The following is a 143,319-nucleotide window of genomic DNA, read 5'->3' on the forward strand; positions in this document are numbered from 1 at the left end:
TAGATGAGTGGGACCTGGATCAGAGCTAGCTAGATGAGTGGGACCTGGATCAGAGCTGAGCAAGCTAGATGAGTGGGAACTGGATCACAGCTAACTTAGCTAGTTGAGTGGGACTTGGATCAGAGCTGAGCTAGCTAGATGAGTGGGACCTGGATCAGAGCTAGCTAGATGATTGGGACCTGGATCAGAGCTAGCTAGATGAGTGGGACCTGGATCTGAGCTAGCTAGATGAGTGGGACCTGGATAAGAGCTGAGCTAGCTAGATGAGTGGGACCTGGATCAGAGCTGAGCTAGCTAGATGAGTGGGACGTGGATTAGAGCTGAGCTAGTTAGATGAGTGGGACCTGGATCAGAGCTACCTAGATGATTGGGACCTGGATCAGAGCTAGCTAGATGAGTGGGACCTGGATCAGAGCTGAGCTAGCTAGATGAGTGGGACCTAGATCAGAGCTGAGCTAGCTAGTTGAGTGGGACCTGGATCAGAGGTAGGTGGATGAGTGGGACCTGGATCAGAGCTAGCTTGATGAGTGGGACCTGGATCAGAGCTAGCTAGATGAGTGGGACCTGGATCAGAGCTGAGCTAGCTAGATGAGTGGGACCTGGATCAGAGCTAGCTAGATGAGTGGGACCTGGATCAAAGCTATCTAGATGAGTGGGACCTGGATCAGAGCTGAACTAGCTAGATGAGTGGGACCTGGATCAGAGCTGAGCTAGCTAGATGAGTGGGACCTGGATCAGAGCTAGCTAGATGAGTGGGACCTGGATCAGAGCTGAACTAGCTAGATGAGTGGGACCTGGATCAGAGCTGAGCTAGCTAGATGAGTGGAACCTGGATCAGAGCTGAGCTAGCTAGATGAGTGGGACCTGGATTAGAGCTGAGCTAGCTAGATGATTGGGACCTGGATCAGAGCTAGCTAGATGAGTGGGACCTGGATCAGAGCTGAACTAGCTAGATGAGTGTGACCTGGATCAGAGCTGAGCTAGCTAGATGAGTGGGACCTGGATTAGAGCTAACTTAGCTAGTTGAGTGGGACCTGGATCAGAGCTGAGCTAGCTAGATGAGTGGGACCTGGATCAGAGCTGAGCTAGCCAGATGAGTGGGACCTGGATTAGAGCTAACTTAGATAGTTGAGTGGGACCTGGATCAGAGCTGAGCTAGCTAGATGAGTGGGACCTGGATCAGAGCTGAGCTAGCTAGATGAGTGGGACCTGGATTAGAGCTAACTTAGCTAGTTGAGTGGGACCTGGATCAGAGCTAGCTAGATGAGTGGGACCTGGATCTGAGCTAGCTAGATGAGTGGGAACTGGATAAGAGCTGAGCTAGCTAGATGAGTGGGACCTGGATCAGAGCTGAGCTAGCTAGATGAGTGGGACGTGGATTAGAGCTGAGCTAGTTAGATGAGTGGGACCTGGATCAGAGCTAGCTAGATGAGTGGGACCTGGATCAGAGCTGAGCTAGCTAGATGAGTGGGACCTGGATCAGAGCTGAGCTAGCTAGATGAGTGGGACCTGGATTAGAGCTGAGCTAGCTAGATGATTGGGACCTGGATCAGAGCTAGCTAGATGAGTGGGACCTGGATCAGAGCTGAGCTAGCTAGATGAGTGTGACCTGGATCAGAGCTGAGCTAGCTAGATGAGTGGGACCTGGATTAGAGCTAACTTAGCTAGTTGAGTGGGACCTGGATCAGAGCTGAGCTAGCTAGATGAGTGGGACCTGGATCAGAGCTGAGCTAGCCAGATGAGTGGGACCTGGATTAGAGCTAACTAAGCTAGTTGAGTGGGACATGGATCAGAGCTGAGCTAGCTAGATGAGTGGGACCTGGATCAGAGCTGAGCTAGCTAGATGAGTGGGACCTGGATTAGAGCTAACTTAGCTAGTTGAGTGGGACCTGGATCAGAGCTGAGCTAGCTAGATGAGTGGGACCTGGATCAGAGCTGAGCTAGCCAGATGAGTGGGACCTCGATCAGAGCTAGCTAGATGAGTGGGACCTGGATTAGAGCTGAACTAGCTAGATGAGTGGGACCTGGATCAGAGCTGAGCTAGCTAGATGAGTGAGACCTCGATCAGAGCTAGCTAGATGAGTGGGACCTGGATCAGAGCTAGCTAGATGAGTGGGACCTGGATTAGAGCTGAACTAGCTAGATGAGTGGGATCTGGATCAGAGCTAGCTAGATGAGTGGGACCTGGATGAGAGCTGAGCTAGCTAGATGAGTGGGACCTTGTCAGAGCTGAGCTAGCTAGTTGAGTGGGACCTGGATCAGAGCTAGGTGGATGAGTGGGACCTGGATCAGAGCTAGCTTGATGAGTGGGACCTGGATCAGAGCTAGCTAGATGAGTGGGACCTGGATCAGAACTGAGCTAGCTAGATGAGTGGGACCTGGATCAGAGCTAGCTAGATGAGTGGGACCTGGATCAGAGCTATCTAGATGAGTGGGACCTGGATCAGAGCTGAGCTAGCTAGATGAGTGGGACCTGGATCAGAGCTAGCTAGATGAGTGGGACCTGGATCAGAGCTAGCTAGATGAGTGGGACCTGGATCAGAGCTGAGCTAGCTAGATGAGTGGGACCTGGATCAGAGCTAGCTAGATGAGTGGGACCTGGATCAGAGCTAGCTAGATGAGTGGGACCTGGATCAGAGCTGAGCTAGCTAGATGAGTGGGACCTGGATCAGAGCTAGCTAGATGAGTGGGACCTGGATCAGAGCTGAACTAGCTAGATGAGTGGGACCTGGATCAGAGCTGAGCTAGCTAGATGAGTGGGACCTGGATCAGAGCTAGCTAGATGAGTGGGACCTGGATCAGAGCTGAACTAGCTAGATGAGTGGGACCTGGATCAGAGCTGAGCTAGCTAGATGAGTGAGACCTGGATCAGAGCTAGCTAGATGAGTGGGACCTGGATCAGAGCTGAGCTAGCTAGATGACTGGGACCTGGATCAGAGCTAGCTAGATGAGTGGGACCTGGATCAGAGCTAGCTAGATGAGTGGGACCTGGATCAGAGCTGAGCTAGCTAGATGAGTGGGAACTGGATCAGAGCTAACTTAGCTAGTTGAGTGGGACTTGGATCAGAGCTGAGCTGGCTAGATGAGTGGGACCTGGATCAGAGCTAGCTAGATGATTGGGACCTGGATCAGAGCTAGCTAGATGAGTGGGACCTGGATTAGAGCTGAACTAGCTAGATGAGTGGGATCTGGATCAGAGCTAGCTAGATGAGTGGGACCTGGATGAGAGCTGAGCTAGCTAGATGAGTGGGACCTAGATCAGAGCTGAGCTAGCTAGTTGAGTGGGACCTGGATCAGAGCTAGGTGGATGAGTGGGACCTGGATCAGAGCTAGCTTGATGAGTGGGACCTGGATCAGAGCTAGCTAGATGAGTGGGACCTGGATCAGAACTGAGCTAGCTAGATGAGTGGGACCTGGATCAGAGCTGAGCTAGATGAGTGGGACCTGGATCAGAGCTGAGCTAGCTAGATGACTGGGACCAGGATCAGAGCTAACTAGATGAGTGGGACCTGGATCAGAGCTAGCTAGATGAGTGGGACCTGGATCAGAGCTGAGCAAGCTAGATGAGTGGGAACTGGATCAGAGCTAACTTAGCTAGTTGAGTGGGACTTGGATCAGAGCTGAGCTAGCTAGATGAGTGGGACCTGGATCAGAGCTAGCTAGATGATTGGGACCTGGATCAGAGCTAGCTAGATGAGTGGGACCTGGATCTGAGCTAGCTAGATGAGTGGGACCTGGATAAGAGCTGAGCTAGCTAGATGAGTGGGACCTGGATCAGAGCTGAGCTAGCTAGATGAGTGGGACGTGGATTAGAGCTGAGCTAGTTAGATGAGTGGGACCTGGATCAGAGCTACCTAGATGATTGGGACCTGGATCAGAGCTAGCTAGATGAGTGGGACCTGGATCAGAGCTGAGCTAGCTAGATGAGTGGGACCTAGATCAGAGCTGAGCTAGCTAGTTGAGTGGGACCTGGATCAGAGCTACGTGGATGAGTGGGACCTGGATCAGAGCTAGCTTGATGAGTGGGACCTGGATCAGAGCTAGCTAGATGAGTGGGACCTGGATCAGAGCTGAGCTAGCTAGATGAGTGGGACCTGGATCAGAGCTAGCTAGATGAGTGGGACCTGGATCAGAGCTATCTAGATGAGTGGGACCTGGATCAGAGCTGAGCTAGCTAGATGAGTGGGACCTGGATCAGAGCTAGCTAGATGAGTGGGACCTGGATCAGAGCTAGCTAGATGAGTGGGACCTGGATCAGAGCTAGCTAGATGAGTGGGACCTGGATCAGAGCTAGCTAGATGAGTGGGACCTGGATCAGAGCTGAGCTAGCTAGATGAGTGGGACCTGGATCAGAGCTAGCTAGATGAGTGGGATCTGGATCAGAGCTGAACTAGCTAGATGAGTGGGACCTGGATCAGAGCTGAGCTAGCTAGATGAGTGAGACCTGGATCAGAGCTAGCTAGATGAGTGGGACCTGGATCAGAGCTGAGCTAGCTAGATGACTGGGACCTGGATCAGAGCTAGCTAGATGAGTGGGACCTGGATCAGAGCTAGCTAGATGAGTGGGACCTGGATCAGAGCTGAGCTAGCTAGATGAGTGGGAACTGGATCAGAGCTAACTTAGCTAGTTGAGTGGGACTTGGATCAGAGCTGAGCTAGCTAGATGAGTGGGACCTGGATCAGAGCTAGCTAGATGAGTGGGACCTGGATCAGAGCTAGCTAGATGAGTGGGACCTGGATCTGAGCTATCTAGATGAGTGGGACCTGGATAAGAGCTGAGCTAGCTAGATGAGTGGGACCTGGATCAGAGCTAGCTAGATGAGTGGGACCTGGATCAGAGCTATCTAGATGAGTGGGACCTGGATTAGAGCTGAACTAGCTAGATGAGTGGGATCTGGATCAGAGCTAGCTAGATGAGTGGGACCTGGATCAGAGCTGAGCTAGCTAGATGAGTGGGAACTGGATCAGAGCTAACTTAGCTAGTTGAGTGGGACTTGGATCAGAGCTGAGCTGGCTAGATGAGTGGGACCTGGATCAGAGCTAACTTAGCTAGTTGAGTGGGACTTGGATCAGAGCTGAGCTGGCTAGATGAGTGGGACCTGGATCAGAGCTAGCTAGATGATTGGGACCTGGATCAGAGCTAGCTAGATGAGTGGGACCTGGATTAGAGCTGAACTAGCTAGATGAGTGGGATCTGGATCAGAGCTAGCTAGATGAGTGGGACCTGGATGAGAGCTGAGCTAGCTAGATGAGTGGGACCTAGATCAGAGCTGAGCTAGCTAGTTGAGTGGGACCTGGATCAGAGCTAGGTGGATGAGTGGGACCTGGATCAGAGCTAGCTTGATGAGTGGGACCTGGATCAGAGCTAGCTAGATGAGTGGGACCTGGATCAGAACTGAGCTAGCTAGATGGGTGGGACCTGGATCAGAGCTAGCTAGATGAGTGGGACCTGGATCAGAGCTGAGCTAGCTAGATGACTGGGACCTGGATCAGAGCTAGCTAGATGAGTGGGACCTGGATCAGAGCTGAACTAGCTAGATGAGTGGGACCTGGATCAGAGCTGAGCTAGCTAGATGACTGGGACCTGGATCAGAGCAAACTAGATGAGTGGGACCTGGATCAGAGCTAGCTAGATGAGTGGGACCTGGATCAGAGCTGAGCAAGCTAGATGAGTGGGAACTGGATCACAGCTAACTTAGCTAGTTGAGTGGGACTTGGATCAGAGCTGAGCTAGCTAGATGAGTGGGACCTGGATTAGAGCTAGCTAGATGATTGGGACCTGGATCAGAGCTAGCTAGATGAGTGGGACCTGGATCTGAGCTAGCTAGATGAGTGGGACCTGGATAAGAGCTGAGATAGCTAGATGAGTGGGACCTGGATCAGAGCTGAGCTAGCTAGATGAGTGGGACGTGGATTAGAGCTGAGCTAGTTAGATGAGTGGGACCTGGATCAGAGCTACCTAGATGATTGGGACCTGGATCAGAGCTAGCTAGATGAGTGGGACCTGGATCAGAGCTGAGCTAGCTAGATGAGTGGGACCTAGATCAGAGCTGAGCTAGCTAGTTGAGTGGGACCTGGATCAGAGGTAGGTGGATGAGTGGGACCTGGATCAGAGCTAGCTTGATGAGTGGGACCTGGATCAGAGCTAGCTAGATGAGTGGGACCTGGATCAGAGCTGAGCTAGCTAGATGAGTGGGACCTGGATCAGAGCTAGCTAGATGAGTGGGACCTGGATCAAAGCTATCTAGATGAGTGGGACCTGGATCAGAGCTGAGCTAGCTAGATGAGTGGGACCTGGATCAGAGCTAGCTAGATGAGTGGGACCTGGATCAGAGCTAGCTAGATGAGTGGGACCTGGATCAGAGCTGAGCTAGCTAGATGAGTGGGACCTGGATCAGAGCTAGCTAGATGAGTGGGACCTGGATCAGAGCTAGCTAGATGAGTGGGACCTGGATCAGAGCTGAGCTAGCTAGATGAGTGGGACCTGGATCAGAGCTAGCTAGATGAGTGGGATCTGGATCAGAGCTGAACTAGCTAGATGAGTGGGACCTGGATCAGAGCTGAGCTAGCTAGATGAGTGAGACCTGGATCAGAGCTAGCTAGATGAGTGGGACCTGGATCAGAGCTGAGCTAGCTAGATGACTGGGACCTGGATCAGAGCTAGCTAGATGAGTGGGACCTGGATCAGAGCTAGCTAGATGAGTGGGACCTGGATCAGAGCTGAGCTAGCTAGATGAGTGGGAACTGGATCAGAGCTAACTTAGCTAGTTGAGTGGGACTTGGATCAGAGCTGAGCTAGCTAGATGAGTGGGACCTGGATCAGAGCTAGCTAGATGCGTGGGACCTGGATCAGAGCTAGCTAGATGAGTGGGACCTGGATCTGAGCTATCTAGATGAGTGGGACCTGGATAAGAGCTGAGCTAGCTAGATGAGTGGGACCTGGATCAGAGCTGAGCTAGCTAGATGAGTGGGAACTGGATCAGACCTAACTTAGCTAGTTGAGTGGGACTTGGATCAGAGCTGAGCTGGCTAGATGAGTGGGACCTGGATCAGAGCTAGCTAGATGATTGGGACCTGGATCAGAGCTAGCTAGATGAGTGGGACCTGGATTAGAGCTGAACTAGCTAGATGAGTGGGATCTGGATCAGAGCTAGCTAGATGAGTGGGACCTGGATGAGAGCTGAGCTAGCTAGATGAGTGGGACCTAGATCAGAGTTGAGCTAGCTAGTTGAGTGGGACCTGGATCAGAGCTAGGTGGATGAGTGGGACCTGGATCTGAGCTAGCTTGATGAGTGGGACCTGGATCAGAGCTAGCTAGATGAGTGGGACCTGGATCAGAACTGAGCTAGCTAGATGAGTGGGACCTGGATCAGAGCTGAACTAGCTAGATGAGTGGGACCTGGATCAGAGCTGAGCTAGCTAGATGAGTGAGACCTGGATCAGAGCTAGCTAGATGAGTGGGACCTGGATCAGAGCTGAGCTAGCTAGATGAGTGGGACCTGGATCAGAGCTGAGCTAGCTAGATGAGTGAGACCTGGATCAGAGCTAGCTAGATGAGTGGGACCTGGATCAGAGCTGAGCTAGCTAGATGACTGGGACCTGGATCAGAGCAAACTAGATGAGTGGGACCTGGATCAGAGCTAGCTAGATGAGTGGGACCTGGATCAGAGCTGAGCAAGCTAGATGAGTGGGAACTGGATCAGAGCTAACTTAGCTAGTTGAGTGGGACTTGGATCAGAGCTGAGCTAGCTAGATGAGTGGGACCTGGATCAGAGCTAGCTAGATGATTGGGACCTGGATCAGAGCTAGCTAGATGAGTGGGACCTGGATCTGAGCTAGCTAGATGAGTGGGACCTGGATAAGAGCTGAGCTAGCTAGATGAGTGGGACCTGGATCAGAGCTACCTAGATGATTGGGACCTGGATCAGAGCTAGCTAGATGAGTGGGACCTGGATCAGAGCTGAGCTAGCTAGATGAGTGGGACCTAGATCAGAGCTGAGCTAGCTAGTTGAGTGGGACCTGGATCAGAGCTAGGTGGATGAGTGGGACCTGGATCAGAGCTAGCTTGATGAGTGGGACCTGGATCAGAGCTGAGCTAGCTAGATGAGTGGGACCTGGATCAGAGCTAGCTAGATGAGTGGGACCTGGATCAGAGCTAGCTAGATGAGTGGGACCTGGATCAGAGCTGAGCTAGCTAGATGAGTGGGACCTGGATCAGAGCTAGCTAGATGAGTGGGACCTGGATCAGAGCTATCTAGATGAGTGGGACCTGGATCAGAGCTGAGCTAGCTAGATGAGTGGGACCTGGATCAGAGCTAGCTAGATGAGTGGGACCTGGATCAGAGCTAGCTAGATGAGTGGGACCTGGATCAGAGCTGAGCTAGCTAGATGAGTGGGACCTGGATCAGAGCTAGCTAGATGAGTGGGACCTGGATCAGAGCTAGCTAGATGAGTGGGACCTGGATCAGAGCTGAGCTAGCTAGATGAGTGGGACCTGGATCAGAGCTAGCTAGATGAGTGGGATCTGGATCAGAGCTGAACTAGCTAGATGAGTGGGACCTGGATCAGAGCTGAGCTAGCTAGATGAGTGAGACCTGGATCAGAGCTAGCTAGATGAGTGGGACCTGGATCAGAGCTGAGCTAGCTAGATGACTGGGACCTGGATCAGAGCTAGCTAGATGAGTGGGACCTGGATCAGAGCTAGCTAGATGAGTGGGACCTGGATCAGAGCTGAGCTAGCTAGATGAGTGGGAACTGGATCAGAGCTAACTTAGCTAGTTGAGTGGGACTTGGATCAGAGCTGAGCTAGCTAGATGAGTGGGACCTGGATCAGAGCTAGCTAGATGAGTGGGACCTGGATCAGAGCTAGCTAGATGAGTGGGACCTGGATCTGAGCTATCTAGATGAGTGGGACCTGGATAAGAGCTGAGCTAGCTAGATGAGTGGGACCTGGATCAGAGCTGAGCTAGCTAGATGAGTGGGACGTGGATTAGAGCTGAGCTAGTTAGATGAGTGGGACCTGGATCAGAGCTACCTAGATGATTGGGACCTGGATCAGAGCTAGCTAGATGAGTGGGACCTGGATCAGAGCTGAGCTAGCTAGATGAGTGGAACCTGGATCAGAGCTGAGCTAGCTAGATGAGTGGGACCTGGATTAGAGCTGAGCTAGCTAGATGATTGGGACCTGGATCAGAGCTAGCTAGATGAGTGGGACCTGGATCAGAGCTGAGCTAGCTAGATGAGTGTGACCTGGATCAGAGCTGAGCTAGCTAGATGAGTGGGACCTGGATTAGAGCTAACTTAGCTAGTTGAGTGGGACCTGGATCAGAGCTGAGCTAGCTAGATGAGTGGGACCTGGATCAGAGCTGAGCTAGCCAGATGAGTGGGACCTGGATTAGAGCTAACTTAGCTAGTTGAGTGGGACCTGGATCAGAGCTGAGCTAGCTAGATGAGTGGGACCTGGATCAGAGCTGAGCTAGCTAGATTAGTGGGACCTGGATTAGAGCTAACTTAGCTAGTTGAGTGGGACCTGGATCAGAGCTAGCTAGATGAGTGGGACCTGGATCTGAGCTAGCTAGATGAGTGGGAACTGGATAAGAGCTGAGGTAGCTAGATGAGTGGGACCTGGATCAGAGCTGAGCTAGCTAGATGAGTGGGACGTGGATTAGAGCTGAGCTAGTTAGATGAGTGGGACCTGGATCAGAGCTAGCTAGATGAGTGGGACCTGGATCAGAGCTGAGCTAGCTAGATGAGTGGGACCTGGATCAGAGCTGAGCTAGCTAGATGAGTGGGACCTGGATTAGAGCTGAGCTAGCTAGATGATTGGGACCTGGATCAGAGCTAGCTAGATGAGTGGGACCTGGATCAGAGCTGAGCTAGCTAGATGAGTGTGACCTGGATCAGAGCTGAGCTAGCTAGATGAGTGGGACCTGGATTAGAGCTAACTTAGCTAGTTGAGTGGGACCTGGATCAGAGCTGAGCTAGCTAGATGAGTGGGACCTGGATCAGAGCTGAGCTAGCCAGATGAGTGGGACCTGGATTATAGCTAACTTAGCTAGTTGAGTGGGACATGGATCAGAGCTGAGCTAGCTAGATGAGTGGGACCTGGATCAGAGCTGAGCTAGCTAGATGAGTGGGACCTGGATTAGAGCTAACTTAGCTAGTTGAGTGGGACCTGGATCAGAGCTGAGCTAGCTAGATGAGTGGGACCTGGATCAGAGCTGAGCTAGCCAGATGAGTGGGACCTCGATCAGAGCTAGCTAGATGAGTGGGACCTGGATTAGAGCTGAACTAGCTAGATGAGTGGGACCTGGATCAGAGCTGAGCTAGCTAGATGAGTGAGACCTCGATCAGAGCTAGCTAGATGAGTGGGACCTGGATCAGAGCTAGCTAGATGAGTGGGACCTGGATTAGAGCTGAACTAGCTAGATGAGTGGGATCTGGATCAGAGCTAGCTAGATGAGTGGGACCTGGATGAGAGCTGAGCTAGCTAGATGAGTGGGACCTAGATCAGAGCTGAGCTAGCTAGTTGAGTGGGACCTGGATCAGAGCTAGGTGGATGAGTGGGACCTGGATCAGAGCTAGCTTGATGAGTGGGACCTGGATCAGAGCTAGCTAGATGAGTGGGACCTGGATCAGAACTGAGCTAGCTAGATGAGTGGGACCTGGATCAGAGCTAGCTAGATGAGTGTGACCTGGATCAGAGCTGAGCTAGCTAGATGAGTGGGACCTGGATTAGAGCTAACTTAGCTAGTTGAGTGGGACCTGGATCAGAGCTGAACTAGCTAGATGAGTGGGATCTGGATCAGAGCTAGCTAGATGAGTGGGACCTGGATGAGAGCTGAGCTAGCTAGATGAGTGGGACCTAGATAGGAGCTGAGCTAGCTAGTTGAGTGGGACCTGGATCAGAGCTAGGTGGATGAGTGGGACCTGGATCAGAGCTAGCTAGATGAGTGGGATCTGGATCAGAGCTAGCTAGATGAGTGGGACCTGGATGAGAGCTGAGCTAGCTAGATGAGTGGGACCTAGATAGGAGCTGAGCTAGCTAGTTGAGTGGGACCTGGATCAGAGCTAGGTGGATGAGTGGGACCTGGATCAGAGCTAGCTTGATGAGTGGGACCTGGATCAGAGCTAGCTAGATGAGTGGGACCTGGATCAGAACTGAGCTAGCTAGATGAGTGGGACCTGGATCAGAGCTAGCTAGATGAGTGGGACCTGGATCAGAGCTATCTAGATGAGTGGGACCTGGATCAGAGCTGAGCTAGCTAGATGAGTGGGACCTGGATCAGAGCTAGCTAGATGAGTGGGACCTGGATCAGAGCTAGCTAGATGAGTGGGACCTAGATCAGAGCTGAGCTAGCTAGATGAGTGGGACCTGGATCAGAGCTAGCTAGATGAGTGGGACCTGGATCAGAGCTGAGCTAGCTAGATGAGTGGGACCTGGATCAGAGCTAGCTAGATGAGTGGGACCTGGATCAGAGCTGAACTAGCTAGATGAGTGGGTCCTGGATCAGAGCTGAGCTAGGTAGATGAGTGGGACCTGGATCAGAGCTAGCTAGATGAGTGGGACCTGGATCAGAGCTGAACTAGCTAGATGAGTGGGACCTGGATCAGAGCTGAGCTAGCTAGATGAGTGGGACCTGGATCAGAGCTGAGCTAGCTAGATGAGTGGGACCTGGATCAGAGCTAGCTAGTTGAGTGGGACCTGGATCAGAGCTAGGTGGATGAGTGGGACCTGGATCAGAGCTAGCTTGATGAGTGGGACCTGGATCAGAGCTAGCTAGATGAGTGGGACCTGGATCAGAGCTGAACTAGCTAGATGAGTGGGACCTGGATCAGAGCTGAGCTAGCTAGATGAGTGGGACCTGGATCAGAGCTAGCTAGATGAGTGGGACCTGGATCAGAGCTGAGCTAGGTAGATGAGTGGGAACTGGATCAGAGCTAACTTAGCTAGTTGAGTGGGACTTGGATCAGAGCTGAGCTGGCTAGATGAGTGGGACCTGGATCAGAGCTAGCTAGATGATTGGGACCTGGATCAGAGCTAGCTAGATGAGTGGGACCTGGATTAGAGCTGAACTAGCTAGATGAGTGGGATCTGGATCAGAGCTAGCTAGATGAGTGGGACCTGGATGAGAGCTGAGCTAGCTAGATGAGTGGGACCTAGATCAGAGCTGAGCTAGCTAGTTGAGTGGGACCTGGATCAGAGCTAGGTGGATGAGTGGGACCTGGATCAGAGCTAGCTTGATGAGTGGGACCTGGATCAGAGCTAGCTAGATGAGTGGGACCTGGATCAGAACTGAGCTAGCTAGATGAGTGGGACCTGGATCAGAGCTAGCTAGATGAGTGGGACCTGGATTAGAGCTGAACTAGCTAGATGAGTGGGACCTGGATCAGAGCTGAGCTAGCTAGATGAGTGAGACCTCGATCAGAGCTAGCTAGATGAGTGGGACCTGGATCAGAGCTAGCTAGATGAGTGGGACCTGGATTAGATCTGAACTAGCTAGATGAGTGGGATCTGGATCAGAGCTAGCTAGATGAGTGGGACCTGGATGAGAGCTGAGCTAGCTAGATGAGTGGGACCTAGATCAGAGCTGAGCTAGCTAGTTGAGTGGGACCTGGATCAGAGCTAGGTGGATGAGTGGGACCTGGATCAGAGCTAGCTAGATGAGTGGGACCTGGATCAGAGCTGAGCTAGCTAGATGAGTGGGACCTGGATCAGAGCTAGCTAGATGAGTGGGACCTGGATCAGAGCTGAACTAGCTAGATGAGTGGGACCTGGATCAGAGCTGAGCTAGCTAGATGAGTGGGACCTGGATCAGAGCTGAACTAGCTAGATGAGTGGGACCTGGATCAGAGCTGAGCTAGCTAGATGAGTGGGACCTGGATCAGAGCTAGCTAGATGAGTGGGACCTGGATCAGAGCTGAACTAGCTAGATGAGTGGGACCTGGATCAGAGCTGAGCTAGCTAGATGAGTGAGACCTGGATCAGAGCTAGCTAGATGAGTGGGACCTGGATCAGAGCTGAGCTAGCTAGATGACTGGGACCTGGATCAGAGCTAGCTAGATGAGTGGGACCTGGATCAGAGCTAGCTAGATGAGTGGGACCTGGATCAGAGCTGAGCTAGCTAGATGAGTGGGAACTGGATCAGAGCTAACTTAGCTAGTTGAGTGGGACTTGGATCAGAGCTGAGCTGGCTAGATGAGTGGGACCTGGATCAGAGCTAGCTAGATGATTGGGACCTGGATCAGAGCTAGCTAGATGAGTGGGACCTGGATTAGAGCTGAACTAGCTAGATGAGTGGGATCTGGATCAGAGCTAGCTAGATGAGTGGGACCTGGATGAGAGCTGAGCTAGCTAGATGAGTGGGACCTAGATCAGAGCTGAGCTAGCTAGTTGAGTGGGACCTGGATCAGAGCTAGGTGGATGAGTGGGACCTGGATCAGAGCTAGCTTGATGAGTGGGACCTGGATCAGAGCTAGCTAGATGAGTGGGACCTGGATCAGAACTGAGCTAGCTAGATGAGTGGGACCTGGATCAGAGCTAGCTAGATGAGTGGGACCTGGATCAGAGCTGAGCTAGCTAGATGACTGGGACCTGGATCAGAGCTAGCTAGATGAGTGGGACCTGGATCAGAGCTGAATTAGCTAGATGAGTGGGACCTGGATCAGAGCTGAGCTAGCTAGATGAGTGAGACCTGGATCAGAGCTAGCTAGATGAGTGGGACCTGGATCAGAGCTGAGCTAGCTAGATGACTGGGACCTGGATCAGAGCTAGCTAGATGAGTGGGACCTGGATCAGAGCTAGCTAGATGAGTGGGACGTGGATCAGAGCTGAGCAAGCTAGATGAGTGGGAACTGGATCAGAGCTAACTTAGCTAGTTGAGTGGGACTTGGATCAGAGCTGAGCTAGCTAGATGAGTGGGACCTGGATCAGAGCTAGCTAGATGATTGGGACCTGGATCAGAGCTAGCTAGATGAGTGGGACCTGGATCTGAGCTAGCTAGATGAGTGGGACCTGGATAAGAGCTGAGCTAGCTAGATGAGTGGGACCTGGATCAGAGCTGAGCTAGCTAGATGAGTGGGACGTGGATTAGAGCTGAGCTAGTTAGATGAGTGGGACCTGGATCAGAGCTACCTAGATGATTGGGACCTGGATCAGAGCTAGCTAGATGAGTGGGACCTGGATCAGAGCTGAGCTAGCTAGATGAGTGGGACCTAGATCAGAGCTGAGCTAGCTAGTTGAGTGGGACCTGGATCAGAGCTAGGTGGATGAGTGGGACCTGGATCAGAGCTAGCTTGATGAGTGGGACCTGGATCAGAGCTAGCTAGATGAGTGGGACCTGGATCAGAGCTGAGCTAGCTAGATGAGTGGGACCTGGATCAGAGCTAGCTAGATGAGTGGGACCTGGATCAGAGCTATCTAGATGAGTGGGACCTGGATCAGAGCTGAGCTAGCTAGATGAGTGGGACCTGGATCAGAGCTAGCTAGATGAGTGGGACCTGGATCAGAGCTAGCTAGATGAGTGGGACCTGAATCAGAGCTGAGCTAGCTAGATGAGTGGGACCTGGATCAGAGCTAGCTAGATGAGTGGGACCTGGATCAGAGCTAGCTAGATGAGTGGGACCTGGATCAGAGCTGAGCTAGCTAGATGAGTGGGACCTGGATCAGAGCTAGCTAGATGAGTGGGATCTGGATCAGAGCTGAACTAGCTAGATGAGTGGGACCTGGATCAGAGCTGAACTAGCTAGATGAGTGGGACCTGGATCAGAGCTGAGCTAGCTAGATGAGTGGGACCTGGATCAGAGCTAGCTAGATGAGTGGGACCTGGATCAGAGCTGAACTAGCTAGATGAGTGGGACCTGGATCAGAGCTGAGCTAGCTAGATGAGTGAGACCTGGATCAGAGCTAGCTAGATGAGTGGGACCTGGATCAGAGCTGAGCTAGCTAGATGACTGGGACCTGGATCAGAGCTAGCTAGATGAGTGGGACCTGGATCAGAGCTAGCTAGATGAGTGGGACCTGGATCAGAGCTGAGCTAGCTAGATGAGTGGGAACTGGATCAGAGCTAACTTAGCTAGTTGAGTGGGACTTGGATCAGAGCTGAGCTGGCTAGATGAGTGGGACCTGGATCAGAGCTAGCTAGATGATTGGGACCTGGATCAGAGCTAGCTAGATGAGTGGGACCTGGATTAGAGCTGAACTAGCTAGATGAGTGGGATCTGGATCAGAGCTAGCTAGATGAGTGGGACCTGGATGAGAGCTGAGCTAGCTAGATGAGTGGGACCTAGATCAGAGCTGAGCTAGCTAGTTGAGTGGGACCTGGATCAGAGCTAGGTGGATGAGTGGGACCTGGATCAGAGCTAGCTTGATGAGTGGGACCTGGATCAGAGCTAGCTAGATGAGTGGGACCTGGATCAGAACTGAGCTAGCTAGATGAGTGGGACCTGGATCAGAGCTAGCTAGATGAGTGGGACCTGGATCAGAGCTGAGCTAGCTAGATGACTGGGACCTGGATCAGAGCTAGCTAGATGAGTGGGACCTGGATCAGAGCTGAACTAGCTAGATGAGTGGGACCTGGATCAGAGCTGAGCTAGCTAGATGAGTGAGACCTGGATCAGAGCTAGCTAGATGAGTGGGACCTGGATCAGAGCTGAACTAGCTAGATGAGTGGGACCTGGATCAGAGCTGAGCTAGCTAGATGAGTGAGACCTGGATCAGAGCTAGCTAGATGAGTGGGACCTGGATCAGAGCTGAGCTAGCTAGATGACTGGGACCTGGATCAGAGCTAGCTAGATGAGTGGGACCTGGATCAGAGCTAGCTAGATGAGTGGGACCTGGATCAGAGCTGAGCTAGCTAGATGAGTGGGAACTGGATCAGAGCTAACTTAGCTAGTTGAGTGGGACTTGGATCAGAGCTGAGCTGGCTAGATGAGTGGGACCTGGATCAGAGCTAGCTAGATGATTGGGACCTGGATCAGAGCTAGCTAGATGAGTGGGACCTGGATTAGAGCTGAACTAGCTAGATGAGTGGGATCTGGATCAGAGCTAGCTAGATGAGTGGGACCTGGATGAGAGCTGAGCTAGCTAGATGAGTGGGACCTAGATCAGAGCTGAGCTAGCTAGTTGAGTGGGACCTGGATCAGAGCTAGGTGGATGAGTGGGACCTGGATCAGAGCTAGCTTGATGAGTGGGACCTGGATCAGAGCTAGCTAGATGAGTGGGACCTGGATCAGAGCTGAGCTAGCTAGATGACTGGGACCTGGATCAGAGCTAGCTAGATGAGTGGGACCTGGATCAGAGCTGAACTAGCTAGATGAGTGGGACCTGGATCAGAGCTGAGCTAGCTAGATGAGTGAGACCTGGATCAGAGCTAGCTAGATGAGTGGGACCTGGATCAGAGCTGAGCTAGCTAGATGACTGGGACCTGGATCAGAGCTAGCTAGATGAGTGGGACCTGGATCAGAGCTAGCTAGATGAGTGGGACCTGGATCAGAGCTGAGCAAGCTAGATGAGTGGGAACTGGATCAGAGCTAACTTAGCTAGTTGAGTGGGACTTGGATCAGAGCTGAGCTAGCTAGATGAGTGGGACCTGGATCAGAGCTAGCTAGATGATTGGGACCTGGATCAGAGCTAGCTAGATGAGTGGGACCTGGATCTGAGCTAGCTAGATGAGTGGGACCTGGATAAGAGCTGAGCTAGCTAGATGAGTGGGACCTGGATCAGAGCTGAGCTAGCTAGATGAGTGGGACGTGGATTAGAGCTGAGCTAGTTAGATGAGTGGGACCTGGATCAGAGCTACCTAGATGATTGGGACCTGGATCAGAGCTAGCTAGATGAGTGGGACCTGGATCAGAGCTGAGCTAGCTAGATGAGTGGGACCTAGATCAGAGCTGAGCTAGCTAGTTGAGTGGGACCTGGATCAGAGCTAGGTGGATGAGTGGGACCTGGATCAGAGCTAGCTTGATGAGTGGGACCTGGATCAGAGCTAGCTAGATGAGTGGGACCTGGATCAGAGCTGAGCTAGCTAGATGAGTGGGACCTGGATAAGAGCTAGCTAGATGAGTGGGACCTGGATCAGAGCTATCTAGATGAGTGGGACCTGGATCAGAGCTGAGCTAGCTAGATGAGTGGGACCTGGATCAGAGCTAGCTAGATGAGTGGGACCTGGATCAGAGCTAGCTAGATGAGTGGGACCTGGATCAGAGCTGAGCTAGCTAGATGAGTGGGACCTGGATCAGAGCTAGCTAGATGAGTGGGACCTGGATCAGAGCTAGCTAGATGAGTGGGACCTGGATCAGAGCTGAGCTAGCTAGATGAGTGGGACCTGGATCAGAGCTAGCTAGATGAGTGGGATCTGGATCAGAGCTGAACTAGCTAGATGAGTGGGACCTGGATCAGAGCTGAACTAGCTAGATGAGTGGGACCTGGATCAGAGCTGAGCTAGCTAGATGAGTGGGACCTGGATCAGAGCTAGCTAGATGAGTGGGACCTGGATCAGAGCTGAACTAGCTAGATGAGTGGGACCTGGATCAGAGCTGAGCTAGCTAGATGAGTGAGACCTGGATCAGAGCTAGCTAGATGAGTGGGACCTGGATCAGAGCTGAGCTGGCTAGATGACTGGGACCTGGATCAGAGCTAGCTAGATGAGTGGGACCTGGATCAGAGCTAGCTAGATGAGTGGGACCTGGATCAGAGCTGAGCTAGCTAGATGAGTGGGAACTGGATCAGAGCTAACTTAGCTAGTTGAGTGGGAACTGGATCAGAGCTAACTTAGCTAGTTGAGTGGGACTTGGATCAGAGCTGAGCTAGCTAGATGAGTGGGACCTGGATCAGAGCTAGCTAGATGAGTGGGACCTGGATCAGAGCTAGCTAGATGAGTGGGACCTGGATCTGAGCTATCTAGATGAGTGGGACCTGGATAAGAGCTGAGCTAGCTAGATGAGTGGGACCTGGATCAGAGCTGAGCTAGCTAGATGAGTGGGACGTGGATTAGAGCTGAGCTAGTTAGATGAGTGGGACCTGGATCAGAGCTACCTAGATGATTGGGACCTGGATCAGAGCTAGCTAGATGAGTGGGACCTGGATCAGAGCTGAGCTAGCTAGATGAGTGGAACCTGGATCAGAGCTGAGCTAGCTAGATGAGTGGGACGTGGATTAGAGCTGAGCTAGTTAGATGAGTGGGACCTGGATCAGAGCTAGCTAGATGAGTGGGACCTGGATCAGAGCTGAGCTAGCTAGATGAGTGGGACCTGGATCAGAGCTGAGCTAGCTAGATGAGTGGGACCTGGATTAGAGCTGAGCTAGCTAGATGATTGGGACCTGGATCAGAGCTAGCTAGATGAGTGGGACCTGGATCAGAGCTGAGCTAGCTAGATGAGTGTGACCTGGATCAGAGCTAGCTAGATGAGTGGGACCTGGATTAGAGCTGAACTAGCTAGATGAGTGGGACCTGGATCAGAGCTGAGCTAGCTAGATGAGTGAGACCTGGATCAGAGCTAGCTAGATGAGTGGGACCTGGATCAGAGCTAGCTAGATGAGTGGGACCTGGATCAGAGCTGAACTAGCTAGATGAGTGGGACCTGGATCAGAGCTGAGCTAGCTAGATGAGTGAGACCTGGATCAGAGCTAGCTAGATGAGTGGGACCTGGATCAGAGCTGAGCTAGCTAGATGACTGGGACCTGGATCAGAGCTAGCTAGATGAGTGGGACCTGGATCAGAGCTAGCTAGATGAGTGGGACCTGGATCAGAGCTGAGCTAGCTAGATGAGTGGGAACTGGATCAGAGCTAACTTAGCTAGTTGAGTGGGACTTGGATCAGAGCTGAGCTAGCTAGATGAGTGGGACCTGGATCAGAGCTAGCTAGATGATTGGGACCTGGATCAGAGCTAGCTAGATGAGTGGGACCTGGATTAGAGCTGAACTAGCTAGATGAGTGGGATCTGGATCAGAGCTGAGCTAGCTAGATGAGTGAGACCTGGATCAGAGCTAGCTAGATGAGTGGGACCTGGATCAGAGCTGAGCTAGCTAGATGACTGGGACCTGGATCAGAGCTAGCTAGATGAGTGGGACCTGGATCAGAGCTAGCTAGATGAGTGGGACCTGGATCAGAGCTGAGCTAGCTAGATGAGTGGGAACTGGATCAGAGCTAACTTAGCTAGTTGAGTGGGACTTGGATCAGAGCTGAGCTGGCTAGATGAGTGGGACCTGGATCAGAGCTAGCTAGATGATTGGGACCTGGATCAGAGCTAGCTAGATGAGTGGGACCTGGATTAGAGCTGAACTAGCTAGATGAGTGGGATCTGGATCAGAGCTAGCTAGATGAGTGGGACCTGGATGAGAGCTGAGCTAGCTAGATGAGTGGGACCTAGATCAGAGCTGAGCTAGCTAGTTGAGTGGGACCTGGATCAGAGCTAGGTGGATGAGTGGGACCTGGATCAGAGCTAGCTTGATGAGTGGGACCTGGATCAGAGCTAGCTAGATGAGTGGGACCTGGATCAGAACTGAGCTAGCTAGATGAGTGGGACCTGGATCAGAGCTAGCTAGATGAGTGGGACCTGGATCAGAGCTGAGCTAGCTAGATGACTGGGACCTGGATCAGAGCTAGCTAGATGAGTGGGACCTGGATCAGAGCTGAACTAGCTAGATGAGTGGGACCTGGATCAGAGCTGAGCTAGCTAGATGAGTGAGACCTGGATCAGAGCTAGCTAGATGAGTGGGACCTGGATCAGAGCTGAGCTAGCTAGATGACTGGGACCTGGATCAGAGCTAGCTAGATGAGTGGGACCTGGATCAGAGCTAGCTAGATGAGTGGGACCTGGATCAGAGCTGAGCAAGCTAGATGAGTGGGAACTGGATCAGAGCTAACTTAGCTAGTTGAGTGGGACTTGGATCAGAGCTGAGCTAGCTAGATGAGTGGGACCTGGATCAGAGCTAGCTAGATGATTGGGACCTGGATCAGAGCTAGCTAGATGAGTGGGACCTGGATCTGAGCTAGCTAGATGAGTGGGACCTGGATAAGAGCAGAGCTAGCTAGATGAGTGGGACCTGGATCAGAGCTGAGCTAGCTAGATGACTGGGACCTGGATCAGAGCTAGCTAGATGAGTGGGACCTGGATCAGAGCTAGCTAGATGAGTGGGACCTGGATCAGAGCTGAGCAAGCTAGATGAGTGGGAACTGGATCAGAGCTAACTTAGCTAGTTGAGTGGGACTTGGATCAGAGCTGAGCTAGCTAGATGAGTGGGACCTGGATCAGAGCTAGCTAGATGATTGGGACCTGGATCAGAGCTAGCTAGATGAGTGGGACCTGGATCTGAGCTAGCTAGATGAGTGGGACCTGGATAAGAGCTGAGCTAGCTAGATGAGTGGGACCTGGATCAGAGCTGAGCTAGCTAGATGAGTGGGACGTGGATTAGAGCTGAGCTAGTTAGATGAGTGGGACCTGGATCAGAGCTACCTAGATGATTGGGACCTGGATCAGAGCTAGCTAGATGAGTGGGACCTGGATCAGAGCTGAGCTAGCTAGATGAGTGGGAACTAGATCAGAGCTGAGCTAGCTAGTTGAGTGGGATCTGGATCAGAGCTAGGTGGATGAGTGGGACCTGGATCAGAGCTAGCTAGATGAGTGGGACCTGGATCAGAGCTGAGCTAGCTAGATGAGTGGGACCTGGATCAGAGCTAGCTAGATGAGTGGGACCTGGATCAGAGCTATCTAGATGAGTGGGACCTGGATCAGAGCTGAGCTAGCTAGATGAGTGGGACCTGGATCAGAGCTAGCTAGATGAGTGGGACCTGGATCAGAGCTGAGCTAGCTAGATGAGTGGGACCTGGATCAGAGCTAGCTAGATGAGTGGGACCTGGATCAGAGCTAGCTAGATGAGTGGGATCTGGATCAGAGCTGAACTAGCTAGATGAGTGGGACCTGGATCAGAGCTGAGCTACCTAGATGAGTGGGACCTGGATCAGAGCTAGCTAGATGAGTGGGACCTGGATCAGAGCTGAGTTAGCTAGATGACTGGGACCTGGATCAGAGCTAGCTAGATGAGTGGGACCTGGATCAGAGCTAGCTAGATGAGTGGGACCTGGATCAGAGCTGAGCTAGCTAGATGAGTGGGAACTGGATCAGAGCTAACTTAGCTAGTTGAGTGGGACTTGGATCAGAGCTGAGCTAGCTAGATGAGTGGGACCTGGATCAGAGCTAGCTAGATGAGTGGGACCTGGATCAGAGCTAGCTAGATGAGTGGGACCTGGATCTGAGCTATCTAGATGAGTGGGACCTGGATAAGAGCTGAGCTAGCTAGATGAGTGGGACCTGGATCAGAGCTGAGCTAGCTAGATGAGTGGGACGTGGATTAGAGCTGAGCTAGTTAGATGAGTGGGACCTGGATCAGAGCTACCTAGATGATTGGGACCTGGATCAGAGCTAGCTAGATGAGTTGGACCTGGATCAGAGCTGAGCTAGCTAGATGAGTGGAACCTGGATCAGAGCTGAGCTAGCTAGATGAGTGGGACGTGGATTAGAGCTGAGCTAGTTAGATGAGTGGGACCTGGATCAGAGCTAGCTAGATGAGTGGGACCTGGATCAGAGCTGAGCTAGCTAGATGAGTGGGACCTGGATCAGAGCTGAGCTAGCTAGATGAGTGGGACCTGGATTAGAGCTGAGCTAGCTAGATGATTGGGACCTGGATCAGAGCTAGCTAGATGAGTGGGACCTGGATCAGAGCTGAGCTAGCTAGATGAGTGTGACCTGGATCAGAGCTAGCTAGATGAGTGGGACCTGGATTAGAGCTGAACTAGCTAGATGAGTGGGACCTGGATCAGAGCTGAGCTAGCTAGATGAGTGAGACCTGGATCAGAGCTAGCTAGATGAGTGGGACCTGGATCAGAGCTAGCTAGATGAGTGGGACCTGGATCAGAGCTGAACTAGCTAGATGAGTGGGACCTGGATCAGAGCTGAGCTAGCTAGATGAGTGAGACCTGGATCAGAGCTAGCTAGATGAGTGGGACCTGGATCAGAGCTGAGCTAGCTAGATGACTGGGACCTGGATCAGAGCTAGCTAGATGAGTGGGACCTGGATCAGAGCTAGCTAGATGAGTGGGACCTGGATCAGAGCTGAGCTAGCTAGATGAGTGGGAACTGGATCAGAGCTAACTTAGCTAGTTGAGTGGGACTTGGATCAGAGCTGAGCTGGCTAGATGAGTGGGACCTGGATCAGAGCTAGCTAGATGATTGGGACCTGGATCAGAGCTAGCTAGATGAGTGGGACCTGGATTAGAGCTGAACTACCTAGATGAGTGGGATCTGGATCAGAGCTAGCTAGATGAGTGGGACCTGGATGAGAGCTGAGCTAGCTAGATGAGTGGGACCTAGATCAGAGCTGAGCTAGCTAGTTGAGTGGGACCTGGATCAGAGCTAGGTGGATGAGTGGGACCTGGATCAGAGCTAGCTTGATGAGTGGGACCTGGATCAGAGCTAGCTAGATGAGTGGGACCTGGATCAGAACTGAGCTAGCTAGATGAGTGGGACCTGGATCAGAGCTAGCTAGATGAGTGGGACCTGGATCAGAGCTGAGCTAGCTAGATGACTGGGACCTGGATCAGAGCTAGCTAGATGAGTGGGACCTGGATCAGAGCTGAACTAGCTAGATGAGTGGGACCTGGATCAGAGCTGAGCTAGCTAGATGAGTGAGACCTGGATCAGAGCTAGCTAGATGAGTGGGACCTGGATCAGAACTGAGCTAGCTAGATGAGTGGGACCTGGATCAGAGCTAGCTAGATGAGTGGGACCTGGATCAGAGCTGAGCTAGCTAGATGACTGGGACCTGGATCAGAGCTAGCTAGATGAGTGGGACCTGGATCAGAGCTGAACTAGCTAGATGAGTGGGACCTGGATCAGAGCTGAGCTAGCTAGATGAGTGAGACCTGGATCAGAGCTAGCTAGATGAGTGGGACCTGGATCAGAGCTGAGCTAGCTAGATGACTGGGACCTGGATCAGAGCTAGCTAGATGAGTGGGACCTGGATCAGAGCTAGCTAGATGAGTGGGACCTGGATCAGAGCTGAGCAAGCTAGATGAGTGGGAACTGGATCAGAGCTAACTTAGCTAGTTGAGTGGGACCTGGATCAGAGCTGAGCTAGCTAGATGACTGGGACCTGGATCAGAGCTAGCTAGATGAGTGGGACCTGGATCAGAGCTAGCTAGATGAGTGGGACCTGGATCAGAGCTGAGCAAGCTAGATGAGTGGGAACTGGATCAGAGCTAACTTAGCTAGTTGAGTGGGACTTGGATCAGAGCTGAGCTAGCTAGATGAGTGGGACCTGGATCAGAGCTAGCTAGATGATTGGGACCTGGATCAGAGCTAGCTAGATGAGTGGGACCTGGATCTGAGCTAGCTAGATGAGTGGAACCTGGATAAGAGCTGAGCTAGCTAGATGAGTGGGACCTGGATCAGAGCTGAGCTAGCTAGATGAGTGGGACGTGGATTAGAGCTGAGCTAGTTAGATGAGTGGGACCTGGATCAGAGCTACCTAGATGATTGGGACCTGGATCAGAGCTAGCTAGATGAGTGGGACCTGGATCAGAGCTGAGCTAGCTAGATGAGTGGGAACTAGATCAGAGCTGAGCTAGCTAGTTGAGTGGGATCTGGATCAGAGCTAGGTGGATGAGTGGGACCTGGATCAGAGCTAGCTTGATGAGTGGGACCTGGATCAGAGCTAGCTAGATGAGTGGGACCTGGATCAGAGCTGAGCTAGCTAGATGAGTGGGACCTGGATCAGAGCTAGCTAGATGAGTGGGACCTGGATCAGAGCTATCTAGATGAGTGGGACCTGGATCAGAGCTGAGCTAGCTAGATGAGTGGGACCTGGATCAGAGCTAGCTAGATGAGTGGGACCTGGATCAGAGCTGAGCTAGCTAGATGAGTGGGACCTGGATCAGAGCTAGCTAGATGAGTGGGACCTGGATCAGAGCTAGCTAGATGAGTGGGACCTGGATCTGAGCTATCTAGATGAGTGGGACCTGGATAAGAGCTGAGCTAGCTAGATGAGTGGGACCTGGATCAGAGCTGAGCTAGCTAGATGAGTGGGACGTGGATTAGAGCTGAGCTAGTTAGATGAGTGGGACCTGGATCAGAGCTACCTAGATGATTGGGACCTGGATCAGAGCTAGCTAGATGAGTGGGACCTGGATCAGAGCTGAGCTAGCTAGATGAGTGGAACCTGGATCAGAGCTGAGCTAGCTAGATGAGTGGGACGTGGATTAGAGCTGAGCTAGTTAGATGAGTGGGACCTGGATCAGAGCTAGCTAGATGAGTGGGACCTGGATCAGAGCTGAGCTAGCTAGATGAGTGGGACCTGGATCAGAGCTGAGCTAGCTAGATGAGTGGGACCTGGATTAGAGCTGAGCTAGCTAGATGATTGGGACCTGGATCAGAGCTAGCTAGATGAGTGGGACCTGGATCAGAGCTGAGCTAGCTAGATGAGTGTGACCTGGATCAGAGCTGAGCTAGCTACATGAGTGGGACCTGGATTAGAGCTAACTTAGCTAGTTGAGTGGGACCTGGATCAGAGCTGAGCTAGCTAGATGAGTGGGACCTGGATCAGAGCTGAGCTAGCCAGATGAGTGGGACCTGGATTATAGCTAACTTAGCTAGTTGAGTGGGACATGGATCAGAGCTGAGCTAGCTAGATGAGTGGGACCTGGATCAGAGCTGAGCTAGCTAGATGAATGGGACCTGGATTAGAGCTAACTTAGCTAGTTGAGTGGGACCTGGATCAGAGCTGAGCTAGCTAGATGAGTGGGACCTGGATCATAGCTGAGCTAGCCAGATGAGTGGGACCTCGATCAGAGCTAGCTAGATGAGTGGGACCTGGATTAGAGCTGAACTAGCTAGATGAGTGGGACCTGGATCAGAGCTGAGCTAGCTAGATGAGTGAGACCTCGATCAGAGCTAGCTAGATGAGTGGGACCTGGATCAGAGCTAGCTAGATGAGTGGGACCTGGATTAGAGCTGAACTAGCTAGATGAGTGGGATCTGGATCAGAGCTAGCTAGATGAGTGGGACCTGGATGAGAGCTGAGCTAGCTAGATGAGTGGGACCTAGATCAGAGCTGAGCTAGCTAGTTGAGTGGGACCTGGATCAGAGCTAGGTGGATGAGTGGGACCTGGATCAGAGCTAGCTTGATGAGTGGGACCTGGATCAGAGCTAGCTAGATGAGTGGGACCTGGATCAGAACTGAGCTAGCTAGATGAGTGGGACCTGGATCAGAGCTAGCTAGATGAGTGGGACCTGGATCAGAGCTGAGCTAGCTAGATGAGTGTGACCTGGATCAGAGCTGAGCTAGCTAGATGAGTGGGACCTGGATTAGAGCTAACTTAGCTAGTTGAGTGGGACCTGGATCAGAGCTGAGCTAGCTAGATGAGTGGGACCTGGATCAGAGCTGAGCTAGCCAGATGAGTGGGACCTGGATTAGAGCTAACTTAGCTAGATGAGTGGGACCTGGATCAGAGCTGAGCTAGCTAGATGAGTGAGACCTGGATCAGAGCTAGTTAGATGAGTGGGACCTGGATCAGAGCTAGCTAGATGAGTGGGACCTGGATTAGAGCTGAACTAGCTAGATAAGTGGGATCTGGATCAGAGCTAGCTAGATGAGTGGGACTTGGATGAGAGCTGAGCTAGCTAGATGAGTGGGACCTAGATCAGAGCTGAGCTAGCTAGTTGAGTGGGACCTGGATCAGAGCTAGGTGGATGAGTGGGACCTGGATCAGAGCTAGCTTGATGAGTGGGACCTGGATCAGAGCTAGCTAGATGAGTGGGACCTGGATCAGAAATGAGCTAGCTAGATGAGTGGGACCTGGATCAGAGCTAGCTAGATGAGTGGGACCTGGATCAGAGCTATCTAGATGAGTGGGACCTGGATCAGAGCTGAGCTAGCTAGATGAGTGGGACCTGGATCAGAGCTAGCTAGATGAGTGGGACCTGGATCAGAGCTAGCTAGATGAGTGGGACCTGGATCAGAGCTGAGCTAGCTAGATGAGTGGGACCTGGATCAGAGCTAGCTAGATGAGTGGGACCTGGATCAGAGCTAGCTAGATGAGTGGGACCTGGATCAGAGCTGAGCTAGCTAGATGAGTGGGACCTGGATCAGAGCTAGCTAGATGAGTGGGACCTGGATCAGAGCTGAACTAGCTAGATGAGTGGGACCTGGATCAGAGCTGAACTAGCTAGATGAGTGGGACCTGGATCAGAGCTGAGCTAGCTAGATGAGTGGGACCTGGATCAGAGCTAGCTAGATGAGTGGGACCTGGATCAGAGCTGAACTAGCTAGATGAGTGGGACCTGGATCAGAGCTGAGCTAGCTAGATGAGTGAGACCTGGATCAGAGCTAGCTAGATGAGTGGGACCTGGATCAGAGCTGAGCTAGCTAGATGACTGGGACCTGGATCAGAGCTAGCTAGATGAGTGGGACCTGGATCAGAGCTAGCTAGATGAGTGGGACCTGGATCAGAGCTGAGCTAGGTAGATGAGTGGGAACTGGATCAGAGCTAACTTAGCTAGTTGAGTGGGACTTGGATCAGAGCTGAGCTGGCTAGATGAGTGGGACCTGGATCAGAGCTAGCTAGATGATTGGGACCTGGATCAGAGCTAGCTAGATGAGTGGGACCTGGATTAGAGCTGAACTAGCTAGATGAGTGGGATCTGGATCAGAGCTAGCTAGATGAGTGGGACCTGGATGAGAGCTGAGCTAGCTAGATGAGTGGGACCTAGATCAGAGCTGAGCTAGCTAGTTGAGTGGGACCTGGATCAGAGCTAGGTGGATGAGTGGGACCTGGATCAGAGCTAGCTTGATGAGTGGGACCTGGATCAGAGCTAGCTAGATGAGTGGGACCTGGATCAGAACTGAGCTAGCTAGATGAGTGGGACCTGGATCAGAGCTAGCTAGATGAGTGGGACCTGGATTAGAGCTGAACTAGCTAGATGAGTGGGACCTGGATCAGAGCTGAGCTAGCTAGATGAGTGAGACCTCGATCTGAGCTAGCTAGATGAGTGGGACCTGGATCAGAGCTAGCTAGATGAGTGGGACCTGGATTAGATCTGAACTAGCTAGATGAGTGGGATCTGGATCAGAGCTAGCTAGATGAGTGGGACCTGGATGAGAGCTGAGCTAGCTAGATGAGTGGGACCTAGATCAGAGCTGAGCTAGCTAGTTGAGTGGGACCTGGATCAGAGCTAGGTGGATGAGTGGGACCTGGATCAGAGCTAGCTAGATGAGTGGGACCTGGATCAGAGCTGAGCTAGCTAGATGAGTGGGACCTGGATCAGAGCTAGCTAGATGAGTGGGACCTGGATCAGAGCTGAACTAGCTAGATGAGTGGGACCTGGATCAGAGCTGAGCTAGCTAGATGAGTGGGACCTGGATCAGAGCTAGCTAGATGAGTGGGACCTGGATCAGAGCTGAACTAGCTAGATGAGTGGGACCTGGATCAGAGCTGAGCTAGCTAGATGAGTGAGACCTGGATCAGAGCTAGCTAGATGAGTGGGACCTGGATCAGAGCTGAGCTAGCTAGATGACTGGGACCTGGATCAGAGCTAGCTAGATGAGTGGGACCTGGATCAGAGCTAGCTAGATGAGTGGGACCTGGATCAGAGCTGAGCTAGCTAGATGAGTGGGAACTGGATCAGAGCTAACTTAGCTAGTTGAGTGGGACTTGGATCAGAGCTGAGCTGGCTAGATGAGTGGGACCTGGATCAGAGCTAGCTAGATGATTGGGACCTGGATCAGAGCTAGCTAGATGAGTGGGACCTGGATTAGAGCTGAACTAGCTAGATGAGTGGGATCTGGATCAGAGCTAGCTAGATGAGTGGGACCTGGATGAGAGCTGAGCTAGCTAGATGAGTGGGACCTAGATCAGAGCTGAGCTAGCTAGTTGAGTGGGACCTGGATCAGAGCTAGGTGGATGAGTGGGACCTGGATCAGAGCTAGCTTGATGAGTGGGACCTGGATCAGAGCTAGCTAGATGAGTGGGACCTGGATCAGAACTGAGCTAGCTAGATGAGTGGGACCTGGATCAGAGCTAGCTAGATGAGTGGGACCTGGATCAGAGCTGAGCAAGCTAGATGAGTGGGAACTGGATCAGAGCTAACTTAGCTAGTTGAGTGGGACTTGGATCAGAGCTGAGCTAGCTAGTTGAGTGGGACTTGGATCAGAGCTGAGCTAGCTAGATGAGTGGGACCTGGATCTGAGCTAGCTAGATGATTGGGACCTGGATCAGAGCTAGCTAGATGAGTGGGACCTGGATCTGAGCTAGCTAGATGAGTGGGACCTGGATAAGAGCTGAGCTAGCTAGATGAGTGGGACCTGGATCAGAGCTGAGCTAGCTAGATGAGTGGGACGTGGATTAGAGCTGAGCTAGTTAGATGAGTGGGACCTGGATCAGAGCTACCTAGATGATTGGGACCTGGATCAGAGCTAGCTAGATGAGTGGGACCTGGATCAGAGCTGAGCTAGCTAGATGAGTGGGACCTAGATCAGAGCTGAGCTAGCTAGTTGAGTGGGATCTGGATCAGAGCTAGGTGGATGAGTGGGACCTGGATCAGAGCTAGCTTGATGAGTGGGACCTGGATCAGAGCTAGCTAGATGAGTGGGACCTGGATCAGAGCTGAGCTAGCTAGATGAGTGGGACCTGGATCAGAGCTAGCTAGATGAGTGGGACCTGGATCAGAGCTATCTAGATGAGTGGGACCTGGATCAGAGCTGAGCTAGCTAGATGAGTGGGACCTGGATCAGAGCTAGCTAGATGAGTGGGACCTGGATCAGAGCTGAGCTAGCTAGATGAGTGGGACCTGGATCAGAGCTAGCTAGATGAGTGGGACCTGGATCAGAGCTAGCTAGATGAGTGGGACCTGGATCAGAGCTGAGCTAGCTAGATGAGTGGGACCTGGATCAGAGCTAGCTAGATGAGTGGGATCTGGATCAGAGCTGAACTAGCTAGATGAGTGGGACCTGGATCAGAGCTGAGCTAGCTAGATGAGTGGGACCTGGATCAGAGCTAGCTAGATGAGTGGGATCTGGATCAGAGCTGAACTAGCTAGATGAGTGGGACCTGGATCAGAGCTAGCTAGATGAGTGGGACCTGGATCAGAGCTAGCTAGATGAGTGGGACCTGGATCAGAGCTGAGCTAGCTAGATGAGTGGGACCTGGATCAGAGCTAGCTACATGAGTGGGATCTGGATCAGAGCTGAACTAGCTAGATGAGTGGGACCTGGATCAGAGCTGAGCTAGCTAGATGAGTGGGACCTGGATCAGAGCTAGCTAGATGAGTGGGACCTGGATCAGAGCTGAGCTAGCTAGATGAGTGGGACCTGGATCAGAGCTGAGCTAGCTAGATGAGTGGGACCTGGATCAGAGCTAGCTAGATGAGTGGGACCTGGATCAGAGCTGAGCTAGCTAGATGAGTGGGACCTGGATCAGAGCTAGCTAGATGAGTGGGACCTGGATCAGAGCTAGCTAGATGAGTGGGACCTGGATCAGAGCTGAGCTAGCTAGATGAGTGGGACCTGGATCAGAGCTGAGCTAGCTAGATGAGTGGGACCTGGATCAGAGCTAGCTAGATGAGTGGGACCTGGATCAGAGCTGAGCTAGCTAGATGAGTGGGACCTGGATCAGAGCTAGCTAGATGAGTGGGACCTGGATCAGAGCTAGCTAGATGAGTGGGACCTGGATCAGAGCTGAGCTAGCTAGATGAGTGGGACCTGGATCAGAGCTAGCTAGATGAGTGGGATCTGGATCAGAGCTGAACTAGCTAGATGAGTGGGACCTGGATCAGAGCTGAGCTAGCTAGATGAGTGGGACCTGGATCAGAGCTAGCTAGATGAGTGGGACCTGGATCAGAGCTGAGCTAGCTAGATGACTGGGACCTGGATCAGAGCTAGCTTGATGAGTGGGACCTGGATCAGAGCTAGCTAGATGAGTGGGACCTGGATCAGAACTGAGCTAGCTAGATGAGTGGGACCTGGATCAGAGCTAGCTAGATGAGTGGGACCTGGATTAGAGCTAACTTAGCTAGTTGAGTTGGACCTGGATCAGAGCTGAGCTAGCTAGATGAGTGGGACCTGGATCAGAGCTGAGCTAGCCAGATGAGTGGGACCTGGATTAGAGCTAACTTAGCTAGTTGAGTGAGACATGGATCAGAGCTGAGCTAGCTAGATGAGTGGGACCTGGATCAGAGCTGAGCTAGCTAGATGAGTGGGACCTGGATTAGAGCTAACTTAGCTAGTTGAGTGGGACCTGGATCAGAGCTGAGCTAGCTAGATGAGTGGGACCTGGATCAGAGCTGAGCTAGCCAGATGAGTGGGACCTCGATCAGATCTAGCTAGATGAGTGGGACCTGGATTAGAGCTGAACTAGCTAGATGAGTGGGACCTGGATCAGAGCTGAGCTAGCTAGATGAGTGAGACCTGGATCAGAGCTAGCTAGATGAGTGGGACCTGGATCAGAGCTAGCTAGATGAGTGGGACCTGGATTAGAGCTGAACTAGCTAGATGAGTGGGATCTGGATCAGAGCTAGCTAGATGAGTGGGACCTGGATGAGAGCTGAGCTAGCTAGATGAGTGGGACCTAGATCAGAGCTAGCTAGATGAGTGGGACCTGGATCAGAACTGAGCTAGCTAGATGAGTGGGACCTGGATCAGAGCTAGCTAGATGAGTGGGACCTGGATCAGAGCTATCTAGATGAGTGGGACCTGGATCAGAGCTGAGCTAGCTAGATGAGTGGGACCTGGATCAGAGCTAGCTAGATGAGTGGGACCTGGATCAGAGCTAGCTAGATGAGTGGGACCTGGATCAGAGCTGAGCTAGCTAGATGAGTGGGACCTGGATCAGAGCTAGCTAGATGAGTGGGACCTGGATCAGAGCTAGCTAGATGAGTGGGACCTGGATCAGAGCTGAGCTAGCTAGATGAGTGGGACCTGGATCAGAGCTAGCTAGATGAGTGGGACCTGGATCAGAGCTGAACTAGCTAGATGAGTGGGACCTGGATCAGAGCTGAGCTAGCTAGATGAGTGGGACCTGGATCAGAGCTAGCTAGATGAGTGGGACCTGGATCAGAGCTGAACTAGCTAGATGAGTGGGACCTGGATCAGAGCTGAGCTAGCTAGATGAGTGAGACCTGGATCAGAGCTAGCTAGATGAGTGGGACCTGGATCAGAGCTAGCTAGATGAGTGGGACCTGGATCAGAGCTGAGCTAGCTAGATGACTGGGACCTGGATCAGAGCTAGCTAGATGAGTGGGACCTGGATCAGAGCTAGCTAGATGAGTGGGACCTGGATCAGAGCTGAGCTAGGTAGATGAGTGGGAACTGGATCAGAGCTAACTTAGCTAGTTGAGTGGGACTTGGATAAGAGCTGAGCTGGCTAGATGAGTGGGACCTGGATCAGAGCTAGCTAGATGATTGGGACCTGGATCAGAGCTAGCTAGATGAGTGGGACCTAGATCAGAGCTGAGCTAGCTAGTTGAGTGGGACCTGGATCAGAGCTAGGTGGATGAGTGGGACCTGGATCAGAGCTAGTTTGATGAGTGGGACCTGGATCAGAGCTAGCTAGATGAGTGGGACCTGGATCAGAACTGAGCTAGCTAGATGAGTGGGACCTGGATCAGAGCTAGCTAGATGAGTGGGACCTGGATCAGAGCTATCTAGATGAGTGGGACCTGGATCAGAGCTGAGCTAGCTAGATGAGTGGGACCTGGATCAGAGCTAGCTAGATGAGTGGGACCTGGATCAGAGCTAGCTAGATGAGTGGGACCTGGATCAGAGCTGAGCTAGCTAGATGAGTGGGACCTGGATCAGAGCTAGCTAGATGAGTGGGACCTGGATCAGAGCTAGCTAGATGAGTGGGACCTGGATCAGAGCTGAGCTAGCTAGATGAGTGGGACCTGGATCAGAGCTAGCTAGATGAGTGGGACCTGGATCAGAGCTAGCTAGATGAGTGGGACCTGGATCTGAGCTATCTAGATGAGTGGGACCTGGATAAGAGCTGAGCTAGCTAGATGAGTGGGACCTGGATCAGAGCTGAGCTAGCTAGATGAGTGGGACGTGGATTAGAGCTGAGCTAGTTAGATGAGTGGGACCTGGATCAGAGCTACCTAGATGATTGGGACCTGGATCAGAGCTAGCTAGATGAGTGGGACCTGGATCAGAGCTGAGCTAGCTAGATGAGTGGAACCTGGATCAGAGCTGAGCTAGCTAGATGAGTGGGACCTGGATTAGAGCTGAGCTAGCTAGATGATTGGGACCTGGATCAGAGCTAGCTAGATGAGTGGGACCTGGATAAGAGCTGAGCTAGCTAGATGAGTGTGACCTGGATCAGAGCTGAGCTAGCTAGATGAGTGGGACCTGGATTAGAGCTAACTTAGCTAGTTGAGTGGGACCTGGATCAGAGCTGAGCTAGCTAGATGAGTGGGACCTGGATCAGAGCTGAGCTAGCCAGATGAGTGGGACCTGGATTAGAGCTAACTTAGCTAGTTGAGTGGGACCTGGATCAGAGCTGAGCTAGCTAGATGAGTGGGACCTGGATCAGAGCTGAGCTAGCTAGATTAGTGGGACCTGGATTAGAGCTAACTTAGCTAGTTGAGTGGGACATGGATCAGAGCTAGCTAGATGAGTGGGACCTGGATCTGAGCTAGCTAGATGAGTGGGAACTGGATAAGAGCTGAGCTAGCTAGATGAGTGGGACCTGGATCAGAGCTGAGCTAGCTAGATGAGTTGGACGTGGATTAGAGCTGAGCTAGTTAGATGAGTGGGACCTGGATCAGAGCTAGCTAGATGAGTGGGACCTGGATCAGAGCTGAGCTAGCTAGATGAGTGGGACCTGGATCAGAGCTGAGCTAGCTAGATGAGTGGGACCTGGATTAGAGCTGAGCTAGCTAGATGATTGGGACCTGGATCAGAGCTAGCTAGATGAGTGGGACCTGGATCAGAGCTGAGCTAGCTAGATGAGTGTGACCTGGATCAGAGCTGAGCTAGCTAGATGAGTGGGACCTGGATTAGAGCTAATTTAGCTAGTTGAGTGGGACCTGGATCAGAGCTGAGCTAGCTAGATGAGTGGGACCTGGATCAGAGCTGAGCTAGCCAGATGAGTGGGACCTGGATTATAGCTAACTTAGCTAGTTGAGTGGGACATGGATCAGAGCTGAGCTAGCTAGATGAGTGGGACCTGGATCAGAGCTGAGCTAGCTAGATGAGTGGGACCTGGATTAGAGCTAACTTAGCTAGTTGAGTGGGACCTGGATCAGAGCTGAGCTAGCTAGATGAGTGGGACCTGGATCAGAGCTGAGCTAGCCAGATGAGTTGGACCTCGATCAGAGCTAGCTAGATGAGTGGGACCTGGATTAGAGCTGAACTAGCTAGATGAGTGGGACCTGGATCAGAGCTGAGCTAGCTAGATGAGTGAGACCTCCATCAGAGCTAGCTAGATGAGTGGGACCTGGATCAGAGCTAGCTAGATGAGTGGGACCTGGATTAGAGCTGAACTAGCTAGATGAGTGGGATCTGGATCAGAGCTAGCTAGATGAGTGGGACCTGGATGAGAGCTGAGCTAGCTAGATGAGTGGGACCTAGATCAGAGCTGAGCTAGCTAGTTGAGTGGGACCTGGATCAGAGCTAGGTGGATGAGTGGGACCTGGATCAGAGCTAGCTTGATGAGTGGGACCTGGATCAGAGCTAGCTAGATGAGTGGGACCTGGATCAGAACTGAGCTAGCTAGATGAGTGGGACCTGGATCAGAGCTAGCTAGATGAGTGGGACCTGGATCAGAGCTATCTAGATGAGTGGGACCTGGATCAGAGCTGAGCTAGCTAGATGAGTGGGACCTGGATCAGAGCTAGCTAGATGAGTGGGACCTGGATCAGAGCTGAGCTAGCTAGATGAGTGGGACCTGGATCAGAGCTGAGCTAGCTAGATGAGTGGGACCTGGATTAGAGCTGAGCTAGCTAGATGATTGGGACCTGGATCAGAGCTGAGCTAGCCAGATGAGTGGGACCTGGATTATAGCTAACTTAGCTAGTTGAGTGGGACATGGATCAGAGCTGAGCTAGCTAGATGAGTGGGACCTGGATCAGAGCTGAGCTAGCTAGATGAGTGGGACCTGGATTAGAGCTAACTTAGCTAGTTGAGTGGGACCTGGATCAGAGCTGAGCTAGCTAGATGAGTGGGACCTGGATCAGAGCTGAGCTAGCCAGATGAGTTGGACCTCGATCAGAGCTAGCTAGATGAGTGGGACCTGGATTAGAGCTGAACTAGCTAGATGAGTGGGACCTGGATCAGAGCTGAGCTAGCTAGATGAGTGAGACCTCCATCAGAGCTAGCTAGATGAGTGGGACCTGGATCAGAGCTAGCTAGATGAGTGGGACCTGGATTAGAGCTGAACTAGCTAGATGAGTGGGATCTGGATCAGAGCTAGCTAGATGAGTGGGACCTGGATGAGAGCTGAGCTAGCTAGATGAGTGGGACCTAGATCAGAGCTGAGCTAGCTAGTTGAGTGGGACCTGGATCAGAGCTAGGTGGATGAGTGGGACCTGGATCAGAGCTAGCTTGATGAGTGGGACCTGGATCAGAGCTAGCTAGATGAGTGGGACCTGGATCAGAACTGAGCTAGCTAGATGAGTGGGACCTGGATCAGAGCTAGCTAGATGAGTGGGACCTGGATCAGAGCTATCTAGATGAGTGGGACCTGGATCAGAGCTGAGCTAGCTAGATGAGTGGGACCTGGATCAGAGCTAGCTAGATGAGTGGGACCTGGATCAGAGCTGAGCTAGCTAGATGAGTGGGACCTGGATCAGAGCTGAGCTAGCTAGATGAGTGGGACCTGGATTAGAGCTGAGCTAGCTAGATGATTGGGACCTGGATCAGAGCTAGCTAGATGAGTGGGACCTGGATCAGAGCTGAGCTAGCTAGATGAGTGTGACCTGGATCAGAGCTGAGCTAGCTAGATGAGTGGGACCTGGATTAGAGCTAACTTAGCTAGTTGAGTGGGACCTGGATCAGAGCTGAGCTAGCTAGATGAGTGGGACCTGGATCAGAGCTGAGCTAGCCAGATGAGTGGGACCTGGATTATAGCTAACTTAGCTAGTTGAGTGGGACATGGATCAGAGCTGAGCTAGCTAGATGAGTGGGACCTGGATCAGAGCTGAGCTAGCTAGATGAGTGGGACCTGGATTAGAGCTAACTTAGCTAGTTGAGTGGGACCTGGATCAGAGCTGAGCTAGCTAGATGAGTGGGACCTGGATCAGAGCTGAGCTAGCCAGATGAGTGGGACCTCGATCAGAGCTAGCTAGATGAGTGGGACCTGGATTAGAGATGAGCTAGCTAGATGAGTGGGACCTGGATCAGAGCTAGCTAGATGAGTGGGACCTGGATCAGAGCTAGCTAGATGAGTGGGACCTGGATCAGAGCTGAGCTAGCTAGATGAGTGGGACCTGGATCAGAGCTAGCTAGATGAGTGGGATCTGGATCAGAGCTGAACTAGCTAGATGAGTGGGACCTGGATCAGAGCTGAGCTAGCTAGATGAGTGAGACCTGGATCAGAGCTAGCTAGATGAGTGGGACCTGGATCAGAGCTGAGCTAGCTAGATGACTGGGACCTGGATCAGAGCTAGCTAGATGAGTGGGACCTGGATCAGAGCTAGCTAGATGAGTGGGACCTGGATCAGAGCTGAGCTAGCTAGATGAGTGGGAACTGGATCAGAGCTAACTTAGCTAGTTGAGTGGGACTTGGATCAGAGCTGAGCTAGCTAGATGAGTGGGACCTGGATCAGAGCTAGCTAGATGAGTGGGACCTGGATCAGAGCTAGCTAGATGAGTGGGACCTGGATCTGAGCTATCTAGATGAGTGGGACCTGGATAAGAGCTGAGCTAGCTAGATGAGTGGGACCTGGATCAGAGCTGAGCTAGCTAGATGAGTGGGACGTGGATTAGAGCTGAGCTAGTTAGATGAGTGGGACCTGGATCAGAGCTACCTAGATGATTGGGACCTGGATCAGAGCTAGCTAGATGAGTGGGACCTGGATCAGAGCTGAGCTAGCTAGATGAGTGGAACCTGGATCAGAGCTGAGCTAGCTAGATGAGTGGGACCTGGATTAGAGCTGAGCTAGCTAGATGATTGGGACCTGGATCAGAGCTAGCTAGATGAGTGGGACCTGGATCAGAGCTGAGCTAGCTAGATGAGTGTGACCTGGATCAGAGCTGAGCTAGCTAGATGAGTGGGACCTGGATTAGAGCTAACTTAGCTAGTTGAGTGGGACCTGGATCAGAGCTGAGCTAGCTAGATGAGTGGGACCTGGATCAGAGCTGAGCTAGCCAGATGAGTGGGACCTGGATTAGAGCTAACTTAGCTAGTTGAGTGGGACCTGGATCAGAGCTGAGCTAGCTAGATGAGTGGGACCTGGATCAGAGCTGAGCTAGCTAGATTAGTGGGACCTGGATTAGAGCTAACTTAGCTAGTTGAGTGGGACATGGATCAGAGCTAGCTAGATGAGTGGGACCTGGATCTGAGCTAGCTAGATGAGTGGGAACTGGATAAGAGCTGAGCTAGCTAGATGAGTGGGACCTGGATCAGAGCTGAGCTAGCTAGATGAGTTGGACGTGGATTAGAGCTGAGCTAGTTAGATGAGTGGGACCTGGATCAGAGCTAGCTAGATGAGTGGGACCTGGATCAGAGCTGAGCTAGCTAGATGAGTGGGACCTGGATCAGAGCTGAGCTAGCTAGATGAGTGGGACCTGGATTAGAGCTGAGCTAGCTAGATGATTGGGACCTGGATCAGAGCTAGCTAGATGAGTGGGACCTGGATCAGAGCTGAGCTAGCTAGATGAGTGTGACCTGGATCAGAGCTGAGCTAGCTAGATGAGTGGGACCTGGATTAGAGCTAACTTAGCTAGTTGAGTGGGACCTGGATCAGAGCTGAGCTAGCTAGATGAGTGGGACCTGGATCAGAGCTGAGCTAGCCAGATGAGTGGGACCTGGATTATAGCTAACTTAGCTAGTTGAGTGGGACATGGATCAGAGCTGAGCTAGCTAGATGAGTGGGACCTGGATCAGAGCTGAGCTAGCTAGATGAGTGGGACCTGGATTAGAGCTAACTTAGCTAGTTGAGTGGGACCTGGATCAGAGCTGAGCTAGCTAGATGAGTGGGACCTGGATCAGAGCTGAGCTAGCTAGATGAGTGAGACCTCCATCAGAGCTAGCTAGATGAGTGGGACCTGGATCAGAGCTAGCTAGATGAGTGGGACCTGGATTAGAGCTGAACTAGCTAGATGAGTGGGATCTGGATCAGAGCTAGCTAGATGAGTGGGACCTGGATGAGAGCTGAGCTAGCTAGATGAGTGGGACCTAGATCAGAGCTGAGCTAGCTAGTTGAGTGGGACCTGGATCAGAGCTAGGTGGATGAGTGGGACCTGGATCAGAGCTAGCTTGATGAGTGGGACCTGGATCAGAGCTAGCTAGATGAGTGGGACCTGGATCAGAACTGAGCTAGCTAGATGAGTGGGACCTGGATCAGAGCTAGCTAGATGAGTGGGACCTGGATCAGAGCTATCTAGATGAGTGGGACCTGGATCAGAGCTGAGCTAGCTAGATGAGTGGGACCTGGATCAGAGCTAGCTAGATGAGTGGGACCTGGATCAGAGCTGAGCTAGCTAGATGAGTGGGACCTGGATCAGAGCTGAGCTAGCTAGATGAGTGGGACCTGGATTAGAGCTGAGCTAGCTAGATGATTGGGACCTGGATCAGAGCTGAGCTAGCCAGATGAGTGGGACCTGGATTATAGCTAACTTAGCTAGTTGAGTGGGACATGGATCAGAGCTGAGCTAGCTAGATGAGTGGGACCTGGATCAGAGCTGAGCTAGCTAGATGAGTGGGACCTGGATTAGAGCTAACTTAGCTAGTTGAGTGGGACCTGGATCAGAGCTGAGCTAGCTAGATGAGTGGGACCTGGATCAGAGCTGAGCTAGCCAGATGAGTTGGACCTCGATCAGAGCTAGCTAGATGAGTGGGACCTGGATTAGAGCTGAACTAGCTAGATGAGTGGGACCTGGATCAGAGCTGAGCTAGCTAGATGAGTGAGACCTCCATCAGAGCTAGCTAGATGAGTGGGACCTGGATCAGAGCTAGCTAGATGAGTGGGACCTGGATTAGAGCTGAACTAGCTAGATGAGTGGGATCTGGATCAGAGCTAGCTAGATGAGTGGGACCTGGATGAGAGCTGAGCTAGCTAGATGAGTGGGACCTAGATCAGAGCTGAGCTAGCTAGTTGAGTGGGACCTGGATCAGAGCTAGGTGGATGAGTGGGACCTGGATCAGAGCTAGCTTGATGAGTGGGACCTGGATCAGAGCTAGCTAGATGAGTGGGACCTGGATCAGAACTGAGCTAGCTAGATGAGTGGGACCTGGATCAGAGCTAGCTAGATGAGTGGGACCTGGATCAAAGCTATCTAGATGAGTGGGACCTGGATCAGAGCTGAGCTAGCTAGATGAGTGGGACCTGGATCAGAGCTAGCTAGATGAGTGGGACCTGGATCAGAGCTGAGCTAGCTAGATGAGTGGGACCTGGATCAGAGCTGAGCTAGCTAGATGAGTGGGACCTGGATTAGAGCTGAGCTAGCTAGATGATTGGGACCTGGATCAGAGCTAGCTAGATGAGTGGGACCTGGATCAGAGCTGAGCTAGCTAGATGAGTGTGACCTGGATCAGAGCTGAGCTAGCTAGATGAGTGGGACCTGGATTAGAGCTAACTTAGCTAGTTGAGTGGGACCTGGATCAGAGCTGAGCTAGCTAGATGAGTGGGACCTGGATCAGAGCTGAGCTAGCCAGATGAGTGGGACCTGGATTATAGCTAACTTAGCTAGTTGAGTGGGACATGGATCAGAGCTGAGCTAGCTAGATGAGTGGGACCTGGATCAGAGCTGAGCTAGCTAGATGAGTGGGACCTGGATTAGAGCTAACTTAGCTAGTTGAGTGGGACCTGGATCAGAGCTGAGCTAGCTAGATGAGTGGGACCTGGATCAGAGCTGAGCTAGCTAGATGAGTGGGACCTAGATCAGAGCTGAGCTAGCTAGTTGAGTGGGACCTGGATCAGAGCTAGGTGGATGAGTGGGACCTGGATCAGAGCTAGCTAGATGAGTGGGACCTGGATCAGAACTGAGCTAGCTAGATGAGTGGGACCTAGATCAGAGCTGAGCTAGCTAGTTGAGTGGGACCTGGATCAGAGCTAGGTGGATGAGTGGGACCTGGATCAGAGCTAGCTAGATGAGTGGGACCTGGATCAGAACTGAGCTAGCTAGATGAGTGGGACCTGGATCAGAGCTAGCTAGATGAGTGGGACCTGGATCAGAGCTATCTAGATGAGTGGGACCTGGATCAGAGCTGAGCTAGCTAGATGAGTGGGACCTGGATCAGAGCTAGCTAGATGAGTGGGACCTGGATCAGAGCTAGCTAGATGAGTGGGACCTGGATCAGAGCTGAGCTAGCTAGATGAGTGGGACCTGGATCAGAGCTAGCTAGATGAGTGGGACCTGGATCAGAGCTAGCTAGATGAGTGGGACCTGGATCAGAGCTGAGCTAGCTAGATGAGTGGGACCTGGATCAGAGCTAGCTAGATGAGTGGGACCTGGATCAGAGCTGAACTAGCTAGATGAGTGGGACCTGGATCAGAGCTGAGCTAGCTAGATGAGTGGGACCTGGATCAGAGCTAGCTAGATGAGTGGGACCTGGATCAGAGCTGAACTAGCTAGATGAGTGGGACCTGGATCAGAGCTGAGCTAGCTAGATGAGTGAGACCTGGATCAGAGCTAGCTAGATGAGTGGGACCTGGATCAGAGCTGAGCTAGCTAGATGACTGGGACCTGGATCAGAGCTAGCTAGATGAGTGGGACCTGGATCAGAGCTAGCTAGATGAGTGGGACCTGGATCAGAGCTGAGCTAGCTAGATGAGTGGGAACTGGATCAGAGCTAACTTAGCTAGTTGAGTGGGACTTGGATCAGAGCTGAGCTGGCTAGATGAGTGGGACCTGGATCAGAGCTAGCTAGATGATTGGGACCTGGATCAGAGCTAGCTAGATGAGTGGGACCTGGATCTGAGCTAGCTAGATGAGTGGGACCTGGATAAGAGCTGAGCTAGCTAGATGAGTGGGACCTGGATCAGAGCTGAGCTAGCTAGATGAGTGGGACGTGGATTAGAGCTGAGCTAGTTAGATGAGTGGGACCTGGATCAGAGCTACCTAGATGATTGGGACCTGGATCAGAGCTAGCTAGATGAGTGGGACCTGGATCAGAGCTGAGCTAGCTAGATGAGTGGGACCTGGATCAGAGCTGAGCTAGCTAGATGAGTGGGACCTTGATTAGAGCTGAGCTAGCTAGATGATTGGGACCTGGATCAGAGCTAGCTAGATGAGTGCGACCTGGATCAGAGCTGAGCTAGCTAGATGAGTGGGACCTGGATCAGAGCTAACTTAGCTAGTTGAGTGGGACCTGGATCAGAGCTGAGCTAGCTAGATGAGTGTGACCTGGATCAGAGCTGAGCTAGCTAGATGAGTGGGACCTGGATTAGAGCTAACTTAGCTAGTTGAGTGGGACCTGGATCAGAGCTGAGCTAGCTAGATGAGTGGGACCTGGATCAGAGCTGAGCTAGCCAGATGAGTGGGACCTGGATAAGAGCTAGGTGGATGAGTGGGACCTGGATCAGAGCTAGCTTGATGAGTGGGACCTGGATCAGAGCTAGCTAGATGAGTGGGACCTGGATCAGAGCTATCTAGATGAGTGGGACCTGGATCAGAGCTGAGCTAGCTAGATGAGTGGGACCTGGATCAGAGCTAGCTAGATGAGTGGGACCTGGATCAGAGCTAGCTAGATGAGTGGGACCTGGATCAGAGCTGAGCTAGCTAGATGAGTGGGACCTGGATCAGAGCTAGCTAGATGAGTGGGACCTGGATCAGAGCTAGCTAGATGAGTGGGACCTGGATCAGAGCTGAGCTAGCTAGATGAGTGGGACCTGGATCAGAGCTAGCTAGATGAGTGGGACCTGGATCAGAGCTGAACTAGCTAGATGAGTGGGACCTGGATCAGAGCTGAGCTAGCTAGATGAGTGGGACCTGGATCAGAGCTAGCTAGATGAGTGGGACCTGGATCAGAGCTGAACTAGCTAGATGAGTGGGACCTGGATCAGAGCTGAGCTAGCTAGATGAGTGAGACCTGGATCAGAGCTAGCTAGATGAGTGGGACCTGGATCAGAGCTGAGCTAGCTAGATGACTGGGACCTGGATCAGAGCTAGCTAGATGAGTGGGACCTGGATCAGAGCTAGCTAGATGAGTGGGACCTGGATCAGAGCTGAGCTAGCTAGATGAGTGGGAACTGGATCAGAGCTAACTTAGCTAGTTGAGTGGGACTTGGATCAGAGCTGAGCTGGCTAGATGAGTGGGACCTGGATCAGAGCTAGCTAGATGATTGGGACCTGGATCAGAGCTAGCTAGATGAGTGGGACCTGGATCTGAGCTAGCTAGATGAGTGGGACCTGGATAAGAGCTGAGCTAGCTAGATGAGTGGGACCTGGATCAGAGCTGAGCTAGCTAGATGAGTGGGACGTGGATTAGAGCTGAGCTAGTTAGATGAGTGGGACCTGGATCAGAGCTACCTAGATGATTGGGACCTGGATCAGAGCTAGCTAGATGAGTGGGACCTGGATCAGAGCTGAGCTAGCTAGATGAGTGGGACCTGGATCAGAGCTGAGCTAGCTAGATGAGTGGGACCTGGATTAGAGCTGAGCTAGCTAGATGATTGGGACCTGGATCAGAGCTAGCTAGATGAGTGGGACCTGGATCAGAGCTGAGCTAGCTAGATGAGTGGGACCTGGATCAGAGCTAACTTAGCTAGTTGAGTGGGACCTGGATCAGAGCTGAGCTAGCTAGATGAGTGTGACCTGGATCAGAGCTGAGCTAGCTAGATGAGTGGGACCTGGATTAGAGCTAACTTAGCTAGTTGAGTGGGACCTGGATCAGAGCTGAGCTAGCTAGATGAGTGGGACCTGGATCAGAGCTGAGCTAGCCAGATGAGTGGGACCTGGATAAGAGCTAGGTGGATGAGTGGGACCTGGATCAGAGCTAGCTTGATGAGTGGGACCTGGATCAGAGCTAGCTAGATGAGTGGGACCTGGATCAGAACTGAGCTAGCTAGATGAGTGGGACCTGGATCAGAGCTAGCTAGATGAGTGGGACCTGGATCAGAGCTATCTAGATGAGTGGGACCTGGATCAGAGCTGAGCTAGCTAGATGAGTGGGACCTGGATCAGAGCTAGCTAGATGAGTGGGACCTGGATCAGAGCTAGCTAGATGAGTGGGACCTGGATCAGAGCTGAGCTAGCTAGATGAGTGGGACCTGGATCAGAGCTAGCTAGATGAGTGGGACCTGGATCAGAGCTAGCTAGATGAGTGGGACCTGGATCAGAGCTGAGCTAGCTAGATGAGTGGGACCTGGATCAGAGCTAGCTAGATGAGTGGGACCTGGATCAGAGCTGAACTAGCTAGATGAGTGGGACCTGGATCAGAGCTGAGCTAGCTAGATGAGTGAGACCTGGATCAGAGCTAGCTAGATGAGTGGGACCTGGATCAGAGCTAGCTAGATGAGTGGGACCTGGATCAGAGCTAGCTAGATGAGTGGGACCTGGATCAGAGCTGAGCTAGCTAGATGAGTGGGAACTGGATCAGAGCTAACTTAGCTAGTTGAGTGGGACTTGGATCAGAGCTGAGCTAGCTAGATGAGTGGGACCTGGATCAGAGCTAGCTAGATGATTGGGAACTGGATCAGAGCTAGCTAGATGAGTGGGACCTGGATCAGAGCTGTGCTAGCTAGATGAGTGGGACCTGGATAAGAGCTGAGCTAGCTAGATGAGTGGGACCTGGATCAGAGCTGAGCTAGCTAGATGAGTGGGACGTGGATTAGAGCTGAGCTAGTTAGATGAGTGGGACCTGGATCAGAGCTAGCTAGATGAGTGGGACCTGGATCAGAGCTAGCTAGATGAGTGGGACCTGGATCAGAGCTGAGCTAGCTAGATGAGTGGGACCTGGATCAGAGCTGAGCTAGCTAGATGAGTGGGACCTGGATAAGAGCTGAGCTAGCTAGATGAGTGGGACCTGGATCAGAGCTGAGCTAGCTAGATGAGTGGGACCTGGATTAGAGCTGAGCTAGTTAGATGAGTGGGACCTGGATCAGAGCTACCTAGATGATTGGGACCTGGATCAGAGCTAGCTAGATGAGTGGGACCTGGATCAGAGCTGAGCTAGCTAGATGAGTGGGACCTGGATAAGAGCTGAGCTAGCTAGATGAGTGGGACCTGGATCAGAGCTGAGCTAGCTAGATGAGTGGGACGTGGATTAGAGCTGAGCTAGTTAGATGAGTGGGACCTGGATCAGAGCTACCTAGATGATTGGGACCTGGATCAGAGCTAGCTAGATGAGTGGGACCTGGATCAAAGCTGAGCTAGCTAGATGAGTGGGACCTGGATCAGAGCTGAGCTAGCTAGATGAGTGGGACCTGGATTAGAGCTGAGCTAGCTAGATGATTGGGACCTGGATCAGAGCTAGCTAGATGAGTGGGACCTGGATCAGAGCTGAGCTAGCTAGATGAGTGTGACCTGGATCAGAGCTGAGCTAGCTAGATGAGTGGGACCTGGATTAGAGCTGAACTAGCTAGATGAGTGGGATCTGGATCAGAGCTAGCTAGATGAGTGGGACCTGGATGAGAGCTGAGCTAGCTAGATGAGTGGGACCTAGATCAGAGCTGAGCTAGCTAGTTGAGTGGGACCTGGATCAGAGCTAGGTGGATGAGTGGGACCTGGATCAGAGCTAGATTGATGAGTGGGACCTGGATCAGAGCTAGCTAGATGAGTGGGACCTGGATGAGAGCTGAGCTAGCTAGATGAGTGAGACCTGGATCAGAGCTAGCTAGATGAGTGGGACCTGGATCAGAGCTGAGCTAGATGAGTGGGACCTGGATCAGAGCTGAGCTAGATGAGTGGGACCTGGATCAGAGCTGAGCTAGCTAGATGAGTTGGACCTGGATCAGAGCTAGCTAGATGAGTGGGACCTGGATCAGAGCTAGCTAGATGAGTGGGACCTGGATCAGAGCTGAGCTAGCTAGATGAGTGGGACCTGGATCAGAGCTAACTTAGCTAGTTGAGTGGGACCTGGATCAGAGCTGAGCTAGCTAGATGAGTGGGACCTCGATCAGAGCTGAGCTAGCCAGATGAGTGGGACCTCGATCAGAGCTAGCTAGATGAGTGGGACCTGGATTAGAGCTGAACTAGCTAGATGAGTGGGACCTGGATCAGAGCTAGCTAGATGAGTGGGACCTGGATCAGAGCTGAGCTAGCTAGATGAGTGTGACCTGGATCAGAGCTGAGCTAGCTAGATGAGTGGGACCTGGATTAGAGCTGAACTAGCTAGATGAGTGGGATTTGGATCAGAGCTAGCTAGATGAGTGGGACCTGGATGAGAGCTGAGCTAGCTAGATGAGTGGGACCTAGATCAGAGCTGAGCTAGCTAGATGAGTGGGAACTGGATTAGAGCTGAGCTAGCTAGATGAGTGGGACCTGGATCAGAGCTAGCTAGATGATTGGGACCTGGATCAGAGCTAGCTAGATGAGTGGGACCTGGATCAGAGCTGAGCTAGCTAGATGAGTGGGACCTGGATCAGAGCTGAGCTAGCTAGATGTGTGGGACCTGGATTAGAGCTGAGCTAGCTAGATGATTGGGACCTGGATCAGAGCTAGCTAGATGAGTGTGACCTGGATCAGAGCTGAGCTAGCTTGATGAGTGGGGCCTGGATTAGAGCTGAACTAGCTAGATGAGTGGGATCTGGATCAGAGCTAGCTAGATGAGTGGGACCTGGATGAGAGCTGAGCTAGCTAGATGAGTGAGACCTGGATCAGAGCTAGCTAGATGAGTGGGACCTGGATCAGAGCTGAGCTAGATGAGTGGGACCTGGATCAGAGCTGAGCTAGCTAGATGAGTGGGACCTGGATCAGAGCTAGCTAGATGAGTGGGACCTGGATCAGAGCTAGCTAGATGAGTGGGACCTGGATCAGAGCTGAGCTAGCTTGATGAGTGGGACCTGGATCGGAGCTAACTTAGCTAGTTGAGTGGGACCTGGATCAAAGCTGAGCTAGCTAGATGAGTGGGACCTGGATCAGAGCTGAGCTAGCAAGATGAGTGGGACCTGGATCAGAGTTGAGCTAGCTAGATGAGTGAGACCTCGATCAGAGCTAGCTAGATGAGTGGGACCTGGATCAGAGCTAGCTAGATGAGTGGGACCTGGATTAGAGCCTAACTAGCTAGATGAGTGGGATCTGGATCAGAGCTAGCTAGATGAGAGGGACCTGGATGAGAGCTGAGCTAGCTAGATGAGTGGGACCTAGATCAGAGCTGAGCTAGCTAGTTGAGTGGGACCTGGATCAGAGCTAGGTGGATGAGTGGGACCTGGATCAGAGCTAGCTTGATGAGTGGGACCTGGATCAGAGCTAGCTAGATGAGTGGGACCTGGATCAGAGCTGAGCTAGCTAGATGAGTGGGACCTTGATCAGAGCTAGCTAGATGAGTGGGACCTGGATCAGAGCTATCTAGATGAGTGGGACCTGGATCAGAGCTAGCTAGATGAGTGGGACCTGGATCAGAGCTAGCTAGATGAGTGGGACCTGGATCAGAGCTGAGCTAGCTAGATGAGTGGGACCTGGATCAGAGCTAGCTAGATGAGTGGGACCTGGATCAGAGCTAGCTAGATGAGTGGGACCTGGATCAGAGCTGAGCTAGCTAGATGAGTGGGACCTGGATCAGAGCTAGCTAGATGAGTGGGACCTGGATCAGAGCTGAACTAGCTAGATGAGTGGGACCTGGATCAGAGCTGAGCTAGCTAGATGAGTGAGACCTGGATCAGAGCTAGCTAGATGAGTGGGACCTGGATGAGAGCTGAGCTAGCTAGATGAGTGGGACCTAGATCAGAGCTGAGCTAGCTAGATGAGTGGGAACTGGATTAGAGCTGAGCTAGCTAGATGAGTGGGACCTGGATCAGAGCTAGCTAGATGATTGGGACCTGGATCAGAGCTAGCTAGATGAGTGGGACCTGGATCAGAGCTGAGCTAGCTAGATGAGTGGGACCTGGATCAGAGCTGAGCTAGCTAGATGAGTGGGACCTGGATTAGAGCTGAGCTAGCTAGATGATTGGGACCTGGATCAGAGCTAGCTAGATGAGTGTGACCTGGATCAGAGCTGAGCTAGCTTGATGAGTGGGGCCTGGATTAGAGCTGAACTAGCTAGATGAGTGGGATCTGGATCAGAGCTAGCTAGATGAGTGGGACCTGGATCAGAGCTAGCTAGATGAGTGGGACCTGGATCAGAGCTGAGCTAGATGAGTGGGACCTGGATCAGAGCTGAGCTAGCTAGATGAGTGAGACCTGGATCAGAGCTAGCTAGATGAGTGGGACTTGGATCAGAGCTGAGCTAGATGAGTGGGACCTGGATCAGAGCTGAGCTAGCTAGATGAGTGGGACCTGGATCAGAGCTAGCTAGATGAGTGGGACCTGGCTCAGAGCTAGCTAGATGAGTGGGACCTGGATCAGAGCTGAGCTAGCTTGATGAGTGGGACCTGGATCGGAGCTAACTTAGCTAGTTGAGTGGGACCTGGATCAAAGCTGAGCTAGCTAGATGAGTGGGACCTGGATCAGAGCTGAGCTAGCTAGATGAGTGGGACCTGGATCAGAGTTGAGCTAGCTAGATGAGTGAGACCTCGATCAGAGCTAGCTAGATGAGTGGGACCTGGATCAGAGCTAGCTAGATGAGTGGGACCTGGATTAGAGCCTAACTAGCTAGATGAGTGGGATCTGGATCAGAGCTAGCTAGATGAGAGGGACCTGGATGAGAGCTGAGCTAGCTAGATGAGTGGGACCTAGATCAGAGCTGAGCTAGCTAGTTGAGTGGGACCTGGATCAGAGCTAGGTGGATGAGTGGGACCTGGATCAGAGCTAGCTTGATGAGTGGGACCTGGATCAGAGCTAGCTAGATGAGTGGGACCTGGATCAGAGCTGAGCTAGCTAGATGAGTGGGACCTTGATCAGAGCTAGCTAGATGAGTGGGACCTGGATCAGAGCTATCTAGATGAGTGGGACCTGGATCAGAGCTAGCTAGATGAGTGGGACCTGGATCAGAGCATGCTAGATGAGTGGGACCTGGATCAGAGCTGAGCTAGCTAGATGAGTGGGACCTGGATCAGAGCTAGCTAGATGAGTGGGACCTGGATCAGAGCTAGCTAGATGAGTGGGACCTGGATCAGAGCTGAGCTAGCTAGATGAGTGGGACCTGGATCAGAGCTAGCTAGATGAGTGGGACCTGGATCAGAGCTGAACTAGCTAGATGAGTGGGACCTGGATCAGAGCTGAGCTAGCTAGATGAGTGAGACCTGGATCAGAGCTAGCTAGATGAGTGGGACCTGGATCAGAGCTGAGCTAGCAAGATGACTGGGACCTGGATCAGAGCTAGCTAGATGAGTGGGACCTGGATAAGAGCTGAGCTAGCTAGATGAGTGGGAACTGGATCAGAGCTAACTTAGCTAGTTGAGTGGGACTTGGATCAGAGCTGAGCTAGCAAGATGACTGGGACCTGGATCAGAGCTAGCTAGATGAGTGGGACCTGGATAAGAGCTGAGCTAGCTAGATGAGTGGGAACTGGATCAGAGCTAACTTAGCTAGTTGAGTGGGACTTGGATCAGAGCTGAGGTAGCTAGATGAGTGGGACCTGGATCAGAGCTAGCTAGATGATTGGGACCTGGATCAGAGCTAGCTAGATGAGTGGGACCTGGATCTGAGCTAGCTAGATGAGTGGGACCTGGATAAGAGCTGAGCTAGCTAGATGAGTGAGACCTGGATCAGAGCTAGCTAGATGAGTGGGACCTGGATCAGAGCTGAGCTAGCAAGATGACTGGGACCTGGATCAGAGCTAGCTAGATGAGTGGGACCTGGATAAGAGCTGAGCTAGCTAGATGAGTGGGAACTGGATCAGAGCTAACTTAGCTAGTTGAGTGGGACTTGGATCAGAGCTGAGCTAGCAAGATGACTGGGACCTGGATCAGAGCTAGCTAGATGAGTGGGACCTGGATAAGAGCTGAGCTAGCTAGATGAGTGGGAACTGGATCAGAGCTAACTTAGCTAGTTGAGTGGGACTTGGATCAGAGCTGAGGTAGCTAGATGAGTGGGACCTGGATCAGAGCTAGCTAGATGATTGGGACCTGGATCAGAGCTAGCTAGATGAGTGGGACCTGGATCTGAGCTAGCTAGATGAGTGGGACCTGGATAAGAGCTGAGCTAGCTAGATGAGTGGGACCTGGATCAGAGCTGAGCTAGCTAGATGAGTGGGACCTGGATCAGAGCTAGGTGGATGAGTGGGACCTGGATCAGAGCTAGCTTGATGAGTGGGACCTGGATCAGAGCTGAGCTAGCTAGATGAGTGGGACCTGGATCAGAGTTGAGCTAGCTAGATGAGTGAGACCTCGATCAGAGCTAGCTAGATGAGTGGGACCTGGATCAGAGCTAGCTAGATGAGTGGGACCTGGATTAGAGCCTAACTAGCTAGATGAGTGGGATCTGGATCAGAGCTAGCTAGATGAGAGGGACCTGGATGAGAGCTGAGCTAGCTAGATGAGTGGGACCTAGATCAGAGCTGAGCTAGCTAGTTGAGTGGGACCTGGATCAGAGCTAGGTGGATGAGTGGGACCTGGATCAGAGCTAGCTTGATGAGTGGGACCTGGATCAGAGCTAGCTAGATGAGTGGGACCTGGATCAGAGCTGAGCTAGCTAGATGAGTGGGACCTTGATCAGAGCTAGCTAGATGAGTGGGACCTGGATCAGAGCTATCTAGATGAGTGGGACCTGGATCAGAGCTAGCTAGATGAGTGGGACCTGGATCAGAGCTAGCTAGATGAGTGGGACCTGGATCAGAGCTGAGCTAGCTAGATGAGTGGGACCTGGATCAGAGCTAGCTAGATGAGTGGGACCTGGATCAGAGCTAGCTAGATGAGTGGGACCTGGATCAGAGCTGAGCTAGCTAGATGAGTGGGACCTGGATCAGAGCTAGCTAGATGAGTGGGACCTGGATCAGAGCTGAACTAGCTAGATGAGTGGGACCTGGATCAGAGCTGAGCTAGCTAGATGAGTGAGACCTGGATCAGAGCTAGCTAGATGAGTGGGACCTGGATCAGAGCTGAGCTAGCAAGATGACTGGGACCTGGATCAGAGCTAGCTAGATGAGTGGAACCTGGATAAGAGCTGAGCTAGCTAGATGAGTGGGAACTGGATCAGAGCTAACTTAGCTAGTTGAGTGGGACTTGGATCAGAGCTGAGGTAGCTAGATGAGTGGGACCTGGATCAGAGCTAGCTAGATGATTGGGACCTGGATCAGAGCTAGCTAGATGAGTGGGACCTGGATCTGAGCTAGCTAGATGAGTGGGACCTGGATAAGAGCTGAGCTAGCTAGATGAGTGGGACCTGGATCAGAGCTGAGCTAGCTAGATGAGTGGGACGTGGATTAGAGCTGAGCTAGTTAGATGAGTGGGACCTGGATCAGAGCTACCTAGATGATTGGGACTTGGATCAGAGCTAGCTAGATGAGTGGGACCTGGATCAGAGCTGAGCTAGCTAGATGAGTGGGACCTGGATCAGAGCTGAGCTAGCTAGATGAGTGGGACCTAGATCAGAGCTGAGCTAGCTAGTTGAGTGGGACCTGGATCAGAGCTAGGTGGATGAGTGGGACCTGGATCAGAGCTAGCTTGATGAGTGGGACCTGGATCAGAGCTAGCTAGATGAGTGGGACCTGGATCAGAGCTGAGCTAGCTAGATGAGTGGGACCTGGATCAGAGCTAGCTAGATGAGTGGGACCTGGATCAGAGCTATCTAGATGAGTGGGACCTGGATCAGAGCTGAGCTAGCTAGATGAGTGGGACCTGGATCAGAGCTAGCTAGATGAGTGGGACCTGGATCAGAGCTAGCTAGATGAGTGGGACCTGGATCAGAGCTGAGCTAGCTAGATGAGTGGGACCTGGATCAGAGCTGAGCTAGCTAGATGAGTGGGACCTTGATCAGAGCTAGCTAGATGAGTGGGACCTGGATCAGAGCTGAGCTAGCTAGATGAGTGGGACCTGGATCAGAGCTAGCTAGATGAGTGGGACCTGGATCAGAGCTGAACTAGCTAGATGAGTGGGACCTGGATCAGAGCTGAGCTAGCTAGATGAGTGAGACCTGGATCAGAGCTAGCTAGATGAGTGGGACCTGGATCAGAGCTGAGCTAGCTAGATGACTGGGACCTGGATCAGAGCTAGCTAGATGAGTGGGACCTGGATCAGAGCTAGCTAGATGAGTGGGACCTGGATCAGAGCTGAGCTAGCTAGATGAGTGGGAACTGGATCAGAGCTAACTTAGCTAGTTGAGTGGGACTTGGATAGGAGCTGAGCTAGCTAGATGAGTGGGACCTGGATCAGAGCTAGCTAGATGATTGGGACCTGGATCAGAGCTAGCTAGATGAGTGGGACCTGGATCTGAGCTAGCTAGATGAGTGGGACCTGGATAAGAGCTGAGCTAGCTAGATGAGTGGGACCTGGATCAGAGCTGAGCTAGCTAGATGAGTGGGACGTGGATTAGAGCTGAGCTAGTTAGATGAGTGGGACCTGGATCAGAGCTACCTAGATGATTTGGACCTGGATCAGAGCTAGCTAGATGACTGGGACCTGGATCAGAGCTGAGCTAGCTAGATGAGTGGGACCTGGATCAGAGCTGAGCTAGCTAGATGAGTGGGACCTGGATTAGAGCTGAGCTAGCTAGATGATTGGGACCTGGATCAGAGCTAGCTAGATGAGTGGGACCTGGATCAGAGCTGAGCTAGCTAGATGAGTGTGACCTGGATCAGAGCTGAGCTAGCTAGATGAGTGGGACCTGGATTAGAGCTAACTTAGCTAGTTGAGTGGGACCTGGATCAGAGCTGAGCTAGCTAGATGAGTGGGACCTGGATCAGAGCTGAGCTAGCCAGATGAGTGGGACCTGGATTAGAGCTAACTTAGCTAGTTGAGTGGGACCTGGATCAGAGCTGAGCTAGCTAGATGAGTGGGACCTGGATCAGAGCTGAGCTAGCTAGATGAGTGGGACCTGGATTATAGCTAACTTAGCTAGTTGAGTGGGACCTGGATCAGAGCTGAGCTAGCTAGATGAGTGGGACCTGGATCAGAGCTGAGCTAGCCAGATGAGTGGGACCTCGATCAGAGCTAGCTAGATGAGTGGGACCTGGATTAGAGCTGAACTAGCTAGATGAGTGGGACCTGGATCAGAGCTGAGCTAGCTAGATGAGTGAGACCTCGATCAGAGCTAGCTAGATGAGTGGGACCTGGATCAGAGCTAGCTAGATGAGTGGGATCTGGATTAGAGCTGAACTAGCTAGATGAGTGGGATCTGGATCAGAGCTAGCTAGATGAGTGGGACCTGGATGAGAGCTGAGCTAGCTAGATGAGTGGGACCTAGATCAGAGCTGAGCTAGCTAGTTGAGTGGAACCTGGATCAGAGCTAGGTGGATGAGTGGGACCTGGATCAGAGCTAGCTTGATGAGTGGGACCTGGATCAGAGCTAGCTAGATGTGTGGGACCTGGATCAGAACAGAGCTAGCTAGATGAGTGGGACCTGGATCAGAGCTAGCTAGATGAGTGGGACCTGGATCAGAGCTGAGCTAGCTAGATGAGTGGGACCTCGATCAGAGCTAGCTAGATGAGTGGGACCTGGATCAGAGCTAGCTAGATGAGTGGGACCTGGATCAGAGCTGAGCTAGCTAGATGAGTGGGACCTGGATCAGAGCTAACTTAGCTAGTTGAGTGGGACCTGGATCAGAGCTGAGCTAGCTAGATGAGTGGGACCTCGATCAGAGCTGAGCTAGCCAGATGAGTGGGACCTGGATCAGAGCTAGCTAGATGAGTGGGACCTGGATCAGAGCTGAGCTAGCTAGATGAGTGGGACCTGGATCAGAGCTGAGCTAGCTAGATGAGTGGGACCTGGATTAGAGCTGAGCTAGCTAGATGATTGGGACCTGGATCAGAGCTAGCTAGATGAGTGTGACCTGGATCAGAGCTGAGCTAGCTTGATGAGTGGGGCCTGGATTAGAGCTGAACTAGCTAGATGAGTGGGATCTGGATCAGAGCTAGCTAGATGAGTGGGACCTGGATGAGAGCTGAGCTAGCTAGATGAGTGAGACCTGGATCAGAGCTAGCTAGATGAGTGGGACCTGGATCAGAGCTGAGCTAGATGAGTGGGACCTGGATCAGAGCTGAGCTAGCTAGATGAGTGGGACCTGGATCAGAGCTAGCTAGATGGGTGGGACCTGGATCAGAGCTAGCTAGATGAGTGGGACCTGGATCAGAGCTGAGCTAGCTAGATGAGTGGGACCTGGATCAGAGCTAACTTAGCTAGTTGAGTGGGACCTGGATCAGAGCTGAGCTAGCTAGATGAGTGGGACCTGGATCAGAGCTGAGCTAGCCAGATGAGTGGGACCTCGATCAGAGCTAGCTAGATGAGTGGGACCTGGATTAGAGCTGAACTAGCTAGATGAGTGGGACCTGGATCAGAGCTGAGCTAGCTAGATGAGTGAGACCTCGATCAGAGCTAGCTAGATGAGTGGGACCTGGATCAGAGCTAGCTAGATGAGTGGGACCTGGATTAGAGCTGAACTAGCTAGATGAGTGGGACCTGGATCAGAGCTAGCTAGATGAGTGGGACCTGGATGAGAGCTGAGCTAGCTAGATGAGTGGGACCTAGATCAGAGCTGAGCTAGCTAGTTGAGTGGGACCTGGATCAGAGCTAGGTGGATGAGTGGGACCTGGATCAGAGCTAGCTTGATGAGTGGGACCTGGATCAGAGCTGAGCTAGCTAGATGAGTGGGACCTGGATCAGAGCTAGCTAGATGAGTGGGACCTGGATCAGAGCTAGCTAGATGAGTGGGACCTGGATCAGAGCTATCTAGATGAGTGGGACCTGGATCAGAGCTGAGCTAGCTAGATGAGTGGGACCTGGATCAGAGCTAGCTAGATGAGTGGGACCTGGATCAGAGCTAGCTAGATGAGTGGGACCTGGATCAGAGCTGAGCTAGCTAGATGAGTGGGACCTGGATCAGAGCTAGCTAGATGAGTGGGACCTGGATCAGAGCTAGCTAGATGAGTGGGACCTGGATCAGAGCTGAGCTAGCTAGATGAGTGGGACCTGGATCAGAGCTAGCTAGATGAGTGGGACCTGGATCAGAGCTGAACTAGCAAGAAGAGTGGGACCTGGATCAGAGCTGAGCTAGCTAGATGAGTGAGACCTGGATCAGAGCTAGCTAGATGAGTGGGACCTGGATCAGAGCTGAGCTAGCTAGATGACTGGGACCTGGATCAGAGCTAGCTAGATGAGTGGGACCTGGATCAGAGCTAGCTAGATGAGTGGGACCTGGATCAGACCTGAGCTAGCTAGATGAGTGGGAACTGGATCAGAGCTAACTTAGCTAGTTGAGTGGGACTTGGATCAGAGCTGAGCTAGCTAGATGAGTGGGACCTGGATCAGAGCTAGCTAGATGATTGGGACCTGGATCAGAGCTAGCTAGATGAGTGGGACCTGGATCAGAGCTGAGCTAGCTAGATGAGTGGGACCTGGATAAGAGCTGAGCTAGCTAGATGAGTTGGACCTGGATCAGAGCTGAGCTAGCTAGATGAGTGGGACGTGGATTAGAGCTGAGCTAGTTAGATGAGTGGGACCTGGATCAGAGCTACCTAGATGATTGGGACCTGGATCAGAGCTAGCTAGATGAGTGGGACCTGGATCAGAGCTGAGCTAGCTAGATGAGTGGGACCTGGATCAGAGCTGAGCTAGCTAGATGAGTGGGACCTGGATTAGAGCTGAGCTAGCTAGATGATTGGGAACTGGATCAGAGCTAGCTAGATGAGTGGGACCTGGATCAGAGCTGAGCTAGCTAGATGAGTGAGACCTGGATCAGAGCTAGCTAGATGAGTGGGACCTGGATCAGAGCTGAGCTAGCTAGATGACTGGGACCTGGATCAGAGCTAGCTAGATGACTGGGACCTGGATCAGAGCTAGCTAGATGAGTGGGACCTGGATCAGAGCTAGCTAGATGAGTGGGACCTGGATCAGAGCTGAGCTAGCTAGATGAGTGGGAACTGGATCAGAGCTAACTTAGCTAGTTGAGTGGGACTTGGATCAGAGCTGAGCTAGCTAGATGAGTGGGACCTGGATCAGAGCTAGCTAGATGATTGGGACCTGGATCAGAGCTAGCTAGATGAGTGGGACCTGGATCAGAGCTGAGCTAGCTAGATGAGTGGGACCTGGATAAGAGCTGAGCTAGCTAGATGAGTGGGACCTGGATCAGAGCTGAGCTAGCTAGATGAGTGGGACGTGGATTAGAGCTGAGCTAGTTAGATGAGTGGGACCTGGATCAGAGCTACCTAGATGATTGGGACCTGGATCAGAGCTAGCTAGATGAGTGGGACCTGGATCAGAGCTGAGCTAGCTAGATGAGTGGGACCTGGATCAGAGCTGAGCTAGCTAGATGAGTGGGACCTGGATTAGAGCTGAGCTAGCTAGATGATTGGGACCTGGATCAGAGCTAGCTAGATGAGTGGGACCTGGATCAGAGCTGAGCTAGCTAGATGAGTGTGACCTGGATCAGAGCTGAGCTAGCTAGATGAGTGGGACCTGGATTAGAGCTGAACTAGCTAGATGAGTGGGATCTGGATCAGAGCTAGCTAGATGAGTGGGACCTGGATGAGAGCTGAGCTAGCTAGATGAGTGGGACCTAGATCAGAGCTGAGCTAGCTAGTTGAGTGGGACCTGGATCAGTGCTAGGTGGATGAGTGGGACCTGGATCAGAGCTGAACTAGCTAGATGAGTGGGATCTGGATCAGAGCTAGCTAGATGAGTGGGACCTGGATGAGAGCTGAGCTAGCTAGATGAGTGGGACCTAGATCAGAGCTGAGCTAGCTAGTTGAGTGGGACCTGGATCAGTGCTAGGTGGATGAGTGGGACCTGGATCAGAGCTATCTTGATGAGTGGGACCTGGATCAGAGCTAGCTAGATGAGTGGGACCTGGATGAGAGCTGAGCTAGCTAGATGAGTGAGACCTGGATCAGAGCTAGCTAGATGAGTGGGAACTGGATCAGAGCTGAGCTAGATGAGTGGGACCTGGATCAGAGCTGAGCTAGCTAGATGAGTGGGACCTGGATCAGAGATAGCTAGATGAGTGGGACCTGGATGAGAGCTGAGCTAGCTAGATGAGTGGGACCTAGATCAGAGCTGAGCTAGCTAGATGAGTGGGACCTGGATGAGAGCTGAGCTAGCTAGATGAGTGAGACCTGGATCAGAGCTAGCTAGATGAGTGGGACCTGGATCAGAGCTGAGCTAGATGAGAGGGACCTGGATCAGAGCTGAGCTAGCTAGATGAGTGGGACCTGGATCAGAGCTAGCTAGATGAGTGGGACCTGGATCAGAGCTAGCTAGATGAGTGGGACCTGGATCAGAGCTGAGCTAGCTAGATGAGTGGGACCTGGATCAGAGCTAACTTAGCTAGTTGAGTGGGACCTGGATCAGAGCTGAGCTAGCTAGATGAGTGGGACCTGGATCAGAGCTGAGCTAGCCAGATGAGTGGGACCTCGATCAGAGCTAGCTAGATGAGTGAGACCTGGATTAGAGCTGAACTAGCTAGATGAGTGGGACGTGGATCAGAGCTAGCTAGTTGATTGGGACCTGGATCAGAGCTAGCTAGATGATTGGGACCTGGATCAGAGCTAGCTAGATGAGTGGGACCTGAATCAGAGCTGAGCTAGCTAGATGAGTGGGACCTGGATAAGAGCTGAGCTAGCTAGATGAGTGGGACCTGGATCAGAGCTGAGCTAGCTAGATGAGTGGGACCTGGATAAGAGCTGAGCTAGCTAGATGAGTGGGACCTGGATCAGAGCTGAGCTAGCTAGATGAGTGGGACGTGGATTAGAGCTGAGCTAGTTAGATGAGTGGGACCTGGATCAGAGCTGAGCTAGCTAGATGAGTGGGACCTGGATCAGAGCTAGCTAGATGAGTGGGACCTGGATCAGAGCTAGCTAGATGAGTGGGACCTGGATCAGAGCTGAGCTAGCTAGATGAGTGGGAACTGGATCAGAGCTATCTTAGCTAGTTGAGTGGGACTTGGATCAGAGCTGAGCTAGCTAGTTGAGTGGGACCTGGATCAGAGCTAGCTAGATGATTGGGACCTGGATCAGAGCTAGCTAGATGAGTGGGACCTGGATCAGAGCTGAGCTAGCTAGATGAGTGGGACCTGGATCAGAGCTAGCTAGATGAGTGGGACCTGGATCAGAGCTAACTTACCTAGTTGAGTGGGACCTGGATCAGAGCTGAGCTAGCTAGATGAGTGGGACCTGGATCAGAGCTGAGCTAGCCAGATGAGTGGGACCTCGATCAGAGCTAGCTAGATGAGTGAGACCTGGATTAGAGCTGAACTAGCTAGATGAGTGGGACCTGGATCAGAGCTGAGCTAGCTAGATGAGTGAGACCTCGATCAGAGCTAGCTAGATGAGTGGGACCTGGATCAGAGCTAGCTAGATGAGTGGGACCTGGATCAGAGCTAACTTAGCTAGTTGAGTGGGACTTGGATCAGAGCTGAGCTAGCTAGTTGATTGGGACCTGGATCAGAGCTAGCTAGATGATTGGGACCTGAATCAGAGCTGAGCTAGCTAGATGAGTGGGACCTGGATAAGAGCTGAGCTAGCTAGATGAGTGGGACCTGGATCAGAGCTGAGCTAGCTAGATGAGTGGGACCTGGATAAGAGCTGAGCTAGCTAGATGAGTGGGACCTGGATCAGAGCTGAGCTAGCTAGATGAGTGGGACGTGGATTAGAGCTGAGCTAGTTAGATGAGTGGGACCTGGATCAGAGCTGAGCTAGCTAGATGACTGGGACCTGGATCAGAGCTAGCTAGATGAGTGGGACCTGGATCAGAGCTAGCTAGATGAGTGGGACCTGGATCAGAGCTGAGCTAGCTAGATGAGTGGGAACTGGATCAGAGCTGAGCTAGCTAGATGAGTGGGACCTGGATCAGAGCTAGCTAGATGAGTGGGACCTGGATCAGAGCTGAACTAGCAAGAAGAGTGGGACCTGGATCAGAGCTGAGCTAGCTAGATGAGTGAGACCTGGATCAGAGCTAGCTAGATGAGTGGGACCTGGATCAGAGCTGAGCTAGCTAGATGACTGGGACCTGGATCAGAGCTAGCTAGATGAGTGGGACCTGGATCAGAGCTAGCTAGATGAGTGGGACCTGGATCAGACCTGAGCTAGCTAGATGAGTGGGAACTGGATCAGAGCTAACTTAGCTAGTTGAGTGGGACTTGGATCAGAGCTGAGCTAGCTAGATGAGTGGGACCTGGATCAGAGCTAGCTAGATGATTGGGACCTGGATCAGAGCTAGCTAGATGAGTGGGACCTGGATCAGAGCTGAGCTAGCTAGATGAGTGGGACCTGGATAAGAGCTGAGCTAGCTAGATGAGTTGGACCTGGATCAGAGCTGAGCTAGCTAGATGAGTGGGACGTGGATTAGAGCTGAGCTAGTTAGATGAGTGGGACCTGGATCAGAGCTACCTAGATGATTGGGACCTGGATCAGAGCTAGCTAGATGAGTGGGACCTGGATCAGAGCTGAGCTAGCTAGATGAGTGGGACCTGGATCAGAGCTGAGCTAGCTAGATGAGTGGGACCTGGATTAGAGCTGAGCTAGCTAGATGATTGGGACCTGGATCAGAGCTAGCTAGATGAGTGGGACCTGGATCAGAGCTGAGCTAGCTAGATGAGTGAGACCTGGATCAGAGCTAGCTAGATGAGTGGGACCTGGATCAGAGCTGAGCTAGCTAGATGACTGGGACCTGGATCAGAGCTAGCTAGATGACTGGGACCTGGATCAGAGCTAGCTAGATGAGTGGGACCTGGATCAGAGCTAGCTAGATGAGTGGGACCTGGATCAGAGCTGAGCTAGCTAGATGAGTGGGAACTGGATCAGAGCTAACTTAGCTAGTTGAGTGGGACTTGGATCAGAGCTGAGCTAGCTAGATGAGTGGGACCTGGATCAGAGCTAGCTAGATGATTGGGACCTGGATCAGAGCTAGCTAGATGAGTGGGACCTGGATCAGAGCTGAGCTAGCTAGATGAGTGGGACCTGGATAAGAGCTGAGCTAGCTAGATGAGTGGGACCTGGATCAGAGCTGAGCTAGCTAGATGAGTGGGACGTGGATTAGAGCTGAGCTAGTTAGATGAGTGGGACCTGGATCAGAGCTACCTAGATGATTGGGACCTGGATCAGAGCTAGCTAGATGAGTGGGACCTGGATCAGAGCTGAGCTAGCTAGATGAGTGGGACCTGGATCAGAGCTGAGCTAGCTAGATGAGTGGGACCTGGATTAGAGCTGAGCTAGCTAGATGATTGGGACCTGGATCAGAGCTAGCTAGATGAGTGGGACCTGGATCAGAGCTGAGCTAGCTAGATGAGTGTGACCTGGATCAGAGCTGAGCTAGCTAGATGAGTGGGACCTGGATTAGAGCTGAACTAGCTAGATGAGTGGGATCTGGATCAGAGCTAGCTAGATGAGTGGGACCTGGATGAGAGCTGAGCTAGCTAGATGAGTGGGACCTAGATCAGAGCTGAGCTAGCTAGTTGAGTGGGACCTGGATCAGTGCTAGGTGGATGAGTGGGACCTGGATCAGAGCTGAACTAGCTAGATGAGTGGGACCTGGATCAGAGCTAGCTAGATGAGTGGGACCTGGATGAGAGCTGAGCTAGCTAGATGAGTGAGACCTGGATCAGAGCTAGCTAGATGAGTGGGAACTGGATCAGAGCTGAGCTAGATGAGTGGGACCTGGATCAGAGCTGAGCTAGCTAGATGAGTGGGACCTGGATCAGAGCTAGCTAGATGAGTGGGACCTGGATGAGAGCTGAGCTAGCTAGATGAGTGGGACCTAGATCGAGAGCTGAGCTAGCTAGTTGAGTGGGACCTGGATCAGTGCTAGGTGTATGAGTGGGGACCGCTGGGGATCAGAGCTATCTTGATGAGTGGGGACCTGGATCGAGCGAGCTAGCTAGATGAGTGGGACCTGGATCAGAGCTAGCTAGATGAGTGGGACCTGGATCAGAGCTAGCTAGATGAGTGGGACCTGGATCAGAGCTGAGCTAGCTAGATGAGTGGGACCTGGATCAGAGCTAACTTAGCTAGTTGAGTGGGACCTGGATCAGAGCTGAGCTAGCTAGATGAGTGGGACCTGGATCAGAGCTGAGCTAGCCAGATGAGTGGGACCTCGATCAGAGCTAGCTAGATGAGTGAGACCTGGATTAGAGCTGAACTAGCTAGATGAGTGGGACCTGGATCAGAGCTGAGCTAGCTAGATGAGTGAGACCTCGATCAGAGCTAGCTAGATGAGTGGGACCTGGATCAGAGCTAGCTAGATGAGTGGGACCTGGATCAGAGCTAACTTAGCTAGTTGAGTGGGACTTGGATCAGAGCTGAGCTAGCTAGTTGATTGGGACCTGGATCAGAGCTAGCTAGATGATTGGGACCTGGATCAGAGCTAGCTAGATGAGTGGGACCTGAATCAGAGCTGAGCTAGCTAGATGAGTGGGACCTGGATAAGAGCTGAGCTAGCTAGATGAGTGGGACCTGGATCAGAGCTGAGCTAGCTAGATGAGTGGGACCTGGATAAGAGCTGAGCTAGCTAGATGAGTGGGACCTGGATCAGAGCTGAGCTAGCTAGATGAGTGGGACGTGGATTAGAGCTGAGCTAGTTAGATGAGTGGGACCTGGATCAGAGCTGAGCTAGCTAGATGACTGGGACCTGGATCAGAGCTAGCTAGATGAGTGGGACCTGGATCAGAGCTAGCTAGATGAGTGGGACCTGGATCAGAGCTGAGCTAGCTAGATGAGTGGGAACTGGATCAGAGCTAACTTAGCTAGTTGAGTGGGACTTGGATCAGAGCTGAGCTAGCTAGTTGAGTGGGACCTGGATCAGAGCTAGCTAGATGATTGGGACCTGGATCAGAGCTAGCTAGATGAGTGGGACCTGGATCAGAGCTGAGCTAGCTAGATGAGTGGGACCTGGATAAGAGCTGAGCTAGCTAGATGAGTGGGACCTGGATCAGAGCTGAGCTAGCTAGATGAGTGGGACGTGGATTAGAGCTGAGCTAGTTAGATGAGTGGGACCTGGATCAGAGCTACCTAGATGATTGGGACCTGGATCAGAGCTAGCTAGATGAGTGGGACCTGGATCAGAGCTGAGCTAGCTAGATGAGTGGGACCTGGATCAGAGCTGAGCTAGCTAGATGAGTGGGACCTGGATTAGAGCTGAGCTAGCTAGATGATTGGGACCTGGATCAGAGCTAGCTAGATGAGTGGGACCTGGATCAGAGCTGAGCTAGCTAGATGAGTGAGACCTGGATCAGAGCTAGCTAGATGAGTGGGACCTGGATCAGAGCTGAGCTAGCTAGATGACTGGGACCTGGATCAGAGCTAGCTAGATGACTGGGACCTGGATCAGAGCTAGCTAGATGAGTGGGACCTGGATCAGAGCTAGCTAGATGAGTGGGACCTGGATCAGAGCTGAGCTAGCTAGATGAGTGGGAACTGGATCAGAGCTAACTTAGCTAGTTGAGTGGGACTTGGATCAGAGCTGAGCTAGCTAGATGAGTGGGACCTGGATCAGAGCTAGCTAGATGATTGGGACCTGGATCAGAGCTAGCTAGATGAGTGGGACCTGGATCAGAGCTGAGCTAGCTAGATGAGTGGGACCTGGATAAGAGCTGAGCTAGCTAGATGAGTGGGACCTGGATCAGAGCTGAGCTAGCTAGATGAGTGGGACGTGGATTAGAGCTGAGCTAGTTAGATGAGTGGGACCTGGATCAGAGCTACCTAGATGATTGGGACCTGGATCAGAGCTAGCTAGATGAGTGGGACCTGGATCAGAGCTGAGCTAGCTAGATGAGTGGGACCTGGATCAGAGCTGAGCTAGCTAGATGAGTGGGACCTGGATTAGAGATGAGCTAGCTAGATGATTGGGACCTGGATCAGAGCTAGCTAGATGAGTGGGACCTGGATCAGAGCTGAGCTAGCTAGATGAGTGTGACCTGGATCAGAGCTGAGCTAGCTAGATGAGTGGGACCTGGATTAGAGCTGAACTAGCTAGATGAGTGGGATCTGGATCAGAGCTAGCTAGATGAGTGGGACCTGGATGAGAGCTGAGCTAGCTAGATGAGTGGGACCTAGATCAGAGCTGAGCTAGCTAGTTGAGTGGGACCTGGATCAGTGCTAGGTGGATGAGTGGGACCTGGATCAGAGCTGAACTAGCTAGATGAGTGGGATCTGGATCAGAGCTAGCTAGATGAGTGGGACCTGGATGAGAGCTGAGCTAGCTAGATGAGTGGGACCTAGATCAGAGCTGAGCTAGCTAGTTGAGTGGGACCTGGATCAGTGCTAGGTGGATGAGTGGGACCTGGATCAGAGCTATCTTGATGAGTGGGACCTGGATCAGAGCTAGCTAGATGAGTGGGACCTGGATGAGAGCTGAGCTAGCTAGATGAGTGAGACCTGGATCAGAGCTAGCTAGATGAGTGGGAACTGGATCAGAGCTGAGCTAGATGAGTGGGACCTGGATCAGAGCTGAGCTAGCTAGATGAGTGGGACCTGCATCAGAGCTAGCTAGATGAGTGGGACCTGGATGAGAGCTGAGCTAGCTAGATGAGTGGGACCTAGATCAGAGCTGAGCTAGCTAGTTGAGTGGGACCTGGATCAGTGCTAGGTGTATGAGTGGGACCTGGATCAGAGCTATCTTGATGAGTGGGACCTGGATCAGAGCTAGCTAGATGAGTGGGACCTGGATGAGAGCTGAGCTAGCTAGATGAGTGAGACCTGGATCAGAGCTAGCTAGATGAGTGGGACCTGGATCAGAGCTGAGCTAGATGAGAGGGACCTGGATCAGAGCTGAGCTAGCTAGATGAGTGGGACCTGGATCAGAGCTGAGCTAGCCAGATGAGTGGGACCTCGATCAGAGCTAGCTAGATGAGTGAGACCTGGATTAGAGCTGAACTAGCTAGATGAGTGGGACCTGGATCAGAGCTGAGCTAGCTAGATGAGTGAGACCTCGATCAGAGCTAGCTAGATGAGTGGGACCTGGATCAGAGCTAGCTAGATGAGTGGGACCTGGATCAGAGCTAACTTAGCTAGTTGAGTGGGACTTGGATCAGAGCTGAGCTAGCTAGTTGATTGGGACCTGGATCAGAGCTAGCTAGATGATTGGGACCTGGATCAGAGCTAGCTAGATGAGTGGGACCTGAATCAGAGCTGAGCTAGCTAGATGAGTGGGACCTGGATAAGAGCTGAGCTAGCTAGATGAGTGGGACCTGGATCAGAGCTGAGCTAGCTAGATGAGTGGGACCTGGATAAGAGCTGAGCTAGCTAGATGAGTGGGACCTGGATCAGAGCTGAGCTAGCTAGATGAGTGGGACGTGGATTAGAGCTGAGCTAGTTAGATGAGTGGGACCTGGATCAGAGCTGAGCTAGCTAGATGACTGGGACCTGGATCAGAGCTAGCTAGATGAGTGGGACCTGGATCAGAGCTAGCTAGATGAGTGGGACCTGGATCAGAGCTGAGCTAGCTAGATGAGTGGGAACTGGATCAGAGCTAACTTAGCTAGTTGAGTGGGACTTGGATCAGAGCTGAGCTAGCTAGTTGAGTGGGACCTGGATCAGAGCTAGCTAGATGATTGGGACCTGGATCAGAGCTAGCTAGATGAGTGGGACCTGGATCAGAGCTGAGCTAGCTAGATGAGTGGGACCTGGATCAGAGCTAGCTAGATGAGTGGGACCTGGATCAGAGCTAGCTAGATGAGTGGGACCTGGATCAGAGCTGAGCTAGCTAGATGAGTGGGACCTCGATCAGAGCTAACTTAGCTAGTTGAGTGGGACCTGGATCAGAGCTGAGCTAGCTAGATGAGTGGGACCTGGATCAGAGCTGAGCTAGCCAGATGAGTGGGACCTCGATCAGAGCTAGCTAGATGAGTGAGACCTGGATTAGAGCTGAACTAGCTAGATGAGTGGGACCTGGATCAGAGCTGAGCTAGCTAGATGAGTGAGACCTCGATCAGAGCTAGCTAGATGAGTGGGACCTGGATCAGAGCTAGCTAGATGAGTGGGACCTGGATCAGAGCTAACTTAGCTAGTTGAGTGGGACTTGGATCAGAGCTGAGCTAGCTAGTTGATTGGGACCTGGATCAGAGCTAGCTAGATGATTGGGACCTGGATCAGAGCTAGCTAGATGAGTGGGACCTGAATCAGAGCTGAGCTAGCTAGATGAGTGGGACCTGGATAAGAGCTGAGCTAGCTAGATGAGTGGGACCTGGATCAGAGCTGAGCTAGCTAGATGAGTGGGACCTGGATAAGAGCTGAGCTAGCTAGATGAGTGGGACCTGGATCAGAGCTGAGCTAGCTAGATGAGTGGGACGTGGATTAGAGCTGAGCTAGTTAGATGAGTGGAACCTGGATCAGAGCTGAGCTAGCTAGATGACTGGGACCTGGATCAGAGCTAGCTAGATGAGTGGGACCTGGATCAGAGCTAGCTAGATGAGTGGGACCTGGATCAGAGCTGAGCTAGCTAGATGAGTGGGAACTGGATCAGAGCTAACTTAGCTAGTTGAGTGGGACTTGGATCAGAGCTGAGCTAGCTAGTTGAGTGGGACCTGGATCAGAGCTAGCTAGATGATTGGGACCTGGATCAGAGCTAGCTAGATGAGTGGGACCTGGATCAGAGCTGAGCTAGCTAGATGAGTGGGACCTGGATAAGAGCTGAGCTAGCTAGATGAGTGGGACCTGGATCAGAGCTGAGCTAGCTAGATGAGTGGGACGTGGATTAGAGCTGAGCTAGTTAGATGAGTGGGACCTGGATCAGAGCTACCTAGATGATTGGGACCTGGATCAGAGCTAGCTAGATGAGTGGGACCTGGATCAGAGCTGAGCTAGCTAGATGAGTGGGACCTGGATAAGAGCTGAGCTAGCTAGATGAGTGGGACCTGGATCAGAGCTGAGCTAGCTAGATGAGTGGGACCTGGATCAGAGCTGAGCTAGCTAGATGAGTGGGACCTGGATCAGAGCTGAGCTAGCTAGATGAGTGGGACCTGGATCAGAGCTGAGCAAGCTAGATGAGTGGGACCTGGATCAGAGCTGAGCTAGCTAGATGAGTGGGACCTGGATCAGAGCTGAGCTAGCTAGATGAGTGGGACGTGGATTAGAGCTGAGCTAGTTAGATGAGTGGGACCTGGATCAGAGCTACCTAGATGATTGGGACCTGGATCAGAGCTAGCTAGATGAGTGGGACCTGGATCAGAGCTGAGCTAGCTAGATGAGTGGGACCTGGATAAGAGCTGAGCTAGCTAGATGAGTGGGACCTGGATCAGAGCTGAGCTAGCTAGATGAGTGGGACCTGGATCAGAGCTGAGCTAGCTAGATGAGTGGGACCTGGATCAGAGCTGAGCTAGCTAGATGAGTGGGACCTCGATCAGAGCTGAGCAAGCTAGATGAGTGGGACCTGGATCAGAGCTGAGCTAGCTAGATGAGTGGGACCTGGATCAGAGCTGAGCTAGCTAGATGAGTGGGACCTCGATCAGAGCTAGCTAGATGAGTGGGACCTGGATTAGAGCTGAACTAGCTAGATGAGTGGGACCTGGATCAGAGCTGAGCTAGCTAGATGAGTGAGACCTCGATCAGAGCTAGCTAGATGAGTGGGACCTGGATCAGAGCTAGCTAGATGAGTGGGACCTGGATTAGAGCTGAACTAGCTAGATGAGTGGGATCTGGATCAGAGCTAGCTAGATGAGTGGGACCTGGATGAGAGCTGAGCTAGCTAGATGAGTGGGACCTAGATCAGAGCTGAGCTAGCTAGTTGAGTGGGACCTGGATCAGAGCTAGGTGGATGAGTGGGACCTGGATCAGAGCTAGCTTGATGAGTGGGACCTGGATCAGAGCTAGCTAGATGAGTGGGACCTGGATCAGAGCTGAGCTAGCTAGATGAGTGGGACCTGGATCAGAGCTAGCTAGATGAGTGGGACCTGGATCAGAGCTATCTGGATGAGTGGGACCTGGATCAGAGCTGAGCTAGCTAGATGAGTGGGACCTGGATCAGAGCTAGCTAGATGAGTGGGACCTGGATCAGAGCTGAGCTAGCTAGATGAGTGGGACCTGGATCAGAGCTAGCTAGATGAGTGGGACCTGGATCAGAGCTGAGCTAGCTAGATGAGTGGGACCTGGATCAGAGCTAGCTAGATGAGTGGGACCTGGATCAGAGCTGAACTAGCTAGATGAGTGGGACCTGGATCAGAGCTGAGCTAGCTAGATGAGTGAGACCTGGATCAGAGCTGAGCTAGCTAGATGAGTGAGACCTGGATCAGAGCTAGCTAGATGAGTGGGACCTGGATCAGAGCTGAGCTAGCTAGATGACTGGGACCTGGATCAGAGCTAGCTAGATGAGTGGGACCTGGATCAGAGCTGAGCTAGCTAGATGAGTGGGAACTGGATCAGAGCTAACTTAGCTAGTTGAGTGGGACTTGGATCAGAGCTGAGCTAGCTAGATGAGTGGGACCTGGATGAGAGCTAGCTAGATGATTGGGACCTGGATCAGAGCTAGCTAGATGAGTGGGACCTGGATCAGAGCTGAGCTAGCTAGATGAGTGGGACCTGGATAAGAGCTGAGCTAGCTAGATGAGTGGGACCTGGATCAGAGCTGAGCTAGCTAGATGAGTGGTACGTGGATTAGAGCTGAGCTAGTTAGATGAGTGGGACCTGGATCAGAGCTACCTAGATGATTGGGACCTGGATCAGAGCTAGCTAGATGAGTGGGACCTGGATCAGAGCTGAGCTAGCTAGATGAGTGGGACCTGGATCAGAGCTGAGCTAGCTAGATGAGTGTGACCTGGATCAGAGCTGAGCTAGCTAGATGAGTGGGACCTGGATTAGAGCTGAACTAGCTAGATGAGTGGGATCTGGATCAGAGCTAGCTAGATGAGTGGGACCTGGATGAGAGCTGAGCTAGCTAGATGAGTGGGACCTAGATCAGAGCTGAGCTAGCTAGTTGAGTGGGACCTGGATCAGAGCTAGGTGGATGAGTGGGACCTGGATCAGAGCTAGCTTGATGAGTGGGACCTGGATCAGAGCTAGCTAGATGAGTGGGACCTGGATGAGAGCTGAGCTAGCTAGATGAGTGAGACCTGGATCAGAGCTAGCTAGATGAGTGGGACCTGGATCAGAGCTGAGCTAGATGAGTGGGACCTGGATCAGAGCTGAGCTAGCTAGATGAGTGGGACCTGGATCAGAGCTAGCTAGATGAGTGGGACCTGGATCAGAGCTAGCTAGATGAGTGGGACCTGGATCAGAGCTGAGCTAGCTAGATGAGTGGGACCTGGATCAGAGCTAACTTAGCTAGTTGAGTGGGACCTGGATCAGAGCTGAGCTAGCTAGATGAGTGGGACCTGGATCAGAGCTGAGCTAGCCAGATGAGTGGGACCTCGATCAGAGCTAGCTAGATGAGTGGGACCTGGATTAGAGCTGAACTAGCTAGATGAGTGGGACCTGGATCAGAGCTGAGCTAGCTAGATGAGTGAGACCTCGATCAGAGCTAGCTAGATGAGTGGGACCTGGATCAGAGCTAGCTAGATGAGTGGGACCTGGATCAGAGCTGAGCTAGCTAGATGAGTGGGAACTGGATCAGAGCTGAGCTAGCTAGATGAGTGGGACCTGGATCAGAGCTGAGCTAGCTAGATGAGTGGGACCTGGATCAGAGCTGAGCTAGCTAGATGAGTGGGACCTCGATCAGAGCTAGCTAGATGAGTGGGACCTGGATTAGAGCTGAACTAGCTAGATGAGTGGGACCTGGATCAGAGCTGAGCTAGCTAGATGAGTGAGACCTCGATCAGAGCTAGCTAGATGAGTGGGACCTGGATCAGAGCTAGCTAGATGAGTGGGACCTGGATTAGAGCTGAACTAGCTAGATGAGTGGGATCTGGATCAGAGCTAGCTAGATGAGTGGGACCTGGATGAGAGCTGAGCTAGCTAGATGAGTGGTACCTAGATCAGAGCTGAGCTAGCTAGTTGAGTGGGACCTGGATCAGAGCTAGGTGGATGAGTGGGACCTGGATCAGAGCTAGCTTGATGAGTGGGACCTGGATCAGAGCTAGCTAGATGAGTGGGACCTGGATCGGAGCTGAGCTAGCTAGATGAGTGGGACCTGGATCAGAGCTAGCTAGATGAGTGGGACCTGGATCAGAGCTATCTAGATGAGTGGGACCTGGATCAGAGCTGAGCTAGCTAGATGAGTGGGACCTGGATCAGAGCTAGCTAGATGAGTGGGACCTGGATCAGAGCTAGCTAGATGAGTGGGACCTGGATAAGAGCTGAGCTAGCTAGATGAGTGGGACCTGGATCAGAGCTAGCTAGATGAGTGGGACCTGGATCAGAGCTAGCTAGATGAGTGGGACCTGGATCAGAGCTGAGCTAGCTAGATGAGTGGGACCTGGATCAGAGCTAGCTAGATGAGTGGGACCTGGATCAGAGCTGAACTAGCTAGATGAGTGGGACCTGGATCAGAGCTGAGCTAGCTAGATGAGTGAGACCTGGATCAGAGCTAGCTAGATGAGTGGGACCTGGATCAGAGCTGAGCTAGCTAGATGACTGGGACCTGGATCAGAGCTAGCTAGATGTGTGGGACCTGGATCAGAGCTAGCTAGATGAGTGGGACCTGGATCAGAGCTGAGCTAGCTAGATGAGTGGGAACTGGATCAGAGCTAACTTAGCTAGTTGAGTGGGACTTGGATCAGAGCTGAGCTAGCTAGATGAGTGGGACCTGGATCAGAGCTAGCTAGATGATTGGGACCTGGATCAGAGCTAGCTAGATGAGTGGGACCTGGATCAGATCTGAGCTAGCTAGATGAGTGGGACCTGGATAAGAGCTGAGCTAGCTAGATGAGTGGGACCTGGATCAGAGCTGAGCTAGCTAGATGAGTGGGACGTGGATTAGAGCTGAGCTAGTTAGATGAGTGGGACCTGGATCAGAGCTACCTAGATGATTGGGACCTGGATCAGAGCTAGCTAGATGAGTGGGACCTGGATCAGAGCTGAGCTAGCTAGATGAGTTGGACCTGGATTAGAGCTGAGCTAGCTAGATGATTGGGACCTGGATCAGAGCTGAGCGAGCTAGATGAGTGTGACCTGGATCAGAGTTGAGCTAGCTAGATGAGTGGGACCTGGATTAGAGCTGAACTAGCTAGATGAGTGGGATCTGGATCAGAGCTAGCTAGATGAGTGGGACCTGGATGAGAGCTGAGCTAGCTAGATGAGTGGGACCTAGATCAGAGCTGAGCTAGCTAGTTGATTGGGACCTGGATCAGAGCTAGGTGGATGAGTGGGACCTGGATCAGAGCTAGCTTGATGAGTGGGACCTGGATCAGAGCTAGCTAGATGAGTGGGACCTGGATGAGAGCTGAGCTAGCTAGATGAGTGAGACCTGGATCAGAGCTAGCTAGATGAGTGGGACCTGGATCAGAGCTGAGCTAGATGAGTGGGACCTGGATCAGAGCTGAGCTAGCTAGATGAGTGGGACATGGATCAGAGCTAGCTAGATGAGTGGGACCTGGATCAGAGCTGAGCTAGCTTGATGAGTGGGGCCTGGATTAGAGCTGAACTAGCTAGATGAGTGGGATCTGGATCAGAGCTAGCTAGATGAGTGGGACCTGGATGAGAGCTGAGCTAGCTAGATGAGTGAGACCTGGATCAGAGCTAGCTAGATGAGTGGGACCTGGATCAGAGCTGAGCTAGATGAGTGGGACCTGGATCAGAGCTGAGCTAGCTAGATGAGTGGGACCTGGATCAGAGCTAGCTAGATGAGTGGGACCTGGATCAGAGCTAGCTAGATGAGTGGGACCTGGATCAGAGCTGAGCTAGCTAGATGAGTGGGACCTGGATCAGAGCTAACTTAGCTAGTTGAGTGGGACCTGGATCAGAGCTGAGCTAGCTAGATGAGTGGGACCTGGATCAGAGCTGAGCTAGCCAGATGAGTGGGACCTCGATCAGAGCTAGCTAGATGAGTGGGACCTGGATTAGAGCTGAACTAGCTAGATGAGTGGGACCTGGATCAGAGCTGAGCTAGCTAGATGAGTGAGACCTCGATCAGAGCTAGCTAGATGAGTGGGACCTGGATCAGAGCTAGCTAGATGAGTGGGACCTTGATTAGAGCTGAACTAGCTAGATGAGTGGGATCTGGATCAGAGCTAGCTAGATGAGTGGGACCTGGATGAGAGCTGAGCTAGCTAGATGAGTGGGACCTAGATCAGAGCTGAGCTAGCTAGTTGAGTGGGACCTGGATCAGAGCTAGGTGGATGAGTGGGACCTGGATCAGAGCTAGCTTGATGAGTGGGACCTGGATCAGAGCTGAGCTAGCTAGATGAGTGGGACCTGGATCAGAGCTAGCTAGATGAGTGGGACCTGGATCAGAGCTAGCTAGATGAGTGGGACCTGGATCAGAGCTATCTAGATGAGTGGGACCTGGATCAGAGCTGAGCTAGCTAGATGAGTGGGACCTGGATCAGAGCTAGCTAGATGAGTGGGACCTGGATCAGAGCTAGCTAGATGAGTGGGACCTGGATCAGAGCTGAGCTAGCTAGATGAGTGGGACCTGGATCAGAGCTAGCTAGATGAGTGGGACCTGGATCAGAGCTAGCTAGATGAGTGGGACCTGGATCAGAGCTGAGCTAGCTAGATGAGTGGGAACTGGATCAGAGCTAGCTAGATGAGTGGGACCTGGATCAGAGGTGAACTAGCTAGATGAGTGGGACCTGGATCAGAGCTGAGCTAGCTAGATGAGTGAGACCTGGATCAGAGCTAGCTAGATGAGTGGGACCTGGATCAGAGCTGAGCTAGCTAGATGACTGGGACCTGGATCAGAGCTAGCTAGATGAGTGGGACCTGGATCAGAGCTAGCTAGATGATTGGGACCTGGATCAGAGCTAGCTAGATGAGTGGGACCTGGATCAGAGCTGAGCTAGCTAGATGAGTGGGAACTGGATCAGAGCTAGCTAGATGATTGGGACCTGGATCAGAGCTAGCTAGATGAGTGGGACCTGGATCAGAGCTGAGCTAGCTAGATGAGTGGGACCTGGATAAGAGCTGAGCTAGCTAGATGAGTGGGACCTGGATCAGAGCTGAGCTAGCTAGATGAGTGGGACGTGGATTAGAGCTGAGCTAGTTAGATGAGTGGGACCTGGATCAGAGCTACCTAGATGATTGGGACCTGGATCAGAGCTAGCTAGATGAGTGGGACCTGGATCAGAGCTGAGCTAGCTAGATGAGTGGGACCTGGATCAGAGCTGAGCTAGCTAGATGAGTGGGACCTGGATTAGAGCTGAGCTAGCTAGATGATTGGGACCTGGATCAGAGCTAGCTAGATGAGTGGGACCTGGATCAGAGCTGAGCTAGCTAGATGAGTGTGACCTGGATCAGAGCTGAGCTAGCTAGATGAGTGGGACCTGGATTAGAGCTGAACTAGCTAGATGAGTGGGATCTGGATCAGAGCTAGCTAGATGAGTGGGACCTGGATGAGAGCTGAGCTAGCTAGATGAGTGGGACCTAGATCAGAGCTGAGCTAGCTAGTTGAGTGGGACCTGGATCAGTGCTAGGTGGATGAGTGGGACCTGGATCATAGCTGAACTAGCTAGATGAGTGGGATCTGGATCAGAGCTAGCTAGATGAGTGGGACCTGGATGAGAGCTGAGCTAGCTAGATGAGTGGGACCTAGATCAGAGCTGAGCTAGCTAGTTGAGTGGGACCTGGATCAGTGCTAGGTGGATGAGTGGGACCTGGATCAGAGCTATCTTGATGAGTGGGACCTGGATCAGAGCTAGCTAGATGAGTGGGACCTGGATGAGAGCTGAGCTAGCTAGATGAGTGAGACCTGGATCAGAGCTAGCTAGATGAGTGGGACCTGGATCAGAGCTGAGCTAGATGAGTGGGACCTGGATCAGAGCTGAGCTAGCTAGATGAGTGGGACCTGGATCAGAGCTAGCTAGATGAGTGGGACCTGGATGAGAGCTGAGCTAGCTAGATGAGTGGGACCTAGATCAGAGCTGAGCTAGCTAGTTGAGTGGGACCTGGATCAGTGCTAGGTGGATGAGTGGGACCTGGATCAGAGCTATCTTGATGAGTGGGACCTGGATCAGAGCTAGCTAGATGAGTGGGACCTGGATGAGAGCTGAGCTAGCTAGATGAGTGAGACCTGGATCAGAGCTAGCTAGATGAGTGGGACCTGGATCAGAGCTGAGCTAGATGAGTGGGACCTGGATCAGAGCTGAGCTAGCTAGATGAGTGGGACCTGGATCAGAGCTAGCTAGATGAGTGGGACCTGGATCAGAGCTAGCTAGATGAGTGGGACCTGGATCAGAGCTGAGCTAGCTAGATGAGTGGGACCTGGATCAGAGCTAACTTAGCTAGTTGAGTGGGACCTGGATCAGAGCTGAGCTAGCTAGATGAGTGGGACCTGGATCAGAGCTGAGCTAGCCAGATGAGTGGGACCTCGATCAGAGCTAGCTAGATGAGTGAGACCTGGATTAGAGCTGAACTAGCTAGATGAGTGGGACCTGGATCAGAGCTGAGCTAGCTAGATGAGTGAGATCTCGATCAGAGCTAGCTAGATGAGTGGGACCTGGATCAGAGCTAGCTAGATGAGTGGGACCTGGATCAGAGCTAGCTAGATGAGTGGGACCTGGATCAGAGCTGAGCTAGCTAGTTGATTGGGACCTGGATCAGAGCTGAGCTAGATGATTGGGACCTGGATCAGAGCTAGCTAGATGAGTGGGACCTGGATCAGAGCTGAGCTAGCTAGTTGATTGGGACCTGGATCAGAGCTAGCTAGATGATTGGGACCTGGATAAGAGCTAGCTAGATGAGTGGGACCTGGATCAGAGCTGAGCTAGCTAGATGAGTGGGACCTGGATAAGAGCTGAGCTAGCTAGATGAGTGGGACCTGGATCAGAGCTGAGCTAGCTAGATGAGTGGGACGTGGATTAGAGCTGAGCTAGTTAGATGAGTGGGACCTGGATCAGAGCTACCTAGATGATTGGGACCTGGATCAGAGCTAGCTAGATGAGTGGGACCTGGATCAGAGCTGAGCTAGCTAGATGACTGGGACCTGGATCAGAGCTAGCTAGATGAGTGGGACCTGGATCAGAGCTAGCTAGATGAGTGGGACCTGGATCAGAGCTGAGCTAGCTAGATGAGTGGGAACTGGATCAGAGCTAACTTAGCTAGTTGAGTGGGACTTGGATCAGAGCTGAGCTAGCTAGTTGAGTGGGACCTGGATCAGAGCTAGCTAGATGATTGGGACCTGGATCAGAGCTAGCTAGATGAGTGGGACCTGGATCAGAGCTGAGCTAGCTAGATGAGTGGGACCTGGATAAGAGCTGAGCTAGCTAGATGAGTGGGACCTGGATCAGAGCTGAGCTAGCTAGATGAGTGGGACGTGGATTAGAGCTGAGCTAGTTAGATGAGTGGGACCTGGATCAGAGCTACCTAGATGATTGGGACCTGGATCAGAGCTAGCTAGATGAGTGGGACCTGGATCAGAGCTGAGCTAGCTAGATGAGTGGGACCTGGATAAGAGCTGAGCTAGCTAGATGAGTGGGACCTGGATCAGAGCTGAGCTAGCTAGATGAGTGGGACCTGGATCAGAGCTAGCTAGATGAGTGGGACCTGGATCAGAGCTGAGCTAGCTAGATGAGTGAGACCTCGATCAGAGCTAGCTAGATGAGTGGGACCTGGATCAGAGCTAGCTAGATGAGTGGGACCTGAATTAGAGCTGAACTAGCTAGATGAGTGGGATCTGGATCAGAGCTAGCTAGATGAGTGGGACCTGGATGAGAGCTGAGCTAGCTAGATGAGTGGTACCTAGATCAGAGCTGAGCTAGCTAGATGAGTGGGACCTGGATCAGAGCTAGGTGGATGAGTGGGACCTGGATCAGAGCTAGCTTGATGAGTGGGACCTGGATCAGAGCTGAGCTAGCTAGATGAGTGGGAACTGGATCAGAGCTAACTTAGCTAGTTGAGTGGGACTTGGATAAGAGCTGAGCTAGCTAGTTGAGTGGGACCTGGATCAGAGCTAGCTAGATGATTGGGACCTGGATCAGAGCTAGCTAGATGAGTGGGACCTGGATCAGAGCTGAGCTAGCTAGATGAGTGGGACCTGGATAAGAGCTGAGCTAGCTAGATGAGTGGGAACTGGATCAGAGCTAGCTAGATGAGTGGGACCTGGATCAGAGCTGAGCTAGCTAGATGAGTTGGACCTGGATTAGAGCTGAGCTAGCTAGATCATTGGGACCTGGATCAGAGCTAGCTAGATGAGTGGGACCTGGATCAGAGCTGAGCGAGCTAGATGAGTGTGACCTGGATCAGAGTTGAGCTAGCTAGATGAGTGGGACCTGGATTAGAGCTGAACTAGCTAGATGAGTGGGATCTGGATCAGAGCTAGCTAGATGAGTGGGACCTGGATGAGAGCTGAGCTAGCTAGATGAGTGGGACCTAGATCAGAGCTGAGCTAGCTAGTTGATTGGGACCTGGATCAGAGCTAGGTGGATGAGTGGGACCTGGATCAGAGCTAGCTTGATGAGTGGGACCTGGATCAGAGCTAGCTAGATGAGTGGGACCTGGATGAGAGCTGAGCTAGCTAGATGAGTGAGACCTGGATCAGAGCTAGCTAGATGAGTGGGACCTGGATCAGAGCTGAGCTAGATGAGTGGGACCTGGATCAGAGCTGAGCTAGCTAGATGAGTGGGACATGGATCAGAGCTAGCTAGATGAGTGGGACCTGGATCAGAGCTGAGCTAGCTTGATGAGTGGGGCCTGGATTAGAGCTGAACTAGCTAGATGAGTGGGATCTGGATCAGAGCTAGCTAGATGAGTGGGACCTGGATGAGAGCTGAGCTAGCTAGATGAGTGAGACCTGGATCAGAGCTAGCTAGATGAGTGGGACCTGGATCAGAGCTGAGCTAGATGAGTGGGACCTGGATCAGAGCTGAGCTAGCTAGATGAGTGGGACCTGGATCAGAGCTAGCTAGATGAGTGGGACCTGGATCAGAGCTAGCTAGATGAGTGGGACCTGGATCAGAGCTGAGCTAGCTAGATGAGTGGGACCTGGATCAGAGCTAACTTAGCTAGTTGAGTGGGACCTGGATCAGAGCTGAGCTAGCTAGATGAGTGGGACCTGGATCAGAGCTGAGCTAGCCAGATGAGTGGGACCTCGATCAGAGCTAGCTAGATGAGTGGGACCTGGATTAGAGCTGAACTAGCTAGATGAGTGGGACCTGGATCAGAGCTGAGCTAGCTAGATGAGTGAGACCTCGATCAGAGCTAGCTAGATGAGTGGGACCTGGATCAGAGCTAGCTAGATGAGTGGGACCTGGATTAGAGCTGAACTAGCTAGATGAGTGGGATCTGGATCAGAGCTAGCTAGATGAGTGGGACCTGGATGAGAGCTGAGCTAGCTAGATGAGTGGGACCTAGATCAGAGCTGAGCTAGCTAGTTGAGTGGGACCTGGATCAGAGCTAGGTGGATGAGTGGGACCTGGATCAGAGCTAGCTTGATGAGTGGGACCTGGATCAGAGCTGAGCTAGCTAGATGAGTGGGACCTGGATCAGAGCTAGCTAGATGAGTGGGACCTGGATCAGAGCTAGATAGATGAGTGGGACCTGGATCAGAGCTATCTAGATGAGTGGGACCTGGATCAGAGCTGAGCTAGCTAGATGAGTGGGACCTGGATCAGAGCTAGCTAGATGAGTGGGACCTGGATCAGAGCTAGCTAGATGAGTGGGACCTGGATCAGAGCTGAGCTAGCTAGATGAGTGGGACCTGGATCAGAGCTAGCTAGATGAGTGGGACCTGGATCAGAGCTAGCTAGATGAGTGGGACCTGGATCAGAGCTGAGCTAGCTAGATGAGTGGGACCTGGATCAGAGCTAGCTAGATGAGTGGGACCTGGATCAGAGCTGAACTAGCTAGATGAGTGGGACCTGGATCAGAGCTGAGCTAGCTAGATGAGTGAGACCTGGATCAGAGCTAGCTAGATGAGTGGGACCTGGATCAGAGCTGAGCTAGCTAGATGACTGGGACCTGGATCAGAGCTAGCTAGATGAGTGGGACCTGGATCAGAGCTAGCTAGATGATTGGGACCTGGATCAGAGCTAGCTAGATGAGTGGGACCTGGATCAGAGCTGAGCTAGCTAGATGAGTGGGAACTGGATCAGAGCTAGCTAGATGATTGGGACCTGGATCAGAGCTAGCTAGATGAGTGGGACCTGGATCAGAGCTGAGCTAGCTAGATGAGTGGGACCTGGATAAGAGCTGAGCTAGCTAGATGAGTGGGACCTGGATCAGAGCTGAGCTAGCTAGATGAGTGGGACGTGGATTAGAGCTGAGCTAGTTAGATGAGTGGGACCTGGATCAGAGCTACCTAGATGATTGGGACCTGGATCAGAGCTAGCTAGATGAGTGGGACCTGGATCAGAGCTGAGCTAGCTAGATGAGTGGGACCTGGATCAGAGCTGAGCTAGCTAGATGAGTGGGACCTGGATTAGAGCTGAACTAGCTAGATGAGTGGGATCTGGATCAGAGCTAGCTAGATGAGTGGGACCTGGATGAGAGCTGAGCTAGCTAGATGAGTGGGACCTAGATCAGAGCTGAGCTAGCTAGTTGGGTGGGACCTGGATCAGTGCTAGGTGGATGAGTGGGACCTGGATCATAGCTGAACTAGCTAGATGAGTGAGACCTGGATCAGAGCTAGCTAGATGAGTGGGACCTGGATCAGAGCTGAACTAGCTAGATGAGTGGGACCTGGATCAGAGCTGAGCTAGCTAGATGAGTGAGACCTGGATCAGAGCTAGCTAGATGAGTGGGACCTGGATCAGAGCTGAGCTAGCTAGATGACTGGGACCTGGATCAGAGCTAGCTAGATGAGTGGGACCTGGATCAGAGCTAGCTAGATGATTGGGACCTGGATCAGAGCTAGCTAGATGAGTGGGACCTGGATCAGAGCTGAGCTAGCTAGATGAGTGGGAACTGGATCAGAGCTAGCTAGATGATTGGGACCTGGATCAGAGCTAGCTAGATGAGTGGGACCTGGATCAGAGCTGAGCTAGCTAGATGAGTGGGACCTGGATAAGAGCTGAGCTAGCTAGATGAGTGGGACCTGGATCAGAGCTGAGCTAGCTAGATGAGTGGGACGTGGATTAGAGCTGAGCTAGTTAGATGAGTGGGACCTGGATCAGAGCTACCTAGATGATTGGGACCTGGATCAGAGCTAGCTAGATGAGTGGGACCTGGATCAGAGCTGAGCTAGCTAGATGAGTGGGACCTGGATCAGAGCTGAGCTAGCTAGATGAGTGGGACCTGGATTAGAGCTGAACTAGCTAGATGAGTGGGATCTGGATCAGAGCTAGCTAGATGAGTGGGACCTGGATGAGAGCTGAGCTAGCTAGATGAGTGGGACCTAGATCAGAGCTGAGCTAGCTAGTTGGGTGGGACCTGGATCAGTGCTAGGTGGATGAGTGGGACCTGGATCATAGCTGAACTAGCTAGATGAGTGGGATCTGGATCAGAGCTAGCTAGATGAGTGGGACCTGGATGAGAGCTGAGCTAGCTAGATGAGTGGGACCTAGATCAGAGCTGAGCTAGCTAGTTGAGTGGGACCTGGATCAGTGCTAGGTGGATGAGTGGGACCTGGATCAGAGCTATCTTGATGAGTGGGACCTGGATCAGAGCTAGCTAGATGAGTGGGACCTGGATGAGAGCTGAGCTAGCTAGATGAGTGAGACCTGGATCAGAGCTAGCTAGATGAGTGGGACCTGGATCAGAGCTGAGCTAGATGAGTGGGACCTGGATCAGAGCTGAGCTAGCTAGATGAGTGGGACCTGGATCAGTGCTAGGTGGATGAGTGGGACCTGGATCAGAGCTATCTTGATGAGTGGGACCTGGATCAGAGCTAGCTAGATGAGTGGGACCTGGATCAGAGCTGAGCTAGCTAGATGAGTGGGACCTGGATCAGAGCTAGCTAGATGAGTGGGACCTGGATGAGAGCTGAGCTAGCTAGATGAGTGGGACCTAGATCAGAGCTGAGCTAGCTAGTTGAGTGGGACCTGGATCAGTGCTAGGTGGATGAGTGGGACCTGGATCAGAGCTATCTTGATGAGTGGGACCTGGATCAGAGCTAGCTAGATGAGTGGGACCTGGATGAGAGCTGAGCTAGCTAGATGAGTGAGACCTGGATCAGAGCTAGCTAGATGAGTGGGACCTGGATCAGAGCTGAGCTAGATGAGTGGGACCTGGATCAGAGCTGAGCTAGCTAGATGAGTAGGACCTGGATCAGAGCTAGCTAGATGAGTGGGACCTGGATCAGAGCTAGCTAGATGAGTGGGACCTGGATCAGAGCTGAGCTAGCTAGATGAGTGGGACCTGGATCAGAGCTAACTTAGCTAGTTGAGTGGGACCTGGATCAGAGCTGAGCTAGCTAGATGAGTGGGACCTGGATAAGAGCTGAGCTAGCTAGATGAGTGGGAACTGGATCAGAGCTAGCTAGATGAGTGGGACCTGGATCAGAGCTGAGCTAGCTAGATGAGTTGGACCTGGATTAGAGCTGAGCTAGCTAGATGATTGGGACCTGGATCAGAGCTAGCTAGATGAGTGGGACCTGGATCAGAGCTGAGCGAGCTAGATGAGTGTGACCTGGATCAGAGTTGAGCTAGCTAGATGAGTGGGACCTGGATTAGAGCTGAACTAGCTAGATGAGTGGGATCTGGATCAGAGCTAGCTAGATGAGTGGGACCTGGATGAGAGCTGAGCTAGCTAGATGAGTGGGACCTAGATCAGAGCTGAGCTAGCTAGTTGATTGGGACCTGGATCAGAGCTAGGTGGATGAGTGGGACCTGGATCAGTGCTAGGTGGATGAGTGGGACCTGGATCAGAGCTATCTTGATGAGTGGGACCTGGATCAGAGCTAGCTAGATGAGTGGGACCTGGATGAGAGCTGAGCTAGCTAGATGAGTGAGACCTGGATCAGAGCTAGCTAGATGAGTGGGACCTGGATGAGAGCTGAGCTAGCTAGATGAGTGGGACCTAGATCAGAGCTGAGCTAGCTAGTTGAGTGGGACCTGGATCAGTGCTAGGTGGATGAGTGGGACCTGGATCATAGCTGAACTAGCTAGATGAGTGGGATCTGGATCAGAGCTAGCTAGATGAGTGGGACCTGGATGAGAGCTGAGCTAGCTAGATGAGTGGGACCTAGATCAGAGCTGAGCTAGCTAGTTGAGTGGGACCTGGATCAGTGCTAGGTGGATGAGTGGGACCTGGATCAGAGCTATCTTGATGAGTGGGACCTGGATCAGAGCTAGCTAGATGAGTGGGACCTGGATGAGAGCTGAGCTAGCTAGATGAGTGAGACCTGGATCAGAGCTAGCTAGATGAGTGGGACCTGGATCAGAGCTGAGCTAGATGAGTGGGACCTGGATCAGAGCTGAGCTAGCTAGATGAGTGGGACCTGGATCAGAGCTAGCTAGATGAGTGGGACCTGGATGAGAGCTGAGCTAGCTAGATGAGTGGGACCTAGATCAGAGCTGAGCTAGCTAGTTGAGTGGGACCTGGATCAGTGCTAGGTGGATGAGTGGGACCTGGATCAGAGCTATCTTGATGAGTGGGACCTGGATCAGAGCTAGCTAGATGAGTGGGACCTGGATGAGAGCTGAGCTAGCTAGATGAGTGAGACCTGGATCAGAGCTAGCTAGATGAGTGGGACCTGGATCAGAGCTGAGCTAGATGAGTGGGACCTGGATCAGAGCTGAGCTAGCTAGATGAGTGGGACCTGGATCAGAGCTAGCTAGATGAGTGGGACCTGGATCAGAGCTAGCTAGATGAGTGGGACCTGGATCAGAGCTGAGCTAGCTAGATGAGTGGGACCTGGATCAGAGCTAACTTAGCTAGTTGAGTGGGACCTGGATCAGAGCTGAGCTAGCTAGATGAGTGGGACCTGGATCAGAGCTGAGCTAGCCAGATGAGTGGGACCTCGATCAGAGCTAGCTAGATGAGTGAGACCTGGATTAGAGCTGAACTAGCTAGATGAGTGGGACCTGGATCAGAGCTGAGCTAGCTAGATGAGTGAGACCTCGATCAGAGCTAGCTAGATGAGTGGGACCTGGATCAGAGCTAGCTAGATGAGTGGGACCTGGATCAGAGCTAGCTAGATGAGTGGGACCTGGATCAGAGCTGAGCTAGCTAGTTGATTGGGACCTGGATCAGAGCTGAGCTAGATGATTGGGACCTGGATCAGAGCTAGCTAGATGAGTGGGACCTGGATCAGAGCTGAGCTAGCTAGTTGATTGGGACCTGGATCAGAGCTAGCTAGATGATTGGGACCTGGATAAGAGCTAGCTAGATGAGTGGGACCTGGATCAGAGCTGAGCTAGCTAGATGAGTGGGACCTGGATAAGAGCTGAGCTAGCTAGATGAGTGGGACCTGGATCAGAGCTGAGCTAGCTAGATGAGTGGGACGTGGATTAGAGCTGAGCTAGTTAGATGAGTGGGACCTGGATCAGAGCTACCTAGATGATTGGGACCTGGATCAGAGCTAGCTAGATGAGTGGGACCTGGATCAGAGCTGAGCTAGCTAGATGACTGGGACCTGGATCAGAGCTAACTAGATGAGTGGGACCTGGATCAGAGCTGAGCTAGATGAGTGGGACCTGGATCAGAGCTAGCTAGATGAGTGGGACCTGGATGAGAGCTGAGCTAGCTAGATGAGTGAGACCTGGATCAGAGCTAGCTAGATGAGTGGGACCTGGATCAGAGCTGAGCTAGATGAGTGGGACCTGGATCAGAGCTGAGCTAGCTAGATGAGTGGGACCTGGATCAGAGCTAGCTAGATGAGTGGGACCTGGATCAGAGCTAGCTAGATGAGTGGGACCTGGATCAGAGCTGAGCTAGCTAGATGAGTGGGACCTGGATCAGAGCTAACTTAGCTAGTTGAGTGGGACCTGGATCAGAGCTGAGCTAGCTAGATGAGTGGGACCTGGATCAGAGCTGAGCTAGCCAGATGAGTGGGACCTCGATCAGAGCTAGCTAGATGAGTGAGACCTGGATTAGAGCTGAACTAGCTAGATGAGTGGGACCTGGATCAGAGCTGAGCTAGCTAGATGAGTGAGACCTCGATCAGAGCTAGCTAGATGAGTGGGACCTGGATCAGAGCTAGCTAGATGAGTGGGACCTGGATCAGAGCTAGCTAGATGAGTGGGACCTGGATCAGAGCTGAGCTAGCTAGTTGATTGGGACCTGGATCAGAGCTGAGCTAGATGATTGGGACCTGGATCAGAGCTAGCTAGATGAGTGGGACCTGGATCAGAGCTGAGCTAGCTAGTTGATTGGGACCTGGATCAGAGCTAGCTAGATGATTGGGACCTGGATAAGAGCTAGCTAGATGAGTGGGACCTGGATCAGAGCTGAGCTAGCTAGATGAGTGGGACCTGGATAAGAGCTGACCTAGCTAGATGAGTGGGACCTGGATCAGAGCTGAGCTAGCTAGATGAGTGGGACGTGGATTAGAGCTGAGCTAGTTAGATGAGTGGGACCTGGATCAGAGCTACCTAGATGATTGGGACCTGGATCAGAGCTAGCTAGATGAGTGGGACCTGGATCAGAGCTGAGCTAGCTAGATGACTGGGACCTGGATCAGAGCTAGCTAGATGAGTGGGACCTGGATCAGAGCTAGCTAGATGAGTGGGACCTGGATCAGAGCTGAGCTAGCTAGATGAGTGGGACCTGGATAAGAGCTGAGATAGCTAGATGAGTGGGACCTGGATCAGAGCTGAGCTAGCTAGATGAGTGGGACGTGGATTAGAGCTGAGCTAGTTAGATGAGTGGGACCTGGATCAGAGCTACCTAGATGATTGGGACCTGGATCAGAGCTAGCTAGATGAGTGGGACCTGGATCAGAGCTGAGCTAGCTAGATGAGTGGGACCTGGATAAGAGCTGAGCTAGCTAGATGAGTGGGACCTGGATCAGAGCTGAGCTAGCTAGATGAGTGGGACCTGGATCAGAGCTAGCTAGATGAGTGGGACCTGGATCAGAGCTGAGCTAGCTAGATGAGTGAGACCTCGATCAGAGCTAGCTAGATGAGTGGGACCTGGATCAGAGCTAGCTAGATGAGTGGGACCTGAATTAGAGCTGAACTAGCTAGATGAGTGGGATCTGGATCAGAGCTAGCTAGATGAGTGGGACCTGGATGAGAGCTGAGCTAGCTAGATGAGTGGTACCTAGATCAGAGCTGAGCTAGCTAGATGAGTGGGACCTGGATCAGAGCTAGGTGGATGAGTGGGACCTGGATCAGAGCTAGCTTGATGAGTGGGACCTGGATCAGAGCTGAGCTAGCTAGATGAGTGGGAACTGGATCAGAGCTAACTTAGCTAGTTGAGTGGGACTTGGATCAGAGCTGAGCTAGCTAGTTGAGTGGGACCTGGATCAGAGCTAGCTAGATGATTGGGACCTGGATCAGAGCTAGCTAGATGAGTGGGACCTGGATCAGAGCTGAGCTAGCTAGATGAGTGGGACCTGGATAAGAGCTGAGCTAGCTAGATGAGTGGGAACTGGATCAGAGCTAGCTAGATGAGTGGGACCTGGATCAGAGCTGAGCTAGCTAGATGAGTTGGACCTGGATTAGAGCTGAGCTAGCTAGATGATTGGGACCTGGATCAGAGCTAGCTAGATGAGTGGGACCTGGATCAGAGCTGAGCGAGCTAGATGAGTGTGACCTGGATCAGAGTTGAGCTAGCTAGATGAGTGGGACCTGGATTAGAGCTGAACTAGCTAGATGAGTGGGATCTGGATCAGAGCTAGCTAGATGAGTGGGACCTGGATGAGAGCTGAGCTAGCTAGATGAGTGGGACCTAGATCAGAGCTGAGCTAGCTAGTTGATTGGGACCTGGATCAGAGCTAGGTGGATGAGTGGGACCTGGATCAGAGCTAGCTTGATGAGTGGGACCTGGATCAGAGCTAGCTAGATGAGTGGGACCTGGATGAGAGCTGAGCTAGCTAGATGAGTGAGACCTGGATCAGAGCTAGCTAGATGAGTGGGACCTGGATCAGAGCTGAGCTAGATGAGTGGGACCTGGATCAGAGCTGAGCTAGCTAGATGAGTGGGACATGGATCAGAGCTAGCTAGATGAGTGGGACCTGGATCAGAGCTGAGCTAGCTTGATGAGTGGGGCCTGGATTAGAGCTGAACTAGCTAGATGAGTGGGATCTGGATCAGAGCTAGCTAGATGAGTGGGACCTGGATGAGAGCTGAGCTAGCTAGATGAGTGAGACCTGGATCAGAGCTAGCTAGATGAGTGGGACCTGGATCAGAGCTGAGCTAGATGAGTGGGACCTGGATCAGAGCTGAGCTAGCTAGATGAGTGGGACCTGGATCAGAGCTAGCTAGATGAGTGGGACCTGGATCAGAGCTAGCTAGATGAGTGGGACCTGGATCAGAGCTGAGCTAGCTAGATGAGTGGGACCTGGATCAGAGCTAACTTAGCTAGTTGAGTGGGACCTGGATCAGAGCTGAGCTAGCTAGATGAGTGGGACCTGGATCAGAGCTGAGCTAGCCAGATGAGTGGGACCTCGATCAGAGCTAGCTAGATGAGTGGGACCTGGATTAGAGCTGAACTAGCTAGATGAGTGGGACCTGGATCAGAGCTGAGCTAGCTAGATGAGTGAGACCTCGATCAGAGCTAGCTAGATGAGTGGGACCTGGATCAGAGCTAGCTAGATGAGTGGGACCTGGATTAGAGCTGAACTAGCTAGATGAGTGGGATCTGGATCAGAGCTAGCTAGATGAGTGGGACCTGGATGAGAGCTGAGCTAGCTAGATGAGTGGGACCTAGATCAGAGCTGAGCTAGCTAGTTGAGTGGGACCTGGATCAGAGCTAGGTGGATGAGTGGGACCTGGATCAGAGCTAGCTTGATGAGTGGGACCTGGATCAGAGCTGAGCTAGCTAGATGAGTGGGACCTGGATCAGAGCTAGCTAGATGAGTGGGACCTGGATCAGAGCTAGATAGATGAGTGGGACCTGGATCAGAGCTATCTAGATGAGTGGGACCTGGATCAGAGGGGACCTGGATCAGAGCTAGCTAGATGAGTGGGACCTGGATTAGAGCTGAACTAGCTAGATGAGTGGGATCTGGATCAGAGCTAGCTAGATGAGTGGGACCTGGATGAGAGCTGAGCTAGCTAGATGAGTGGGACCTAGATCAGAGCTGAGCTAGCTAGTTGAGTGGGACCTGGATCAGAGCTAGGTGGATGAGTGGGACCTGGATCAGAGCTAGCTTGATGAGTGGGACCTGGATCAGAGCTGAGCTAGCTAGATGAGTGGGACCTGGATCAGAGCTAGCTAGATGAGTGGGACCTGGATCAGAGCTAGATAGATGAGTGGGACCTGGATCAGAGCTATCTAGATGAGTGGGACCTGGATCAGAGCTGAGCTAGCTAGATGAGTGGGACCTGGATCAGAGCTAGCTAGATGAGTGGGACCTGGATCAGAGCTAGCTAGATGAGTGGGACCTGGATCAGAGCTGAGCTAGCTAGATGAGTGGGACCTGGATCAGAGCTAGCTAGATGAGTGGGACCTGGATCAGAGCTAGCTAGATGAGTGGGACCTGGATCAGAGCTGAGCTAGCTAGATGAGTGGGACCTGGATCAGAGCTAGCTAGATGAGTGGGACCTGGATCAGAGCTGAACTAGCTAGATGAGTGGGACCTGGATCAGAGCTGAGCTAGCTAGATGAGTGAGACCTGGATCAGAGCTAGCTAGATGAGTGGGACCTGGATCAGAGCTGAGCTAGCTAGATGACTGGGACCTGGATCAGAGCTAGCTAGATGAGTGGGACCTGGATCAGAGCTAGCTAGATGATTGGGACCTGGATCAGAGCTAGCTAGATGAGTGGGACCTGGATCAGAGCTGAGCTAGCTAGATGAGTGGGAACTGGATCAGAGCTAGCTAGATGATTGGGACCTGGATCAGAGCTAGCTAGATGAGTGGGACCTGGATCAGAGCTGAGCTAGCTAGATGAGTGGGACCTGGATAAGAGCTGAGCTAGCTAGATGAGTGGGACCTGGATCAGAGCTGAGCTAGCTAGATGAGTGGGACGTGGATTAGAGCTGAGCTAGTTAGATGAGTGGGACCTGGATCAGAGCTACCTAGATGATTGGGACCTGGATCAGAGCTAGCTAGATGAGTGGGACCTGGATCAGAGCTGAGCTAGCTAGATGAGTGGGACCTGGATCAGAGCTGAGCTAGCTAGATGAGTGGGACCTGGATTAGAGCTGAACTAGCTAGATGAGTGGGATCTGGATCAGAGCTAGCTAGATGAGTGGGACCTGGATGAGAGCTGAGCTAGCTAGATGAGTGGGACCTAGATCAGAGCTGAGCTAGCTAGTTGGGTGGGACCTGGATCAGTGCTAGGTGGATGAGTGGGACCTGGATCATAGCTGAACTAGCTAGATGAGTGGGATCTGGATCAGAGCTAGCTAGATGAGTGGGACCTGGATGAGAGCTGAGCTAGCTAGATGAGTGGGACCTAGATCAGTGCTAGGTGGATGAGTGGGACCTGGATCAGAGCTATCTTGATGAGTGGGACCTGGATCAGAGCTAGCTAGATGAGTGGGACCTGGATGAGAGCTGAGCTAGCTAGATGAGTGAGACCTGGATCAGAGCTAGCTAGATGAGTGGGACCTGGATCAGAGCTGAGCTAGATGAGTGGGACCTGGATCAGAGCTGAGCTAGCTAGATGAGTGGGACCTGGATCAGAGCTAGCTAGATGAGTGGGACCTGGATGAGAGCTGAGCTAGCTAGATGAGTGGGACCTAGATCAGAGCTGAGCTAGCTAGTTGAGTGGGACCTGGATCAGTGCTAGGTGGATGAGTGGGACCTGGATCAGAGCTATCTTGATGAGTGGGACCTGGATCAGAGCTAGCTAGATGAGTGGGACCTGGATGAGAGCTGAGCTAGCTAGATGAGTGAGACCTGGATCAGAGCTAGCTAGATGAGTGGGACCTGGATCAGAGCTGAGCTAGATGAGTGGGACCTGGATCAGAGCTGAGCTAGCTAGATGAGTAGGACCTGGATCAGAGCTAGCTAGATGAGTGGGACCTGGATCAGAGCTAGCTAGATGAGTGGGACCTGGATCAGAGCTGAGCTAGCTAGATGAGTGGGACCTGGATCAGAGCTAACTTAGCTAGTTGAGTGGGACCTGGATCAGAGCTGAGCTAGCTAGATGAGTGGGACCTGGATAAGAGCTGAGCTAGCTAGATGAGTGGGAACTGGATCAGAGCTAGCTAGATGAGTGGGACCTGGATCAGAGCTGAGCTAGCTAGATGAGTTGGACCTGGATTAGAGCTGAGCTAGCTAGATGATTGGGACCTGGATCAGAGCTAGCTAGATGAGTGGGACCTGGATCAGAGCTGAGCGAGCTAGATGAGTGTGACCTGGATCAGAGTTGAGCTAGCTAGATGAGTGGGACCTGGATTAGAGCTGAACTAGCTAGATGAGTGGGATCTGGATCAGAGCTAGCTAGATGAGTGGGACCTGGATGAGAGCTGAGCTAGCTAGATGAGTGGGACCTAGATCAGAGCTGAGCTAGCTAGTTGATTGGGACCTGGATCAGAGCTAGGTGGATGAGTGGGACCTGGATCAGAGCTAGCTTGATGAGTGGGACCTGGATCAGAGCTAGCTAGATGAGTGGGACCTGGATGAGAGCTGAGCTAGCTAGATGAGTGAGACCTGGATCAGAGCTAGCTAGATGAGTGGGACCTGGATCAGAGCTGAGCTAGATGAGTGGGACCTGGATCAGAGCTGAGCTAGCTAGATGAGTGGTACATGGATCAGAGCTAGCTAGATGTATGGGACCTGGATCAGAGCTGAGCTAGCTTGATGAGTGGGGCCTGGATTAGAGCTGAACTAGCTAGATGAGTGGGATCTGGATCAGAGCTAGCTAGATGAGTGGGACCTGGATGAGAGCTGAGCTAGCTAGATGAGTGAGACCTGGATCAGAGCTAGCTAGATGAGTGGGACCTGGATCAGAGCTGAGCTAGATGAGTGGGACCTGGATCAGAGCTGAGCTAGCTAGATGAGTGGGACCTGGATCAGAGCTAGCTAGATGAGTGGGACCTGGATCAGAGCTAGCTAGATGAGTGGGACCTGGATCAGAGCTGAGCTAGCTAGATGAGTGGGACCTGGATCAGAGCTAACTTAGCTAGTTGAGTGGGACCTGGATCAGAGCTGAGCTAGCTAGATGAGTGGGACCTGGATCAGAGCTGAGCTAGCCAGATGAGTGGGACCTCGATCAGAGCTAGCTAGATGAGTGGGACCTGGATTAGAGCTGAACTAGCTAGATGAGTGGGACCTGGATCAGAGCTGAGCTAGCTAGATGAGTGAGACCTCGATCAGAGCTAGCTAGATGAGTGGGACCTGGATCAGAGCTAGCTAGATGAGTGGGACCTGGATTAGAGCTGAACTAGCTAGATGAGTGGGATCTGGATCAGAGCTAGCTAGATGAGTGGGACCTGGATGAGAGCTGAGCTAGCTAGATGAGTGGGACCTAGATCAGAGCTGAGCTAGCTAGTTGAGTGGGACCTGGATCAGAGCTAGGTGGATGAGTGGGACCTGGATCAGAGCTAGCTTGATGAGTGGGACCTGGATCAGAGCTGAGCTAGCTAGATGAGTGGGACCTGGATCAGAGCTAGCTAGATGAGTGGGACCTGGATCAGAGCTAGATAGATGAGTGGGACCTGGATCAGAGCTATCTAGATGAGTGGGACCTGGATCAGAGCTGAGCTAGCTAGATGAGTGGGACCTGGATCAGAGCTAGCTAGATGAGTGGGACCTGGATCAGAGCTAGCTAGATGAGTGGGACCTGGATCAGAGCTGAGCTAGCTAGATGAGTGGGACCTGGATCAGAGCTAGCTAGATGAGTGGGACCTGGATCAGAGCTAGCTAGATGAGTGGGACCTGGATCAGAGCTGAGCTAGCTAGATGAGTGGGACCTGGATCAGAGCTAGCTAGATGAGTGGGACCTGGATCAGTGCTAGGTGGATGAGTGGGACCTGGATCAGAGCTATCTTGATGAGTGGGACCTGGATCAGAGCTAGCTAGATGAGTGGGACCTGGATGAGAGCTGAGCTAGCTAGATGAGTGAGACCTGGATCAGAGCTAGCTAGATGAGTGGGACCTGGATCAGAGCTGAGCTAGATGAGTGGGACCTGGATCAGAGCTGAGCTAGCTAGATGAGTGGGACCTGGATCAGAGCTAGCTAGATGAGTGGGACCTGGATGAGAGCTGAGCTAGCTAGATGAGTGGGACCTAGATCAGAGCTGAGCTAGCTAGTTGAGTGGGACCTGGATCAGTGCTAGGTGGATGAGTGGGACCTGGATCAGAGCTATCTTGATGAGTGGGACCTGGATCAGAGCTAGCTAGATGAGTGGGACCTGGATGAGAGCTGAGCTAGCTAGATGAGTGAGACCTGGATCAGAGCTAGCTAGATGAGTGGGACCTGGATCAGAGCTGAGCTAGATGAGTGGGACCTGGATCAGAGCTGAGCTAGCTAGATGAGTAGGACCTGGATCAGAGCTAGCTAGATGAGTGGGACCTGGATCAGAGCTAGCTAGATGAGTGGGACCTGGATCAGAGCTGAGCTAGCTAGATGAGTGGGACCTGGATCAGAGCTAACTTAGCTAGTTGAGTGGGACCTGGATCAGAGCTGAGCTAGCTAGATGAGTGGGACCTGGATAAGAGCTGAGCTAGCTAGATGAGTGGGAACTGGATCAGAGCTAGCTAGATGAGTGGGACCTGGATCAGAGCTGAGCTAGCTAGATGAGTTGGACCTGGATTAGAGCTGAGCTAGCTAGATGATTGGGACCTGGATCAGAGCTAGCTAGATGAGTGGGACCTGGATCAGAGCTGAGCGAGCTAGATGAGTGTGACCTGGATCAGAGTTGAGCTAGCTAGATGAGTGGGACCTGGATTAGAGCTGAACTAGCTAGATGAGTGGGATCTGGATCAGAGCTAGCTAGATGAGTGGGACCTGGATGAGAGCTGAGCTAGCTAGATGAGTGGGACCTAGATCAGAGCTGAGCTAGCTAGTTGATTGGGACCTGGATCAGAGCTAGGTGGATGAGTGGGACCTGGATCAGAGCTAGCTTGATGAGTGGGACCTGGATCAGAGCTAGCTAGATGAGTGGGACCTGGATGAGAGCTGAGCTAGCTAGATGAGTGAGACCTGGATCAGAGCTAGCTAGATGAGTGGGACCTGGATCAGAGCTGAGCTAGATGAGTGGGACCTGGATCAGAGCTGAGCTAGCTAGATGAGTGGTACATGGATCAGAGCTAGCTAGATGTATGGGACCTGGATCAGAGCTGAGCTAGCTTGATGAGTGGGGCCTGGATTAGAGCTGAACTAGCTAGATGAGTGGGATCTGGATCAGAGCTAGCTAGATGAGTGGGACCTGGATGAGAGCTGAGCTAGCTAGATGAGTGAGACCTGGATCAGAGCTAGCTAGATGAGTGGGACCTGGATCAGAGCTGAGCTAGATGAGTGGGACCTGGATCAGAGCTGAGCTAGCTAGATGAGTGGGACCTGGATCAGAGCTAGCTAGATGAGTGGGACCTGGATCAGAGCTAGCTAGATGAGTGGGACCTGGATCAGAGCTGAGCTAGCTAGATGAGTGGGACCTGGATCAGAGCTAACTTAGCTAGTTGAGTGGGACCTGGATCAGAGCTGAGCTAGCTAGATGAGTGGGACCTGGATCAGAGCTGAGCTAGCCAGATGAGTGGGACCTCGATCAGAGCTAGCTAGATGAGTGGGACCTGGATTAGAGCTGAACTAGCTAGATGAGTGGGACCTGGATCAGAGCTGAGCTAGCTAGATGAGTGAGACCTCGATCAGAGCTAGCTAGATGAGTGGGACCTGGATCAGAGCTAGCTAGATGAGTGGGACCTGGATTAGAGCTGAACTAGCTAGATGAGTGGGATCTGGATCAGAGCTAGCTAGATGAGTGGGACCTGGATGAGAGCTGAGCTAGCTAGATGAGTGGGACCTAGATCAGAGCTGAGCTAGCTAGTTGAGTGGGACCTGGATCAGAGCTAGGTGGATGAGTGGGACCTGGATCAGAGCTAGCTTGATGAGTGGGACCTGGATCAGAGCTGAGCTAGCTAGATGAGTGGGACCTGGATCAGAGCTAGCTAGATGAGTGGGACCTGGATCAGAGCTAGATAGATGAGTGGGACCTGGATCAGAGCTATCTAGATGAGTGGGACCTGGATCAGAGCTGAGCTAGCTAGATGAGTGGGACCTGGATCAGAGCTAGCTAGATGAGTGGGACCTGGATCAGAGCTAGCTAGATGAGTGGGACCTGGATCAGAGCTGAGCTAGCTAGATGAGTGGGACCTGGATCAGAGCTAGCTAGATGAGTGGGACCTGGATCAGAGCTAGCTAGATGAGTGGGACCTGGATCAGAGCTGAGCTAGCTAGATGAGTGGGACCTGGATCAGAGCTAGCTAGATGAGTGGGACCTGGATCAGAGCTGAACTAGCTAGATGAGTGGGACCTGGATCAGAGCTGAGCTAGCTAGATGAGTGAGACCTGGATCAGAGCTAGCTAGATGAGTGGGACCTGGATCAGAGCTGAGCTAGCTAGATGACTGGGACCTGGATCAGAGCTAGCTAGATGAGTGGGACCTGGATCAGAGCTAGCTAGATGATTGGGACCTGGATCAGAGCTAGCTAGATGAGTGGGACCTGGATCAGAGCTGAGCTAGCTAGATGAGTGGGAACTGGATCAGAGCTAGCTAGATGATTGGGACCTGGATCAGAGCTAGCTAGATGAGTGGGACCTGGATCAGAGCTGAGCTAGCTAGATGAGTGGGACCTGGATAAGAGCTGAGCTAGCTAGATGAGTGGGACCTGGATCAGAGCTGAGCTAGCTAGATGAGTGGGACGTGGATTAGAGCTGAGCTAGTTAGATGAGTGGGACCTGGATCAGAGCTACCTAGATGATTGGGACCTGGATCAGAGCTAGCTAGATGAGTGGGACCTGGATCAGAGCTGAGCTAGCTAGATGAGTGGGACCTGGATCAGAGCTGAGCTAGCTAGATGAGTGGGACCTGGATTAGAGCTGAACTAGCTAGATGAGTGGGATCTGGATCAGAGCTAGCTAGATGAGTGGGACCTGGATGAGAGCTGAGCTAGCTAGATGAGTGGGACCTAGATCAGAGCTGAGCTAGCTAGTTGGGTGGGACCTGGATCAGTGCTAGGTGGATGAGTGGGACCTGGATCATAGCTGAACTAGCTAGATGAGTGGGATCTGGATCAGAGCTAGCTAGATGAGTGGGACCTGGATGAGAGCTGAGCTAGCTAGATGAGTGGGACCTAGATCAGAGCTGAGCTAGCTAGTTGAGTGGGACCTGGATCAGTGCTAGGTGGATGAGTGGGACCTGGATCAGAGCTATCTTGATGAGTGGGACCTGGATCAGAGCTAGCTAGATGAGTGGGACCTGGATCAGTGCTAGGTGGATGAGTGGGACCTGGATCAGAGCTATCTGGATGAGTGGGACCTGGATCAGAGCTAGCTTGATGAGTGGGACCTGGATCAGAGCTAGCTAGATGAGTGGGACCTGGATGAGAGCTGAGCTAGCTAGATGAGTGAGACCTGGATCAGAGCTAGCTAGATGAGTGGGACCTGGATCAGAGCTGAGCTAGATGAGTGGGACCTGGATCAGAGCTGAGCTAGCTAGATGAGTGGTACATGGATCAGAGCTAGCTAGATGTATGGGACCTGGATCAGAGCTGAGCTAGCTTGATGAGTGGGGCCTGGATTAGAGCTGAACTAGCTAGATGAGTGGGATCTGGATCAGAGCTAGCTAGATGAGTGGGACCTGGATGAGAGCTGAGCTAGCTAGATGAGTGAGACCTGGATCAGAGCTAGCTAGATGAGTGGGACCTGGATCAGAGCTGAGCTAGATGAGTGGGACCTGGATCAGAGCTGAGCTAGCTAGATGAGTGGGACCTGGATCAGAGCTAGCTAGATGAGTGGGACCTGGATCAGAGCTAGCTAGATGAGTGGGACCTGGATCAGAGCTGAGCTAGCTAGATGAGTGGGACCTGGATCAGAGCTAACTTAGCTAGTTGAGTGGGACCTGGATCAGAGCTGAGCTAGCTAGATGAGTGGGACCTGGATCAGAGCTGAGCTAGCCAGATGAGTGGGACCTCGATCAGAGCTAGCTAGATGAGTGGGACCTGGATTAGAGCTGAACTAGCTAGATGAGTGGGACCTGGATCAGAGCTGAGCTAGCTAGATGAGTGAGACCTCGATCAGAGCTAGCTAGATGAGTGGGACCTGGATCAGAGCTAGCTAGATGAGTGGGACCTGGATTAGAGCTGAACTAGCTAGATGAGTGGGATCTGGATCAGAGCTAGCTAGATGAGTGGGACCTGGATGAGAGCTGAGCTAGCTAGATGAGTGGGACCTAGATCAGAGCTGAGCTAGCTAGTTGAGTGGGACCTGGATCAGAGCTAGGTGGATGAGTGGGACCTGGATCAGAGCTAGCTTGATGAGTGGGACCTGGATCAGAGCTGAGCTAGCTAGATGAGTGGGACCTGGATCAGAGCTAGCTAGATGAGTGGGACCTGGATCAGAGCTAGCTAGATGAGTGGGACCTGGATCAGAGCTGAGCTAGCTAGATGAGTGGGACCTGGATCAGAGCTAGCTAGATGAGTGGGACCTGGATCAGAGCTAGCTAGATGAGTGGGACCTGGATCAGAGCTGAGCTAGCTAGATGAGTGGGACCTGGATCAGAGCTAGCTAGATGAGTGGGACCTGGATCAGAGCTGAACTAGCTAGATGAGTGGGACCTGGATCAGAGCTGAGCTAGCTAGATGAGTGAGACCTGGATCAGAGCTAGCTAGATGAGTGGGACCTGGATCAGAGCTGAGCTAGCTAGATGACTGGGACCTGGATCAGAGCTAGCTAGATGAGTGGGACCTGGATCAGAGCTAGCTAGATGATTGGGACCTGGATCAGAGCTAGCTAGATGAGTGGGACCTGGATCAGAGCTGAGCTAGCTAGATGAGTGGGAACTGGATCAGAGCTAGCTAGATGATTGGGACCTGGATCAGAGCTAGCTTGATGAGTGGGACCTGGATCAGAGCTGAGCTAGCTAGATGAGTGGGACCTGGATAAGAGCTGAGCTAGCTAGATGAGTGGGACCTGGATCAGAGCTGAGCTAGCTAGATGAGTGGGACGTGGATTAGAGCTGAGCTAGTTAGATGAGTGGGACCTGGATCAGAGCTACCTAGATGATTGGGACCTGGATCAGAGCTAGCTAGATGAGTGGGACCTGGATCAGAGCTGAGCTAGCTAGATGAGTGGGACCTGGATCAGAGCTGAGCTAGCTAGATGAGTGGGACCTGGATTAGAGCTGAACTAGCTAGATGAGTGGGATCTGGATCAGAGCTAGCTAGATGAGTGGGACCTGGATGAGAGCTGAGCTAGCTAGATGAGTGGGACCTAGATCAGAGCTGAGCTAGCTAGTTGGGTGGGACCTGGATCAGTGCTAGGTGGATGAGTGGGACCTGGATCATAGCTGAACTAGCTAGATGAGTGGGATCTGGATCAGAGCTAGCTAGATGAGTGGGACCTGGATGAGAGCTGAGCTAGCTAGATGAGTGGGACCTAGATCAGAGCTGAGCTAGCTAGTTGAGTGGGACCTGGATCAGTGCTAGGTGGATGAGTGGGACCTGGATCAGAGCTATCTTGATGAGTGGGACCTGGATCAGAGCTAGCTAGATGAGTGGGACCTGGATCAGTGCTAGGTGGATGAGTGGGACCTGGATCAGAGCTATCTTGATGAGTGGGACCTGGATCAGAGCTAGCTAGATGAGTGGGACCTGGATGAGAGCTGAGCTAGCTAGATGAGTGAGACCTGGATCAGAGCTAGCTAGATGAGTGGGACCTGGATCAGAGCTGAGCTAGATGAGTGGGACCTGGATCAGAGCTGAGCTAGCTAGATGAGTGGGACCTGGATCAGAGCTAGCTAGATGAGTGGGACCTGGATGAGAGCTGAGCTAGCTAGATGAGTGGGACCTAGATCAGAGCTGAGCTAGCTAGTTGAGTGGGACCTGGATCAGTGCTAGGTGGATGAGTGGGACCTGGATCAGAGCTATCTTGATGAGTGGGACCTGGATCAGAGCTAGCTAGATGAGTGGGACCTGGATGAGAGCTGAGCTAGCTAGATGAGTGAGACCTGGATCAGAGCTAGCTAGATGAGTGGGACCTGGATCAGAGCTGAGCTAGATGAGTGGGACCTGGATCAGAGCTGAGCTAGCTAGATGAGTAGGACCTGGATCAGAGCTAGCTAGATGAGTGGGACCTGGATCAGAGCTAGCTAGATGAGTGGGACCTGGATCAGAGCTGAGCTAGCTAGATGAGTGGGACCTGGATCAGAGCTAACTTAGCTAGTTGAGTGGGACCTGGATCAGAGCTGAGCTAGCTAGATGAGTGGGACCTGGATCAGAGCTGAGCTAGCCAGATGAGTGGGACCTCGATCAGAGCTAGCTAGATGAGTGAGACCTGGATTAGAGCTGAACTAGCTAGATGAGTGGGACCTGGATCAGAGCTGAGCTAGCTAGATGAGTGAGACCTCGATCAGAGCTAGCTAGATGAGTGGGACCTGGATCAGAGCTAGCTAGATGAGTGGGACCTGGATCAGAGCTAGCTAGATGAGTGGGACCTGGATCAGAGCTGAGCCAGCTAGTTGATTGGGACCTGGATCAGAGCTGAGCTAGATGATTGGGACCTGGATCAGAGCTAGCTAGATGAGTGGGACCTGGATCAGAGCTGAGCTAGCTAGTTGATTGGGACCTGGATCAGAGCTAGCTAGATGATTGGGACCTGGATAAGAGCTAGCTAGATGAGTGGGACCTGGATCAGAGCTGATCTAGCTAGATGAGTGGGACCTGGATAAGAGCTGAGCTAGCTAGATGAGTGGGACCTGGATCAGAGCTGAGCTAGCTAGATGAGTGGGACGTGGATTAGAGCTGAGCTAGTTAGATGAGTGGGACCTGGATCAGAGCTACCTAGATGATTGGGACCTGGATCAGAGCTAGCTAGATGAGTGGGACCTGGATCAGAGCTGAGCTAGCTAGATGACTGGGACCTGGATCAGAGCTAGCTAGATGAGTGGGACACGGATCAGAGCTAGCTAGATGAGTGGGACCTGGATCAGAGCTGAGCTAGCTAGATGAGTGGGAACTGGATCAGAGCTAACTTAGCTAGTTGAGTGGGACTTGGATAAGAGCTGAGCTAGCTAGTTGAGTGGGACCTGGATCAGAGCTAGCTAGATGATTGGGACCTGGATCAGAGCTAGCTAGATGAGTGGGACCTGGATCAGAGCTGAGCTAGCTAGATGAGTGGGACCTGGATAAGAGCTGAGCTAGCTAGATGAGTGGGACCTGGATCAGAGCTGAGCTAGCTAGATGAGTGGGACTTGGATTAGAGCTGAGCTAGTTAGATGAGTGGGACCTGGATCAGAGCTACCTAGATGATTGGGACCTGGATCAGAGCTAGCTAGATGAGTCGGACCTGGATCAGAGCTGAGCTAGCTAGATGAGTGGGACCTGGATAAGAGCTGAGCTAGCTAGATGAGTGGGACCTGGATCAGAGCTGAGCTAGCTAGATGAGTGGGACCTGGATCAGAGCTAGCTAGATGAGTGGGACCTGGATCAGAGCTGAGCTAGCTAGATGAGTGAGACCTCGATCAGAGCTAGCTAGATGAGTGGGACCTGGATGAGAGCTGAGCTAGCTAGATGAGTGGTACCTAGATCAGAGCTGAGCTAGCTAGTTGAGTGGGACCTGGATCAGAGCTAGGTGGATGAGTGGGACCTGGATCAGAGCTAGCTTGATGAGTGGGACCTGGATCAGAGCTGAGCTAGCTAGATGAGTGGGAACTGGATCAGAGCTAACTTAGCTAGTTGAGTGGGACTTGGATCAGAGCTGAGCTAGCTAGTTGAGTGGGACCTGGATCAGAGCTAGCTAGATGATTGGGACCTGGATCAGAGCTAGCTAGATGAGTGGGACCTGGATCAGAGCTGAGCTAGCTAGATGAGTGGGACCTGGATAAGAGCTGAGCTAGCTAGATGAGTGGGAACTGGATCAGAGCTAACTTAGCTAGTTGAGTGGGACTTGGATCAGAGCTGAGCTAGCTAGTTGAGTGGGACCTGGATCAGAGCTAGCTAGATGATTGGGACCTGGATTAGAGCTAGCTAGATGAGTGGGACCTGGATGAGAGCTGAGCTAGCTAGATGAGTGGGACCTAGATCAGAGCTGAGCTAGCTAGTTGGGTGGGACCTGGATCAGTGCTAGGTGAATGAGTGGGACCTGGATCATAGCTGAACTAGCTAGATGAGTGGGATCTGGATCAGAGCTAGCTAGATGAGTGGGACCTGGATGAGAGCTGAGCTAGCTAGATGAGTGGGACCTAGATCAGTGCTGAGCTAGCTAGTTGAGTGGGACCTGGATCAGTGCTAGGTGGATGAGTGGGACCTGGATCAGAGCTATCTTGATGAGTGGGACCTGGATCAGAGCTAGCTAGATGAGTGGGACCTGGATCAGTGCTAGGTGGATGAGTGGGACCTGGATCAGAGCTATCTTGATGAGTGGGACCTGGATCAGAGCTAGCTAGATGAGTGGGACCTGGATGAGAGCTGAGCTAGCTAGATGAGTGAGACCTGGATCAGAGCTAGCTAGATGAGTGGGACCTGGATCAGAGCTGAGCTAGATGAGTGGGACCTGGATCAGAGCTAGCTAGATGAGTGGGACCTGGATGAGAGCTGAGCTAGCTAGATGAGTGGGACCTAGATCAGAGCTGAGCTAGCTAGTTGAGTGGGACCTGGATCAGTGCTAGGTGGATGAGTGGGACCTGGATCAGAGCTATCTTGATGAGTGGGACCTGGATCAGAGCTAGCTAGATGAGTGGGACCTCGATGAGAGCTGAGCTAGCTAGATGAGTGAGACCTGGATCAGAGCTAGCTAGATGAGTGGGACCTGGATCAGAGCTGAGCTAGATGAGTGGGACCTGGATCAGAGCTGAGCTAGCTAGATGAGTAGGACCTGGATCAGAGCTAGCTAGATGAGTGGGACCTGGATCAGAGCTAGCTAGATGAGTGGGACCTGGATCAGAGCTGAGCTAGCTAGATGAGTGGGACCTGGATCAGAGCTAACTTAGCTAGTTGAGTGGGACCTGGATCAGAGCTGAGCTAGCTAGATGAGTGGGACCTGGATCAGAGCTGAGCTAGATGATTGGGACCTGGATCAGAGCTAGCTAGATGAGTGGGACCTGGATCAGAGCTGAGCTAGCTAGTTGATTGGGACCTGGATCAGAGCTAGCTAGATGATTGGGACCTGGATAAGAGCTAGCTAGATGAGTGGGACCTGGATCAGAGCTGAGCTAGCTAGATGAGTGGGACCTGGATAAGAGCTGAGCTAGCTAGATGAGTGGGACCTGGATCAGAGCTGATCTAGCTAGATGAGTGGGACCTGGATCAGAGCTAGCTAGATGAGTGGGACCTGGATGAGAGCTGAGCTAGCTAGATGAGTGGGACCTAGATCAGAGCTGAGCTAGCTAGTTGAGTGGGACCTGGATCAGTGCTAGGTGGATGAGTGGGACCTGGATCAGAGCTATCTTGATGAGTGGGACCTGGATCAGAGCTAGCTAGATGAGTGGGACCTGGATGAGAGCTGAGCTAGCTAGATGAGTGAGACCTGGATCAGAGCTAGCTAGATGAGTGGGACCTGGATCAGAGCTGAGCTAGATGAGTGGGACCTGGATCAGAGCTGAGCTAGCTAGATGAGTAGGACCTGGATCAGAGCTAGCTAGATGAGTGGGACCTGGATCAGAGCTAGCTAGATGAGTGGGACCTGGATCAGAGCTGAGCTAGCTAGATGAGTGGGACCTGGATCAGAGCTAACTTAGCTAGTTGAGTGGGACCTGGATCAGAGCTGAGCTAGCTAGATGAGTGGGACCTGGATCAGAGCTGAGCTAGATGATTGGGACCTGGATCAGAGCTAGCTAGATGAGTGGGACCTGGATCAGAGCTGAGCTAGCTAGTTGATTGGGACCTGGATCAGAGCTAGCTAGATGATTGGGACCTGGATAAGAGCTAGCTAGATGAGTGGGACCTGGATCAGAGCTGAGCTAGCTAGATGAGTGGGACCTGGATAAGAGCTGAGCTAGCTAGATGAGTGGGACCTGGATCAGAGCTGAGCTAGCTAGATGAGTGGGACGTGGATTAGAGCTGAGCTAGTTAGATGAGTGGGACCTGGATCAGAGCTACCTAGATGATTGGGACCTGGATCAGAGCTAGCTAGATGAGTGGGACCTGGATCAGAGCTGAGCTAGCTAGATGACTGGGACCTGGATCAGAGCTAGCTAGATGAGTGGGACCTGGATCAGAGCTAGCTAGATGAGTGGGACCTGGATCAGAGCTGAGCTAGCTAGATGAGTGGGAACTGGATCAGAGCTAACTTAGCTAGTTGAGTGGGACTTGGATCAGAGCTGAGCTAGCTAGTTGAGTGGGACCTGGATCAGAGCTAGCTAGATGATTGGGACCTGGATCAGAGCTAGCTAGATGAGTGGGACCTGGATCAGAGCTGAGCTAGCTAGATGAGTGGGACCTGGATAAGAGCTGAGCTAGCTAGATGAGTGGGACCTGGATCAGAGCTGAGCTAGCTAGATGAGTGGGACGTGGATTAGAGCTGAGCTAGTTAGATGAGTGGGACCTGGATCAGAGCTACCTAGATGATTGGGACCTGGATCAGAGCTAGCTAGATGAGTCGGACCTGGATCAGAGCTGAGCTAGCTAGATGAGTGGGACCTGGATAAGAGCTGAGCTAGCTAGATGAGTGCTACCTGGATCAGAGCTGAGCTAGCTAGATGAGTGGGACCTGGATCAGAGCTAGCTAGATGAGTGGGACCTGGATCAGAGCTGAGCTAGCTAGATGAGTGAGACCTCGATCAGAGCTAGCTAGATGAGTGGGACCTGGATCAGAGCTAGCTAGATGAGTGGGACCTGAATTAGAGCTGAACTAGCTAGATGAGTGGGATCTGGATCAGAGCTAGCTAGATGAGTGGGACCTGGATGAGAGCTGAGCTAGCTAGATGAGTGGTACCTAGATCAGAGCTGAGCTAGCTAGTTGAGTGGGACCTGGATCAGAGCTAGGTGGATGAGTGGGACCTGGATCAGAGCTAGCTTGATGAGTGGGACCTGGATCAGAGCTGAGCTAGCTAGATGAGTGGGAACTGGATCAGAGCTAACTTAGCTAGTTGAGTGGGACTTGGATCAGAGCTGAGCTAGCTAGTTGAGTGGGACCTGGATCAGAGCTAGCTAGATGATTGGGACCTGGATCAGAGCTAGCTAGATGAGTGGGACCTGGATCAGAGCTGAGCTAGCTAGATGAGTGGGACCTGGATAAGAGCTGAGCTAGCTAGATGAGTGGGAACTGGATCAGAGCTAACTTAGCTAGTTGAGTGGGACTTGGATCAGAGCTAGCTAGATGATTGGGACCTGGATCAGAGCTAGCTAGATGAGTGGGACCTGGATGAGAGCTGAGCTAGCTAGATGAGTGGGACCTAGATCAGAGCTGAGCTAGCTAGTTGGGTGGGACCTGGATCAGTGCTAGGTGGATGAGTGGGACCTGGATCATAGCTGAACTAGCTAGATGAGTGGGATCTGGATCAGAGCTAGCTAGATGAGTGGGACCTGGATGAGAGCTGAGCTAGCTAGATGAGTGGGACCTAGATCAGAGCTGAGCTAGCTAGTTGAGTGGGACCTGGATCAGTGCTAGGTGGATGAGTGGGACCTGGATCAGAGCTATCTTGATGAGTGGGACCTGGATCAGAGCTAGCTAGATGAGTGGGACCTGGATCAGTGCTAGGTGGATGAGTGGGACCTGGATCAGAGCTATCTTGATGAGTGGGACCTGGATCAGAGCTAGCTAGATGAGTGGGACCTGGATGAGAGCTGAGCTAGCTAGATGAGTGAGACCTGGATCAGAGCTAGCTAGATGAGTGGGACCTGGATCAGAGCTGAGCTAGATGAGTGGGACCTGGATCAGAGCTGATCTAGCTAGATGAGTGGGACCTGGATCAGAGCTAGCTAGATGAGTGGGACCTGGATGAGAGCTGAGCTAGCTAGATGAGTGGGACCTAGATCAGAGCTGAGCTAGCTAGTTGAGTGGGACCTGGATCAGTGCTAGGTGGATGAGTGGGACCTGGATCAGAGCTATCTTGATGAGTGGGACCTGGATCAGAGCTAGCTAGATGAGTGGGACCTGGATGAGAGCTGAGCTAGCTAGATGAGTGAGACCTGGATCAGAGCTAGCTAGATGAGTGGGACCTGGATCAGAGCTGAGCTAGCTAGATGAGTGGGACCTGGATCAGAGCTGAGCTAGCTAGATGAGTGGGACCTGGATTAGAGCTGAACTAGCTAGATGAGTGGGATCTGGATCAGAGCTAGCTAGATGAGTGGGACCTGGATGAGAGCTGAGCTAGCTAGATGAGTGGGACCTAGATCAGAGCTGAGCTAGCTAGTTGGGTGGGACCTGGATCAGTGCTAGGTGGATGAGTGGGACCTGGATCATAGCTGAACTAGCTAGATGAGTGGGATCTGGATCAGAGCTAGCTAGATGAGTGGGACCTGGATGAGAGCTGAGCTAGCTAGATGAGTGGGACCTAGATCAGAGCTGAGCTAGCTAGTTGAGTGGGACCTGGATCAGTGCTAGGTGGATGAGTGGGACCTGGATCAGAGCTATCTTGATGAGTGGGACCTGGATCAGAGCTAGCTAGATGAGTGGGACCTGGATCAGTGCTAGGTGGATGAGTGGGACCTGGATCAGAGCTATCTTGATGAGTGGGACCTGGATCAGAGCTAGCTAGATGAGTGGGACCTGGATGAGAGCTGAGCTAGCTAGATGAGTGAGACCTGGATCAGAGCTAGCTAGATGAGTGGGACCTGGATCAGAGCTGAGCTAGATGAGTGGGACCTGGATCAGAGCTGAGCTAGCTAGATGAGTGGGACCTGGATCAGAGCTAGCTAGATGAGTGGGACCTGGATGAGAGCTGAGCTAGCTAGATGAGTGGGACCTAGATCAGAGCTGAGCTAGCTAGTTGAGTGGGACCTGGATCAGTGCTAGGTGGATGAGTGGGACCTGGATCAGAGCTATCTTGATGAGTGGGACCTGGATCAGAGCTAGCTAGATGAGTGGGACCTGGATGAGAGCTGAGCTAGCTAGATGAGTGAGACCTGGATCAGAGCTAGCTAGATGAGTGGGACCTGGATCAGAGCTGAGCTAGATGAGTGGGACCTGGATCAGAGCTGAGCTAGCTAGATGAGTAGGACCTGGATCAGAGCTAGCTAGATGAGTGGGACCTGGATCAGAGCTAGCTAGATGAGTGGGACCTGGATCAGAGCTGAGCTAGCTAGATGAGTGGGACCTGGATCAGAGCTAACTTAGCTAGTTGAGTGGGACCTGGATCAGAGCTGAGCTAGCTAGATGAGTGGGACCTGGATCAGAGCTGAGCTAGCCAGATGAGTGGGACCTCGATCAGAGCTAGCTAGATGAGTGAGACCTGGATTAGAGCTGAACTAGCTAGATGAGTGGGACCTGGATCAGAGCTGAGCTAGCTAGATGAGTGAGACCTCGATCAGAGCTAGCTAGATGAGTGGGACCTGGATCAGAGCTAGCTAGATGAGTGGGACCTGGATCAGAGCTAGCTAGATGAGTGGGACCTGGATCAGAGCTGAGCCAGCTAGTTGATTGGGACCTGGATCAGAGCTGAGCTAGATGATTGGGACCTGGATCAGAGCTAGCTAGATGAGTGGGACCTGGATCAGAGCTGAGCTAGCTAGTTGATTGGGACCTGGATCAGAGCTAGCTAGATGATTGGGACCTGGATAAGAGCTAGCTAGATGAGTGGGACCTGGATCAGAGCTGAGCTAGCTAGATGAGTGGGACCTGGATAAGAGCTGAGCTAGCTAGATGAGTGGGACCTGGATCAGAGCTGAGCTAGCTAGATGAGTGGGACGTGGATTAGAGCTGAGCTAGTTAGATGAGTGGGACCTGGATCAGAGCTACCTAGATGATTGGGACCTGGATCAGAGCTAGCTAGATGAGTGGGACCTGGATCAGAGCTGAGCTAGCTAGATGACTGGGACCTGGATCAGAGCTAGCTAGATGAGTGGGACCTGGATCAGAGCTAGCTAGATGAGTGGGACCTGGATCAGAGCTGAGCTAGCTAGATGAGTGGGAACTGGATCAGAGCTAACTTAGCTAGTTGAGTGGAACTTGGATAAGAGCTGAGCTAGCTAGTTGAGTGGGACCTGGATCAGAGCTAGCTAGATGATTGGGACCTGGATCAGAGCTAGCTAGATGAGTGGGACCTGGATCAGAGCTGAGCTAGCTAGATGAGTGGGACCTGGATAAGAGCTGAGCTAGCTAGATGAGTGGGACCTGGATCAGAGCTGAGCTAGCTAGATGAGTGGGACGTGGATTAGAGCTGAGCTAGTTAGATGAGTGGGACCTGGATCAGAGCTACCTAGATGATTGGGACCTGGATCAGAGCTAGCTAGATGAGTCGGACCTGGATCAGAGCTGAGCTAGCTAGATGAGTGGGACCTGGATAAGAGCTGAGCTAGCTAGATGAGTGGGACCTGGATCAGAGCTGAGCTAGCTAGATGAGTGGGACCTGGATCAGAGCTAGCTAGATGAGTGGGACCTGGATCAGAGCTGAGCTAGCTAGATGAGTGAGACCTCGATCAGAGCTAGCTAGATGAGTGGGACCTGGATCAGAGCTAGCTAGATGAGTGGGACCTGAATTAGAGCTGAACTAGCTAGATGAGTGGGATCTGGATCAGAGCTAGCTAGATGAGTGGGACCTGGATGAGAGCTGAGCTAGCTAGATGAGTGGTACCTAGATCAGAGCTGAGCTAGCTAGTTGAGTGGGACCTGGATCAGAGCTAGGTGGATGAGTGGGACCTGGATCAGAGCTAGCTTGATGAGTGGGACCTGGATCAGAGCTGAGCTAGCTAGATGAGTGGGAACTGGATCAGAGCTAACTTAGCTAGTTGAGTGGGACTTGGATCAGAGCTGAGCTAGCTAGTTGAGTGGGACCTGGATCAGAGCTAGCTAGATGATTGGGACCTGGATCAGAGCTAGCTAGATGAGTGGGACCTGGATCAGAGCTGAGCTAGCTAGATGAGTGGGACCTGGATAAGAGCTGAGCTAGCTAGATGAGTGGGAACTGGATCAGAGCTAACTTAGCTAGTTGAGTGGGACTTGGATCAGAGCTGAGCTAGCTAGTTGAGTGGGACCTGGATCAGAGCTAGCTAGATGATTGGGACCTGGATCAGAGCTAGCTAGATGAGTGGGACCTGGATGAGAGCTGAGCTAGCTAGATGAGTGGGACCTAGATCAGAGCTGAGCTAGCTAGTTGGGTGGGACCTGGATCAGTGCTAGGTGGATGAGTGGGACCTGGATCATAGCTGAACTAGCTAGATGAGTGGGATCTGGATCAGAGCTAGCTAGATGAGTGGGACCTGGATGAGAGCTGAGCTAGCTAGATGAGTGGGACCTAGATCAGAGCTGAGCTAGCTAGTTGAGTGGGACCTGGATCAGTGCTAGGTGGATGAGTGGGACCTGGATCAGAGCTATCTTGATGAGTGGGACCTGGATCAGAGCTAGCTAGATGAGTGGGACCTGGATCAGTGCTAGGTGGATGAGTGGGACCTGGATCAGAGCTATCTTGATGAGTGGGACCTGGATCAGAGCTAGCTAGATGAGTGGGACCTGGATGAGAGCTGAGCTAGCTAGATGAGTGAGACCTGGATCAGAGCTAGCTAGATGAGTGGGACCTGGATCAGAGCTGAGCTAGATGAGTGGGACCTGGATCAGAGCTAGCTAGATGAGTGGGACCTGGATGAGAGCTGAGCTAGCTAGATGAGTGGGACCTAGATCAGAGCTGAGCTAGCTAGTTGAGTGGGACCTGGATCAGTGCTAGGTGGATGAGTGGGACCTGGATCAGAGCTATCTTGATGAGTGGGACCTGGATCAGAGCTAGCTAGATGAGTGGGACCTGGATGAGAGCTGAGCTAGCTAGATGAGTGAGACCTGGATCAGAGCTAGCTAGATGAGTGGGACCTGGATCAGAGCTGAGCTAGATGAGTGGGACCTGGATCAGAGCTGAGCTAGCTAGATGAGTAGGACCTGGATCAGAGCTAGCTAGATGAGTGGGACCTGGATCAGAGCTAGCTAGATGAGTGGGACCTGGATCAGAGCTGAGCTAGCTAGATGAGTGGGACCTGGATCAGAGCTAACTTAGCTAGTTGAGTGGGACCTGGATCAGAGCTGAGCTAGCTAGATGAGTGGGACCTGGATCAGAGCTGAGCTAGATGATTGGGACCTGGATCAGAGCTAGCTAGATGAGTGGGACCTGGATCAGAGCTGAGCTAGCTAGTTGATTGGGACCTGGATCAGAGCTAGCTAGATGATTGGGACCTGGATAAGAGCTAGCTAGATGAGTGGGACCTGGATCAGAGCTGAGCTAGCTAGATGAGTGGGACCTGGATAAGAGCTGAGCTAGCTAGATGAGTGGGACCTGGATCAGAGCTGAGCTAGCTAGATGAGTGGGACGTGGATTAGAGCTGAGCTAGTTAGATGAGTGGGACCTGGATCAGAGCTACCTAGATGATTGGGACCTGGATCAGAGCTAGCTAGATGAGTGGGACCTGGATCAGAGCTGAGCTAGCTAGATGACTTGGACCTGGATCAGAGCTAGCTAGATGAGTGGGACCTGGATCAGAGCTAGCTAGATGAGTGGGACCTGGATCAGAGCTGAGCTAGCTAGATGAGTGGGAACTGGATCAGAGCTAACTTAGCTAGTTGAGTGGGACTTGGATCAGAGCTGAGCTAGCTAGTTGAGTGGGACCTGGATCAGAGCTAGCTAGATGATTGGGACCTGGATCAGAGCTAGCTAGATGAGTGGGACCTGGATCAGAGCTGAGCTAGCTAGATGAGTGGGACCTGGATAAGAGCTGAGCTAGCTAGATGAGTGGGACCTGGATCAGAGCTGAGCTAGCTAGATGAGTGGGACGTGGATTAGAGCTGAGCTAGTTAGATGAGTGGGACCTGGATCAGAGCTACCTAGATGATTGGGACCTGGATCAGAGCTAGCTAGATGAGTCGGACCTGGATCAGAGCTGAGCTAGCTAGATGAGTGGGACCTGGATAAGAGCTGAGCTAGCTAGATGAGTGGGACCTGGATCAGAGCTGAGCTAGCTAGATGAGTGGGACCTGGATCAGAGCTAGCTAGATGAGTGGGACCTGGATCAGAGCTGAGCTAGCTAGATGAGTGAGACCTCGATCAGAGCTAGCTAGATGAGTGGGACCTGGATCAGAGCTAGCTAGATGAGTGGGACCTGAATTAGAGCTGAACTAGCTAGATGAGTGGGATCTGGATCAGAGCTAGCTAGATGAGTGGGACCTGGATGAGAGCTGAGCTAGCTAGATGAGTGGTACCTAGATCAGAGCTGAGCTAGCTAGTTGAGTGGGACCTGGATCAGAGCTAGGTGGATGAGTGGGACCTGGATCAGAGCTAGCTTGATGAGTGGGACCTGGATCAGAGCTGAGCTAGCTAGATGAGTGGGAACTGGATCAGAGCTAACTTAGCTAGTTGAGTGGGACTTGGATCAGAGCTGAGCTAGCTAGTTGAGTGGGACCTGGATCAGAGCTAGCTAGATGATTGGGACCTGGATCAGAGCTAGCTAGATGAGTGGGACCTGGATCAGAGCTGAGCTAGCTAGATGAGTGGGACCTGGATAAGAGCTGAGCTAGCTAGATGAGTGGGAACTGGATCAGAGCTAACTTAGCTAGTTGAGTGGGACTTGGATCAGAGCTGAGCTAGCTAGTTGAGTGGGACCTGGATCAGAGCTAGCTAGATGATTGGGACCTGGATCAGAGCTAGCTAGATGAGTGGGACCTGGATGAGAGCTGAGCTAGCTAGATGAGTGGGACCTAGATCAGAGCTGAGCTAGCTAGTTGGGTGGGACCTGGATCAGTGCTAGGTGGATGAGTGGGACCTGGATCATAGCTGAACTAGCTAGATGAGTGGGATCTGGATCAGAGCTAGCTAGATGAGTGGGACCTGGATGAGAGCTGAGCTAGCTAGATGAGTGGGACCTAGATCAGAGCTGAGCTAGCTAGTTGAGTGGGACCTGGATCAGTGCTAGGTGGATGAGTGGGACCTGGATCAGAGCTATCTTGATGAGTGGGACCTGGATCAGAGCTAGCTAGATGAGTGGGACCTGGATGAGAGCTGAGCTAGCTAGATGAGTGAGACCTGGATCAGAGCTAGCTAGATGAGTGGGACCTGGATGAGAGCTGAGCTAGCTAGATGAGTGGGACCTAGATCAGAGCTGAGCTAGCTAGTTGAGTGGGACCTGGATCAGTGCTAGGTGGATGAGTGGGACCTGGATCAGAGCTATCTTGATGAGTGGGACCTGGATCAGAGCTAGCTAGATGAGTGGGACCTGGATCAGTGCTAGGTGGATGAGTGGGACCTGGATCAGAGCTATCTTGATGAGTGGGACCTGGATCAGAGCTAGCTAGATGAGTGGGACCTGGATGAGAGCTGAGCTAGCTAGATGAGTGAGACCTGGATCAGAGCTAGCTAGATGAGTGGGACCTGGATCAGAGCTGAGCTAGATGAGTGGGACCTGGATCAGAGCTGATCTAGCTAGATGAGTGGGACCTGGATCAGAGCTAGCTAGATGAGTGGGACCTGGATGAGAGCTGAGCTAGCTAGATGAGTGGGACCTAGATCAGAGCTGAGCTAGCTAGTTGAGTGGGACCTGGATCAGTGCTAGGTGGATGAGTGGGACCTGGATCAGAGCTAGCTAGATGAGTGGGACCTGGATGAGAGCTGAGCTAGCTAGATGAGTGAGACCTGGATCAGAGCTAGCTAGATGAGTGGGACCTGGATCAGAGCTGAGCTAGATGAGTGGGACCTGGATCAGAGCTGAGCTAGCTAGATGAGTAGGACCTGGATCAGAGCTAGCTAGATGAGTGGGACCTGGATCAGAGCTAGCTAGATGAGTGGGACCTGGATCAGAGCTGAGCTAGCTAGATGAGTGGGACCTGGATCAGAGCTAACTTAGCTAGTTGAGTGGGACCTGGATCAGAGCTGAGCTAGCTAGATGAGTGGGACCTGGATCAGAGCTGAGCTAGCCAGATGAGTGGGACCTCGATCAGAGCTAGCTAGATGAGTGAGACCTGGATTAGAGCTGAACTAGCTAGATGAGTGGGACCTGGATCAGAGCTGAGCTAGCTAGATGAGTGAGACCTCGATCAGAGCTAGCTAGATGAGTGGGACCTGGATCAGAGCTAGCTAGATGAGTGGGACCTGGATCAGAGCTAGCTAGATGAGTGGGACCTGGATCAGAGCTGAGCCAGCTAGTTGATTGGGACCTGGATCAGAGCTGAGCTAGATGATTGGGACCTGGATCAGAGCTAGCTAGATGAGTGGGACCTGGATCAGAGCTGAGCTAGCTAGTTGATTGGGACCTGGATCAGAGCTAGCTAGATGATTGGGACCTGGATAAGAGCTAGCTAGATGAGTGGGACCTGGATCAGAGCTGAGCTAGCTAGATGAGTGGGACCTGGATAAGAGCTGAGCTAGCTAGATGAGTGGGACCTGGATCAGAGCTGAGCTAGCTAGATGAGTGGGACGTGGATTAGAGCTGAGCTAGTTAGATGAGTGGGACCTGGATCAGAGCTACCTAGATGATTGGGACCTGGATCAGAGCTAGCTAGATGAGTGGGACCTGGATCAGAGCTGAGCTAGCTAGATGACTGGGACCTGGATCAGAGCTAGCTAGATGAGTGGGACCTGGATCAGAGCTAGCTAGATGAGTGGGACCTGGATCAGAGCTGAGCTAGCTAGATGAGTGGGAACTGGATCAGAGCTAACTTAGCTAGTTGAGTGGGACTTGGATCAGAGCTGAGCTAGCTAGTTGAGTGGGACCTGGATCAGAGCTAGCTAGATGATTGGGACCTGGATCAGAGCTAGCTAGATGAGTGGGACCTGGATCAGAGCTGAGCTAGCTAGATGAGTGGGACCTGGATAAGAGCTGAGCTAGCTAGATGAGTGGGACCTGGATCAGAGCTGAGCTAGCTAGATGAGTGGGACGTGGATTAGAGCTGAGCTAGTTAGATGAGTGGGACCTGGATCAGAGCTACCTAGATGATTGGGACCTGGATCAGAGCTAGCTAGATGAGTCGGACCTGGATCAGAGCTGAGCTAGCTAGATGAGTGGGACCTGGATAAGAGCTGAGCTAGCTAGATGAGTGGGACCTGGATCAGAGCTGAGCTAGCTAGATGAGTGGGACCTGGATCAGAGCTAGCTAGATGAGTGGGACCTGGATCAGAGCTGAGCTAGCTAGATGAGTGAGACCTCGATCAGAGCTAGCTAGATGAGTGGGACCTGGATCAGAGCTAGCTAGATGAGTGGGACCTGAATTAGAGCTGAACTAGCTAGATGAGTGGGATCTGGATCAGAGCTAGCTAGATGAGTGGGACCTGGATGAGAGCTGAGCTAGCTAGATGAGTGGTACCTAGATCAGAGCTGAGCTAGCTAGTTGAGTGGGACCTGGATCAGAGCTAGGTGGATGAGTGGGACCTGGATCAGAGCTAGCTTGATGAGTGGGACCTGGATCAGAGCTGAGCTAGCTAGATGAGTGGGAACTGGATCAGAGCTAACTTAGCTAGTTGAGTGGGACTTGGATCAGAGCTGAGCTAGCTAGTTGAGTGGGACCTGGATCAGAGCTAGCTAGATGATTGGGACCTGGATCAGAGCTAGCTAGATGAGTGGGACCTGGATCAGAGCTGAGCTAGCTAGATGAGTGGGACCTGGATAAGAGCTGAGCTAGCTAGATGAGTGGGAACTGGATCAGAGCTAACTTAGCTAGTTGAGTGGGACTTGGATCAGAGCTGAGCTAGCTAGTTGAGTGGGACCTGGATCAGAGCTAGCTAGATGATTGGGACCTGGATCAGAGCTAGCTAGATGAGTGGGACCTGGATCAGAGCTGAGCTAGATGATTGGGACCTGGATCAGAGCTAGCTAGATGAGTGGGACCTGGATCAGAGCTGAGCTAGCTAGATGACTGGGACCTGGATCAGAGCTGAGCTAGCTAGATGAGTGGGACCTGGATCAGATCTGAGCTAGCTAGATGAGTGGGACGTGGATTAGAGCTGAGCTAGTTAGATGAGTTGGACCTGGATCAGAGCTACCTAGATGATTGGGACCTGGATCAGAGCTAGCTAGATGAGTGGGACCTGGATCAGAGCTGAGCTAGCTAGATGAGTGGGACCTGGATAAGAGCTGAGCTAGCTAGATGAGTGGGACCTGGATCAGAGCTGAGCTAGCTAGATGAGTGGGACCTGGATCAGAGCTAGCTAGATGAGTGGGACCTGGATCAGAGCTGAGCTAGCTAGATGAGTGAGACCTCGATCAGAGCTAGCTAGATGAGTGGGACCTGGATCAGAGCTAGCTAGATGAGTGGGACCTGGATTAGAGCTGAACTAGCTAGATGAGTGGGATCTTGTTCAGAGCTAGCTAGATGAGATGGACCTGGATGAGAGCTGAGCTAGCTAGATGAGTGGTACCTAGATCAGAGCTGAGCTAGCTAGTTGAGTGGGACCTGGATCAGAGCTAGGTGGATGAGTGGGACCTGGATCAGAGCTAGCTTGATGAGTGGGACCTGGATCAGAGCTAGCTAGATGAGTGGGACCTGGATCGGAGCTGAGCTAGCTAGATGAGTGGGACCTGGATCAGAGCTAGCTAGATGAGTGGGACCTGGATCAGAGCTATCTAGATGTGTGGGACCTGGATCAGAGCTGAGCTAGCTAGATGAGTGGGACCTGGATCAGAGCTAGCTAGATGAGTGGGACCTGGATCAGAGCTAGCTAGATGAGTGGGACCTGGATCAGAGCTGAGCTAGCTAGATGAGTGGGACCTGGATCAGAGCTAGCTAGATGAGTGGGACCTGGATCAGAGCTAGCTAGATGAGTGGGACCTGGATCAGAGCTGAGCTAGCTAGATGAGTGGGACCTGGATCAGAGCTAGCTAGATGAGTGGGACCTGGATCAGAGCTAGCTAGATGAGTGGGACCTGGATCAGAGCTGAGCTAGCTAGATGACTGGGACCTGGATCAGAGCTGAACTAGCTAGATGAGTGGGACCTGGATCAGAGCTGAGCTAGCTAGATGAGTGAGACCTGGATCAGAGCTAGCTAGATGAGTGGGACCTGGATCAGAGCTGAGCTAGCTAGATGACTGGGACCTGGATCAGAGCTAGCTAGATAAGTGGGACCTGGATCAGAGCTAGCTAGATGAGTGGGACCTGGATCAGAGCTGAGCTAGCTAGATGAGTGGGAACTGGATCAGAGCTAACTTAGCCAGTTGAGTGGGACTTGGATCAGAGCTGAGCTAGCTAGATGAGTGGGACCTGGATCAGAGCTAGCTAGATGATTGGGACCTTGATCAGAGCTAGCTAGATGAGTGGGACCTGGATCAGAGCTGAGCTAGCTAGATGACTGGGACCTGGATCAGAGCTGAACTAGCTAGATGAGTGGGACCTGGATCAGAGCTGAGCTAGCTAGATGAGTGAGACCTGGATCAGAGCTAGCTAGATGAGTGGGACCTGGATCAGAGCTGAGCTAGCTAGATGACTGGGACCTGGATCAGAGCTAGCTAGATAAGTGGGACCTGGATCAGAGCTAGCTAGATGAGTGGGACCTGGATCAGAGCTGAGCTAGCTAGATGAGTGGGAACTGGATCAGAGCTAACTTAGCCAGTTGAGTGGGACTTGGATCAGAGCTGAGCTAGCTAGATGAGTGGGACCTGGATCAGAGCTAGCTAGATGATTGGGACCTTGATCAGAGCTAGCTAGATGAGTAAGACCTGGATCAGAGCTGAGCTAGCTAGATGAGTGGGACCTGGATCAGAGCTGAGCTAGCTAGATGAGTGGGAACTGGATCAGAGCTAACTTAGCCAGTTGAGTGGGACTTGGATCAGAGCTGAGCTAGCTAGATGAGTGGGACCTGGATCAGAGCTAGCTAGATGATTGGGACCTTGATCAGAGCTAGCTAGATGAGTAAGACCTGGATCAGAGCTGAGCTAGCTAGATGAGTGGGACCTGGATAAGAGCTGAGCTAGCTAGATGAGTGGGACCTGGATTAGAGCTGAGCTAGCTAGATGATTGGGACCTGGATCAGAGCTAGCTAGATGAGTGGGACCTGGATCAGAGCTGAGCGAGCTAGATGAGTGTGACCTGGATCAGAGTTGAGCTAGCTAGATGAGTGGGACCTGGATTAGAGCTGAACTAGCTAGATGAGTGGGATCTGGATCAGAGCTAGCTAGATGAGTGGGACCTGGATGAGAGCTGAGCTAGCTAGATGAGTGGGACCTAGATCAGAGCTGAGCTAGCTAGTTGAGTGGGACCTGGATCAGAGCTAGGTGGATGAGTGGGACCTGGATCAGAGCTAGCTTGATGAGTGGGACCTGGATCAGAGCTAGCTAGATGAGTGGGACCTGGATCAGAGCTGAGCTAGCTAGATGAGTGAGACCTGGATCAGAGCTAGCTAGATGAGTGGGACCTGGATCAGAGCTGAGCTAGATGAGTGGGACCTGGATCAGAGCTGAGCTAGCTAGATGAGTGGGACCTGGATCAGAGCTAGCTAGATGAGTGGGACCTGGATCAGAGCTAGCTAGATGAGTGGGACCTGGATCAGAGCTGAGCTAGCTAGATGAGTGGGACCTGGATCAGAGCTAACTTAGCTAGTTGAGTGGGACCTGGATCAGAGCTGAGCTAGCTAGATGAGTGGGACCTGGATCAGAGCTAGCTTGATGAGTGGGACCTGGATCAGAGCTAGCTAGATGAGTGGGACCTGGATCAGAGCTGAGCTAGCTAGATGAGTGAGACCTGGATCAGAGCTAGCTAGATGAGTGGGACCTGGATCAGAGCTGAGCTAGATGAGTGGGACCTGGATCAGAGCTGAGCTAGCTAGATGAGTGGGACCTGGATCAGAGCTAGCTAGATGAGTGGGACCTGGATCAGAGCTAGCTAGATGAGTGGGACCTGGATCAGAGCTGAGCTAGCTAGATGAGTGGGACCTGGATCAGAGCTAACTTAGCTAGTTGAGTGGGACCTGGATCAGAGCTGAGCTAGCTAGATGAGTGGGACCTGGATCAGAGCTGAGCTAGCCAGATGAGTGGGACCTCGATCAGAGCTAGCTAGATGAGTGGGACCTGGATTAGAGCTGAACTAGCTAGATGAGTGGGACCTGGATCAGATCTGAGCTAGCTAGATGAGTGGGACGTGGATTAGAGCTGAGCTAGTTAGATGAGTTGGACCTGGATCAGAGCTACCTAGATGATTGGGACCTGGATCAGAGCTAGCTAGATGAGTGGGACCTGGATCAGAGCTGAGCTAGCTAGATGAGTGGGACCTGGATAAGAGCTGAGCTAGCTAGATGAGTGGGACCTGGATCAGAGCTGAGCTAGCTAGATGAGTGGGACCTGGATCAGAGCTAGCTAGATGAGTGGGACCTGGATCAGAGCTGAGCTAGCTAGATGAGTGAGACCTCGATCAGAGCTAGCTAGATGAGTGGGACCTGGATCAGAGCTAGCTAGATGAGTGGGACCTGGATTAGAGCTGAACTAGCTAGATGAGTGGGATCTTGTTCAGAGCTAGCTAGATGAGATGGACCTGGATGAGAGCTGAGCTAGCTAGATGAGTGGTACCTAGATCAGAGCTGAGCTAGCTAGTTGAGTGGGACCTGGATCAGAGCTAGGTGGATGAGTGGGACCTGGATCAGAGCTAGCTTGATGAGTGGGACCTGGATCAGAGCTAGCTAGATGAGTGGGACCTGGATCGGAGCTGAGCTAGCTAGATGAGTGGGACCTGGATCAGAGCTAGCTAGATGAGTGGGACCTGGATCAGAGCTATCTAGATGAGTGGGACCTGGATCAGAGCTGAGCTAGCTAGATGAGTGGGACCTGGATCAGAGCTAGCTAGATGAGTGGGACCTGGATCAGAGCTAGCTAGATGAGTGGGACCTGGATCAGAGCTGAGCTAGCTAGATGAGTGGGACCTGGATCAGAGCTAGCTAGATGAGTGGGACCTGGATCAGAGCTAGCTAGATGAGTGGGACCTGGATCAGAGCTGAGCTAGCTAGATGAGTGGGACCTGGATCAGAGCTAGCTAGATGAGTGAGACCTGGATCAGAGCTAGCTAGATGAGTGGGACCTGGATCAGAGCTGAGCTAGCTAGATGACTGGGACCTGGATCAGAGCTGAACTAGCTAGATGAGTGGGACCTGGATCAGAGCTGAGCTAGCTAGATGAGTGAGACCTGGATCAGAGCTAGCTAGATGAGTGGGACCTGGATCAGAGCTGAGCTAGCTAGATGACTGGGACCTGGATCAGAGCTAGCTAGATAAGTGGGACCTGGATCAGAGCTAGCTAGATGAGTGGGACCTGGATCAGAGCTGAGCTAGCTAGATGAGTGGGAACTGGATCAGAGCTAACTTAGCCAGTTGAGTGGGACTTGGATCAGAGCTGAGCTAGCTAGATGAGTGGGACCTGGATCAGAGCTAGCTAGATGATTGGGACCTTGATCAGAGCTAGCTAGATGAGTGGGACCTGGATCAGAGCTGAGCTAGCTAGATGACTGGGACCTGGATCAGAGCTGAACTAGCTAGATGAGTGGGACCTGGATCAGAGCTGAGCTAGCTAGATGAGTGAGACCTGGATCAGAGCTAGCTAGATGAGTGGGACCTGGATCAGAGCTGAGCTAGCTAGATGACTGGGACCTGGATCAGAGCTAGCTAGATAAGTGGGACCTGGATCAGAGCTAGCTAGATGAGTGGGACCTGGATCAGAGCTGAGCTAGCTAGATGAGTGGGAACTGGATCAGAGCTAACTTAGCCAGTTGAGTGGGACTTGGATCAGAGCTGAGCTAGCTAGATGAGTGGGACCTGGATCAGAGCTAGCTAGATGATTGGGACCTTGATCAGAGCTAGCTAGATGAGTAAGACCTGGATCAGAGCTGAGCTAGCTAGATGAGTGGGACCTGGATCAGAGCTGAGCTAGCTAGATGAGTGGGAACTGGATCAGAGCTAACTTAGCCAGTTGAGTGGGACTTGGATCAGAGCTGAGCTAGCTAGATGAGTGGGACCTGGATCAGAGCTAGCTAGATGATTGGGACCTTGATCAGAGCTAGCTAGATGAGTAAGACCTGGATCAGAGCTGAGCTAGCTAGATGAGTGGGACCTGGATAAGAGCTGAGCTAGCTAGATGAGTGGGACCTGGATTAGAGCTGAGCTAGCTAGATGATTGGGACCTGGATCAGAGCTAGCTAGATGAGTGGGACCTGGATCAGAGCTGAGCGAGCTAGATGAGTGTGACCTGGATCAGAGTTGAGCTAGCTAGATGAGTGGGACCTGGATTAGAGCTGAACTAGCTAGATGAGTGGGATCTGGATCAGAGCTAGCTAGATGAGTGGGACCTGGATGAGAGCTGAGCTAGCTAGATGAGTGGGACCTAGATCAGAGCTGAGCTAGCTAGTTGAGTGGGACCTGGATCAGAGCTAGGTGGATGAGTGGGACCTGGATCAGAGCTAGCTTGATGAGTGGGACCTGGATCAGAGCTAGCTAGATGAGTGGGACCTGGATCAGAGCTGAGCTAGCTAGATGAGTGAGACCTGGATCAGAGCTAGCTAGATGAGTGGGACCTGGATCAGAGCTGAGCTAGATGAGTGGGACCTGGATCAGAGCTGAGCTAGCTAGATGAGTGGGACCTGGATCAGAGCTAGCTAGATGAGTGGGACCTGGATCAGAGCTAGCTAGATGAGTGGGACCTGGATCAGAGCTGAGCTAGCTAGATGAGTGGGACCTGGATCAGAGCTAACTTAGCTAGTTGAGTGGGACCTGGATCAGAGCTGAGCTAGCTAGATGAGTGGGACCTGGATCAGAGCTAGCTTGATGAGTGGGACCTGGATCAGAGCTAGCTAGATGAGTGGGACCTGGATCAGAGCTGAGCTAGCTAGATGAGTGAGACCTGGATCAGAGCTAGCTAGATGAGTGGGACCTGGATCAGAGCTGAGCTAGATGAGTGGGACCTGGATCAGAGCTGAGCTAGCTAGATGAGTGGGACCTGGATCAGAGCTAGCTAGATGAGTGGGACCTGGATCAGAGCTAGCTAGATGAGTGGGACCTGGATCAGAGCTGAGCTAGCTAGATGAGTGGGACCTGGATCAGAGCTAACTTAGCTAGTTGAGTGGGACCTGGATCAGAGCTGAGCTAGCTAGATGAGTGGGACCTGGATCAGAGCTGAGCTAGCCAGATGAGTGGGACCTCGATCAGAGCTAGCTAGATGAGTGGGACCTGGATTAGAGCTGAACTAGCTAGATGAGTGGGACCTGGATCAGAGCTGAGCTAGCTAGATGAGTGAGACCTCGATCAGAGCTAGCTAGATGAGTGGGACCTGGATCAGAGCTAGCTAGATGAGTGGGACCTGGATTAGAGCTGAGCTAGCTAGATGAGTGGGAACTGGATCAGTGCTAACTTAGCTAGTTGAGTGGGACTTGGATCAGAGCTGAGCTAGCTAGATGAGTGGGACCTGGATCAGAGCTAGTTAGATGAGTGGGACCTGGATCAGAGCTACCTAGATGATTGGGACCTGGATCAGAGCTAGCTAGATGAGTGGGACCTGGATCAGAGCTGAGCTAGCTAGATGAGTGGGACCTGGATAAGAGCTGAGCTAGCTAGATGAGTGGGACCTGGATCAGAGCTGAGCTAGCTAGATGAGTGGGACCTGGATCAGAGCTAGCTAGATGAGTGGGACCTGGATCAGAGCTGAGCTAGCTAGATGAGTGAGACCTCGATCAGAGCTAGCTAGATGAGTGGGACCTGGATCAGAGCTAGCTAGATGAGTGGGACCTGAATTAGAGCTGAACTAGCTAGATGAGTGGGATCTGGATCAGAGCTAGCTAGATGAGTGGGACCTGGATGAGAGCTGAGCTAGCTAGATGAGTGGTACCTAGATCAGAGCTGAGCTAGCTAGTTGAGTGGGACCTGGATCAGAGCTAGGTGGATGAGTGGGACCTGGATCAGAGCTAGCTTGATGAGTGGGACCTGGATCAGAGCTGAGCTAGCTAGATGAGTGGGAACTGGATCAGAGCTAACTTAGCTAGTTGAGTGTTACTTGGATCAGAGCTGAGCTAGCTAGTTGAGTGGGACCTGGATCAGAGCTAGCTAGATGATTGGGACCTGGATCAGAGCTAGCTAGATGAGTGGGACCTGGATCAGAGCTGAGCTAGCTAGATGAGTGGGACCTGGATAAGAGCTGAGCTAGCTAGATGAGTGGGAACTGGATCAGAGCTAACTTAGCTATTTGAGTGGGACTTGGATCAGAGCTGAGCTAGCTAGTTGAGTGGGACCTGGATCAGAGCTAGCTAGATGATTGGGACCTGGATCAGAGCTAGCTAGATGAGTGGGACCTGGATCAGAGCTGAGCTAGCTAGATGAGTGGGACCTGGATAAGAGCTGAGCTAGCTAGATGAGTGGGACCTGGATCAGAGCTGAGCTAGCTAGATGAGTGGGACGTGGATTAGAGCTGAGCTAGTTAGATGAGTGGGACCTGGATCAGAGCTACCTAGATGATTGGGACCTGGATCAGAGCTAGCTAGATGAGTGGGACCTGGATCAGAGCTGAGCTAGCTAGATGAGTGGGACCTGGATAAGAGCTGAGCTAGCTAGATGAGTGGGACCTGGATCAGAGCTGAGCTAGCTAGATGAGTGGGACCTGGATCAGAGCTAGCTAGATGAGTGGGACCTGGATCAGAGCTGAGCTAGCTAGATGAGTGAGACCTCGATCAGAGCTAGCTAGATGAGTGGGACCTGGATCAGAGCTAGCTAGATGAGTGGGACCTGGATTAGAGCTGAACTAGCTAGATGAGTGGGATCTGGATCAGAGCTAGCTAGATGAGTGGGACCTGGATGAGAGCTGAGCTAGCTAGTTGAGTGGTACCTAGATCAGAGCTGAGCTAGCTAGTTGAGTGGGACCTGGATCAGAGCTAGGTGGATGAGTGGGACCTGGATCAGAGCTAGCTTGATGAGTGGGACCTGGATCAGAGCTAGCTAGATGAGTGGGACCTGGATCGGAGCTGAGCTAGCTAGATGAGTGGGACCTGGATCAGAGCTAGCTAGATGAGTGGGACCTGGATCAGAGCTATCTAGATGAGTGGGACCTGGATCAGAGCTGAGCTAGCTAGATGAGTGGGACCTGGATCAGAGCTAGCTAGATGAGTGGGACCTGGATCAGAGCTAGCTAGATGAGTGGGACCTGGATCAGAGCTGAGCTAGCTAGATGAGTGGGACCTGGATCAGAGCTAGCTAGATGAGTGGGACCTGGATCAGAGCTAGCTAGATGAGTGGGACCTGGATCAGAGCTGAGCTAGCTAGATGAGTGGGACCTGGATCAGAGCTAGCTAGATGAGTGGGACCTGGATCAGAGCTGAACTAGCTAGATGAGTGGGACCTGGATCAGAGCTGAGCTAGCTAGATGAGTGAGACCTGGATCAGAGCTAGCTAGATGAGTGGGACCTGGATCAGAGCTGAGCTAGCTAGATGAGTGGGACCTGGATCAGAGCTATCTAGATGAGTGGGACCTGGATCAGAGCTGAGCTAGCTAGATGAGTGGGACCTGGATCAGAGCTAGCTAGATGAGTGGGACCTGGATCAGAGCTAGCTAGATGAGTGGGACCTGGATCAGAGCTGAGCTAGCTAGATGAGTGGGACCTGGATCAGAGCTAGCTAGATGAGTGGGACCTGGATCAGAGCTAGCTAGATGAGTGGGACCTGGATCAGAGCTAGCTAGATGAGTGGGACCTGGATCAGAGCTGAGCTAGCTAGATGAGTGGGACCTGGATCAGAGCTAGCTAGATGAGTGGGACCTGGATCAGAGCTGAACTAGCTAGATGAGTGGGACCTGGATCAGAGCTGAGCTAGCTAGATGAGTGAGACCTGGATCAGAGCTAGCTAGATGAGTGGGACCTGGATCAGAGCTGAGCTAGCTAGATGACTGGGACCTGGATCAGAGCTAGCTAGATGAGTGGGACCTGGATCAGAGCTAGCTAGATGAGTGGGACCTGGATCAGAGCTGAGCTAGCTAGATGAGTGGGAACTGGATCAGAGCTAACTTAGCCAGTTGAGTGGGACTTGGATCAGAGCTGAGCTAGCTAGATGAGTGGGACCTGGATCAGAGCTAGCTAGATGATTGGGACCTGGATCAGAGCTAGCTAGATGAGTAAGACCTGGATCAGAGCTGAGCTAGCTAGATGAGTGGGACCTGGATAAGAGCTGAGCTAGCTAGATGAGTGGGACCTGGATTAGAGCTGAGCTAGCTAGATGATTGGGACCTGGATCAGAGCTAGCTAGATGAGTGGGACCTGGATCAGAGCTGAGCGAGCTAGATGAGTGTGACCTGGATCAGAGTTGAGCTAGCTAGATGAGTGGGACCTGGATTAGAGCTGAACTAGCTAGATGAGTGGGATCTGGATCAGAGCTAGCTAGATGAGTGGGACCTGGATGAGAGCTGAGCTAGCTAGATGAGTGGGACCTAGATCAGAGCTGAGCTAGCTAGTTGAGTGGGACCTGGATCAGAGCTAGGTGGATGAGTGGGACCTGGATCAGAGCTAGCTTGATGAGTGGGACCTGGATCAGAGCTAGCTAGATGAGTGGGACCTGGATCAGAGCTGAGCTAGCTAGATGAGTGAGACCTGGATCAGAGCTAGCTAGATGAGTGGGACCTGGATCAGAGCTGAGCTAGATGAGTGGGACCTGGATCAGAGCTGAGCTAGCTAGATGAGTGGGACCTGGATCAGAGCTAGCTAGATGAGTGGGACCTGGATCAGAGCTAGCTAGATGAGTGGGACCTGGATCAGAGCTGAGCTAGCTAGATGAGTGGGACCTGGATCAGAGCTAACTTAGCTAGTTGAGTGGGACCTGGATCAGAGCTGAGCTAGCTAGATGAGTGGGACCTGGATCAGAGCTGAGCTAGCCAGATGAGTGGGACCTCGATCAGAGCTAGCTAGATGAGTGGGACCTGGATTAGAGCTGAACTAGCTAGATGAGTGGGACCTGGATCAGAGCTGAGCTAGCTAGATGAGTGAGACCTCGATCAGAGCTAGCTAGATGAGTGGGACCTGGATCAGAGCTAGCTAGATGAGTGGGACCTGGATCAGAGCTGAGCTAGCTAGATGAGTGGGAACTGGATCAGTGCTAACTTAGCTAGTTGAGTGGGACTTGGATCAGAGCTGAGCTAGCTAGATGAGTGGGACCTGGATCAGAGCTAGCTAGATGATTGGGACCTGGATCAGAGCTAGCTAGATAAGTGGGACCTGGATCAGAGCTGAGCTAGCTAGATGAGTGGGACCTGGATAAGAGCTGAGCTAGCTAGATGAGTGGGACCTGGATCAGAGCTGAGCTAGCTAGATGAGTGGGACGTGGATTAGAGCTGAGCTAGTTAGATGAGTGGGACCTGGATCAGAGCTAGCTAGATGAGTGGGACCTGGATGAGAGCTGAGCTAGCTAGATGAGTGGGACCTAGATCAGAGCTGAGCTAGCTAGTTGAGTGGTACCTGGATCAGAGCTAGGTGGATGAGTGGGACCTGGATCAGAGCTAGCTTGATGAGTGGGACCTGGATCAGAGCTAGCTAGATGAGTGGGACCTGGATCAGAGCTGAGCTAGCTAGATGAGTGGGACGTGGATTAGAGCTGAGCTAGTTAGATGAGTGGGACCTGGATCAGAGCTAGCTAGATGAGTGGGACCTGGATCAGAGCTATCTAGATGAGTGGGACCTGGATCAGAGCTGAGCTAGCTAGATGAGTGGGACCTGGATCAGAGCTAGCTAGATGAGTGGGACCTGGATCAGAGCTAGCTAGATGAGTGGGACCTGGATCAGAGCTGAGCTAGCTAGATGAGTGGGACCTGGATCAGAGCTAGCTAGATGAGTGGGACCTGGATCAGAGCTAGCTAGATGAGTGGGACCTGGATCAGAGCTGAGCTAGCTAGATGAGTGGGACCTGGATCAGAGCTAGCTAGATGAGTGGGACCTGGATCAGAGCTGAACTAGCTAGATGAGTGGGACCTGGATCAGAGCTGAGCTAGCTAGATGAGTGAGACCTGGATCAGAGCTAGCTAGATGAGTGGGACCTGGATCAGAGCTGAGCTAGCTAGATGACTGGGACCTGGATCAGAGCTAGCTAGATGAGTGGGACCTGGATCAGAGCTAGCTAGATGAGTGGGACCTGGATCAGAGGTGAGCTAGCTAGATGAGTGGGAACTAGAACAGAGCTAACTTAGCTAGTTGAGTGGGACTTGGATCAAAGCTGAGCTAGCTAGATGAGTGGGACCTGGATCAGAGCTGAGCTAGATGAGAAGGACCTGGATCAGAGCTGAGCTAGCTAGATGAGTGGGACCTGGATCAGAGCTGAGCTAGCTAGATGAGTGGGACCTGGATCAGAGCTAGCTAGATGATTGGGACCTGGATCAGAGCTAGCTAGATGAGTGGGACCTCGATCAGAGCTAGCTAGATGAGTGGGACCTGGATCAGAGCTAGCTAGATGAGAAGGACCTGGATCAGAGCTGAGCTAGCTAGATGAGTGGGACCTGGATCAGAGCTGAGCTAGCTAGATGAGTGGGACCTGGATCAGAGCTAGCTAGATGATTGGGACCTGGATCAGAGCTAGCTAGATGAGTGGGACCTCGATCAGAGCTAGCTAGATGAGTGGGACCTGGATCAGAGCTAGCTAGATGAGTGGGACCTGGATCAGAGCTGAGCTAGCCAGATGAGTGGGACCTCGATCAGAGCTAGCTAGATGAGTGGGACCTGGATTAGAGCTGAACTAGCTAGATGAGTGGGACCTGGATCAGAGCTGAGCTAGCTAGATGAGTGAGACCTCGATCAGAGCTAGCTAGATGAGTGGGACCTGGATCAGAGCTAGCTAGATGAGTGGGACCTGGATCAGAGCTGAGCTAGCTAGATGAGTGGGAACTGGATCAGAGCTAACTTAGCTAGTTGAGTGGGACTTGGATCAGAGCTGAGCTAGCTAGATGAGTGGGACCTGGATCAGAGCTAGCTAGATGATTGGGACCTGGATCAGAGCTAGCTAGATAAGTGGGACCTGGATCAGAGCTGAGCTAGCTAGATGAGTGGGACCTGGATAAGAGCTGAGCTAGCTAGATGAGTGGGACCTGGATCAGAGCTGAGCTAGCTAGATGAGTGGGACGTGGATTAGAGCTGAGCTAGTTAGATGAGTGGGACCTGGATCAGAGCTACCTAGATGATTGGGACCTGGATCAGAGCTAGCTAGATGAGTGGGACCTGGATCAGAGCTGAGCTAGCTAGATGAGTGGGACCTGGATCAGAGCTGAGCTAGCTAGATGAGTGGGACCTGGATTAGAGCTGAGCTAGCTAGATGATTGGGACCTGGATCAGAGCTAGCTAGATGAGTGGGACCTGGATCAGAGCTGAGCTAGCTAGATGAGTGTGACCTGGATCAGAGCTGAGCTAGCTAGATGAGTGGGACCTGGATTAGAGCTGAACTAGCTAGATGAGTGGGATCTGGATCAGAGCTAGCTAGATGAGTGGGACCTGGATGAGAGCTGAGCTAGCTAGATGAGTGGGACCTATATCAGAGCTGAGCTAGCTAGTTGAGTGGTACCTGGATCAGAGCTAGGTGGATGAGTGGGACCTGGATCAGAGCTAGCTTGATGAGTGGGACCTGGATCAGGGCTAGCTAGATGAGTGGGACCTGGATCAGAGCTGAGCTAGCTAGATGAGTGGGACCTGGATCAGAGCTAGCTAGATGAGTGGGACCTGGATCAGAGCTATCTAGATGAGTGGGACCTGGATCAGAGCTGAGCTAGCTAGATGAGTGGGACCTGGATCAGAGCTAGCTAGATGAGTGGGACCTGGATCAGAGCTAGCTAGATGAGTGGGACCTGGATCAGAGCTGAGCTAGCTAGATGAGTGGGACCTGGATCAGAGCTAGCTAGATGAGTGGGACCTGGATCAGAGCTAGCTAGAAGAGTGGGACCTGGATCAGAGCTGAGCTAGCTAGATGAGTGGGACCTGGATCAGAGCTGAGCTAGCTAGATGAGTGAGACCTGGATCAGAGCTAGCTAGATGAGTGGGACCTGGATCAGAGCTGAGCTAGCTAGATGACTGGGACCTGGATCAGAGCTAGCTAGATGAGTGGGACCTGGATCAGAGCTAGCTAGATGAGTGGGACCTGGATCAGAGGTGAGCTAGCTAGGTGAGTGGGAACTGAATCAGAGCTAACTTAGCTAGTTGAGTGGGACTTGGATCAAAGCTGAGCTAGCTAGATGAGTGGGACCTGGATCAGAGCTGAGCTAGCTAGATGAGTGGGACCTCGATCAGAGCTAGCTAGATGAGTGGGACCTGGATCAGAGCTAGCTAGATGAGTGGGACCTGGATCAGAGCTGAGCTAGCTAGATGAGTGGGACCTGGATCAGAGCTGAGCTAGCTAGATGAGTGGGACCTGGATCAGAGCTGAGCTAGCTAGATGAGTGGGACCTGGATCAGAGCTGAGCTAGCTAGATGAGTGGGACCTGGATTAGAGCTGAACTAGCTAGATGAGTGGGATCTGGATCAGAGCTAGCTAGATGAGTGGGACCTGGATGAGAGCTGAGCTAGCTAGATGAGTGGGACCTAGATCAGAGCTGAGCTAGCTAGTTGAGTTGGACCTGGATCAGAGCTAGCTGGATGAGTGGGACCTGGATCAGAGCTAGCTAGATGAGTGGGACCTGGATCAGAGCTATCTAGATGAGTGGGACCTGGATCAGAGCTGAGCTAGCTAGATGAGTGGGACCTGGATCAGAGCTAGCTAGATGAGTGGGACCTGGATCAGAGCTAGCTAGATGAGTGGGACCTGGATCAGAGCTGAGCTAGCTAGATGAGTGGGACCTGGATCAGAGCTAGCTAGATGAGTGGGACCTGGATCAGAGCTAGCTAGAAGAGTGGGACCTGGATCAGAGCTGAGCTAGCTAGATGAGTGGGACCTGGACCAGAGCTGAGCTAGCTAGATGAGTGAGACCTGGATCAGAGCTAGCTAGATGAGTGGGACATGGACCAGAGCTGAGCTAGCTAGATGACTGGGACCTGGATCAGAGCTAACTTAGCTAGTTGAGTGGGACTTGGATCAAAGCTGAGCTAGCTAGATGACTGGGACCTGGATCAGAGCTAACTTAGCTAGTTGAGTGGGACTTGGATCAAAGCTGAGCTAGCTAGATGAGTGGGACCTGGATCAGAGCTGAGCTAGCTAGATGAGTGGGACCTCGATCAGAGCTAGCTAGATGAGTGGGACCTGGATCAGAGCTAGCTAGATGAGTGGGACCTGGATCAGAGCTGAGCTAGCTAGATGAGTGTGACCTGGATCAGAGCTGAGCTAGCTAGATGAGTGGGACCTGGATCAGAGCTGAGCTAGCTAGATGAGTGGGACCTGGATCAGAGCTGAGCTAGCTAGATGAGTGGGACCTGGATTAGAGCTGAACTAGCTAGATGAGTGGGATCTGGATCAGAGCTAGCTAGATGAGTGGGAACTGGATGAGAGCTGAGCTAGCTAGATGAGTGGGACCTAGATCAGAGCTGAGCTAGCTAGTTGAGTTGGACCTGGATCAGAGCTAGCTGGATGAGTGGGACCTGGATCAGAGCTAGCTTGATGAGTGGGACCTGGATCAGAGCTGAGCTAGCTAGATGAGTGGGACCTGGATCAGAGCTAGCTAGATGAGTGGGACCTGGATCAGAGCTACCTAGATGAGTGGGACCTGGATCAGAGCTGAGCTAGCTAGATGAGTGGGACCTGGATCAGAGCTAGCTAGATGAGTGGGACCTGGATCAGAGCTAGCTAGATGAGTGGGACCTGGATCAGAGCTAGCTAGAAGAGTGGGACCTGAATCAGAGCTGAGCTAGCTAGATGAGTGGGACCTCGACCAGAGCTGAGCTAGCTAGATGAGTGAGACCTGGATCAGAGCTAGCTAGATGAGTGGGACCTGGATCAGAGCTGAGCTAGCTAGATGACTGGGACCTGGATCAGAGCTAGCTAGATGAGTGGGACCTGGATCAGAGCTAGCTAGATGAGTGGGACCTGGATCAGAGGTGAGCTAGCTAGATGAGTGGGAACTGAATCAGAGCTAACTTAGCTAGTTGAGTGGGACTTGGATCAAAGCTGAGCTAGCTAGATGAGTGGGACCTGGATCAGAGCTGAGCTAGCTAGATGAGTGGGACCTGGATCAGAGCTAGCTAGATGAGTGGGACCTGGATCAGAGCTGAGCTAGCTAGATGAGTGGGACCTGGATCAGAGCTGAGCTAGCTAGATGAGTGGGACCTGGATCAGAGCTGAGCTAGCTAGATGAGTGGGACCTGGATCAGAGCTGAGCTAGCTAGATGAGTGGGACCTGGATTAGAGCTGAACTAGCTAGATGAATGCGATCTGGATCAGAGCTAGCTAGATGAGTGGGACCTGGATGAGAGCTGAGCTAGCTAGATGAGTGGGACCTAGATCAGAGCTGAGCTAGCTAGTTGAGTTGGACCTGGATCAGAGCTAGCTGGATGAGTGGGACCTGGATCAGAGCTAGCTTGATGAGTGGGACCATGATCAGAGCTATCTTAATGAGTGGGACCTGGATCAGAGCTGAGCTAGCTAGATGAGTGGGACCTGGATCAGAGCTGAGCTAGCTAGATGATTGGGACCTGGATCAGAGCTAGCTAGATGAGTGGGACCTGGATCAGAGCTAGCTAGATGAGTGGGACCTGGATCAGAGCTGAGCTAGCTAGATGAGTGGGACCTGGATCAGAGCTAGCTAGATGAGTGGGACCTGGATCAGAGCTGAACTAGCTAGATGAGTGGGACCTGGATCAGAGCTGAGCTAGCTAGATGAGTGAGACCTGGATCAGAGCTAGCTAGATGAGTGGGACCTGGATCAGAGCTGAGCTAGCTAGATGACTGGGACCTGGATCAGAGCTAGCTAGATGAGTGGGACCTGGATCAGAGCTAGCTAGATGAGTGGGACCTGGATCAGAGCTGAGCTAGCTAGATGACTGGGACCTGGATCAGAGCTAGCTAGATGAGTGGGACCTGGATCAGAGCTAGCTAGATGAGTGGGACCTGGATCAGAGCTGAGCTAGCTAGATGAGTGGGACCTGGATCAGAGCTAACTTAGCTAGTTGAGTGGGACCTGGATCAGAGCTGAGCTAGCTAGATGAGTGGGACCTGGATCAGAGCTGAGCTAGCTAGATGAGTGGGACCTCGATCAGAGCTAGCTAGATGAGTGGGACCTGGATCAGAGCTAGCTAGATGAGTGGGACCTGGATCAGAGCTGAGCTAGCTAGATGAGTGGGACCTGGATCAGAGCCGAGCTAGCTAGATGAGTGGGACCTGGATCAGAGCTAGCTAGATGATTGGGACCTGGATCAGAGCTAGCTAGATGAGTGGGACCTCGATCAGAGCTAGCTAGATGAGTGGGACCTGGATCAGAGCTAGCTAGATGAGTGGGACCTGGATCAGAGCTAGCTAGATGATTGGGACCTGGATCAGAGCTAGCTAGATGAGTGGGACCTGGATAAGAGCTGAGCTAGCTAGATGAGTGGGACCTGGATAAGAGCTGAGCTAGCTAGATGAGTGGGACCTGGATCAGAGCTGAGCTAGCTAGATGAGTGGGACCTGGATTAGAGCTGAGCTAGCTAGATGAGTGGGACCTGGATCAGAGCTAGCTAGATGATTGGGACCTGGATCAGAGCTAGCTAGATGAGTGGGACCTGGATCAGAGCTGAGCTAGCTAGATGATTGGGACCTGGATCAGAGCTGAGCTAGCTAGATGAGTGGGACCTGGATTAGAGCTGAGCTAGCTAGATGATTGGGACCTGGATCAGAGCTAGCTAGATGAGTGGGACCTGGTTCAGAGCTGAGCTAGCTAGATGAGTGTGACCTGGATCAGAGCTGAGCTAGCTAGATGAGTGGGACCTGGATCAGAGCTGAACTAGCTAGATGATTGGGATCTGGATCAGAGCTAGCTAGATGAGTGGGACCTGGATGAGAGCTGAGCTAGCTAGATGAGTGGGACCTGGATCAGAGCTAGCTAGATGAGTGGGAACTGGATCAGAGCTGAGATAGCTAGATGAGTGGGACCTGGATCAGAGCTAGCTAGATGAGTGGGACCTGGATCAGAGCTAACTAGATGAGTGGGACCTGGATCAGAGCTGAGCTAGCTAGATGAGTGGGACCTGGATCAGAGCTAGCTAGATGAGTGGGACCTGGATCAGAGCTGAACTAGCTAGATGAGTGGGACCTGGATCAGAGCTGAGCTAGCTAGATGAGTGAGACCTGGATCAGAGCTAGCTAGATGAGTGGGACCTGGATCAGAGCTAGCTAGATGAGTGGGACCTGGATCAGAGCTGAGCTAGCTAGATGAGTGGGAACTGGATCAGAGCTAACTTAGCTAGTTGAGTGTGACTTGGATCAGAGCTGAGCTAGCTAGATGAGTGGGACCTGGATCAGAGCTGAGCTAGCTAGATGAGTGGGACCTGGATCAGAGCTAGCTAGATGAGTGGGACCTGGATCAGAGCTAGCTAGATGAATGGGACCTGGATCAGAGCAGAGCTAGCTAGATGAGTGGGACCTGGATCAGAGCTGAGCTAGCTAGATGAGTGGGACCTGGATCAGAGCTAGCTAGATGATTGGGACCTGGATCCGAGCTAGCTACATGAGTGGGACCTGGATCAGAGCTAGCTAGATGAGTGGGACCTGGATCAGAGCTGAGCTAGCTAGATGAGTGGGACCTGGATCAGAGCTGAGCTAGCTAGATGAGTGGGACCTGTATCAGAGCTGAGCTAGCTAGATGAGTGGGACCTGGATCAGAACTAGCTAGATGATTGGGACCTGGATCAGAGCTAGCTAGATGAGTGTGACCTGGATCAGAGCTGAGCTAGCTAGATGAGTGGGACCTGGATTAGAGCTGAACTAGCTAGATGAGTGGGATCTGGATCAGAGCTAGCTAGATGAGTGGGACCTGGATGAGAGCTGAGCTAGCTAGATGAGTGGGACCTAGATCAGAGCTGAGCTAGCTAGTTGAGTGGGACCTGGATCAGAGCTAGCTGGATGAGTGGGACCTGGATCAGAGCTAGCTTGATGAGTGGGACCTGGATCAGAGCTAGCTAGATGAGTGGGACCTGGATCAGAGCTGAGCTAGCTAGATGAGTGGGACCTGGATCAGAGCTAGCTAGATGAGTGGGACCTGGATCAGAGCTAGCTAGATGAGTGGGACCTGGATCAGAGCTGAGCTAGCTAGATGAGTGGGACCTGGATCAGAGCTAGCTAGATGAGTGGGACCTGGATCAGAGCTAGCTAGATGAGTGGGACCTGGATCAGAGCTGAGCTAGCTAGATGAGTGGGACCTGGATCAGAGCTAGCTAGATGAGTGGGACCTGGATCAGAGCTAGCTAGATGAGTGGGACCTGGATCAGAGCTGAGCTAGCTAGATGAGTGGGACCTGGATCAGAGCTAGCTAGATGAGTGGGACCTGGATCAGAGCTAGCTAGATGAGTGGGACCTGGATCAGAGCTGAGCTAGCTAGATGAGTGGGACCTGGATCAGAGCTAGCTAGATGAGTGGGACCTGGATCAGAGCTGAACTAGCTAGATGCGTGGGACCTGGATCAGAGCTGAGCTAGCTAGATGAGTGAGACCTGGATCAGAGCTAGCTAGATGAGTGGGACCTGGATCAGAGCTGAGCTAGCTAGATGACTGGGACCTGGATCAGAGCTAGCTAGATGTTTGGGACCTGGATCAGAGCTAGCTAGATGAGTGGGACCTGGATCAGAGCTAGCTAGATGAGTGGGACCTGGATCAGAGCTGAGCTAGCTAGATGAGTGGGACCTGGATCAGAGCTGAGCTAGCTAGATGAGTGGGACCTGGATCAGAGCTAGCTAGATGATTGGGACCTGGATCAGAGCTAGCTAGAAGAGTGGGACCTCGATCAGAGCTAGCTAGATGAGTGGGACCTGGATCAGAGCTGAGCTAGCTAGATGAGTGGGACCTGGATCAGAGCTGAGCTAGCTAGATGAGTGGGACCTGGGTCAGAGCTGAGCTAGCTAGATGAGTGGGACCTGGATCAGAGCTAGCTAGATGATTGGGACCTGGATCAGAGCTAGCTAGATGAGTGGGACCTGGATAAGAGCTGAGTTAGCTAGATGAGTGGGACCTGGATAAGAGCTGAGCTAGCTAGATGAGTGGGACCTGGATCAGAGCTGAGCTAGCTAGATGAGTGGGACCTGGATTAGAGCTGAGCTAGCGAGATGAGTGGGACCTGGATCAGAGCTAGCTAGATGATTGGGACCTGGATAAGAGCTAGCTAGATGAGTGGGACATGGATCAGAGCTGAGCTAGCTAGATGAGTGGGACCTGGATCAGAGCTGAGCTAGCTAGATGAGTGGGACCTGTATTAGAGCTGAGCTAGCTAGATGATTGGGACCTGGATCAGAGATAGCTAGATGAGTGGGACCTGGATCAGAGCTGAGCTAGCTAGATGAGTGGGACCTGGATCAGAGCTGAGCTAGCTAGATGAGTGGGACCTGGATTAGAGCTGAGCTAGCTAGATGATTGGGACCTGGATCAGAGCTAGCTAGATGAGTGGGACCTGGATCAGAGCTGAGCTAGCTAGATGAGTGTGACCTGGATCAGAGCTGAGCTAGCTAGATGAGTGGGACCTGGATCAGAGCTGAACTAGCTAGATGAGTGGGATCTGGATCAGAGCTAGCTAGATGAGTGGGACCTGGATGAGAGCTGAGCTAGCTAGATGAGTGGGACCTGGATCAGAGCTAGCTAGATGAGTGGGACCTGGATCAGAGCTGAGCTAGCTAGATGAGTGGGACCTGGATCAGAGCTAGCTAGATGAGTGGGACCTGGATCAGAGCTGAACTAGCTAGATGAGTGGGACCTGGATCAGAGCTGAGCTAGCGAGATGAGTGGGACCTGGATCAGAGCTAGCTAGATGATTGGGACCTGGATAAGAGCTAGCTAGATGAGTGGGACATGGATCAGAGCTGAGCTAGCTAGATGAGTGGGACCTGGATCAGAGCTAGCTAGATGATTGGGACCTGGATAAGAGCTAGCTAGATGAGTGGGACATGGATCAGAGCTGAGCTAGCTAGATGAGTGGGACCTGGATCAGAGCTGAGCTAGCTAGATGAGTGGGACCTGGATTAGAGCTGAGCTAGCTAGATGATTGGGACCTGGATCAGAGCTAGCTAGATGAGTGGGACCTGGATCAGAGCTGAGCTAGCTAGATGAGTGGGACCTGGATCAGAGCTGAGCTAGCTAGATGAGTGGGACCTGGATTAGAGCTGAGCTAGCTAGATGATTGGGACCTGGATCAGAGCTAGCTAGATGAGTGGGACCTGGATAAGAGCTGAGCTAGCTAGATGAGTGTGACCTGGATCAGAGCTGAGCTAGCTAGATGAGTGGGACCTGGATCAGAGCTGAACTAGCTAGATGAGTGGGATCTGGATCAGAGCTAGCTAGATGAGTGGGACCTGGATGAGAGCTGAGCTAGCTAGATGAGTGGGACCTGGATCAGAGCTAGCTAGATGAGTGGGACCTGGATCAGAGCTGAGACAGCTAGATGAGTGGGACCTGGATCAGAGCTAGCTAGATGAGTGGGACCTGGATCAGAGCTAGCTAGATGAGTGGGACCTGGATCAGAGCTGAGCTAGCTAGATGAGTGGGACCTGGATCAGAGCTAGCTAGATGAGTGGGACCTGGATCAGAGCTGAACTAGCTAGATGAGTGGGACCTGGATCAGAGCTGAGCTAGCTAGATGAGTGAGACCTGGATCAGAGCTAGCTAGATGAGTGGGACCTGGATCAGAGCTGAGCTGAGCTAGCTAGATGACTGGGACCTGGATCAGAGCTAGCTAGATGAGTGGGACCTGGATCAGAGCTAGCTAGATGAGTGGAACCTGGATCAGAGCTGAGCTAGCTAGATGAGTGGGAACTGGATCAGAGCTAACTTAGCTAGTTGAGTGTGACTTGGATCAGAGCTGAGCTAGCTAGATGAGTTGGACCTGGATCAGAGCTGAGCTAGCTAGATGAGTGGGACCTCGATCAGAGCTAGCTAGATGAGTGGAACCTGGATCAGAGCTAGCTAGATGAGTGGGACCTGGATCAGAGCTGAGCTAGCTAGATGAGTGGGACCTGGATCAGAGCTGAGCTAGCTAGATGAGTGGGACCTGGATCAGAGCTAGCTAGATGATTGGGACCTGGATCCGAGCTAGCTAGATGAGTGGGACCTCGATCAGAGCTAGCTAGATGAGTGGGACCTGGATCAGAGCTAGCTAGATGAGTGGGACCTGGATCAGAGCTGAGCTAGCTAGATGAGTGGGACCTGGATCAGAGCTGAGCTAGCTAGATGAGTGGGACCTGGATCAGAACTAGCTAGATGATTGGGACCTGGATCAGAGCTAGCTAGATGAGTGTGACCTGGATCAGAGCTGAGCTAGCTAGATGAGTGGGACCTGGATTAGAGCTGAACTAGCTAGATGAGTGGGATCTGGATCAGAGCTAGCTAGATGAGTGGGACCTGGATGAGAGCTGAGCTAGCTAGATGAGTGGGACCTAGATCAGAGCTGAGCTAGCTAGTTGAGTGGGACCTGGATCAGAGCTAGCTGGATGAGTGGGACCTGGATCAGAGCTAGCTAGATGAGTGGGACCTGGATCAGAGCTGAGCTAGCTAGATGAGTGGGACCTGGATCAGAGCTGAGCTAGCTAGATGAGTGGGCCCTGGATTACTTTTGCTAGATGAGTGGGATCTGGATCAGAGCTAGCTAGATGAGTGGGACCTGGATGAGAGCTGAGCTAGCTAGATGAGTGGTACCTAGATCAGAGCTGAGCTAGCTAGTTGAGTGGGACCTGGATCAGAGCTAGCTGGATGAGTGGGACCTGGATCAGAGCTAGCTTGATGAGTGGGACCATGATCAGAGCTAGCTTGATGAGTGGGACCATGATCAGAGCTATCTTAATGAGTGGGACCTGGATCAGAGCTGAGCTAGCTAGATGAGTGGGACCTGGATCAGAGCTAGCTAGATGAGTGGGACCTGGATCAGAGCTATCTAGATGAGTGGGACCTGGATCAGAGCTGAGCTAGCTAGATGAGTGGGACCTGGATCAGAGCTAGCTAGATGAGTGGGACCTGGATCAGAGCTAGCTAGATGAGTGGGACCTGGATCAGAGCTGAGCTAGCTAGATGATTGGGACCTGGATCAGAGCTAGCTAGATGAGTGGGACCTGGATCAGAGCTAGCTAGATGAGTGGGACCTGGATCAGAGCTGAGCTAGCTAGATGAGTGGGACCAGGATCAGAGCTAGCTAGATGAGTGGGACCTGGATCAGAGCTGAACTAGCTAGATGAGTGGGACCTGGATCAGAGCTGAGCTAGCTAGATGTGTGAGACCTGGATCAGAGCTAGCTAGATGAGTGGGACCTGGATCAGAGCTAGCTAGATGAGTGGGACCTGGATCAGATCTGAGCTAGCTAGATGAGTGGGACCAGGATCAGAGCTAACTAGATGAGTGGGACCTGGATCAGAGCTGAACTAGCTAGATGAGTGGGACCTGGATCAGAGCTGAGCTAGCTAGATGAGTGAGACCTGGATCAGAGCTAGCTAGATGAGTGGGACCTGGATAAGAGCTGAGCAAGCTAGATGAGTGGGACCTGGATCAGAGCTAGCTAGATGAGTGGGACCTGGATCAGAGCTAGCTAGATGAGTGGGACCTGGATCATAGCTGAGCTAGCTAGATGAGTGGGACCTGGATCAGAGCTAACTTAGCTAGTTGAGTGGGACCTGGATCAGAGCTGAGCTAGCTAGAAGAGTGGGACCTGGATCAGAGCTGAGCTAGCTAGATGAGTGGGACCTCGATCAGAGCTAGCTAGATGAGTGGGACCTGGATCAGAGCTAGCTAGATGAGTGGGACCTGGATCAGAGCTGAGCTAGCTAGATGAGTGGTACCTGGATCAGAGCTGAGCTAGCTAGATGAGTGGGACCTGGATCAGAGCTAGCTAGATGATTGGGACCTGGATCAGAGCTAGCTAGATGAGTGGGACCTCGATCAGAGCTAGCTAGATGAGTGGGACCTGGATCAGAGCTAGCTAGATGAGTGGGACCTGGATCAGAGGTGAGCTAGCTAGATGAGTGGGACCTGGATCAGAGCTGAGCTAGCTAGATGAGTGGGACCTGGATCAGAGCTAGCTAGATGATTGGGACCTGGATCAGAGCTAGCTAGATGAGTGGGACCTGGATAAGAGCTGAGCTAGCTAGATGAGTGGGACCTGGATAAGAGCTGAGCTAGCTAGATGAGTGGGACCTGGATCAGAGCTGAGCTAGCTAGATGAGTGGGACCTGGATTAGAGCTGAGCTAGCTAGATGAGTGGGACCTGGATCAGAGCTAGCTAGATGATTGGGACCTGGATCAGAGCTAGCTAGATGAGTGGGACCTGGATCAGAGCTGAGCTAGCTAGATGAGTGGGACCTGGATCAGAGCTGAGCTAGCTAGATGAGTGGGACCTGGATTAGAGCTGAGCTAGCTAGATGAGTGGGACCTGGATCAGAGCTAGCTAGATGAGTGGGACCTGGATCAGAGCTGAACTAGCTAGATGAGTGGGACCTGGATCAGAGCTGAGCTAGCTAGATGAGTGAGACCTGGATCAGAGCTAGCTAGATGAGTGGGACCTGGATCAGAGCTGAGCTAGCTAGATGACTGGGACCTGGATCAGAGCTAGCTAGATGAGTGGGACCTGGATCAGAGCTAGCTAGATGAGTGGGACCTGGATCAGAGCTGAGCTAGCTAGATGAGTGGGAACTGGATCAGAGATAACTTAGCTAGTTGAGTGTGACTTGGATCAGAGCTGAGCTAGCTAGATGAGTGGGACCTGGATCAGAGCTGAGCTAGCTAGATGAGTGGGACCTCGATCAGAGCTAGCTAGATGAGTGGAACCTGGATCAGAGCTAGCTAGATGAGTGGGACCTGGATCAGAGCTGAGCTAGCTAGATGAGTGGGACCTGGATCAGAGCTGAGCTAGCTAGATGAGTGGGACCTGGATCAGAGCTAGCTAGATGATTGGGACCTGGATCAGAGCTAGCTAGATGAGTGGGACCTGGATCAGAGCTAGCTAGATGAGTGGGACCTGGATCAGAGCTAGCTAGATGAGTGGGACCTGGATCAGAGCTGAGCTAGCTAGATGAGTGGGACCTGGATCAGAGCTGAGCTAGCTAGATGAGTGGGACCTGGATCAGAGCTAGCTAGATGATTGGGACCTGGATCAAAGCTAGCTAGATGAGTGGGACCTGGATAAGAGCTGAGCTAGCTAGATGAGTGGGACCTGGATAAGAGCTGAGCTAGCTAGATGAGTGGGACCTGGATCAGAGCTGAGCTAGCTAGATGAGTGGGACCTGGATCAGAGCTAGCTAGATGATTGGGACCTGGATCAGAGCTAGCTAGATGAGTGGGACCTGGATCAGAGCTGAGCTAGCTAGATGAGTGGGACCTGGATCAGAGCTGAGCTAGCTAGATGAGTGGGACCTGGATTAGAGCTGAGCTAGCTAGATGAGTGGGACCTGGATTAGAGCTGAGCTAGCTAGATGAGTGGGACCTGGATCAGAGCTAGCTAGATGAGTGGGACCTGGATCAGAGCTGAACTAGCTAGATGAGTGGGACCTGGATCAGAGCTGAGCTAGATGAGTGGGACCTGGATCAGAGCTGAGCTAGATGACTGGGACCTGGATCAGAGCTAGCTAGATGAGTGGGACCTGGATCAGAGCTAGCTAGATGAGTGGGACCTGGATCAGAGCTGAGCTAGCTAGATGAGTGGGAACTGGATCAGAGCTAACTTAGCTAGTTGAGTGTGACTTGGATCAGAGCTGAGCTAGCTAGATGAGTGGGACCTGGATCAGAGCTGAGCTAGCTAGATGAGTGGGACCTGGATCAGAGCTAGCTAGATGATTGGGACCTGGATCCGAGCTAGCTAGATGAGTGGGACCTCGATCAGAGCTAGCTAGATGAGTGGGACCTGGATCAGAGCTAGCTAGATGAGTGGGACCTGGTTCAGAGCTGAGCTAGCTAGATGAGTGGGACCTGGATCAGAGCTGAGCTAGCTAGATGAGTGGGACCTGGATCAGAACTAGCTAGATGATTGGGACCTGGATCAGAGCTAGCTAGATGAGTGGGACCTGGATCAGAGCTAGCTAGATGAGTGGGACCTGGATCAGAGCTAGCTAGATGAGTGGGACCTGGATCAGAGCTGAGCTAGCTAGATGAGTGGGACCTGGATCAGAGCTGAGCTAGCTAGATGAGTGGGACCTGGATCAGAGCTAGCTAGATGATTGGGACCTGGATCAGAGCTAGCTAGATGAGTGGGACCTGGATAAGAGCTGAGCTAGCTAGATGAGTGGGACCTGGATAAGAGCTGAGCTAGCTAGATGAGTGGGACCTGGATCAGAGCTGAGCTAGCTAGATGAGTGGGACCTGGATCAGAGCTAGCTAGATGATTGGGACCTGGATCAGAGCTAGCTAGATGAGTGGGACCTGGATCAGAGCTGAGCTAGCTAGATGAGTGGGACCTGGATCAGAGCTGAGCTAGCTAGATGAGTGGGACCTGGATTAGAGCTGAGCTAGCTAGATGAGTGGGACCTGGATCAGAGCTAGCTAGATGAGTGGGACCTGGATCAGAGCTAGCTAGATGAGTGGGACCTGGTTCAGAGCTGAGCTAGCTAGATGAGTGGGACCTGGATCAGAGCTGAGCTAGCTAGATGAGTGGGACCTGGATCAGAACTAGCTAGATGATTGGGACCTGGATCAGAGCTAGCTAGATGAGTGTGACCTGGATCAGAGCTGAGCTAGCTAGATGAGTGGGACCTGGATTAGAGCTGAACTAGCTAGATGAGTGGGATCTGGATCAGAGCTAGCTAGATGAGTGGGACCTGGATGAGAGCTGAGCTAGCTAGATGAGTGGGACCTAGATCAGAGCTGAGCTAGCTAGTTGAGTGGGACCTGGATCAGAGCTAGCTGGATGAGTGGGACCTGGATCAGAGCTAGCTAGATGAGTGGGACCTGGATCAGAGCTGAGCTAGCTAGATGAGTGGGACCTGGATCAGAGCTGAGCTAGCTAGATGAGTGGGACCTGGATTAGAGCTGAAATAGCTAGATGAGTGGGATCTGGATCAGAGCTAGCTAGATGAGTGGGACCTGGATGAGAGCTGAGCTAGCTAGATGAGTGGGACCTAGATCAGAGCTGAGCTAGCTAGTTGAGTGGGACCTGGATCAGAGCTAGCTGGATGAGTGGGACCTGGATCAGAGCTAGCTTGATGAGTGGGACCATGATCAGAGCTATCTTAATGAGTGGGACCTGGATCAGAGCTGAGCTAGCTAGATGAGTGGGACCTGGATCAGAGCTAGCTAGATGAGTGGGACCTGGATCAGAGCTATCTTAATGAGTGGGACCTGGATCAGAGCTGAGCTAGCTAGATGAGTGGGACCTGGATCAGAGCTAGCTAGATGAGTGGGACCTGGATCAGAGCTGAGCTAGCTAGATGAGTGGGACCTGGATCAGAGCTGAGCTAGCTAGATGAGTGGGACCTGGATCAGAGCTAGCTAGATGATTGGGACCTGGATCAGAGCTAGCTAGATGAGTGGGACCTGGATAAGAGCTGAGCTAGCTAGATGAGTGGGACCTGGATAAGAGCTGAGCTAGCTAGATGAGTGAGACCTGGATCAGAGCTGAGCTAGCTAGATGAGTGGGACCTGGATTAGAGCTGAGCTAGCTAGATGAGTGGGACCTGGATCAGAGCTAGCTAGATGATTGGGACCTGGATCAGAGCTAGCTAGATGAGTGGGACCTGGATCAGAGCTGAGCTAGCTAGATGAGTGGGACCTGGATCAGAGCTGAGCTAGCTAGATGAGTGGGACCTGGATCAGAGCTAGCTAGATGATTGGGACCTGGATCAGAGCTAGCTAGATGAGTGGGACCTGGATAAGAGCTGAGCTAGCTAGATGAGTGGGACCCGGATAAGAGCTGAGCTAGCTAGATGAGTGAGACCTGGATCAGAGCTGAGCTAGCTAGATGAGTGGGACCTGGATTAGAGCTGAGCTAGCTAGATGAGTGGGACCTGGATCAGAGCTAGCTAGATGATTGGGACCTGGATCAGAGCTAGCTAGATGAGTGGGACCTGGATCAGAGCTGAGCTAGCTAGATGAGTGGGACCTGGATCAGAGCTGAGCTAGCTAGATGAGTGGGACCTGGATTAGAGCTGAGCTAGCTAGATGATTGGGACCTGGATCAGAGCTAGCTAGATGATTGGGACCTGGATCAGAGCTGATCTAGCTAGATGAGTGTGACCTGGATCAGAGCTGAGCTAGCTAGATGAGTGGGACCTGGATCAGAGCTGAACTAGCTAGATGAGTGGGATCTGGATCAGAGCTGAGCTAGCTAGATGAGTGGGACCTGGATCAGAGCTAGCTAGATGAGTGGGACCTGGATCAGAGCTGAGATAGCTAGATGAGTGGGACCTGGATCAGAGCTAGCTAGATGAGTGGGACCTGGATCAGAGCTAGCTAGATGAGTGGGACCTGGATCAGAGCTGAGCTAGCTAGATGAGTGGGACCTGGATCAGAGCTAGCTAGATGAGTGGGACCTGGATCAGAGCTGAACTAGCTAGATGAGTGGGACCTGGATCAGAGCTGAGCTAGCTAGATGAGTGAGACCTGGATCAGAGCTAGCTAGATGAGTGGGACCTGGATCAGAGCTGAGCTAGCTAGATGACTGGGACCTGGATCAGAGCTAGCTAGATGAGTGGGACCTGGATCAGAGCTAGCTAGATGAGTGGGACCTGGATCAGAGCTGAGCTAGCTAGATGAGTGGGAACTGGATCAGAGCTAACTTAGCTAGTTGAGTGTGACTTGGATCAGAGCTGAGCTAGCTAGATGAGTGGGACCTGGATCAGAGCTGAGCTAGCTAGATGAGTGGGACCTCGATCAGAGCTAGCTAGATGAGTGGGACCTGGATCAGAGCTAGCTAGATGAGTGGGACCTGGATCAGAGCTGAGCTAGCTAGATGAGTGGGACCTCGATCAGAGCTAGCTAGATGAGTGGGACCTGGATCAGAGCTAGCTAGATGAGTGGGACCTGGATCAGAGCTGAGCTAGCTAGATGAGTGGGACCTGGATCAGAGCTGAGCTAGCTAGATGAGTGGGACCTGGATCAGAGCTAGCTAGATGATTGGGACCTGGATCCGAGCTAGCTAGATGAGTGGGACCTCGATCAGAGCTAGCTAGATGAGTGGGACCTGGATCAGAGCTAGCTAGATGAGTGGGACCTGGATCAGAGCTGAGCTAGCTAGATGAGTGGGACCTGGATCAGAGCTGAGCTAGCTAGATGAGTGGGACCTGGATCAGAACTAGCTAGATGATTGGGACCTGGATCAGAGCTAGCTAGATGAGTGTGACCTGGATCAGAGCTGAGCTAGCTAGATGAGTGGGACCTAGATCAGAGCTATCTAGATGAGTGGGACCTGGATCAGAGCTAGCTAGATGAGTGGGACCTGGATCAGAGCTAGCTAGATGAGTGGGACCTGGATCAGAACTAGCTAGATGATTGGGACCTGGATCAGAGCTAGCTAGATGAGTGTGACCTGGATCAGAGCTGAGCTAGCTAGATGAGTGGGACCTGGATCAGAGCTATCTAGATGAGTGGGACCTGGATCAGAGCTAGCTAGATGAGTGGGACCTGGATCAGAGCTGAGCTAGCTAGATGAGTGGGACCTGGATCAGAGCTGAGCTAGCTAGATGAGTGGGACCTGGATCAGAGCTAGCTAGATGATTGGGACCTGGATCCGAGCTAGCTAGATGAGTGGGACCTCGATCAGAGCTAGCTAGATGAGTGGGACCTGGATCAGAGCTAGCTAGATGAGTGGGACCTGGATCAGAGCTGAGCTAGCTAGATGAGTGGGACCTGGATCAGAGCTGAGCTAGCTAGATGAGTGGGACCTGGATCAGAACTAGCTAGATGATTGGGACCTGGATCAGAGCTAGCTAGATGAGTGTGACCTGGATCAGAGCTGAGCTAGCTAGATGAGTGGGACCTAGATCAGAGCTGAGCTAGCTAGTTGAGTGGTACCTGGATCAGAGCTAGCTGGATGAGTGGGACCTGGATCAGAGCTGAGCTAGCTAGATGAGTGGGACCTGGATCAGAACTAGCTAGATGATTGGGACCTGGATCAGAGCTAGCTAGATGAGTGTGACCTGGATCAGAGCTGAGCTAGCTAGATGAGTGGGACCTGGATCAGAGCTATCTAGATGAGTGGGACCTGGATCAGAGCTAGCTAGATGAGTGGGACCTGGATCAGAGCTGAGCTAGCTAGATGAGTGGGACCTGGATCAGAACTAGCTAGATGATTGGGACCTGGATCAGAGCTAGCTAGATGAGTGTGACCTGGATCAGAGCTGAGCTAGCTAGATGAGTGGGACCTGGATCAGAGCTATCTAGATGAGTGGGACCTGGATCAGAGCTAGCTAGATGAGTGGGACCTGGATCAGAGCTAGCTAGATGAGTGGGACCTGGATCAGAGCTATCTAGATGAGTGGGACCTGGATCAGAGCTGAGCTAGCTAGATGAGTGGGACCTGGATCAGAGCTATCTAGATGAGTGGGACCTGGATCAGAGCTAGCTAGATGAGTGGGACCTGGATCAGAGCTGAGCTAGCTAGATGAGTGGGACCTGGATCAGAGCTAGCTAGATGAGTGGGACCTGGATCAGAGCTAGCTAGATGAGTGGGACCTGGATCAGAGCTGAGCTAGCTAGATGAGTGGGACCTGGATCAGAGCTAGCTAGATGAGTGGGACCTGGATCAGAGCTGAACTAGCTAGATGCGTGGGACCTGGATCAGAGCTGAGCTAGCTAGATGAGTGAGACCTGGATCAGAGCTAGCTAGATGAGTGGGACCTGGATCAGAGCTGAGCTAGCTAGATGACTGGGACCTGGATCAGAGCTAGCTAGATGTTTGGGACCTGGATCAGAGCTAGCTAGATGAGTGGGACCTGGATCAGAGCTAGCTAGATGAGTGGGACCTGGATCAGAGCTGAGCTAGCTAGATGAGTGGGACCTGGATCAGAGCTGAGCTAGCTAGATGAGTGGGACCTGGACCAGAGCTAGCTAGATGATTGGGACCTGGATCAGAGCTAGCTAGATGAGTGGGACCTCGATCAGAGCTAGCTAGATGAGTGGGACCTGGATCAGAGCTAACTAGATGAGTGGGACCTGGATCAGAGCTGAGCTAGCTAGATGAGTGGGACCTGGATCAGAGCTGAGCTAGCTAGATGAGTGGGACCTGGATCAGAGCTAGCTAGATGATTGGGACCTGGATCAGAGCTAGCTAGATGAGTGGGACCTGGATAAGAGCTGAGCTAGCTAGATGAGTGGGACCTGGATAAGAGCTGAGCTAGCTAGATGAGTGGGACCTGGATCAGAGCTGAGCTAGCTAGATGAGTGGGACCTGGATTAGAGCTGAGCTAGCTAGATGAGTGGGACCTGGATCAGAGCTAGCTAGATGATTGGGACCTGGATAAGAGCTAGCTAGATGAGTGGGACCTGGATCAGAGCTGAGCTAGCTAGATGAGTGGGACCTGGATCAGAGCTGAGCTAGCTAGATGAGTGGGACCTGGATTAGAGCTGAGCTAGCTAGATGATTGGGACCTGGATCAGAGCTAGCTAGATGAGTGGGACCTGGATCAGAGCTGAGCTAGCTAGATGAGTGGGACCTGGATCAGAGCTGAGCTAGCTAGATGAGTGGGACCTGGATTAGAGCTGAGCTAGCTAGATGATTGGGACCTGGATCAGAGCTAGCTAGATGAGTGGGACCTGGATCAGAGCTGAGCTAGCTAGATGAGTGTGACCTGGATCAGAGCTGAGCTAGCTAGATGAGTGGGACCTGGATCAGACCTGAACTAGCTAGATGAGTGGGATCTGGATCAGAGCTAGCTAGATGAGTGGGACTTGGATGAGAGCTGAGCTAGCTAGATGAGTGGGACCTGGATCAGAGCTAGCTAGATGAGTGGGACCTGGATCAGAGCTGAGATAGCTAGATGAGTGGGACCTGGATCAGAGCTAGCTAGATGAGTGGGACCTGGATCAGAGCTAGCTAGATGAGTGGGACCTGGATCAGAGCTGAGCTAGCTAGATGAGTGGGACCTGGATCAGAGCTAGCTAGATGAGTGGGACCTGGATCAGAGCTGAGCTAGCTAGATGACTGGGACCTGGATCAGAGCTAGCTAGATGAGTGGGACCTGGATCAGAGCTGAGCTAGCTAGATGAGTGGGACCTGGATCAGATCTGAGCTAGCTAGATGAGTGGGACCTGGATCAGAGCTGAGCTAGCTAGATGAGTGGGACCTGGATCAGAGCTGAGCTAGCTAGATGAGTGGGACCTGGATCAGAGCTAGCTAGATGAGTGGGACCTCGATCAGAGCTAGCTAGATGAGTGGGACCTGGATCAGAGCTAGCTAGATGAGTGGGACCTGGATCAGAGCTAGCTAGATGAGTGGGTCCTGGATCAGAGCTAGCTAGATGAGTGGGTCCTGGATCAGAGCTAGCTAGTTGAGTGGGACCTGGATCAGAGCTAGCTAGATGAGTGGGTCCTGGATCAGAGCTAGCTAGTTGAGTGGGTCCTGGATCAGAGCTGAGCTAGCTAGATGAGTGGGACCTGTATCAGAGCTGAGCTAGCTAGATGAGTGGGACCTGGATCAGAGCTAGCTAGATGAGTGGGACCTGGATCAGAGCTAGCTAGATGAGTGGGACCTGGATCAGAGCTGAGCTAGCTTGATGAGTGGGACCTGGATCAGAGCTAACTTGGTAGCATGTGAGATGTGAAGGATGTCTTGCTAACGTTACTACTAAATCAGCGTATCGACTATATGGAGCCATGCAACTACTGTAACGCGTTATAACTTGGAGGTTGCTAGATAACTAGCTATAGTTAACGTTAGCACACCTCAATCAACACAAGCTAATGCTAGCAAAAAGTTTCAGCGTCCCAAAAATATATAGCTACTAGTTAGCTGGCTAAGCAGTCCAAAAAAAAGTTAGAGAAAATATTTCTAGACTGGTTGAAAACAATAGTTTGATGATTGTGCTGCTAGCTAGTCTCTCCTAACCCAACAGCTTTCCATCCTCCCCTCCCGTTTCAGCATTTTGCCAAACTCAGTGCGCATGGTCACTGAATGAAAAAATGGAAACGTTGCAAAGCGAATTGATGTAGAAAACGCACATCCACCCATTCTGCCACAAGGGCAGAGAGAGAGAGAGAGAGAGAGAGAGACACAGACAGAGACACAGACAGAGACAGAGACAGAGACACAGACACAGACAGAGACACAGACAGACAGACAGACAGACAGACAGACAGACAGACAGACAGACAGACAGACAGACAGACAGACAGACAGACAGACAGACAGACAGACAGACAGACAGACAGACAGACAGACAGACAGAAATAGGATTCCCACACAGAAAGAGGAACGACCTAACTTTCCGACAGCTAGTTTACAGACAGACAACAACCAGCTGAAAGCAACACAACAATAACACCTAGAGCACGCCATACTAGAACGACAGGCCATGTCTGCCATAACCAGACCGCTGGAACGGACTAAACTTTTCCTTTAAATCTCTGATTTCTCCTAACATGGTCCGTCTCTCAACCACTGCCTGCAGCGAACTGAAGTCAGAACTCGTCCAAATCAGTCACAGTGAAGTGTAAAATCAGTTTGGCATGTACCTGTTTTTTGTTGTTGTCGTCAAATCAAACGAGCGCTCAAATTCACCAGATTTCTTCAGCAGTCCCCTAGCCAGACAATGAAATATCAACATCCGATCATCAATTCTAATCATGATCGTGACGTATTCGCAGACAGAAGCCAATTAGATGTTGAAATCAGGGCTGTGACATTCAGCCCAGTGATGTCCCGCCCAGCGGCGACCATGTGGGGAGGAGAGAGAGAGAGAAAACCTTTAACAAAAATATAAACGCACAAAAAAACGTCATCCTCAAAAAATATATGGCACAAACTTGTTTACATCCCTGTTAGTGAGCAAATCCACATTTGCCAAAATAATCAATCCACTTGCCAAAATAATCCATCCATTTGCCAGATGAAATAGCATGCTCCTTACACTGGTGCACCTTGTGACGGGGACAATAAAAGGCCACTCTAAAAATGTGACTCGTTTCAGAAAACTAGGCCTATGTCACACGTTACTACTTCACAGGAGAGGCATTTGAAAGTAAACATAAATTTTAATCAAAATGTGGTTTAGTTTTTGGCAGAAACGGCTTCTGGAACTTGTGAACTTTCATGTGCCTAAATAAGAAACGTATATATACCATCAGTAAATATGAATACACTTGTTAAATTACCAGCCTAGTTGGTTTGGCCACGGAAAAAGTCGGGGAACCTTTCCGATAGCCATGATTGGCTGAGATAATAGATGGGCTGGACATGCTGAGAGATGTGTTCGGATTGGTCTGTCATGTAGCATGTTTCTGTCTATAACATGAGCTAGTCAGTATGTGTCGGTAATCCTTTCTAACGCATTTTTTTATGAAGATATCACGAAGAACTGCAACAAAGAAGTTGACCGAGTTTTGATATCAGTGGAATGCCCGGTGGAATGCCCGGTGGAATGCCCGGTGGAATGCCCGGTGGAATGCCCGGTGGAATGCCCGGTGGAATGCCCGGTGGAAGTATGATGGCTAAGGAGATGGAGAAAATTCTGGCGTTTGATTGCAAATATTATGCAGAGGGAGTCGAAAAGAGAACACCTGTCTCCGGATTACATCTTCAAACGAAGGGCAACCATGGCATCTGTGACAGAGAGGGAGAAGCGTTCATCCATGTGTACGGGTAAGAGAATCTAGCTAGCTACATTTTCAGATATTGTATGTCTCTAATTTTGTCAAAGTCATTTTCATTGCAAATTAACTGGCTGGCTCGCTAGCTAACGTTACGTGTATGATCTGTGTATTAATATTATTAGTTTCTCAGAAAGCAATTTCCATTGCTAGTTATAGCCTAATGTTAGCTAGCTAGCCAACATTGAACCAAGTTGGTTCAATTTAGTTACCTGCAGATTCATGCATGGTAGTAACGTTATGAGTTGGGATTATGGTTCAGAGTTTAGCTAGCTAGCTAGATGTCTAAACAAAAGACTCCACTATGCAAGAAAACATTTCATTGTGCCATTTACACCTTCTGTATCCTGTGCATGTGACAAAAAACTTAGATTGTATTTGATGTAGTGTGTGTTTACCAGAGACGGTAATGTGAAGAACAACATGACCTGCACCAAAGTCAGATTAGGATATAACGTTAGGCCAACGAGACTGTGTACAAGTACTCCGATAGAATGCCCTGCTTTTATTTCGTCACACTCACAACCATAAGCTATTTTCTGGAATTAGCTCACCTTTAACTTGTATATAATGATCTTGTTGTGAGTTTATTTTCCTGTAGTAATGAAGACAAATTAGCTAAAGTGAAGACGTTGTCAGCTATGATATGTACATGATTTGAACTGGCTAGACAGCTAACTTAACGTTTATACAGCTAACTTAACGTGAGATAGCCAGCTAACTTAACATTTATACAGCTAACTTAACGTTAGCTAGCTAGCTAACTTAACGTTAGCTAGCCAGCTAACTTAACATTTATACAGCTAACTTAACGTTAGCTAGCTAGCTAACAAGTTAGAAATGAACCAAAATATTGTTTAGAAAGTTGCTTTTAGTTGCCTGGTTTGGTAGATTGACATATCCTAAATACATTTTTAAACGGA

Source organism: Salmo salar, chromosome 05 (assembly GCF_965601325.2).
Source record: "Salmo salar chromosome 05, fSalSal1, whole genome shotgun sequence".
NCBI lineage: Eukaryota > Metazoa > Chordata > Actinopteri > Salmoniformes > Salmonidae > Salmo > Salmo salar.